At 38.5% G+C, this 144,179-nt stretch overlaps 8 protein-coding genes and 3 long non-coding RNA genes across 13 annotated transcripts in view; 9 read left to right on the forward strand and 2 right to left on the reverse strand.

Moving 5' to 3' along the window:
* Positions 1-5,821: 5,821 nt before the first annotated feature.
* LOC116719376 (uncharacterized) lies at positions 5,822-8,524 on the forward strand (the record flags this gene model as incomplete). Its single annotated transcript, XM_032561873.1, has 7 exons — positions 5,822-6,014; positions 6,213-6,527; positions 6,608-6,841; positions 6,913-7,011; positions 7,186-7,404; positions 7,547-7,879; positions 8,196-8,524. Coding segments are annotated over exons 1-7 (1,587 nt in total), but the record flags the coding sequence as incomplete, so codon positions are not given.
* Positions 8,525-24,395: 15,871 nt separating this feature from the next.
* LOC116719377 (uncharacterized) lies at positions 24,396-26,565 on the forward strand. The gene is made up of 7 exons (XM_032561875.1): positions 24,396-24,587; positions 24,786-25,100; positions 25,181-25,414; positions 25,486-25,584; positions 25,766-25,984; positions 26,127-26,465; positions 26,561-26,565. Exons 1-7 carry the CDS (start codon positions 24,530-24,532, stop codon positions 26,563-26,565), a joined length of 1,269 nt encoding a protein of 422 aa, XP_032417766.1. The 5' UTR covers positions 24,396-24,529.
* A 7,936-nt stretch (positions 26,566-34,501) lies between these two features.
* On the forward strand, positions 34,502-35,008 carry LOC116720806 (uncharacterized). Its single transcript, XR_004339462.1, has 3 exons — positions 34,502-34,534; positions 34,626-34,683; positions 34,848-35,008. It is a non-coding gene; the product is annotated as an uncharacterized LOC116720806 (long non-coding RNA).
* A 1,832-nt stretch (positions 35,009-36,840) lies between these two features.
* On the forward strand, positions 36,841-47,389 carry LOC116719380 (uncharacterized). Its single transcript, XM_032561878.1, has 6 exons — positions 36,841-37,224; positions 40,611-40,704; positions 40,886-41,104; positions 44,606-44,944; positions 46,846-46,858; positions 47,329-47,389. The coding sequence occupies exons 1-6, from the start codon at positions 36,841-36,843 to the stop codon at positions 47,387-47,389; spliced, it is 1,110 nt and encodes a 369-aa protein (XP_032417769.1).
* Positions 47,390-53,006: 5,617 nt separating this feature from the next.
* LOC116720290 (uncharacterized) lies at positions 53,007-53,514 on the forward strand. The gene is made up of 3 exons (XR_004339368.1): positions 53,007-53,039; positions 53,132-53,189; positions 53,354-53,514. It is a non-coding gene; the product is annotated as an uncharacterized LOC116720290 (long non-coding RNA).
* Positions 53,515-68,825: 15,311 nt separating this feature from the next.
* Positions 68,826-71,221, forward strand: LOC116719381 (uncharacterized). The gene is made up of 7 exons (XM_032561879.1): positions 68,826-69,018; positions 69,217-69,531; positions 69,612-69,845; positions 69,917-70,015; positions 70,197-70,415; positions 70,558-70,889; positions 71,213-71,221. The coding sequence occupies exons 1-7, from the start codon at positions 68,961-68,963 to the stop codon at positions 71,219-71,221; spliced, it is 1,266 nt and encodes a 421-aa protein (XP_032417770.1). The 5' UTR covers positions 68,826-68,960.
* A 5,060-nt stretch (positions 71,222-76,281) lies between these two features.
* LOC116720291 (uncharacterized) lies at positions 76,282-77,163 on the forward strand. The gene is made up of 3 exons (XR_004339369.1): positions 76,282-76,468; positions 76,667-76,981; positions 77,062-77,163. It is a non-coding gene; the product is annotated as an uncharacterized LOC116720291 (long non-coding RNA).
* An 11,536-nt stretch (positions 77,164-88,699) lies between these two features.
* Positions 88,700-105,575, reverse strand: pla2g6 (phospholipase A2, group VI (cytosolic, calcium-independent)). 2 transcript variants are annotated; one of them, XM_032563440.1, is made up of 19 exons: positions 105,473-105,575; positions 104,607-104,827; positions 102,989-103,198; positions 100,981-101,161; positions 99,002-99,189; positions 98,561-98,657; positions 97,476-97,658; positions 97,104-97,212; positions 95,873-96,004; positions 94,698-94,782; positions 93,573-93,736; positions 93,338-93,488; positions 92,352-92,488; positions 92,085-92,162; positions 91,204-91,358; positions 91,055-91,106; positions 90,646-90,761; positions 90,441-90,514; positions 88,700-89,246 (listed from the first exon to the last, which is right to left on the reverse strand). In XM_032563440.1, the coding sequence occupies exons 2-19, from the start codon at positions 104,819-104,821 to the stop codon at positions 89,108-89,110; spliced, it is 2,466 nt and encodes an 821-aa protein (XP_032419331.1). In that variant the 5' UTR covers positions 104,822-104,827; positions 105,473-105,575; the 3' UTR covers positions 88,700-89,107. The 2 variants fall into 2 exon arrangements, with proteins under 2 accessions (XP_032419331.1, XP_032419332.1); XM_032563441.1 differs by lacking the exon at positions 92,085-92,162 and having other exon boundaries at positions 105,473-105,574.
* A 1,664-nt stretch (positions 105,576-107,239) lies between these two features.
* Positions 107,240-114,187, forward strand: cbx6a (chromobox homolog 6a). The gene is made up of 5 exons (XM_032564290.1): positions 107,240-107,725; positions 108,933-108,976; positions 109,111-109,176; positions 111,366-111,432; positions 112,926-114,187. The coding sequence occupies exons 1-5, from the start codon at positions 107,657-107,659 to the stop codon at positions 114,120-114,122; spliced, it is 1,443 nt and encodes a 480-aa protein (XP_032420181.1). The 5' UTR covers positions 107,240-107,656; the 3' UTR covers positions 114,123-114,187.
* Positions 114,188-129,589: 15,402 nt separating this feature from the next.
* On the reverse strand, positions 129,590-135,034 carry LOC116719352 (uncharacterized). Its single transcript, XM_032561852.1, has 5 exons — positions 134,967-135,034; positions 131,497-131,709; positions 130,372-131,421; positions 130,102-130,270; positions 129,590-130,021 (listed from the first exon to the last, which is right to left on the reverse strand). Exons 2-5 carry the CDS (start codon positions 131,705-131,707, stop codon positions 129,886-129,888), a joined length of 1,566 nt encoding a protein of 521 aa, XP_032417743.1. The 5' UTR covers positions 131,708-131,709; positions 134,967-135,034; the 3' UTR covers positions 129,590-129,885.
* Positions 135,035-137,865: 2,831 nt separating this feature from the next.
* Positions 137,866-144,179, forward strand: part of nptxrb (neuronal pentraxin receptor b) — a 13,259-nt gene continuing 6,945 nt past the window's right edge. Inside the window, exons 1-3 of one of the 2 annotated variants that reach the window (XM_032563737.1) lie at positions 137,866-138,410; positions 138,603-139,339; positions 143,214-143,607. In XM_032563737.1, the coding sequence (XP_032419628.1) occupies positions 138,608-139,339; positions 143,214-143,607 (1,126 nt within the window). In that variant the 5' untranslated portion in view covers positions 137,866-138,410; positions 138,603-138,607. The other variant, XM_032563738.1, reaches the window with a different exon arrangement.

Genomic DNA, 144,179 nt, shown 5'->3' on the forward strand with positions numbered 1-144,179 from the left:
TGTTCATGGAGTTGGATTGTTCTTAATTTAGCATGTGTGGAAAAGAATGTTGTAATTTGAATAGCTTTAATAATCCATTTTATTAGCAAATTTGTCAGTAAAATTTCTGCTATGGTTTAGTAATGTGTTATTTAGTAATAAAACTTTAAAACAAACACAAAAAACCCCCACGTACCTCCTATTCTCTATAAAATGTATCAATCATAGCAATGTTTCACAGGAGCGTTGTGATTGGCTTTATCAAGAAACGCTGACCTCTGATTGGCTTGTCAGTTTAAGTCCCGCCCCCTAAAATCGGCACTTCCGAGAAGAAGCCCTAGTGGAGAGACGGACATGAGCCGATGCGCGGCAATAACGGAGAAATTGTGAATTTTTAGTGATTTAGAATGGCTATAATTTATTTGTGACCTCTGAAGTACTTTGTGTGATGCAACTGCCATGATTTTGACAACAGGACCGTCAAGAATATAACTTCTGGCGAAGTCTTGGTGAGTTTGAGCAGCTGACTAAAATGGCTAGCTGCTTAACGCCATTAGCAGGTCTGTTTCTGTGTGAACCTCAGCCAGCTAAAAGCTAAGGCGTATTGAACCCTTTTCTCAATGTTTTTTGTTCGTTTGTTTTTCAAATATTTAATAGATTTTAATTTATTTTGAATGTGATATTTGTAGTAGTGTATCTTCAGCTTTGTTTCCATATAGTACAACGATGTTTCTCTTAGGGAGAAGTGAAAAATGTTGAATGTTGTTTCTGTTTATCACCTGAAAAGTGAAACCATGAATCACATGACATAAAAGCATATTATTTTATTCAGTAATATAGATACTGTATCAGATGTACTGGTATATCTTTATACAAAATTGCTGTTTTATTTTAACCATTAAAAAACAAAGTTAGTACTCATTGCTAAAATGAAGGGGAAATGCATTCCTTTATCATGTAGAGAAACAAATGCTTAAAGGAAGCTACTGTACAGTGAGAGAAATGCTGAGAATGTCAATGCTGTTACTTTTGTGGTATAAGGCTATGTTGCAGTGATTCTGATATTCTTATGGCCGTAAAAAGTTCAAATTTGTAGTGTTAGTAATAGTTCTGTTTTATACAGGGAGATTTGGAAACCTTCCTGGCGAGGGAGACGGCGAGCCAGCTCAGACACTTAAGGATGTGAGTGGATTTGCCCATTCATCTCGAGGAATAACCAGACTGCTCCTCCATCGAGGAATTCAACTCTGTGGTAGGACTGGCGAAGCCACACATTCTCTACCTGACTTGTACGCCCGCGCTCTTACAATGACATGGCTGTTTTTGTTTTTTTTTTACTTGCAAAACAAGTAACAAAAGAACTGAAAAGAACATTCAAGTTCAAACTAAAAGAGACTCTCTTAAATCAATTGAGCTGGTTAAGGAACTTTGAACTATTTTTTAGTTGTTTTTTGTACAAACTTTATATTTGATTTGTATCTTATTCTGAGTTGAACAATTTGAAAGTTTGTTAGTTTTATTACAGTGATGAAAACTTTTAAATTGTTCAGTTCTGTTCATTGGATAGTAACTCTACATATTTGTTAGACAGAAGAACAATCAATACTTTCAAATAATTCAATATATTTTCAGTTAGTAGGACCGTGTGGCTTCTTGTCTTTTCTATGTCATTTTCATTTATTTATTATTGAGCCCTCTGAACATAGCGACTGGCCCACAAAGAAAGGTGCAATACAAAATATTGTAGCAGCAATTACACGTAATTAATAAATGAAAGTAAAATAGTAGATTGAGGAAAAGTGAGTTGTAATTCCTTCAACAGTTTAGGACCTGCAGCAACATCCACTAGAGCAAATTGCTACATAATGATTAAACAATAAGGTGAAAATACAGCTCTTTTCTGTGAACAGGAATGCTTCTGGAAAGAATATGAAATTTAATTGGACCACTGGACTATGTGCATAGTTGCACTGTACAGTTTAAATGTACAGCTGCATTGTGGGGTATTTACCGCAAGAGGCGACTGTTCGTAGGCTAGAAAGCGAGACAACAGACATCAGAGAAAGGACTTTCATAAGGTAAGTAACTTTTTAATCAAACATTTTTATTGCAGTTTTGTGTCTGTTAATTGACAAAAATGTATTTCATATGGTTATATTGAGCTACTCTCGCGCTTCTGTCATCTTGTATGCTAAAGCTAACTTCAGTTATTTCTAAGCTAGCACTTTGTGCAACACAACTACTTTATAGTTTGTTTTTCACCCAGAGTGTGTCAATTGTTATATTGTTAGCTAACACTAATATTCATTGTGCAGGTGTGGTGAATACTTACGTATTTTTTGTTACTTTCCCAACTCTGCCATGATGTGATCCAGGCGACATTAGAGGGACGTTTAAATGAGCCGATGAATGGAGTAACTCTAACTATATGCTTTATCCAAAACAAAAAGAGTCTACCTTGTAACCCAATACAGGGAAACACAAGAAAGGAGTCAAACTGCCTGCAACTACGACCAATTATTTAATTCAAAATCCTTAAGTTGAATCTGTGAATGCAATTTAAAAAGAGACATAAGCGAGAACTTTAGCGACAAAATTGTGATTCCTCAAGAGCAGTTCTGTGCATCAAGTCATCCATGAGAGGACCTGACTTTTTTGAGAACTTTGAACTGAGCAATTTGATGGCAATAGTGAAGAGAGCAAAGCTCAGCGTTTTTCAGACTTATATGATCTAAATTACCCTTAGGTAGGTTTGTATGTATGTGTGTGTGCAATTTTTGTTTGTCCTGTGTTGCTTTGTGATGGACTTGCGACTTGTCCAGGATGTACCCTGCCTCTCACCAAATTGCCCACTAGAGATGGGATCCCCCGCGACCCTGCATAGATGAAAGCAAAGCATGTATGGATGTTCATCAGACCAGAAGCATAATCTCCTTGAAGATAATAACAAATAACTGAATGTGACAAGCAGCCAGCAACACAGATACAAAGCTGGATAAATACAATCTGTCAGGCAGAAGAAATATTGCACAGGTTCTTTCAAGTGTTAACGTCTTTGATACACACCTCCCTCTAATGGTTTTTATTTAAAAGGACAGAGTGATCACTGTTATTTCACTTTATTAAAAATACACTAAACCAATGCCAATCTTCTGTTGTTTGGCTCAGAACAGATCTGAAGCATGCCTGTGTCAGTTTATGAGTCAAATATACAAGTCTTGTTATTACCTGTTAGCCAGCATGTGATGGCAGAAAGTCAGAAATTCTCTCCTGTGTTGAGACTTGTGACCTGGCTTTGCTCCCCTTTTCATCAGACTTCATTATCATCCACAATATAACTGTAATGAAGGCTTTAAAAGTTCAACACAAGCGCTGAACAAGATGCAGCTTGAAGGGCTGAATGTACGTGGGATCGACGTCAAGCTGCAGCCGCTATAAAAGCTGATGTTGCTTCAGCTTTGTTTAGGGATGTTAGGAGGGACTACCATATGGCTTGTTTATTTTAAGCTGTCAGTTTAACATCAGCTACAACTGCAAACAGATATTTTCAGCTCTGCCAACAAGATTTCTATCAGGCTGAAATCAGAGTTTTTTGAAGCCCACTACAAAACACTCATTTGTGTCCTATAGCCACTTTGTAGATCATTAGCATGCTAGGCTCATTATCCATTTTGAAGATCCATAAGTGCTCAATTTTTAACTTGTTTCTTTTCTTTCGGTCATGTCTTTCCTCATGATGACATCAGTTGTGTGAACTACACCAAGACCTCCTGCAGTAAAACATCTCCACAACATGATGCTGTCACCGCTGATAAAAGTACTCTATCAGCTTTAGCCACTTCTTCAATAGATCTTGTGTTTGTGTTTTGTGGTTGATCCGCACAATTTGCACCAAGCATAGGAATCTCACGGATGCTGTATATTCATCAAAGTAATTGTTTGAACAGATAAACATGTCAAGTTGGAGATTCAATGAAGCATCCACCAGTCTTAAGGGAGATGTGCCTCCTGTCAGAACCTTGCAAAGCCATGACATCCTCATCCGGGCTTTCCCAAATTTCTTAAAAGCATGGCAATTTTAGTTCATGTAAAAGTCCAAATTTGAAGAAAGTAATACAATTTTACAAAGTTCTAACTATTTTGACATATAGACAAATACATGTTTTGCTATATTTGATTTACTTAATGCCAGATCAATCAGTTTAATTGCCTGTTTAAACACTATGACTTGTCCTGTACTATAGCCTTGTGTAGTCATGGTTTGAGTGAATGAGAAGTTGGAATAGCTTTGTAATAGAACATTGTTTAATGCTAATATATTAAGGTATTAATTGATGGCACTGACCATTTGTTTACATTCAACGACAGCAATTTACTTATTTCACAACTTATAGGTTATAATAAATACCACCACTATGATTCACTGTTTTAAACTGTTATTAATTTGTTGTGACCTTTACTTATCTGTTAACTTCTAACCTATTCATATTGGTCAGGTGGAATGCAATGACAATATGAATAGTTTCTATTGATGAACTAAAGCAGACACGTTACCAATCAGTTGTCATACTTGAGTCAATAAGAGACCAAAATACAAACAGATGAAACCAAGACAGGAAGAGGTTGAATGTAACTGCTGATGTTATGGATGATATGCAAAAGGTTTTGATTAAAAGTAAGTTATGCTGCCCTCTGGAGGTCAAACTGTGTTTAGCCAGTCCTTCCTACTTGTACTGGCTAAAGACATTTAACCAGTTCTACCCTATAAACAGGTGTAGCCAATGAGTAAATGGATGGATTAATAAATGCATGTCTTGTATCGACAGCTGATCTTTATCCAACTTATCTAGTCTCTACTGTCAGAGAATTCTACTGTCCATCTTCCATTTTCTCCATCTTCTGGATGTTCATCAAAGTTACTTTTGCTTTCACTGAACTTGTTTTATGCCCTTCTTTGGAAAACATGTTGTTGCTTGTGTCAAGCATGAGTGCAAGAAAAAAGATAACTTGTAATTTATAGTCTTCTGTGGTCAATTACAATGATTTGCATTGCTTTCTTCAAATTTAGTCCTCAGTAACTCCATGTAATTTGTGAATTATTTAATGTAAAAACTTTTTCAGCATGTCAACTTCAAATTGAAAATGTTAGGTGTTTTGCAACAGGTTTACATCACTCAAAGTTTTAAGCATTTGTAATATTTCTACTGAATGTCACAATAAAAGCCTCACAACAAACACTCTCCTGTTGGAATCGAACCATCTTTGTTTAGATCTTCAGTATGTGTTGAGCCAGCTGATCAGTTTCTTTATGTCTTCGCTCCTGTTGATCAATTGAAACACTAAGTGCTTTGCTTCCCGTTTTTATTGACGCTCATGATCTTCACTCATCATGTCATTCACTTGCTGTGCTGCCTCATCATCATGTGTTTCACCTGATCTTCCACTCATGAAAGCTCTTGATCTTTCACTGTTTACTGTGAATCCCTGGTAATATAAGTCACATAACCTGCATCATGTCTGCTTTTCTATTTCCTCTGCTTCTTCTCCAAAAAAATGTTAAGTGTCAATTTCCTGTTTCTGGGATTCTATAGCTACTGTCTGTTAGTTTTTCTGATTATGTTAAGATGTAGCCTTGTGTCTTTGTGTTCTATTTAAAACAGGAGAAAGTAAAAAAAAAACATGAATTTTTAACAATGTATGAATTTTATAGCACATTATCCTAAATCAGTACCAGAAGTAGTGATGCAGTGTCTCAGGTTTTTCACTAGAGGTCTCCTCTTTCTGAAAGGAAAATGATAAAGTAGGAAGTGACTTTCTAGTTTCTCAGACAGATTCACATGAAGCAGCTTTCACTAGACTGCTGTTGAGCTGAACTGTTCTTCCTTCGACTATTTTAATAACCTTTCATTAAACTGCAGCTGGAATAAGGCAAATAAATCAATTCTAGCAATATTTTTAATAGCAGTATTCAACGACAATGATGTTTTTATCAGCAGCTGGATGTGTGTGGATGGTTTATATTCTCTGCATCTCAGGTACGTTGAACTGCTTTAGCTGTTTTAATTGAATTTTGTAAGTTTGTTTGATAAAACATAGTTTTGACTTGATGAACCTTTATGCAGTATTTAGAAATATGGTCACAATCCATAACAGTGTGACGAATGTGTAACTTTATAGAATATTACACCAAAAACAGAAAAATCAAATTTTAGTTGATCTAATCTTTGTTTCAGGTGTTGAAGGAAAACCAAACAGCATCTTTGCTTTGAAAGGATCATCAGTGAATCTGAGCTGCTCAGCTCCACATTCAGCTGCAAAGGTCAAATGGTACATGGTGAGCAAGAGTAATGCAGAATATGTTTATCATGATGTGTCTGCACATAGAAATCATGAAGAGTTCAGTTTATCAGAGGATGATTTCACTCTGACAATCAGAGATCTAACAGAGGACAAGACAAAAAGTTACTGCTGTAGTGAAACTATTCCTAAAGAGAGACCAGATGAAACCGACAGCTGTCAGCAGAACAGCATTCAGCTCCAGGTTATAGGTATGTTTTTTGTTAAATACGTTTCAGTTATTAAACAATATTATTAAAGTGATGCTTGTTTTTTATTAACAATATCTCAGACCTCCAGGTAAAGGTGTTTCCTGCCTCAGAGGGACAGAAAGTGAGTCTGATGTGCTCAAGCAGCTGTTCTCTGACTGAAAGCCCTGCAGCCTTCATCTGGTACCAGAACGGAGAGTTCCTCTATGAGGACTGGTCCCCCTGGTACCAAGAGCTGGTCAGCAGTGATCAGGCAGTCAGATACTCCTGTGCTATCAAAGGCTACGAGGATCTCAGAGCTCCTGACGTCTCAGTGGGTCAGTGACCGTGATTAGCTTATTTTCCGTCTCTTCTGGTGAGACACTTCCTGATCTCTGGTTCTGTTCAGATTCTGTCTCAGGGAGCTGCTTCAGTGTGACCTACGCTGAAGGCACAATGTGTTCCTACAAATCACAGAAACAGTCCTGCTCCATCACATTTCCTACAGGTGATGGCACAATCATCTGCTGGTTTTAAATCGGCTCTAATTTTTCTACAGCAACTATAGAAATATTCATACTTTATCAACCTGTTCACACTTATAATATTCTTTATGATTCAATAATTTGTCTCATCAACATAAAAAGTAAATATCCGAAACATGTTCATTATGTCCCAACAGAAATTCGTGTTGAAAGGACAGAATCAGAGAATGACCATATCAAGATGACGTGTAACTCCAGCTGTTCTCTGACTGACAACAAAACTTCATTTCAGTTGTATGAAAACACAGAAACTGGTGAACAGAAAGTTGATCAAAACTCTGTAGTTCCCATCTCATCAACAGATAGCTTCTTCTGCACTGTTAAGGATCGTCATGATCTGCTTTCTAATGAAGTTTGTGAGTATGAACTATTCTGTAGTATTAATATACTGATTAAAAGAGAGAGAATTGTATTATTTTTCAACATTTATCTTTATTCAGAAACATACTATATTGTAATTTGAAAAATTATTTTAATTTATCATTCTCTCGTATTCAGGTGTTAACGGTAGCGACTGCTGGACTGTGAATTATGACAGCAGGAGAATCTGTGGCCTGAAAGGTTCATCAGTGAACATCTCCAGCAAATACTCACATCCTGAGCACCAACAGCCACTGACTAAACGCTGGTATAAAATGAAGATAAATACAAAGCTGGAGGAAGAGGTGATGGAGAATAATACTGATGTGAATTATCAGGATGACACGAGGAACCAACACATCCTCAGTTTAAACAACCTGGATGAGAAAAACTCAGGAGAATACGAGTTCAGAATCAAAACAGACATCAGAAAATCATCTCATTTTCCTGGAGTTACTCTGATTGTAACAGGTAAATATGATGAGTTTTTATATGTAATGGTTTCCCATCTAAATGTGTTACTTTTAGATTCTATTCTGAAAATGTTCATGTTACAAAATTTAAAGTCTGAGTCTGGAATTTGTATGTCTAGGTAAACATAACGTTTGTACATTTAATTAACATTTCATATCTTAAATATTATAATAAGACACCCATCCTGTAGCTGGAGGTAATTTCTAATAAAATGACTAAACTACAATTTAGTTACATCTCCTGAGCCTATTCTCATAGAACCACTGACTAAATGTTACTCTTCTGTTCACTGATTAGTCCAACTGTCCTTCAGGTCTCCTAGTGGATGTGCGACCTGCTGCAGAGGTCACTGAGGGTCAGAGAGTCACATTGACCTGCAGCACCAGCTGTCCTCTCAGTGAAAACACAAACTACATTTGGTACTTTAACAGTCGGCCTCTGAGTCTGACTAAAACACGAAACAACCATCTGATTATAGATGCAGTTAGCAGACAGGATGAAGGAAACTACTCCTGTTCTGTTGAAACGCTAAACTCACCTGGAAAGACTCTGACTGTACAACAGTCAACAACAACCTCTTCAGCAACAACAGTAAACTGGATACGAACAGCTGCAGGACTCTCTGTGTTTCTTTTGGTCCTGTTACCTTTGACTGTTTTCTTGTATAGGTGATTATCACAGCCGTTACTAATAGTTAACATGTTATACTCACTATAAGCTCCATCTTCACTGTTTATGTTTTATCAATTTCACCAAGCAGGAAATTCAAGCCCTCTCATCAGTCTTCTAAAAGTGAGCCTGTCAACAATATGGATGAGGTAAACCTGTTTTTTTCTGCTTCTTTCCTTATCCACATATCACCCTGTTGACATAAAGATGTTAATTTTCACTTGGAAGTGTTACCAAACTCTATACCTTTATGTCATTTTAAGAATGATTATTTGCTCACTTGAATTAAAAATGTAATATTTATTTTTCATTAGATACATACTGGTGATATGTATGAAGAGTTTGCAGCTCAACCAGCAGAACAGGAGCTTCATTACAGCCAGATAGCTTTGGAGAAAATGAACCCCATTTACTCCAGCGTCCAGAAGCATCCAGAGCAAGAGCATGTCGCCTATTCTGTGGTCAGAACAAGAACAAGCACAAATTCAGATTCAAGCAGATAGAACCAACATCTGTGGGTCTAACCATGTGTTGTGTTGTTTTTATACTTTCAAGACAAAGTTTAATAGTGGTTAAAAGGACAGTTTTATTAATAAACAAACAAAAACTATATTGCTAGTGCCTGCAACCTGATGTTAACTTCAGGCATTACTATAAAGGTTTGTTTCTGTAGTCAATCAACCAATCAATCAAATTATACCTCACATTTCAGCAACAAGGCATTTCAAAGTGCTTTACATCATAACAACACAAAGTCATGCAACATAGAGTCAACAATCAAAACATTACATTAAGTCAAATGCCATCGTTACATTCTTAATCCATTATACTTCAAAGGCAACTCTAACCAGCTGGGTTTTTAAGTTGAGATTTAAGACTTCTTTTGTGCAAATTGCTATTTATGTGCAAATATATGCTTAAAGTGCAGTGCTAAATAAAGTGCTTGTTAATAAAGTGCAAAAAGTGCTTTTAAAAGTGCTATACAGTGATTTAAGTAAAAATAAATGAATAGAATAATGAAGATCTCTTCATTACACGTTCATTTTTTAAAAATAAACAAGGTGCAGAATTCTAGAACACTGTCAAAGGTTACCATAGCCTGGACAATCCTATGATGTCACAAGACATGTTGTGATGTCACCACAGAACTTCACTTGAAGTTCAGTGATTAGTTCTTGTGCTTGTCAGAAAGCACAAGGTCCAGTGACGACTGCTTCTACAGAAAACCCTGTTTGGATCATTTTTGAGACAGTTTTTGAGAAAAATGGAGACTCAGACGAAGGAATTCTTTGAAGAGGAGATTCAATGCCAGGAAGATGGACGGAAAAACAAGCATAGTCAGGATGCCTGGATTCAAGGCAAAGATACCCAAAGCGGTGATTCCTGTGAGGAGGAAATTAACAGGCTAAAGACGCTCTTGAATTCGGAAAGAGCCAGATTCAACGAGGAACGCCAAAGAGCAAACAACTTGGCTAAAGAACTGCATGACGCGAAACTCAAACTAAAAAAATGCGAGTTTAGTGAAAACGACGTTGGCGTGTGCCGTGAAGCAAAACAAGGATCCAATGCCAGTGAGGACATCGTGTTTTCTGAGCTCCTCATGGAAAATAAAGCCCTCCAATATCAGCTACAATCTTCTCAAGAAAAAGAGGCACTTTTACAGCGAGAAATGCAGGAAAGTACGGCCTTATATCAGGAAGTCCTTGCTAAGCTAGAAACTGACATTTTTAATCTGTCAGAACAGGTGGCAACTTTACAGGAAGAGCTGGACGTAGAAAGAACAGCTAACTCTCGAACAAATACAAACAAGAGGTTTTTTAAGATGATAAAAGATGGAAACACAGGACAGAGTACAGAACTGAAGACATGTCTCCAGAGCAAGCTGGACCAAGTCAAAGAGGAAAACCGGGAAATGACAAAGAAATTTGAAATGGATGTTTTAACTCATAAGAAACGGATATGTTCACTGGAGAGGGAGCTGCAAGACGACAGAGAATCTCATGCACAGATAGTGAAAATCAACCAAATGCTTTACTCAGAGCTGCAAGCTGAGAATGCAACTCTTTGTCAAAAAATGGCTGCAGTGCACGACGAGTCCCTAGAGACACAGAGATTCATCCAGGAAGAGCTGGACCAAGCCAAAGAGGCAAACCGGGAAATGACAAAGAAATTTGAAATGGATGTTTTAACTCATAAGAAACGGATATGTTCACTGGAGAGGGAGCTGCAAGACGACAGAGAATCTCATGCTGAGATAGTGAAAATCAACCAAATGCTTTACTCAGAGTTGCAAGCTGAGAATGCAACTCTTTGTCAAAAAATGGCTGCAGTGCAAGACGATTCCCTAGAGGCACAGAGATGCATCCAGAAAGAGCTGGACCAAGCCAAAGACGCAAGTCTAGAAATGGTCCAGAAGTTTGAAGTTGAAATTTTAGCCCTTAGAAAAGAAATAGAAACAATGGAGCAGGAGCACAGGGATGAAAGATACCGTCATGCAGAGGTCGAGATACGTAACGGAAAGAGGGCCAAATTCCTCCACGCGGAGAAGAACATGCTACAGAAGGAGCTGGATGAAGTTAAACGCGACCTCTTTTTAAATGAAGTCAAGTACAGGAAAGAGCTGGATGCGTCAACAGCTGAAATTGAACGCCAACTTTCACGCAATTATAAGCTCTCTGAGGAGCTAAAACGGAAGGATCAGGAGGTAATTGCCGAAGCACAAGCTCCCCTCCCGGTAAAGAAACCTTTACTGAAAAAGCTTCGACATGCTCTGGGTTTGAAGAAACCGGAAAAATGGAAGAGAAAGCAGCCTGCTGAAGAAAATGAGTAACGCTTGTTTATGCTAGGGGCCAAGATCATGAAGCTTCTCACCATAATGGATGGATGTATGGATGGATGAAGATTTGCAATCCACTTGCAAGGACCACCTCATAAAGATTGAAGTTTAAAGATTTATTGAAGAAGGGATGAAAGGATGGGGGAATGAGGGGATCAAGGGAGGTGAAGAAGTGAAGACTTAGTGTGGGGGTAACATGTTGACTTTCACAAGCACAGACCACACCGCAAAGATATAAGTTTAAAGATTTATTAAAGAAGGCATGATGCACAGTGGCGCAGTTGGTAGCACTGTTGCCTTGCAGGAAGAAGGTCCTGGGTCCAATTCCAGGCCTTTTTTCTGCATGGAGTTTGCATGTTCTCCCTGTGCAGGCGTGGGTTCTCTCCGGGTGCTCCGGCTTCCTCCCACAGTCCAAAAACATGAAATGTGTTCAGGTTAATTGGTCTCTCTAAATTCTCCTTAGGTCTGCGTTTGTGTGTATATGATTGTTTGTCTCTGTGATGGACTGGCGACCTGTCCAGGGTGTACCCTGCCTCTCACCAGTTGACCACTGGAGATGGGCACCAGCACAGATCTCAATGGGATAAGGGTGTAAGAAAATGGATGGATGGGACAAAGGGATGAAATTAGATAAATACATAATATGTATTTATCTTATAATTAGAGGTGTGGTCTGGACGTGGCCCTGCTTCCGAACTTAAGTTAACATATTAACTTACTTTCGCTAACATGGACCGCGCCACGAAGATATAAGTTTGCATGTTCTCTCTGTGCACGCATGGGTTCTCTCCGGGTACTCCGGCTTCCTCCCACTGTCCAAAAGCATGACTGTTAGGTTAATACGTCTTTCTAAATTTTCACTAGGTGTGAGTGTATGGTTGTGTGTCCTGTCTGTTTCTGTGTTGCCCTGCGACAGACTGGCGACCTGTCCAGGATGAACCCCGCCTCTCGCCCGAAACGTTCGCTGGAGATAGACACCAGCACCTCCCAACCCCACTAGGGACCAGGGTGTACAGAAAATAGATGGGTAGATAATAATAATTATTATTATTATTATTATTATTATTATTATTATTATTATTATTATTATTATTATATTATTATTATAATACTTTGATATGATTTAAAATTTTCTGAGAATAATAATTATTATTATTATTATTATAATTATTATTATTATTAATAATAATAACAATAATAATAATAATGTGATTTATTTGTTGTTTATAAAATATTTGGAAATTAAAATAAAATATGTGACACAATGTATTTCCCTTTGAATTTTGTGGAAAAAGAATATTTCATCACAGGTACATTTCAATAAATTTAATTTGTTTCAGTATTTAAAAGCTATAAGGGGAAACTGCCATATAGACTCACTAAACATAAATAGATATATTTCAAGAATTTATCTATGACACTTTAGAGGATTAAGTCTACAGCTAATGGAAACTCAAAGTACATGTTCTCATAAAACTGAGAACATGTACAATAAATTTATTTATTTATTTGGACATCAACTACATCTGTCATAGTTTTTGTGTCATGTCACTCCTAAAACAGAGACGGCATAAGCATCTTATCTAAGCACATAAGCAGAAATAATTGAAATATACCACTGACGATGAGAAATCTATATTGGATGTTTCCCTTTGTAAATTCTTTTATTAAAAAAATTAAAATGTACCTTTTCGTAATAATCTGTTGACCCAGCGCTCATGTGAATCTAAGTTTTATGTATTTAATGCTTTTTAATCAGGCTTTTATGAGAAGTGTTTTATTGTGTCATGGGAGGTAAATGATGCCTGGTTTTCAACTTATTTGCAATTAATGATCTCAAAGTGAGCCACATGTGGAGCCTGGAAATATTTTAGTGAGTAAACATTTTTATCCATTTAATTTTTCCTGATAGTCGGACGATTTTACATGTTTTTGGAGAGATTTTTGGTTATGCATGGTTGAACAATTGATAGCACAGTTGCCTTTCAGCAAGAAGGTCCTGAGAAAATAATCAAGGTGACACTCAAGGTACATATTAAATCACTGAATAACATTTTAATATGATATAAATATGATATTTTACATAATACAGCCTCTTTAAAGGAACTCAGTGTTTCTGCTCTTCTGCTGTTTTCTGGACGTTTGTTCCAGATATGTGGTGCATAGATGCTGAAAGCTGCTTCTCCTCCTTTGGTTCTGGTTCTGGGGATGCAGAGCAGAGCCAGAACCCGAAGACCTGAGGGGTCTGGAAGGTTGATGCAACAACAGCAGATCTTTAATGTATTGTGGTGCTAAGCCGTTCAGTGATTTATAAACTAACAACAGTATTTTAAAGTTTATTCTTTAAAATATTTAAAATAATCCAAGGTCGGAATAGGAACAAAGGAGGCAAAATGGCTTAAAATTGCCCTCACTACGGCTAAGCGAGTTATATTAAGACACTGGAAAGGTCAAAATATCCCTACCTATACAGAATGGTATGCAGCACTTTTAGAAACTGCCTCTTACGAACGACTCATACACAAAATAAACGGTCAGATTGAGGAGTATCAGAGTACGTGGGAACCATTCTTAAAACCAGAGAGATAAGGCTCAAACACTATTGGTCCAGAATAAAAGATGCAGTGTGTTTGAACTTTTTGTTTACTTTATTTTAATTTTATTTTAGTATATTTTCTTTTGCTTTAGCTCCTTTTGTTGGCTGGGGTGGGGGGAGCATGGGAGGGGTGAGGGTGGGGTGGGGGGGTCAGGGGAGAAAATGTTAAAACTCAGATCCTTCTCTGTATAACTACTTAATGTTGTATACTTTACAGTACCGATATTGTCAACATCGGTTTCACTGTATGTTTACTTGTTGAAGGATTTAATAAACATTGAAAATTGAAAAAAAAAAAATTATTTTTAAATAATCCGAGCTACAGGGAGCCAGTGGAGGGACTTTAAAACTGGCGTTATGTGCTCCATCTTCCTGGTTTTAGTGAGAACCCGAGCAGCAGCATTCTGGATCAGCTGCAGCTGTTTGATTGATTTGTTGGACAGACCTGTGAAGACGCTGCTGCAATAATCAATACGACTGAAGATGAACGCATGGATGAGTTTGTCTAGATCTGGCTGAGACATTAGTCCTTTAATCCTGGAAATGTTCTTCAGGTGATAGAAGGCCGACTTTGTAACTGTCTTTATGTGGCTCTGGAGGTTCAGGTCAGAGTCCATCAGTACTCCCAGGTTTCAGGCCTGATCGCTGGTTTTCAGTTGTAATAACTGAAGCTGTGCATTGACTCTAGATCTCAGGGAGCTGCTTCAGTGTGACCTACGCTGAAGGCACAATGTGTTCCTACAAATCACAGAAACAGTCCTGCTCCATCACATTTCCTACAGGTGATGGCACAATCATCTGCTGGTTTTACATCGGCTCTAATTTTTCTACAGCAACTATAGAAATATTCATACTTTATCAACCTGTTCACACTATCTACTTATAATATTCTTTATAATTCAATAATTTGTCTCATCAACATAAAAAGTAAATATCCGAAACATGTTCATTATGTCCCAACAGAAGTTCGTGTTGAAAGGACAGAATCAGAGAATGACCATTTCAAGATGACGTGTAACTCCAGCTGTTCTCTGACTGACAACAAAACTTCATTTCAGTTGTATAAAAACACAGAAACTGGTGAACAGAAAGTTGTTGAAAGCCCTCTAGTTACCATCTCATCAACAGAGAGCTTCTTCTGCACTGTGAAGGATCGTCATGATCTGCTTTCTAATGAAGTTTGTGAGTATGAACTATTCTGTAGTATTGACATACTTATTAAAAGAGAGAGAATTGTATTATTTTTCAACATTTGTTTATTCAGAAACATTTTATATTGTAACTAGAAAATTTCGGAAGAAATTTAGCCGGGGCCTGCCAAGGCGCGCCCGTGGGTCTGGGCCCGGCGTCGTCACGCTACAAATCGGCATCGACGCTAAAGAACGCCGCAACGTAATCAGTGGCATGCGGAGAATCGCAAGAACGTTAAGTAAGGCGGACGTGCACCATTCAGTATTATAAAGTAAGTATATCAGCTAAAATCAGCAGAAACGCTAATGTTAGCGTCATTGCTTTCATCAGTATGTGGGAAATCACTAGGATATTTTCTGTAATTGATTTACTCCATTCAGTATACTAAACATTGCTAAAAAGTAAAATAAATAGCTAATAGCTTATTGAAGCTAAAATGCTAACGCTAATGAACCTTGCATTGAACTGTTTAGTAACAGTTCAATGCTCATAAACTGCAGGAAGGCAGTTCATTAGCATTTACCTAATGATTGTCACAAATATAAATTTTCAATAACGCACACACACAACATATTACAGTTTAAAAATATATATTGACCTTATGTTAAAGATTTCTACAAACTTTTTACAGGTAAAGTTTACAATGAACCAAAATTACAACATTTAAAGAATACCATAAATTTAAGAATCTAATGTCTCTGCAATAAAAAGAAATTGCTATCTTTTTTATTTTTAAACAACACCTCATATTGTTAAATAACTGATTTTATGTATTCAAGTTTTAAATATTACATTTGAGTTTGCATGGATGTAAAATTACTGCTCAGTTTAAAAATTACAGTATTTTTAAACTGAGCAGTTTAAAAATATGCTCAGTATTTTTAAACTGCTCAGCTAAACTTCGCTCTTTAGCTCGTTAGCTTGTCGATGTTTCAGTTTTATTCGCTGGGAAAATTATTCTTTGTCTGCTTTGAAGATAAGCAGACAAATAATAAAAAACAAGTTTTGATATTAACTCTCAACTTCATTCACAAAACTTTTTCGTTATTTATTACACAACGAACATGTATTTCACATAAGAACAAAACAATGAGGTGACGTTTCCTGTCCTTGAACACAACGCTGATCCATCTTCACCCTGTCACCAACTCACACACATCCTCATTGTGTTGTGTTCTGTAAATAAACAAAACACAAGCAAAATCAATAAACTATATGCATATTCCAGTATACTGAGTTTTGGTTTTACATTCATTCTATTTAAATGTAGTTTGTTTGTGCTTACCAATGTTTTCTGGCCGGATGTCAGGCACCGTTTTCCCCTGGTCAGTTCGTCGATGTCTGGTTTTAGTTCTATTCTGTGGCAATCCGCAAAACGGCGTGTAGGTTTTCGTCAGTAATGCGCGATCTGTGCTTGGTCTTGTTTAAAGTCATTATTGAAAACATCTGTTCGCACAGATAGGTGCTTCCAAACGTGGACAAAACACGAGCTGCATGGAGTCGAAGCTGTGGCATCAAATCAGGGGGCAGGAGACGGTAAAAGTCCTCGATTGAAACATCACGGGACTTCGCTCTTTAGCTTCTTAGCTTGTCGATGTTTCAGTTTTATTCGCTGGGAAAATTAATAATCAGCTTGAGGTGACTCTGCTGCACTCTAGTGGCGAGAAGCCGTAATGTTGGTTGGTAAGAATCGGAAGGCATTATGGGATATGTAGTTTGTAGTCAATTCGTGCTCAAAAACTATTTTAAGTCAATCAATGGGGCTGTAAAACGGTGGTAGGGGGGAGAGGGCCACATAAAATGACGTAGCGGGCCACATGTGGCCCACGGGCCTTGAGTTTGACACATGTGCAATAGAGGATCTATCTGCTGCTCATGCAAAACAGTCTATTTTAATCCCATGTGTAATAGTCATTGGGTTAAATCAGTTATATAATGCTGAAAACGCAAGTAGTTGATGTAAAAATATTCAAGGCTTTTATTTTGAAATTTTCAGTATGCTTCATTTCAAAGGGCCAAACTAATCCCATGTGTAACAGTGCTTTGGATGAAAAAGTCAAATAAAGCCAAAAAGAGCAATTACATGATGTAAAAATATTCAAGGCTATTATTTTGAAATTATTATTATGCTCCATTTTAAAGTTCCGAACTAATCCCATGTGTAACAGTGCTTTGGATAAAAAAGTCAAATAAAGCCAAAAAGAGCAATTACGTCATGTAAAAATATTCAGGGCTTTTATTGTGAAATTTTCAATATGCTTAATTTTAAAGTTCAAAACTAATCCCATGTGTAACAGTTACTGAGTTAAATCAGTTATATACAGCCCATAGCAGCAATTAGTTCTAAGGGCCAGTTCAGTCCTGATCTGTTTCAACTGAGCGGTCCACTATAGATAGAACTACAGCGATGCGTATTTGTAGTCCAAACCAGCAGCCAATAGCCTCTTGAGATCCGTTGCTATGGTAAATAATGGTCTCAGCAGGTGTGAGCTCTGAGCTCTCAAACACACAATTGTGTGTTTGAGCAAACACGTTTTACTGACAAAAAGCATTGGAAACAAATCCTTCCTGGTCGGGAACCGTAATACATATTCGAAAAGCGTTTCGAGCGTATGAGAGGTCAATGTGTCTTCTGCGATAGTCCCGAGATTCATATCTGTACCTCACTCAGAGCATTTACAGCGATGAGAGAAAGAAATGTTGTGCCCAGATCTGAAATTCTATTCAAATACATGGGAGAGAGCCTCAGACAGCCTCAGAAAATCCTGTCGCATGACTTTGCTCTGAAGCACCGTGACAGAAAACCGTACGATCTAGATAAATTTCGAAAAGATTTTACCGGAGCAGACAGGCGTATCAATGTCAGGACCGATTTTGATACTAATCGTGCGATATTTGTGGGCGTGATGGCGATTTCAAAAATGATTTGGGTTGAAAAAGTTGTCTTGATCTCTCACTCTAATCAGCGAGAGAAGCACTCTAACTTTAGGAAAAATGAGAAACTTTGGGTCGCTTAGAGGCAAATTGTGGACAAACCGTAACTGGTATCGACGAGCCGTCTTCACTTTCGAAGAGATCACAGACGTATCTACAAAATGAAATTTGAATGGCATTTCTAGGTGAATTTGTGACGACACAGAAAATCCTCAAAAATAGGGTATTTCCAGGATTTTTCCCATTGACTTATAATGGGGTTTTTTTCGTAGTTTTTTGCGAATTATGTCGCCATGTTCATCCCGAATCCCACCAAAAGTAATAACTGGAATGGCGTGAATTTTCTGCAGGTTTTGATACCTCTTTTGTAGGTGTGCACGCAGCGGTATGAGCCGCATTAACGGTTACGGAAGAAAAATAAAGAAGAAGAAAGAAACACTTTCTCCGACAATAGTAATAGGTTCCTGCCATTGCTTTGCATGGCAGGCCCCAATTCATTGCTTTGCATGGCAGGCCCCAATTTGAGCAATTATTTTAATTTATCATTCTCTCATTTTCAGGTGTTGATGATAGCAACTGCTGGACTGTGAATTATGACAGCAGGAGAATCTGTGGCCTGAAAGGTTCATCAGTGAACATCTCCAGCAAGTACTCACATCCTGAACAGCAACAGTCACTGACTAAACGCTGGTATAAAATGAAGATAAATACAAAGCTGGAGGAAGAGGTGATGGAGAATAATACTGATGTGAATTATCAGGATGACACGAGGAACCAACACATCCTCAGATTAAACAACCTGGATGAGAAAAACTCAGGAGAATACGAGTTCAGAATCAAAACAGACCATTTTATATGGAAATCATCTAATTTTTCTGGAGTTACTTTGATTGTAACAGGTAAATATGATGAGTTTTTATATGTAATGGTTTCCCATCTAAATGTGTTACTCTTATATTCTATTCCGAAAATGTTCATGTTACAAAATTTAAAGTCTTAGTATGGAATTTTTATGTCTACGTAAACATAACGTTTGTACATTTAATTAACATTTCATATCTTAAATATTATAATAAGACACCCATCCTTTAGCTGGAGGTAATTTATTATGAAATGACTAAACTACAATTTAGTTACATCTCCTGAGCCTATTTTCATAGAACCACTGACTAAATGTTACTCTTCTGTTCACTGATTAGTCCAACTGTCTTCCAGGTCTCCTAGTGGATGTGCGACCTGCTGCAGAGGTCACTGAGGGTCAGAGAGTCACATTGACCTGCAACACCAGCTGTCCTCTCAGTGAAAACACAAACTACATTTGGTACTTTAACAGTCGGCCTCTGAGTCTGACTAAAATACCAAACAACCATCTGATTATAGATGCAGTTAGCAGACAGGATGAAGGAAACTACTCCTGTTCTGTTGAAACGCTAAACTCACCTGGAAAGACTCTGACTGTACAACAGGCAACAACAACCTCTTCAGCAACAACAGTAAACTGGATACGAACAGCTGCAGGACTCTCTGTGTTTCTTTTGGTCCTGTTACCTTTGACTGTTTTCTTGTATAGGTGATTATCACAGCCGTTACTAATAGTTAACATGTTATACTCACTATAAGCTCCATCTTCACTGTTTATGTTTTATCAATTTCACCAAGCAGGAAATTCAAGCCCTCTCATCAGTCTTCTAAAAGTGAACCTGTCAACAACATGGATGAGGTAATCCTGTTTTTTCTGCTTCTTTCCTTATCCACATATCACCCTGTTGACATAAAGATGTTAATTTTCACTTGGAAGTGTTACCAAACTCTATACCTTTATATAATTTTAAGAATGATTATTTGCTCACTTGAATTAAAAATGTAATATTTATTTTTCATTAGATACATACTGGTGATATGTATGAAGAGTTTGCAACTCAACCAGCAGAACAGGAGCTTCATTACGGCCAGATAGCTTTGGAGAAAATGAACCCCATTTACTCCAGCGTCCAGAAGCATCCAGAGCAAGAGCATGTTGCCTATTCTGTGGTCAGAACAAGAACAAGCACAAATTCAGATTCAAGCAGATAGAACCAACAGCTGTGAGTCTAACCATGTGTTGTGTTGTTTTTATACTTTCAAGACAAAGTTTAATAGTGGTTATAAGGACAGTTTTATTAATAAACAAACAAAAACTATATTGCTAGTGCCTGCAACCTGATGTTAACTTCAGGCATTACTATAAAGGTTTGTTGAAATTGTAGCAACAAAAAGCAGAAACAAATCTTATGCCAGTAGTAATAAAATTTATTACCATATAAGTGAACACCTCAATATGTGATAGAAAAAAACCCCAATACAAAATCATTATTTGCCTTTGTTATGTTTAGCAGTAGCAGCAGGTCCGATGATCTGTTACATTTAAGTCTCTGTGAAAGTTTCCAGTTCACATTGTGGAGACAGAAAACATTTGGAAATAGGCAGTAAGGAGCATAGGAGTGCATCTAAATAATGCAACAATATTAATAACTTATAAATGAATACAAAGGATGATATGTGAAAAGAAAACATTACGGACGTGTAAGGCAGATCAGCTGCTCTACACGGGTAATGAAAATAACCTTCAGCATTTTCAGGCGGATACTTGAGACAACGCCGACACAAACAAAACATCTGTAACTCGGGTTGTTTTGTAGATGCCTTGCATGAATATGTGAGGGTAAATGAAAACGTCGCTTGCACCGTTTGTCTTCAACAAAGTGAAGAGAGGGAAGCAGCAGCAGACGTTGACAGTTTCTGTGTCCGATTCTGTTTTTAGCACTTCCTGCATGGTAAGTGGTAAAAACGCGTACCTCTATGGCAAGTGTAAGTATTTTTACACTTACCATAGATTAGTACTTACCATAATGCTCTATGGTAAGTGTAAGTGTTTTTGCACTAACCATAGAGGAGTATGGTAAGTACTCTTACCAAACCTACCAGTATGGTAAGTTTTTATACTGGAGAAGTTTTTATGTAAACTTTTCAGTAGTTTATATAAAAACTGTGAACCTGGTAAAGAAAGCAGAAAACACGGTCAGTGCTACACGTCTCTCCACTTTATAAATTCATGCTAAGTTACCTTCAGTGAGATTTCTGTCAGGTTTCAAACTTCCTGTGGTTCACACTTATTTTAGTCGTACATTTCCGTGCTATGTTCTCACACAGGCCCTTCAGGAAGCACAAAAAATTGTTCGTTCTCTGCATTCTCGCATGGTTGTTTGTCCTGTATTACCTTCTGATGGACTTGCGACTTGTCCAGGGTGTACCCTGCCTCTCACCAAATGCCCACTAGAGATGGGAACCCCCGCGACCCTGCATAGATGAAAGCAAAGCATGTATGGATGTTCCTCAGACCAGAAGCATAATCTCCTTGAAGATAATAAAAAATAACTGAATGTGACAAGCAGCCAGCAACACAGATACAAAGCTGGATAAATACAATCTGTCACTCAGAAGAAATATTGCACAGGTTCTTTCAAGTGTTAACAACGTCTTTGATACACACCTCCCTCTAATGGTTTTTATTTAAATGGACAGAGTGATCACTGTTATTTCACGTTATTAAAAATACACTAAACCAATGCCAATCTTCTGTTGTTTGGCTCAGAACAGATCTGAAGCATGCCTGTGTCAGTTTATGAGTCAAATATACAATCTTGTTATTACCTGTTAGCCAGCATGTGATGGCAGAAAGTCAGAAATTCTCTCCTGTCTTGAGACTTGTGACCTGGCTTTGCTCCCCTTTTCATCAGACTTCATTATCATCCACAATATAACTGTAATGAAGGCTTTAAAAGTTCAACACAAGCGCTGAACAAGATGCAGCTTGAAGGGCTGAATGTACGTGGGATCGACGTCAAGCTGCAGCCGCTATAAAAGCTGATGTTGCTTCAGCTTTGTTTAGGGATGTTAGGAGGGACTACCATATGGCTTGTTTATTTTAAGCTGTCAGTTTAACATCAGCTACAACTGCAAACAGATATTTTCAGCTCTGCCAACAAGATTTGTATCAGGCTGAAATCAGAGTTTTGTGAAGCCCACTACAAAACACTCATTTGTGTCCTATAGCCACTTTGTAGATCATTAGCATGCTAGGCTCATTATCCATTTTGAAGATCCATAAGTGCTCAATTTTTAACTTGTTTCTTTTCTTTCGGTCATGTCTTTCCTCATGAACAGATGAGGAATCAGTTGTGTGAACTACACCAAGACCTCCTGCAGTAAAACTTCTCCACAACATGATGCTGTCACCGCTGATAAAAGTACTCTATCAGCTTTAGCCACTTCTTCAATAGATCTTGTGTTTGTGTTTTGTGGTTGATCCGCACAATTTGCACCAAGCATGGGAATCTCACGGATGCTGTATATTCATCAAAGTAATTGTTTGAAGAGATAAACATGTCAAGTTGGAGATTCAATGAAGCATCCACCAGTCTTAAGGGAGATGTGCCTCCTGTCAGAACCTTGCAAAGCCATGACATCCTCATCCGGGCTTTCCCAAATTTCTTAAAAGCATGGTAATTTTAGTTCATGTAAAAGTCCAAATTTGAAGAAAGTAATACAATTTTACAAATTTCTAATTATTTTGACATATAGACAAATACATATTTTGCTATATTTGATTTACTTAATGCCAGATCAATCCATTTTATTGCCTGTTTAAACACTGACTGGTCATCATTGTTTGAGTGAATGAGAAGTTGGAATAGCTTTGTAATAGAACATTGTTTAATGCTAATATATTAAGGTATTAATTAGTGGCACTGACCATTTGTTTACATTCAACGACAGCAATTTACTTATTTCACAACTTATAGGTTATAATAAATACCACCACTATGATTCACTGTTTTAAACTGTTATTAATTTGTTGTGACCTTTACTTATCTGTTAACTTCTAACCTATTCATATTGGTCAGGTGGAATGCAATGACAATATGAATAGTTTCTATTGATGAACTAAAGCAGACATGTTACCAATCAGTTGTCATACTTGAGTCAATAAGAGACCAAAATACAAACAGATGAAACCAAGACAGGAAGAGGTTGAATGTAACTGCTGATGTTATGGATGATATGCAAAAGGTTTTGATTAAAAGTAAGTTATGCTGCCCTCTGGAGGTCAAACTGTGTTTAGCCAATCCTTCCTACTAGTACTGGCAAAAGACATTTAACCAGTTCTACCCTACAATCAGGTGTAGCCAATGAGTAAATGGATGGATTAATAAATGCATGTCTTGTATTGACAGCTGATCTTTATCCAACTTATCTAGTCTCTACTGTGAGAGAATTCTACTGTCCATCTTCCATTTTCTCCATCTTCTGGATGTTCATCAAAGTTACTTTTGCTTTCACTGAACTTGTTTTATGCCCTTCTTTGGAAAACATGTTGTTGCTTGTGTCAAGCATGAGTGCAAGAAAAAAGATAACTTGTAATTTATAGTCTTCTGTGGTCAATTACAATGATTTGCATTGCTTTCTTCAAATTTACTCCTCAGTAACTCCATGTAATTTGTGAATTATTTAATGTAAAAACTTTTTCAGCATGTCAACTTCAAATTGAAAATGTTAGGTGTTTTGCAACAGGTTTACATCACTCAAAGTTTTAAGCATTTGTAATATTTCTACTGAATGTCACAATAAAAGCCTCACAACAAACACTCTCCTGTTGGAATCGAACCATCTTTGTTTAGATCTTCTGTATGTGTTGAGCCAGCTGATCAGTTTCTTTATGTCTTCGCTCCTGTTGATCAATTGAAACACTAAGTGCTTTGCTTCCCGTTTTTATTGACGCTCATGATCTTCACTCATCATGTCATTCACTTGCTGTGCTGCCTCATCATCATGTGTTTCACCTGATCTTCCACTCATGAAAGCTCTTGATCTTTCACTGTTTACTGTGAATTCCTGGTAATATAAGTCACATAACCTGCATCATGTCTGCTTTTCTATTTCCTCTGCTTCTTCTCCAAAAAAATGTTTGGTGTCAATTTCCTGTTTCTGCGATTCTCTAGCAACTGTCTGTTAGTTTTTCTGATTATGTTAAGATGTAGCCTTGTGTCTTTGTGTTCTATTTAAAACAGGAGAAAGTAAAAAAAACATGAATTTTTAACAATGTGTGAATTTTACAGCACATTATCCTAAATCAGTAGCAGAAGTAGTGATGCAGTGTCTCAGGTTTTTCACTAGAGGTCTCCTCTTTCTGAAAGGAAAATGATAAAGTAGGAAGTGACTTTCAAGTTTCTCAGACAGATTCACATGAAGCAGCTTTCACTAGACTGCTGTTGAGCTGAACTGTTCTTCCTTCGACTATTTTAATAACCTTTCATTAAACTGCAGCTGGAATAAGGCAAATAAATCAATTCTAGCATTTTTTTAATAGCAGTATTCAACAACAATGATGTTTTTATCAGCAGCTGGATGTGTGTGGATGGTTTATATTCTCTGCATCTCAGGTACGTTGAACTGATTTAGCTGTTTTAATTGAATTTTGTAAGTTTGTTTGATAAAACATAGTTTTGACTTGATGAACCTTTATGCAGTATTTAGAAATATGGTCACAATCCATAACAGTGTGACGAATGTGTAACTTTATAGAAAATTACACCAAAAACAGAAAAATCTAATTTTAGTTGATCTAATCTTTGTTTCAGGTGTTGAAGGAAAACCAAACAGCATCTTTGCTTTGAAAGGATCATCAGTGAATCTGAGCTGCTCAGCTCCACATTCAGCTGCAAACGTCAAATGGTACATTGTGAGCAAGAGTAATGCAGAATATGTTTATCATGATGTGTCTGCACATAGTAATCATGAAGAGTTAAGTTTATTAGAGGATAATTTCACTCTGACAATCAGAGATCTGACAGAGGACAAGACAAAAAGTTACTGCTGTAGTGAAACTATTCCTAAACAGAGACCAGATGAAACCGACAGCTGTCAGCAGAACAGCATTCAGCTCCAGGTTATAGGTATGTTTTTTGTTAAATACGTTTCAGTTATTAAACAATATTATTAAAGTGATGCTTGTTTTTTATTAACAATATCTCAGACCTCCAGGTAAAGGTGTTTCCTGCCTCAGAGGGACAGAAAGTGAGTCTGATGTGCTCAAGCAGCTGTTCTCTGACTGAAAGCCCTGCAGCCTTCATCTGGTACCAGAACGGAGAGTTCCTCTATGAGGACTGGTCCCCCTGGTACCAAGAGCTGGTCAGCAGTGATCAGGCAGTCAGATACTCCTGTGCTATCAAAGGCTACGAGGATCTCAGAGCTCCTGACGTCTCAGTGGGTCAGTGACCGTGATTAGCTTATTTTCCGTCTCTTCTGGTGAGACACTTCCTGATCTCTGGTTCTGTTCAGATTCTGTCTCAGGGAGCTGCTTCAGTGTGACCTACGCTGAAGGCACAATGTGTTCCTACAAATCACAGAAACAGTCCTGCTCCATCACATTTCCTACAGGTGATGGCACAATCATCTGCTGGTTTTACATCGACTCTAATGTTTCTACAGCAACTATAGAAATATTCATACTTTATCAACCTGTTCACACTATCTACTTACAATATTCTTTATAATTCAATAATTTGTCTCATCAACATAAAAAGTAAATATCCGAAACATGTTCATTATGTCCCAACAGAAGTTCGTGTTGAAAGGACAGAATCAGACAAAGAACATATCAAGATGACGTGTAACTCCAGCTGTTCTCTGACTGACAACAAAAGTTCATTTCAGTTGTATAAAAACACAGAAACTGGTGAACAGAAAGTTGATCAAAACTCTCTAGTTTTCATCTCATCAACAGAGAGCTTCTTCTGCACTGTGAAAGATCGTCATGATCTGCTTTCTAATGAAGTTTGTGAGTATGAACTATTCTGTAGTATTGACATAGTTATTAAAAGAGAGAGAATTGTATTATTTTTCAACATTTATCTTTATTCAGAAACATTCTATATTGTAATTTGAACAATTATTTTAATTTATCATTCTCTCATTTTCAGGTGTTGATGGTAGCGACTGCTGGACTGTGAATTATGACAGCAGGAGAATCTGTGGCCTGAAAGGTTCATCAGTGAACATCTCCAGCAAATACTCACATCCTGAACAGCATCTGCCACTGACTAAACGCTGGTATAAAATGAAGATAAATACAAAGCTGGAGGAAGAGGTGATGGAGAATAAAATTGATGTGAATTATCAGGATGACACGAGGAACCAACACATCCTCAGATTAAACAACCTGGATGAGGAAAACTCAGGAGAATACGAGTTCAGAATGAAAACAGACCATTATAAACGGAAATCATCTCATTTTTCTGGAGTTATTCTGATTGTAACAAGTAAATATGATAAGTTTTTATATGTAATGGTTTCCCATCTAAATGTGTTACTCTTATATTCTATTCTGAAAATGTTCATATTACAAAATTTAAAGTCTAAGTCTGGAATTTTTATGTCTAGGTAAACATAACGTTTGTACATTTAATTAACATTTCATATCTTAAATATTATAATAAGACACCCATCCTGTAACTGGAGGTAATTTCTAATACAATGACTAAACTACAATTTAGTTACATCTCCTGAGCCTATTTTCATAGAACCACTGACTAAATGTTACTCTTCTGTTCACTGATTAGTCCAACTGTCTTCCAGGTCTCCTAGTGGATGTGCGACCTGCTGCAGAGGTCACTGAGGGTCAGAGAGTCACATTGACCTGCAGCACCAGCTGTCCTCTCAGTGAAAACACAAACTACATTTGGTACTTTAACAGTCGGCCTCTGAGTCTGACTAAAACACGAAACAACCATCTGATTATAGATGCAGTTAGCAGACAGGATGAAGGAAACTACTCCTGTTCTGTTGAAACGCTAAACTCACCTGGAAAGACTCTGACTGTACAACAGTCAACAACAACCTCTTCAGCAACAACAGTAAACTGGATACTAGCAGCTGCAGGACTCTCTGTGTTTCTTTTGGTCCTGGTACCTTTGACTGTTTTCTTGTATAGGTGATTATCACAGCCGTTACTAATTATTAACATGTTATACTCACTATAAGCTCCATCTTCACTGTTTATGTTTTATCAATTTCACCAAGCAGGAAATTCAAGCCCTCTCATCAGTCTTCTAAAAGTGAATCTGTCAACAATATGGATGAGGTAATCCTGTTTTTTCTGCTTCTTTCCTTATGCACATATCACCCTGTTGACATAAAGATGTTAATTTTCACTTGGAAGTGTTACCAAACTCTATACCTTTATGTCATTTTAAGAATGATTATTTGCTCACTTGAATTAAAAATGTAATATTTATTTTTCATTAGATACATACTCTTCTTATGTATGAAGAGTTTGCAGCTCAACCAGCAGAACAGGAACTTCATTACAGCCAGATAGCTTTGGAGAAAATGAACCCCATTTACTCCAGCGTCCAGAAGCATCCAGAGCAAGAGCATGTCGCCTATTCTGTGGTCAGAACAAGAACAAGCACAAATTCAGATTCAAGCAGATAGAACCAACAGCTGTGAGTCTAACCATGTGTTGTGTTGTTTTTATACTTTCAAGACAAAGTTTAATAGTGGTTAAAAGGACAGTTTTATTAATAAACAAACAAAAACTATATTGCTAGTGCCTGCAACCTGATGTTAACTTCAGGCATTACTATAAAGGTTTGTTGAAATTGTAGCAACAAAAAGCAGAAACAAATCTTATGCCAGTAGTAATAAAATTTATTACCATATAAGTGAACACCTCAATATGTGATAGAAAAAAACCCCAATACAAAATCATTATTTGCCTTTGTTATGTTTAGCAGTAGCAGCAGGTCCGATGATCTGTTACATTTAAGTCTCTGTGAAAGTTTCCAGTTCACATTGTGGAGACAGAAAACATTTGGAAATAGGCAGTAAGGAGCATAGGAGTGCATCTAAATAATGCAACAATATTAATAACTTATAAATGAATACAAAGGATGATATGTGAAAAGAAAACATTACGGACGTGTAAGGCAGATCAGCTGCTCTACACGGGTAATGAAAATAACCTTCAGCATTTTCAGGCGGATACTTGAGACAACGCCGACACAAACAAAACATCTGTAACTCGGGTTGTTTTGTAGATGCCTTGCATGAATATGTGAGGGTAAATGAAAACGTCGCTTGCACCGTTTGTCTTCAACAAAGTGAAGAGAGGGAAGCAGCAGCAGACGTTGACAGTTTCTGTGTCCGATTCTGTTTTTAGCACTTCCTGCATGGTAAGTGGTAAAAACGCGTACCTCTATGGCAAGTGTAAGTATTTTTACACTTACCATAGATTAGTACTTACCATAATGCTCTATGGTAAGTGTAAGTGTTTTTGCACTAACCATAGAGGAGTATGGTAAGTACTCTTACCAAACCTACCAGTATGGTAAGTTTTTATACTGGAGAAGTTTTTATGTAAACTTTTCAGTAGTTTATATAAAAACTGTGAACCTGGTAAAGAAAGCAGAAAACACGGTCAGTGCTACACGTCTCTCCACTTTATAAATTCATGCTAAGTTACCTTCAGTGAGATTTCTGTCAGGTTTCAAACTTCCTGTGGTTCACACTTATTTTAGTCGTACATTTCCGTGCTATGTTCTCACACAGGCCCTTCAGGAAGCACAAAAAATTGTTCGTTCTCTGCATTCTCGCATGGTTGTTTGTCCTGTATTACCTTCTGATGGACTTGCGACTTGTCCAGGGTGTACCCTGCCTCTCACCAAATGCCCACTAGAGATGGGAACCCCCGCGACCCTGCATAGATGAAAGCAAAGCATGTATGGATGTTCCTCAGACCAGAAGCATAATCTCCTTGAAGATAATAAAAAATAACTGAATGTGACAAGCAGCCAGCAACACAGATACAAAGCTGGATAAATACAATCTGTCACTCAGAAGAAATATTGCACAGGTTCTTTCAAGTGTTAACAACGTCTTTGATACACACCTCCCTCTAATGGTTTTTATTTAAATGGACAGAGTGATCACTGTTATTTCACGTTATTAAAAATACACTAAACCAATGCCAATCTTCTGTTGTTTGGCTCAGAACAGATCTGAAGCATGCCTGTGTCAGTTTATGGGTCAAATATACAAGTCTTGTTATTACCTGTTAGCCAGCATGTGATGGCAGAAAGTGAGAAATTCTCTCCTGTGTTGAGACTTGTGACCTGGCTTTGCTCCCCTTTTCATCAGACTTCATTATCATCCACAATATAACTGTAATGAAGGCTTTAAAAGTTCAACACAAGCGCTGAACAAGATGCAGCTTGAAGGGCTGAATGTACGTGGGATCGACGTCAAGCTGCAGCAGCTATAAAACTGATGTTGCTTCAGCTTTGTTTAGGGATGTTAGGAGGGACTACCATATGGCTTGTTTATTTTAAGCTGTCAGTTTAACATCAGCTACAACTGCAAACAGATATTTTCAGCTCTGCCACAAGATTTCTATCAGGCTGAAATCAGAGTTTTGCGAAGCCCACTACAAAACACTCATTTGTGTCCTATAGCCACTTTGTAGATCATTAGCATGCTAGGCTCATTATCCATTTTGAAGATCCATAAGTGCTCAATTTTTAACTTGTTTCTTTTCTTTCGGTCATGTCTTTCCTCATGATGACATCAGTTGTGTGAACTACACCAAGACCTCCTGCAGTAAAACATCTCCACAACATGATGCTGTCACCGCTGATAAAAGTACTCTATCAGCTTTAGCCACTTCTTCAATAGATCTTGTGTTTGTGTTTTGTGGTTGATCCGCACAATTTGCACCAAGCATAGGAATCTCACGGATGCTGTATATTCATCAAAGTAATTGTTTGAACAGATAAACATGTCAAGTTGGAGATTCAATGAAGCATCCACCAGTCTTAAGGGAGATGTGCCTCCTGTCAGAACCTTGCAAAGCCATGACATCCTCATCCGGGCTTTCCCAAATTTCTTAAAAGCATGGCAATTTTAGTTCATGTAAAAGTCCAAATTTGAAGAAAGTAATACAATTTTACAAATTTCTAATTATTTTGACATATAGACAAATACATATTTTGCTATATTTGATTTACTTAATGCCAGATCAATCCATTTTATTGCCTGTTTAAACACTGACTGGTCATCATTGTTTGAGTGAATGAGAAGTTGGAATAGCTTTGTAATAGAACATTGTTTAATGCTAATATATTAAGGTATTAATTAGTGGCACTGACCATTTGTTTACATTCAACGACAGCAATTTACTTATTTCACAACTTATAGGTTATAATAAATACCACCACTATGATTCACTGTTTTAAACTGTTATTAATTTGTTGTGACCTTTACTTATCTGTTAACTTCTAACCTATTCATATTGGTCAGGTGGAATGCAATGACAATATGAATAGTTTCTATTGATGAACTAAAGCAGACATGTTACCAATCAGTTGTCATACTTGAGTCAATAAGAGACCAAAATACAAACAGATGAAACCAAGACAGGAAGAGGTTGAATGTAACTGCTGATGTTATGGATGATATGCAAAAGGTTTTGATTAAAAGTAAGTTATGCTGCCCTCTGGAGGTCAAACTGTGTTTAGCCAGTCCTTCCTACTTGTACTGGCTAAAGACATTTAACCAGTTCTACCCTATAAACAGGTGTAGCCAATGAGTAAATGGATGGATTAATAAATGCATGTCTTGTATCAGCTGATCTTTATCCAACTTATCTAGTCTCTACTGTCAGAGAATTCTACTGTCCATCTTCCATTTTCTCCATCTTCTGGATGTTCATCAAAGTTACTTTTGCTTTCACTGAACTTGTTTTATGCCCTTCTTTGGAAAACATGTTGTTGCTTGTGTCAAGCATGAGTGCAAGAAAAAAGATAACTTGTAATTTATAGTCTTCTGTGGTCAATTACAATGATTTGCATTGCTTTCTTCAAATTTACTCCTCAGTAACTCCATGTAATTTGTGAATTATTTAATGTAAAAACTTTTTCAGCATGTCAACTTCAAATTGAAAATGTTAGGTGTTTTGCAACAGGTTTACATCACTCAAAGTTTTAAGCATTTGTAATATTTCTACTGAATGTCACAATAAAAGCCTCACAACAAACACTCTCCTGTTGGAATCGAACCATCTTTGTTTAGATCTTCTATGTGTTGAGCCAGCTGATCAGTTTCTTTATGTCTTCGCTCCTGTTGATCAATTGAAACACTAAGTGCTTTGCTTCCCGTTTTTATTGACGCTCATGATCTTCACTCATCATGTCATTCACTTGCTGTGCTGCCTCATCATCATGTGTTTCACCTGATCTTCCACTCATGAAAGCTCTTGATCTTTCACTGTTTACTGTGAATCCCTGGTAATATAAGTCACATAACCTGCATCATGTCTGCTTTTCTATTTCCTCTGCTTCTTCTCTCAAAAAAATGTTTGTGTCAATTTCCTGTTTCTGGGATTCTATAGCACTGTCTGTTAGTTTTTCTGATTATGTTAAGATGTAGCCTTGTGTCTTTGTGTTCTATTTAAAACAGGAGAAAGTAAAAAAAAAACATGAATTTTTAACAATGTATGAATTTTATAGCACATTATCCTAAATCAGTACAGAAGTAGTGATGCAGTGTCTCAGGTTTTTCACTAGAGGTCTCCTCTTTCTGAAAGGAAAATGATAAAGTAGGAAGTGACTTTCAGTTTCTCAGACAGATTCACATGAAGCAGCTTTCACTAGACTGCTGTTGAGCTGAACTGTTCTTCCTTCGACTATTTTAATAACCTTTCATTAAACTGCAGCTGGAATAAGGCAAATAAATCAATTCTAGCATTTTTTAATAGCAGTATTCAACACAATGATGTTTTTATCAGCAGCTGGATGTGTGTGGATGGTTTATATTCTCTGCATCTCAGGTACGTTGAACTGATTTAGCTGTTTTAATTGAATTTTGTAAGTTTGTTTGATAAAACATAGTTTTGACTTGATGAACCTTTATGCAGTATTTAGAAATATGGTCACAATCCATAACAGTGTGACGAATGTGTAACTTTATAGAAATTACACCAAAAACAGAAAAATCAAATTTTAGTTGATCTAATCTTTGTTTCAGGTGTTGAAGGAAAACCAAACAGCATCTTTGCTTTGAAAGGATCATCAGTGAATCTGAGCTGCTCAGCTCCACATTCAGCTGCAAAGTCAAATGGTACATGGTGAGCAAGAGTAATGCAGAATATGTTTATCATGATGTGTCTGCACATAGAATCATGAAGAGTTCAGTTTATCAGAGGATATTTCACTCTGACAATCAGAGATCTACAGAGGACAAGACAAAAAGTTACTGCTGTAGTGAAACTATTCCTAAAGAGACCAGATAAACCGACAGCTGTCAGCAGAACAGCATTCAGCTCCAGGTTATAGGTATGTTTTTTGTTAAATACGTTTCAGTTATTAAACAATATTATTAAAGTGATGCTTGTTTTTTATTAACAATATCTCAGACCTCCAGGTAAAGGTGTTTCCTGCCTCAGAGGGACAGAAAGTGAGTCTGATGTGCTCAAGCAGCTGTTCTCTGACTGAAAGCCCTGCAGCCTTCATCTGGTACCAGAACGGAGAGTTCCTCTATGAGGACTGGTCCCCCTGGTACCAAGAGCTGGTCAGCAGTGATCAGGCAGTCAGATACTCCTGTGCTATCAAAGGCTACGAGGATCTCAGAGCTCCTGACGTCTCAGTGGGTCAGTGACCGTGATTAGCTTATTTTCCGTCTCTTCTGGTGAGACACTTCCTGATCTCTGGTTCTGTTCAGATTCTGTCTCAGGGAGCTGCTTCAGTGTGACCTACGCTGAAGGCACAATGTGTTCCTACAAATCACAGAAACAGTCCTGCTCCATCACATTTCCTACAGGTGATGGCACAATCATCTGCTGGTTTTAATCGGCTCTTTTTTCTACAGCAACTATAGAAATATTCATACTTTATCAACCTGTTCACACTTATAATATTCTTTATGATTCAATAATTTGTCTCATCAACATAAAAAGTAAATATCCAAACATGTTCATTATGTCCCAACAGAAGTTCGTGTTGAAAGGACAGAATCAGACAAAGACCATATCAAGATGACGTGTAACTCCAACTGTTCTCTGACTGACAACAAAAGTTCATTTCAGTTGTATAAAACACAGAAACTGGTGAACAGAAAGTTGATCAAACTCTGTAGTTCCATCTCATCAACAGAGAGCTTCTTCTGCACTGAAGATCGTCATGATCTGCTTTCTAATGAAGTTTGTGAGTATGAATTATTCTGTAGTATTAATATACTGTTAAAAGAGAGAGAATTGTATTATTTTTCAACATTTATTTTATTCAGAAACATACTATATTGTAATTTGAAAATTATTTTAATTTATCATTCTCTCATTCAGGTGTTATGGTAGCGACTGCTGGACTGTGAATTATGACTGCAGGAGAATCTGTGGCCTGAAAGGTTCATCAGTGAACATCTCCAGCAAATACTCACATCCTGACACCAACAGCCACTGACTAAACGCTGGTATAAAATGAAGATAAATACAAAGCTGGAGGAAGAGGTGATGGAGAATAATACTGATGTGAATTATCAGGATGACACGAGGAACCAACACATCCTCAGTTTAAACAACCTGGATGAGAAAAACTCAGGAGAATACGAGTTCAGAATCAAAACAGACATCAGAAAATCATCTCATTTTTCTGGAGTTACTCTGATTGTAACAGGTAAATATGATGAGTTTTTATATGTAATGGTTTCCCATCTAAATGTGTTACTTTTAGATTCTATTCTGAAAATGTTCATGTTACAAAATTTAAAGTCTGAGTCTGGAATTTTTATGTCTAGGTAACATAACGTTTGTACATTTAATTAACATTTCATATCTTAAATATGATAATAAGACACCCATCTGTAACTGGAGGTAATTTCTAATAAAATGACTAAACTACAATTTAGTTACATCTCCTGAGCCTATTCTCATAGAACCACTGACTAAATGTTACTCTTCTGTTCACTGATTAGTCCAACTGTCTTCAGGTCTCCTAGTGGATGTGCGACCTGCTGCAAGGTCACTGAGGGTCAGAGAGTCACATTGACCTGCAGCACCAGCTGTCCTCTCAGTGAAAACACAAACTACATTTGGTACTTGAACAGTCGGCCTCTGAGTCTGACTAAAACACGAAACAACCATCTGATTATAGATGCAGTTAGCAGACAGGATGAAGGAAACTACTCCTGTTCTGTTGAAACGCTAAACTCACCTGGAAAGACTCTGACTGTACAACAGTCAACAACAACCTCTTCAGCAACAACAGTAAACTGGATACGCAGCTGCAGGACTCTCTGTGTTTCTTTTGGTCCTGGTTCCTTTGACTGTTTTCTTGTATAGGTGATTATCACAGCCGTTACTAATAATTAACATGTTATACTCACTATAGCTCCATCTTCACTGTTTATGTTTTATCAATTTCACCAAGCAGGAAATTCAAGCCCTCTCATCAGTCTTCTAAAAGTGAACCTGTCAACAATATGGATGAGGTAAACCTGTTTTTTTCTGCTTCTTTCCTTATCCACATATCACCCTGTTGACATAAAGATGTTAATTTTCACTTGGAAGTGTTACCAACTCTATACCTTTATGTCATTTTAAGAATGATTATTTGCTCACTTGAATTAAAAATGTAATATTTATTTTTCATTAGATACATACTGGTGATATGTATGAAGAGTTTGCAGCTCAACCAGCAGAACAGGAGCTTCATTACAGCCAGATAGCTTTGGAGAAAATGAACCCCATTTACTCCAGCGTCCAGAAGCATCCAGAGCAAGAGCATGTCGCCTATTCTGTGGTCAGAACAAGAACAGCACAAATTCAGATTCAAGCAGATAGAACCAACAGCTGTGGTCTAACCATGTGTTGTGTTGTTTTTATACTTTCAAGACAAAGTTTAATAGTGGTTAAAAGGACAGTTTTATTAATAAACAACAAAAACTATATTGCTAGTGCCTGCAACCTGATGTTAACTTCAGGCATTACTATAAAGGTTTGTTTCTGTAGTCAATCAACCAATCAATCAAATTATACCTCACATTTCAGCAACAAGGCATTTCAAAGTGCTTTACATCATAACAACACAAAGTCATGCAACATAGAGTCAACAATCAAAACATTACATTAAGTCAAATGCCATCGTTACATTCTTAATCCATTATACTTCAAAGGCAACTCTAACCAGCTGGGTTTTTAGTTGAGATTTAAGACTTCTTTGTGCAAATTGCTATTTATGTGCAAATATATGCTTAAAGTGCAGTTCTAAATAAAGTGCAAAAAGTGCAAAAAGTGCTTTTAAAAGTGCTGTACAGTGATTTAAGTAAAAATAAATGAATAGAATAATGAAGATCTCTTCATTACACGTTCATTTTTTAAAAATAAACAAGGTGCAGAATTCTAGAACACTGTCAAAGGTTACCATAGCCTGGACAATCCTATGATGTCACAAGACATGTTGTGATGTCACCACAGAACTTCACTTGAAGTTCAGTGATTAGTTCTTGTGCTTGTCAGAAAGCACAAGGTCCAGTGACGACTGCTTCTACAGAAAACCCTGTTTGGATAATTTTTGAGACAGTTTTTGAGAAAAATGGAGACTCAGACGAAGGAATTCTTTGAAGAGGAGATTCAATGCCAGGAAGATGGACGGAAAAACAAGCATAGTCAGGATGCCTGGATTCAAGGCAAAGATACCCAAAGCGGTGATTCCTGTGAGGAGGAAATTAACAGGCTAAAGACGCTCTTGAATTCGGAAAGAGCCAGATTCAACGAGGAACGCCAAAGAGCAAACAACTTGGCTAAAGAACTGCATGACGCGAAACTCAAACTAAAAAAATGCGAGTTTAGTGAAAACGACGTTGGCGTGTGCCGTGAAGCAAAACAAGGATCCAATGCCAGTGAGGACATCGTGTTTTCTGAGCTCCTCATGGAAAATAAAGCCCTCCAATATCAGCTACAATCTTCTCAAGAAAAAGAGGCACTTTTACAGCGAGAAATGCAGGAAAGTACGGCCTTATATCAGGAAGTCCTTGCTAAGCTAGAAACTGACATTTTTAATCTGTCAGAACAGGTGGCAACTTTACAGGAAGAGCTGGACGTAGAAAGAACAGCTAACTCTCGAACAAATACAAACAAGAGGTTTTTTAAGATGATAAAAGATGGAAACACAGGACAGAGTACAGAACTGAAGACATGTCTCCAGAGCAAGCTGGACCAAGTCAAAGAGGAAAACCGGGAAATGACAAAGAAATTTGAAATGGATGTTTTAACTCATAAGAAACGGATATGTTCACTGGAGAGGGAGCTGCAAGACGACAGAGAATCTCATGCACAGATAGTGAAAATCAACCAAATGCTTTACTCAGAGCTGCAAGCTGAGAATGCAACTCTTTGTCAAAAAATGGCTGCAGTGCACGACGAGTCCCTAGAGACACAGAGATTCATCCAGGAAGAGCTGGACCAAGCCAAAGAGGCAAACCGGGAAATGACAAAGAAATTTGAAATGGATGTTTTAACTCATAAGAAACGGATATGTTCACTGGAGAGGGAGCTGCAAGACGACAGAGAATCTCATGCAGATAGTGAAAATCAACCAAATGCTTTACTCAGAGTTGCAAGCTGAGAATGCAACTCTTTGTCAAAAAATGGCTGCAGTGCAAGACGATTCCCTAGAGGCACAGAGATGCATCCAGAAAGAGCTGGACCAAGCCAAAGACGCAAGTCTAGAAATGGTCCAGAAGTTTGAAGTTGAAATTTTAGCCCTTAGAAAAGAAATAGAAACAATGGAGCAGGAGCACAGGGATGAAAGATACCGTCATGCAGAGGTCGAGATACGTAACGGAAAGAGGGCCAAATTCCTCCACGCGGAGAAGAACATGCTACAGAAGGAGCTGGATGAAGTTAAACGCGACCTCTTTTTAAATGAAGTCAAGTACAGGAAAGAGCTGGATGCGTCAACAGCTGAAATTGAACGCCAACTTTCACGCAATTATAAGCTCTCTGAGGAGCTAAAACGGAAGGATCAGGAGGTAATTGCCGAAGCACAAGCTCCCCTCCCGGTAAAGAAACCTTTACTGAAAAAGCTTCGACATGCTCTGGGTTTGAAGAAACCGGAAAAATGGAAGAGAAAGCAGCCTGCTGAAGAAAATGAGTAACGCTTGTTTATGCTAGGGGCCAAGATCATGAAGCTTCTCACCATAATGGATGGATGTATGGATGGATGAAGATTTGCAATCCACTTGCAAGGACCACCTCATAAAGATTGAAGTTTAAAGATTTATTGAAGAAGGGATGAAAGGATGGGGGAATGAGGGGATCAAGGGAGGTGAAGAAGTGAAGACTTAGTGTGGGGGTAACATGTTGACTTTCACAAGCACAGACCACACCGCAAAGATATAAGTTTAAAGATTTATTAAAGAAGGCATGATGCACAGTGGCGCAGTTGGTAGCACTGTTGCCTTGCAGGAAGAAGGTCCTGGGTCAATTCCAGGCCTTTTTTCTGCATGGAGTTTGCATGTTCTCCCTGTGCAGGCGTGGGTTCTCTCCGGGTGCTCCGGCTTCCTCCCACAGTCCAAAAACATGAAATGTGTTCAGGTTAATTGGTCTCTCTAAATTCTCCTTAGGTCTGCGTTTGTGTGTATATGATTGTTTGTCTCTGTGATGGACTGGCGACCTGTCCAGGGTGTACCCTGCCTCTCACCAGTTGACCACTGGAGATGGGCACCAGCACAGATCTCAATGGGATAAGGGTGTAAGAAAATGGATGGATGGGACAAAGGGATGAAATTAGATAAATACATAATATGTATTTATCTTATAATTAGAGGTGTGGTCTGGACGTGGCCCTGCTTCCGAACTTAAGTTAACATATTAACTTACTTTCGCTAACATGGACCGCGCCACGAAGATATAAGTTTGCATGTTCTCTCTGTGCACGCATGGGTTCTCTCCGGGTACTCCGGCTTCCTCCCACTGTCCAAAAGCATGACTGTTAGGTTAATACGTCTTTCTAAATTTTCACTAGGTGTGAGTGTATGGTTGTGTGTCCTGTCTGTTTCTGTGTTGCCCTGCGACAGACTGGCGACCTGTCCAGGATGAACCCCGCCTCTCGCCCGAAACGTTCGCTGGAGATAGACACCAGCACCTCCCAACCCCACTAGGGACCAGGGTGTACAGAAAATAGATGGGTAGATAATAATATTATTATTATATTATTATTTTATTATTATTATTATTATTATTATTATTATTATTATTATTACTTTGATATGATTTAAAATTTTCTGAGAATATATATTATTATTATTATTCCTTTCTTCTTCTTCTTCTCCTCCTAACCCTCCTCCTCTCTGTGCTTTCTTTGTTGTTTCTCAATATTTGGCTTCTAAAATCTGACCAAGTATTTCCCTTTGAATTTTGTGGAAAAGAATATTTCATCACAGGTACATTTCAATAAATTTAATTTGTTTCAGTATTTAAAAGCTATAAGGGGAAACTGCCATATAGACTCACTAAACATAAATAGATATATTTCAAGAATTTATCTATGACACTTTAGAGGATTAAGTCTACAGCTAATGGAAACTCAAAGTACATGTTCTCATAAAACTGAGAACATGTACAATAAATTTATTTATTTATTTGGACATCAACTACATCTGTCATAGTTTTTGTGTCATGTCACTCCTAAAACAGAGACGGCATAAGCATCTTATCTAAGCACATAAGCAGAAATAATTGAAATATACCACTGACGATGAGAAATCTATATTGGATGTTTCCCTTTGTAAATTCTTTTATTAAAAAAATTAAAATGTACCTTTTCGTAATAATCTGTTGACCCAGCGCTCATGTGAATCTAAGTTTTATGTATTTAATGCTTTTTAATCAGGCTTTTATGAGAAGTGTTTTATTGTGTCATGGGAGGTAAATGATGCCTGGTTTTCAACTTATTTGCAATTAATGATCTCAAAGTGAGCCACATGTGGAGCCTGGAAATATTTTAGTGAGTAAACATTTTTATCCATTTAATTTTTCCTGATAGTCGGACGATTTTACATGTTTTTGGAGAGATTTTTGGTTATGCATGGTTGAACAATTGATAGCACAGTTGCCTTTCAGCAAGAAGGTCCTGAGAAAATAATCAAGGTGACACTCAAGGTACATATTAAATCACTGAATAACATTTTAATATGATATAAATATGATATTTTACATAATACAGCCTCTTTAAAGGAACTCAGTGTTTCTGCTCTTCTGCTGTTTTCTGGACGTTTGTTCCAGATATGTGGTGCATAGATGCTGAAAGCTGCTTCTCCTCCTTTGGTTCTGGTTCTGGGGATGCAGAGCAGAGCCAGAACCCGAAGACCTGAGGGGTCTGGAAGGTTGATGCAACAACAGCAGATCTTTAATGTATTGTGGTGCTAAGCCGTTCAGTGATTTATAAACTAACAACAGTATTTTAAAGTTTATTCTTTAAAATATTTAAAATAATCCAAGGTCGGAATAGGAACAAAGGAGGCAAAATGGCTTAAAATTGCCCTCACTACGGCTAAGCGAGTTATATTAAGACACTGGAAAGGTCAAAATATCCCTACCTATACAGAATGGTATGCAGCACTTTTAGAAACTGCCTCTTACGAACGACTCATACACAAAATAAACGGTCAGATTGAGGAGTATCAGAGTACGTGGGAACCATTCTTAAAACCAGAGAGATAAGGCTCAAACACTATTGGTCCAGAATAAAAGATGCAGTGTGTTTGAACTTTTTGTTTACTTTATTTTAATTTTATTTTAGTATATTTTCTTTTGCTTTAGCTCCTTTTGTTGGCTGGGGTGGGGGGAGCATGGGAGGGGTGAGGGTGGGGTGGGGGGGTCAGGGGAGAAAATGTTAAAACTCAGATCCTTCTCTGTATAACTACTTAATGTTGTATACTTTACAGTACCGATATTGTCAACATCGGTTTCACTGTATGTTTACTTGTTGAAGGATTTAATAAACATTGAAAATTGAAAAAAAAAAATTATTTTTAAATAATCCGAGCTACAGGGAGCCAGTGGAGGGACTTTAAAACTGGCGTTATGTGCTCCATCTTCCTGGTTTTAGTGAGAACCCGAGCAGCAGCATTCTGGATCAGCTGCAGCTGTTTGATTGATTTGTTGGACAGACCTGTGAAGACGCTGCTGCAATAATCAATACGACTGAAGATGAACGCATGGATGAGTTTGTCTAGATCTGGCTGAGACATTAGTCCTTTAATCCTGGAAATGTTCTTCAGGTGATAGAAGGCCGACTTTGTAACTGTCTTTATGTGGCTCTGGAGGTTCAGGTCAGAGTCCATCAGTACTCCCAGGTTTCAGGCCTGATCGCTGGTTTTCAGTTGTAATAACTGAAGCTGTGCATTGACTCTAGATCTCAGGGAGCTGCTTCAGTGTGACCTACGCTGAAGGCACAATGTGTTCCTACAAATCACAGAAACAGTCCTGCTCCATCACATTTCCTACAGGTGATGGCACAATCATCTGCTGGTTTTACATCGGCTCTAATTTTTCTACAGCAACTATAGAAATATTCATACTTTATCAACCTGTTCACACTATCTACTTATAATATTCTTTATAATTCAATAATTTGTCTCATCAACATAAAAAGTAAATATCCGAAACATGTTCATTATGTCCCAACAGAAGTTCGTGTTGAAAGGACAGAATCAGAGAATGACCATTTCAAGATGACGTGTAACTCCAGCTGTTCTCTGACTGACAACAAAACTTCATTTCAGTTGTATAAAAACACAGAAACTGGTGAACAGAAAGTTGTTGAAAGCCCTCTAGTTACCATCTCATCAACAGAGAGCTTCTTCTGCACTGTGAAGGATCGTCATGATCTGCTTTCTAATGAAGTTTGTGAGTATGAACTATTCTGTAGTATTGACATACTTATTAAAAGAGAGAGAATTGTATTATTTTTCAACATTTGTTTATTCAGAAACATTTTATATTGTAACTAGAAAATTTCGGAAGAAATTTAGCCGGGGCCTGCCAAGGCGCGCCCGTGGGTCTGGGCCCGGCGTCGTCACGCTACAAATCGGCATCGACGCTAAAGAACGCCGCAACGTAATCAGTGGCATGCGGAGAATCGCAAGAACGTTAAGTAAGGCGGACGTGCACCATTCAGTATTATAAAGTAAGTATATCAGCTAAAATCAGCAGAAACGCTAATGTTAGCGTCATTGCTTTCATCAGTATGTGGGAAATCACTAGGATATTTTCTGTAATTGATTTACTCCATTCAGTATACTAAACATTGCTAAAAAGTAAAATAAATAGCTAATAGCTTATTGAAGCTAAAATGCTAACGCTAATGAACCTTGCATTGAACTGTTTAGTAACAGTTCAATGCTCATAAACTGCAGGAAGGCAGTTCATTAGCATTTACCTAATGATTGTCACAAATATAAATTTTCAATAACGCACACACACACATATTACAGTTTAAAAATATATATTGACCTTATGTTAAAGATTTCTACAAACTTTTTACAGGTAAAGTTTACAATGAACCAAAATTACAACATTTAAAGAATACCATAAATTTAAGAATCTAATGTCTCTGCAATAAAAAGAAATTGCTATCTTTTTTATTTTTAAACAACACCTCATATTGTTAAATAACTGATTTTATGTATTCAAGTTTTAAATATTACATTTGAGTTTGCATGGATGTAAAATTACTGCTCAGTTTAAAAATTACAGTATTTTTAAACTGAGCAGTTTAAAAATATGCTCAGTATTTTTAAACTGCTCAGCTAAACTTCGCTCTTTAGCTCGTTAGCTTGTCGATGTTTCAGTTTTATTCGCTGGGAAAATTATTCTTTGTCTGCTTTGAAGATAAGCAGACAAATAATAAAAAACAAGTTTTGATATTAACTCTCAACTTCATTCACAAAACTTTTTCGTTATTTATTACACAACGAACATGTATTTCACATAAGAACAAAACAATGAGGTGACGTTTCCTGTCCTTGAACACAACGCTGATCCATCTTCACCCTGTCACCAACTCACACACATCCTCATTGTGTTGTGTTCTGTAAATAAACAAAACACAAGCAAAATCAATAAACTATATGCATATTCCAGTATACTGAGTTTTGGTTTTACATTCATTCTATTTAAATGTAGTTTGTTTGTGCTTACCAATGTTTTCTGGCCGGATGTCAGGCACCGTTTTCCCCTGGTCAGTTCGTCGATGTCTGGTTTTAGTTCTATTCTGTGGCAATCCGCAAAACGGCGTGTAGGTTTTCGTCAGTAATGCGCGATCTGTGCTTGGTCTTGTTTAAAGTCATTATTGAAAACATCTGTTCGCACAGATAGGTGCTTCCAAACGTGGACAAAACACGAGCTGCATGGAGTCGAAGCTGTGGCATCAAATCAGGGGGCAGGAGACGGTAAAAGTCCTCGATTGAAACATCACGGGACTTCGCTCTTTAGCTTCTTAGCTTGTCGATGTTTCAGTTTTATTCGCTGGGAAAATTAATAATCAGCTTGAGGTGACTCTGCTGCACTCTAGTGGCGAGAAGCCGTAATGTTGGTTGGTAAGAATCGGAAGGCATTATGGGATATGTAGTTTGTAGTCAATTCGTGCTCAAAAACTATTTTAAGTCAATCAATGGGGCTGTAAAACGGTGGTAGGGGGAGAGGGCCACATAAAATGACGTAGCGGGCCACATGTGGCCCACGGGCCTTGAGTTTGACACATGTGCAATAGAGGATCTATCTGCTGCTCATGCAAAACAGTCTATTTTAATCCCATGTGTAATAGTCATTGGGTTAAATCAGTTATATAATGCTGAAAACGCAAGTAGTTGATGTAAAAATATTCAAGGCTTTTATTTTGAAATTTTCAGTATGCTTCATTTCAAAGGGCCAAACTAATCCCATGTGTAACAGTGCTTTGGATGAAAAAGTCAAATAAAGCCAAAAAGAGCAATTACATGATGTAAAAATATTCAAGGCTATTATTTTGAAATTATTATTATGCTCCATTTTAAAGTTCCGAACTAATCCCATGTGTAACAGTGCTTTGGATAAAAAAGTCAAATAAAGCCAAAAAGAGCAATTACGTCATGTAAAAATATTCAGGGCTTTTATTGTGAAATTTTCAATATGCTTAATTTTAAAGTTCAAAACTAATCCCATGTGTAACAGTTACTGAGTTAAATCAGTTATATACAGCCCATAGCAGCAATTAGTTCTAAGGGCCAGTTCAGTCCTGATCTGTTTCAACTGAGCGGTCCACTATAGATAGAACTACAGCGATGCGTATTTGTAGTCCAAACCAGCAGCCAATAGCCTCTTGAGATCCGTTGCTATGGTAAATAATGGTCTCAGCAGGTGTGAGCTCTGAGCTCTCAAACACACAATTGTGTGTTTGAGCAAACACGTTTTACTGACAAAAAGCATTGGAAACAAATCCTTCCTGGTCGGGAACCGTAATACATATTCGAAAAGCGTTTCGAGCGTATGAGAGGTCAATGTGTCTTCTGCGATAGTCCCGAGATTCATATCTGTACCTCACTCAGAGCATTTACAGCGATGAGAGAAAGAAATGTTGTGCCCAGATCTGAAATTCTATTCAAATACATGGGAGAGAGCCTCAGACAGCCTCAGAAAATCCTGTCGCATGACTTTGCTCTGAAGCACCGTGACAGAAAACCGTACGATCTAGATAAATTTCGAAAAGATTTTACCGGAGCAGACAGGCGTATCAATGTCAGGACCGATTTTGATACTAATCGTGCGATATTTGTGGGCGTGATGGCGATTTCAAAAATGATTTGGGTTGAAAAAGTTGTCTTGATCTCTCACTCTAATCAGCGAGAGAAGCACTCTAACTTTAGGAAAAATGAGAAACTTTGGGTCGCTTAGAGGCAAATTGTGGACAAACCGTAACTGGTATCGACGAGCCGTCTTCACTTTCGAAGAGATCACAGACGTATCTACAAAATGAAATTTGAATGGCATTTCTAGGTGAATTTGTGACGACACAGAAAATCCTCAAAAATAGGGTATTTCCAGGATTTTTCCCATTGACTTATAATGGGGTTTTTTTCGTAGTTTTTTGCGAATTATGTCGCCATGTTCATCCCGAATCCCACCAAAAGTAATAACTGGAATGGCGTGAATTTTCTGCAGGTTTTGATACCTCTTTTGTAGGTGTGCACGCAGCGGTATGAGCCGCATTAACGGTTACGGAAGAAAAATAAAGAAGAAGAAAGAAACACTTTCTCCGACAATAGTAATAGGTTCCTGCCATTGCTTTGCATGGCAGGCCCCAATTCATTGCTTTGCATGGCAGGCCCCAATTTGAGCAATTATTTTAATTTATCATTCTCTCATTTTCAGGTGTTGATGATAGCAACTGCTGGACTGTGAATTATGACAGCAGGAGAATCTGTGGCCTGAAAGGTTCATCAGTGAACATCTCCAGCAAGTACTCACATCCTGAACAGCAACAGTCACTGACTAAACGCTGGTATAAAATGAAGATAAATACAAAGCTGGAGGAAGAGGTGATGGAGAATAATACTGATGTGAATTATCAGGATGACACGAGGAACCAACACATCCTCAGATTAAACAACCTGGATGAGAAAAACTCAGGAGAATACGAGTTCAGAATCAAAACAGACCATTTTATATGGAAATCATCTAATTTTTCTGGAGTTACTTTGATTGTAACAGGTAAATATGATGAGTTTTTATATGTAATGGTTTCCCATCTAAATGTGTTACTCTTATATTCTATTCCGAAAATGTTCATGTTACAAAATTTAAAGTCTTAGTATGGAATTTTTATGTCTACGTAAACATAACGTTTGTACATTTAATTAACATTTCATATCTTAAATATTATAATAAGACACCCATCCTTTAGCTGGAGGTAATTTATTATGAAATGACTAAACTACAATTTAGTTACATCTCCTGAGCCTATTTTCATAGAACCACTGACTAAATGTTACTCTTCTGTTCACTGATTAGTCCAACTGTCTTCCAGGTCTCCTAGTGGATGTGCGACCTGCTGCAGAGGTCACTGAGGGTCAGAGAGTCACATTGACCTGCAACACCAGCTGTCCTCTCAGTGAAAACACAAACTACATTTGGTACTTTAACAGTCGGCCTCTGAGTCTGACTAAAATACCAAACAACCATCTGATTATAGATGCAGTTAGCAGACAGGATGAAGGAAACTACTCCTGTTCTGTTGAAACGCTAAACTCACCTGGAAAGACTCTGACTGTACAACAGGCAACAACAACCTCTTCAGCAACAACAGTAAACTGGATACGAACAGCTGCAGGACTCTCTGTGTTTCTTTTGGTCCTGTTACCTTTGACTGTTTTCTTGTATAGGTGATTATCACAGCCGTTACTAATAGTTAACATGTTATACTCACTATAAGCTCCATCTTCACTGTTTATGTTTTATCAATTTCACCAAGCAGGAAATTCAAGCCCTCTCATCAGTCTTCTAAAAGTGAACCTGTCAACAACATGGATGAGGTAATCCTGTTTTTTCTGCTTCTTTCCTTATCCACATATCACCCTGTTGACATAAAGATGTTAATTTTCACTTGGAAGTGTTACCAAACTCTATACCTTTATATAATTTTAAGAATGATTATTTGCTCACTTGAATTAAAAATGTAATATTTATTTTTCATTAGATACATACTGGTGATATGTATGAAGAGTTTGCAACTCAACCAGCAGAACAGGAGCTTCATTACGGCCAGATAGCTTTGGAGAAAATGAACCCCATTTACTCCAGCGTCCAGAAGCATCCAGAGCAAGAGCATGTTGCCTATTCTGTGGTCAGAACAAGAACAAGCACAAATTCAGATTCAAGCAGATAGAACCAACAGCTGTGAGTCTAACCATGTGTTGTGTTGTTTTTATACTTTCAAGACAAAGTTTAATAGTGGTTATAAGGACAGTTTTATTAATAAACAAACAAAAACTATATTGCTAGTGCCTGCAACCTGATGTTAACTTCAGGCATTACTATAAAGGTTTGTTGAAATTGTAGCAACAAAAAGCAGAAACAAATCTTATGCCAGTAGTAATAAAATTTATTACCATATAAGTGAACACCTCAATATGTGATAGAAAAAAACCCCAATACAAAATCATTATTTGCCTTTGTTATGTTTAGCAGTAGCAGCAGGTCCGATGATCTGTTACATTTAAGTCTCTGTGAAAGTTTCCAGTTCACATTGTGGAGACAGAAAACATTTGGAAATAGGCAGTAAGGAGCATAGGAGTGCATCTAAATAATGCAACAATATTAATAACTTATAAATGAATACAAAGGATGATATGTGAAAAGAAAACATTACGGACGTGTAAGGCAGATCAGCTGCTCTACACGGGTAATGAAAATAACCTTCAGCATTTTCAGGCGGATACTTGAGACAACGCCGACACAAACAAAACATCTGTAACTCGGGTTGTTTTGTAGATGCCTTGCATGAATATGTGAGGGTAAATGAAAACGTCGCTTGCACCGTTTGTCTTCAACAAAGTGAAGAGAGGGAAGCAGCAGCAGACGTTGACAGTTTCTGTGTCCGATTCTGTTTTTAGCACTTCCTGCATGGTAAGTGGTAAAAACGCGTACCTCTATGGCAAGTGTAAGTATTTTTACACTTACCATAGATTAGTACTTACCATAATGCTCTATGGTAAGTGTAAGTGTTTTTGCACTAACCATAGAGGAGTATGGTAAGTACTCTTACCAAACCTACCAGTATGGTAAGTTTTTATACTGGAGAAGTTTTTATGTAAACTTTTCAGTAGTTTATATAAAAACTGTGAACCTGGTAAAGAAAGCAGAAAACACGGTCAGTGCTACACGTCTCTCCACTTTATAAATTCATGCTAAGTTACCTTCAGTGAGATTTCTGTCAGGTTTCAAACTTCCTGTGGTTCACACTTATTTTAGTCGTACATTTCCGTGCTATGTTCTCACACAGGCCCTTCAGGAAGCACAAAAAATTGTTCGTTCTCTGCATTCTCGCATGGTTGTTTGTCCTGTATTACCTTCTGATGGACTTGCGACTTGTCCAGGGTGTACCCTGCCTCTCACCAAATGCCCACTAGAGATGGGAACCCCCGCGACCCTGCATAGATGAAAGCAAAGCATGTATGGATGTTCCTCAGACCAGAAGCATAATCTCCTTGAAGATAATAAAAAATAACTGAATGTGACAAGCAGCCAGCAACACAGATACAAAGCTGGATAAATACAATCTGTCACTCAGAAGAAATATTGCACAGGTTCTTTCAAGTGTTAACAACGTCTTTGATACACACCTCCCTCTAATGGTTTTTATTTAAATGGACAGAGTGATCACTGTTATTTCACGTTATTAAAAATACACTAAACCAATGCCAATCTTCTGTTGTTTGGCTCAGAACAGATCTGAAGCATGCCTGTGTCAGTTTATGAGTCAAATATACAATCTTGTTATTACCTGTTAGCCAGCATGTGATGGCAGAAAGTCAGAAATTCTCTCCTGTCTTGAGACTTGTGACCTGGCTTTGCTCCCCTTTTCATCAGACTTCATTATCATCCACAATATAACTGTAATGAAGGCTTTAAAAGTTCAACACAAGCGCTGAACAAGATGCAGCTTGAAGGGCTGAATGTACGTGGGATCGACGTCAAGCTGCAGCCGCTATAAAAGCTGATGTTGCTTCAGCTTTGTTTAGGGATGTTAGGAGGGACTACCATATGGCTTGTTTATTTTAAGCTGTCAGTTTAACATCAGCTACAACTGCAAACAGATATTTTCAGCTCTGCCAACAAGATTTGTATCAGGCTGAAATCAGAGTTTTGTGAAGCCCACTACAAAACACTCATTTGTGTCCTATAGCCACTTTGTAGATCATTAGCATGCTAGGCTCATTATCCATTTTGAAGATCCATAAGTGCTCAATTTTTAACTTGTTTCTTTTCTTTCGGTCATGTCTTTCCTCATGAACAGATGAGGAATCAGTTGTGTGAACTACACCAAGACCTCCTGCAGTAAAACTTCTCCACAACATGATGCTGTCACCGCTGATAAAAGTACTCTATCAGCTTTAGCCACTTCTTCAATAGATCTTGTGTTTGTGTTTTGTGGTTGATCCGCACAATTTGCACCAAGCATGGGAATCTCACGGATGCTGTATATTCATCAAAGTAATTGTTTGAAGAGATAAACATGTCAAGTTGGAGATTCAATGAAGCATCCACCAGTCTTAAGGGAGATGTGCCTCCTGTCAGAACCTTGCAAAGCCATGACATCCTCATCCGGGCTTTCCCAAATTTCTTAAAAGCATGGTAATTTTAGTTCATGTAAAAGTCCAAATTTGAAGAAAGTAATACAATTTTACAAATTTCTAATTATTTTGACATATAGACAAATACATATTTTGCTATATTTGATTTACTTAATGCCAGATCAATCCATTTTATTGCCTGTTTAAACACTGACTGGTCATCATTGTTTGAGTGAATGAGAAGTTGGAATAGCTTTGTAATAGAACATTGTTTAATGCTAATATATTAAGGTATTAATTAGTGGCACTGACCATTTGTTTACATTCAACGACAGCAATTTACTTATTTCACAACTTATAGGTTATAATAAATACCACCACTATGATTCACTGTTTTAAACTGTTATTAATTTGTTGTGACCTTTACTTATCTGTTAACTTCTAACCTATTCATATTGGTCAGGTGGAATGCAATGACAATATGAATAGTTTCTATTGATGAACTAAAGCAGACATGTTACCAATCAGTTGTCATACTTGAGTCAATAAGAGACCAAAATACAAACAGATGAAACCAAGACAGGAAGAGGTTGAATGTAACTGCTGATGTTATGGATGATATGCAAAAGGTTTTGATTAAAAGTAAGTTATGCTGCCCTCTGGAGGTCAAACTGTGTTTAGCCAATCCTTCCTACTAGTACTGGCAAAAGACATTTAACCAGTTCTACCCTACAATCAGGTGTAGCCAATGAGTAAATGGATGGATTAATAAATGCATGTCTTGTATTGACAGCTGATCTTTATCCAACTTATCTAGTCTCTACTGTGAGAGAATTCTACTGTCCATCTTCCATTTTCTCCATCTTCTGGATGTTCATCAAAGTTACTTTTGCTTTCACTGAACTTGTTTTATGCCCTTCTTTGGAAAACATGTTGTTGCTTGTGTCAAGCATGAGTGCAAGAAAAAAGATAACTTGTAATTTATAGTCTTCTGTGGTCAATTACAATGATTTGCATTGCTTTCTTCAAATTTACTCCTCAGTAACTCCATGTAATTTGTGAATTATTTAATGTAAAAACTTTTTCAGCATGTCAACTTCAAATTGAAAATGTTAGGTGTTTTGCAACAGGTTTACATCACTCAAAGTTTTAAGCATTTGTAATATTTCTACTGAATGTCACAATAAAAGCCTCACAACAAACACTCTCCTGTTGGAATCGAACCATCTTTGTTTAGATCTTCTGTATGTGTTGAGCCAGCTGATCAGTTTCTTTATGTCTTCGCTCCTGTTGATCAATTGAAACACTAAGTGCTTTGCTTCCCGTTTTTATTGACGCTCATGATCTTCACTCATCATGTCATTCACTTGCTGTGCTGCCTCATCATCATGTGTTTCACCTGATCTTCCACTCATGAAAGCTCTTGATCTTTCACTGTTTACTGTGAATTCCTGGTAATATAAGTCACATAACCTGCATCATGTCTGCTTTTCTATTTCCTCTGCTTCTTCTCCAAAAAAATGTTTGGTGTCAATTTCCTGTTTCTGCGATTCTCTAGCAACTGTCTGTTAGTTTTTCTGATTATGTTAAGATGTAGCCTTGTGTCTTTGTGTTCTATTTAAAACAGGAGAAAGTAAAAAAAACATGAATTTTTAACAATGTGTGAATTTTACAGCACATTATCCTAAATCAGTAGCAGAAGTAGTGATGCAGTGTCTCAGGTTTTTCACTAGAGGTCTCCTCTTTCTGAAAGGAAAATGATAAAGTAGGAAGTGACTTTCAAGTTTCTCAGACAGATTCACATGAAGCAGCTTTCACTAGACTGCTGTTGAGCTGAACTGTTCTTCCTTCGACTATTTTAATAACCTTTCATTAAACTGCAGCTGGAATAAGGCAAATAAATCAATTCTAGCATTTTTTTAATAGCAGTATTCAACAACAATGATGTTTTTATCAGCAGCTGGATGTGTGTGGATGGTTTATATTCTCTGCATCTCAGGTACGTTGAACTGATTTAGCTGTTTTAATTGAATTTTGTAAGTTTGTTTGATAAAACATAGTTTTGACTTGATGAACCTTTATGCAGTATTTAGAAATATGGTCACAATCCATAACAGTGTGACGAATGTGTAACTTTATAGAAAATTACACCAAAAACAGAAAAATCTAATTTTAGTTGATCTAATCTTTGTTTCAGGTGTTGAAGGAAAACCAAACAGCATCTTTGCTTTGAAAGGATCATCAGTGAATCTGAGCTGCTCAGCTCCACATTCAGCTGCAAACGTCAAATGGTACATTGTGAGCAAGAGTAATGCAGAATATGTTTATCATGATGTGTCTGCACATAGTAATCATGAAGAGTTAAGTTTATTAGAGGATAATTTCACTCTGACAATCAGAGATCTAACAGAGGACAAGACAAAAAGTTACTGCTGTAGTGAAACTATTCCTAAAGAGACCAGATAAACCGACAGCTGTCAGCAGAACAGCATTCAGCTCCAGGTTATAGGTATGTTTTTTGTTAAAACGTTTCAGTTATTAAACAATATTATTAAAGTGATGCTTGTTTTTTATTAACAATATCTCAGACCTCCAGGTAAAGGTGTTTCCTGCCTCAGAGGGACAGAAAGTGAGTCTGATGTGCTCAAGCAGCTGTTCTCTGACTGAAAGCCCTGCAGCCTTCATCTGGTACCAGAATGGAGAGTTCCTCTATGAGGACTGGTCCCCCTGGTACCAAGAGCTGGTCAGCAGTGATCAGGCAGTCAGATTCTCCTGTGCTATCAAAGGCTACGAGGATCTCAGAGCTCCTGACGTCTCAGTGGGTCAGTGACCGTGATTAGCTTATTTTCTCTCTTCTGGTGAGACACTTCCTGATCTCTGGTTCTGTTCAGATTCTGTCTCAGGGAGCTGCTTCAGTGTGACCTACGCTGAAGGCACAATGTGTTCCTACAAATCACAGAAACAGTCCTGCTCCATCACATTTCCTACAGGTGATGGCACAATCATCTGCTGGTTTTACATCGGCTCTTTTTTCTACAGCAACTATAGAAATATTCATACTTTATCAACCTGTTCACACTTATAATATTCTTTATGATTCAATAATTTGTCTCATCAACATAAAAAGTAAATATCCAAACATGTTCATTATGTCCCAACAGAAGTTCATGTTGAAAGGACAGAATCAGACAAAGACCATATCAAGATGACGTGTAACTCCAACTGTTCTCTGACTGACAACAAAAGTTCATTTCAGTTGTATAAAACCACAGAAACTGGTGAACAGAAAGTTGTTGAAAGCTCTGTAGTTCCATCTCATCAACAGAGAGCTTCTTCTGCACTATGAAAGATCGTCATGATCTGCTTTCTAATGAAGTTTGTGAGTATGAATTATTCTGTAGTATTAATATACTGTTTAAAAGAGAGAGAATTGTATTATTTTTCAACATTTTTTTATTCAGAAACATACTATATTGTAATTTGAAAATTATTTTAATTTATCATTCTCTCATTCAGGTGTTGATGGTAGCGACTGCTGGACTGTGAATTATGACTGCAGGAGAATCTGTGGCCTGAAAGGTTCATCAGTGAACATCTCCAGCAAATACTCACATCCTGAACACAACAGCCACTGACTAAACGCTGGTATAAAATGAAGATAAATACAAAGCTGGAGGAAGAGGTGATGGAGAATAATACTGATGTGAATTATCAGGATGACACGAGGAACCAACACATCCTCAGTTTAAACAACCTGGATGAGAAAAACTCAGGAGAATACGAGTTCAGAATCAAAACAGACATCAGAAAATCATCTCATTTTCTGGAGTTACTCTGATTGTAACAGGTAAATATGATGAGTTTTTATATGTAATGGTTTCCCATCTAAATGTGTTACTTTTAGATTCTATTCTGAAAATGTTCATGTTACAAAATTTAAAGTCTGAGTCTGGAATTTTTATGTCTAGGTAACCATAACGTTTGTACATTTAATTAACATTTCATATCTTAAATATGACAATAAGACACCCATCTGTAACTGGAGGTAATTTCTAATAAAATGACTAAACTACAATTTAGTTACATCTCCTGAGCCTATTCTCATAGAACCACTGACTAAATGTTACTCTTCTGTTCACTGATTAGTCCAACTGTCTTCAGGTCTCCTAGTGGATGTGCGACCTGCTGCAAAGGTCACTGAGGGTCAGAGAGTCACATTGACCTGCAGCACCAGCTGTCCTCTCAGTGAAAACACAAACTACATTTGGTACTTGAACAGTCGGCCTCTGAGTCTGACTAAAACACGAAACAACCATCTGATTATAGATGCAGTTAGCAGACAGGATGAAGGAAACTACTCCTGTTCTGTTGAAACGCTAAACTCACCTGGAAAGACTCTGACTGTACAACAGTCAACAACAACCTCTTCAGCAACAACAGTAAACTGGATACGCAGCTGCAGGACTCTCTGTGTTTCTTTTGGTCCTGGTTCCTTTGACTGTTTTCTTGTATAGGTGATTATCACAGCCGTTACTAATAATTAACATGTTATACTCACTATGAGCTCCATCTTCACTGTTTATGTTTTATCAATTTCACCAAGCAGGAAATTCAAGCCCTCTCATCAGTCTTCTAAAAGTGAACCTGTCAACAATATGGATGAGGTAAACCTGTTTTTTTCTGCTTCTTTCCTTATCCACATATCACCCTGTTGACATAAAGATGTTAATTTTCACTTGGAAGTGTTACCAACTCTATACCTTTATGTCATTTTAAGAATGATTATTTGCTCACTTGAATTAAAAATGTAATATTTATTTTTCATTAGATACATACTGGTGATATGTATGAAGAGTTTGCAGCTCAACCAGCAGAACAGGAGCTTCATTACAGCCAGATAGCTTTGGAGAAAATGAACCCCATTTACTCCAGCGTCCAGAAGCATCCAGAGCAAGAGCATGTCGCCTATTCTGTGGTCAGAACAAGAACAGCACAAATTCAGATTCAAGCAGATAGAACCAACAGCTGTGGTCTAACCATGTGTTGTGTTGTTTTTATACTTTCAAGACAAAGTTTAATAGTGGTTAAAAGGACAGTTTTATTAATAAACAAACAAAAACTATATTGCTAGTGCCTGCAACCTGATGTTAACTTCAGGCATTACTATAAAGGTTTGTTTCTGTAGTCAATCAACAATCAATCAAATTATACCTCACATTTCAGCAACAAGGCATTTCAAAGTGCTTTACATCATAACAACACAAAGTCATGCAACATAGAGTCAACAATCAAAACATTACATTAAGTCAAATGCCATCGTTACATTCTTAATCCATTATACTTCAAAGGCAACTCTAACCAGCTGGGTTTTTAGTTGAGATTTAAGACTTCTTTGTGCAAATTGCTATTTATGTGCAAATATATGCTTAAAGTGCAGTTCTAAATAAAGTGCAATAAAGTGCAAAAAGTGCTTTTAAAAGTGCTATACAGTGATTTAAGTAAAAATAAATGAATAGAATAATGAAGATCTCTTCATTACACGTTCATTTTTTAAAAATAAACAAGGTGCAGAATTCTAGAACACTGTCAAAGGTTACCATAGCCTGGACAATCCTATGATGTCACAAGACATGTTGTGATGTCACCACAGAACTTCACTTGAAGTTCAGTGATTAGTTCTTGTGCTTGTCAGAAAGCACAAGGTCCAGTGACGACTGCTTCTACAGAAAACCCTGTTTGGATAATTTTTGAGACAGTTTTTGAGAAAAATGGAGACTCAGACGAAGGAATTCTTTGAAGAGGAGATTCAATGCCAGGAAGATGGACGGAAAAACAAGCATAGTCAGGATGCCTGGATTCAAGGCAAAGATACCCAAAGCGGTGATTCCTGTGAGGAGGAAATTAACAGGCTAAAGACGCTCTTGAATTCGGAAAGAGCCAGATTCAACGAGGAACGCCAAAGAGCAAACAACTTGGCTAAAGAACTGCATGACGCGAAACTCAAACTAAAAAAATGCGAGTTTAGTGAAAACGACGTTGGCGTGTGCCGTGAAGCAAAACAAGGATCCAATGCCAGTGAGGACATCGTGTTTTCTGAGCTCCTCATGGAAAATAAAGCCCTCCAATATCAGCTACAATCTTCTCAAGAAAAAGAGGCACTTTTACAGCGAGAAATGCAGGAAAGTACGGCCTTATATCAGGAAGTCCTTGCTAAGCTAGAAACTGACATTTTTAATCTGTCAGAACAGGTGGCAACTTTACAGGAAGAGCTGGACGTAGAAAGAACAGCTAACTCTCGAACAAATACAAACAAGAGGTTTTTTAAGATGATAAAAGATGGAAACACAGGACAGAGTACAGAACTGAAGACATGTCTCCAGAGCAAGCTGGACCAAGTCAAAGAGGAAAACCGGGAAATGACAAAGAAATTTGAAATGGATGTTTTAACTCATAAGAAACGGATATGTTCACTGGAGAGGGAGCTGCAAGACGACAGAGAATCTCATGCACAGATAGTGAAAATCAACCAAATGCTTTACTCAGAGCTGCAAGCTGAGAATGCAACTCTTTGTCAAAAAATGGCTGCAGTGCACGACGAGTCCCTAGAGACACAGAGATTCATCCAGGAAGAGCTGGACCAAGCCAAAGAGGCAAACCGGGAAATGACAAAGAAATTTGAAATGGATGTTTTAACTCATAAGAAACGGATATGTTCACTGGAGAGGGAGCTGCAAGACGACAGAGAATCTCATGCACATAGTGAAAATCAACCAAATGCTTTACTCAGAGTTGCAAGCTGAGAATGCAACTCTTTGTCAAAAAATGGCTGCAGTGCAAGACGATTCCCTAGAGGCACAGAGATGCATCCAGAAAGAGCTGGACCAAGCCAAAGACGCAAGTCTAGAAATGGTCCAGAAGTTTGAAGTTGAAATTTTAGCCCTTAGAAAAGAAATAGAAACAATGGAGCAGGAGCACAGGGATGAAAGATACCGTCATGCAGAGGTCGAGATACGTAACGGAAAGAGGGCCAAATTCCTCCACGCGGAGAAGAACATGCTACAGAAGGAGCTGGATGAAGTTAAACGCGACCTCTTTTTAAATGAAGTCAAGTACAGGAAAGAGCTGGATGCGTCAACAGCTGAAATTGAACGCCAACTTTCACGCAATTATAAGCTCTCTGAGGAGCTAAAACGGAAGGATCAGGAGGTAATTGCCGAAGCACAAGCTCCCCTCCCGGTAAAGAAACCTTTACTGAAAAAGCTTCGACATGCTCTGGGTTTGAAGAAACCGGAAAAATGGAAGAGAAAGCAGCCTGCTGAAGAAAATGAGTAACGCTTGTTTATGCTAGGGGCCAAGATCATGAAGCTTCTCACCATAATGGATGGATGTATGGATGGATGAAGATTTGCAATCCACTTGCAAGGACCACCTCATAAAGATTGAAGTTTAAAGATTTATTGAAGAAGGGATGAAAGGATGGGGGAATGAGGGGATCAAGGGAGGTGAAGAAGTGAAGACTTAGTGTGGGGGTAACATGTTGACTTTCACAAGCACAGACCACACCGCAAAGATATAAGTTTAAAGATTTATTAAAGAAGGCATGATGCACAGTGGCGCAGTTGGTAGCACTGTTGCCTTGCAGGAAGAAGGTCCTGGGTTCAATTCCAGGCCTTTTTTCTGCATGGAGTTTGCATGTTCTCCCTGTGCAGGCGTGGGTTCTCTCCGGGTGCTCCGGCTTCCTCCCACAGTCCAAAAACATGAAATGTGTTCAGGTTAATTGGTCTCTCTAAATTCTCCTTAGGTCTGCGTTTGTGTGTATATGATTGTTTGTCTCTGTGATGGACTGGCGACCTGTCCAGGGTGTACCCTGCCTCTCACCAGTTGACCACTGGAGATGGGCACCAGCACAGATCTCAATGGGATAAGGGTGTAAGAAAATGGATGGATGGGACAAAGGGATGAAATTAGATAAATACATAATATGTATTTATCTTATAATTAGAGGTGTGGTCTGGACGTGGCCCTGCTTCCGAACTTAAGTTAACATATTAACTTACTTTCGCTAACATGGACCGCGCCACGAAGATATAAGTTTGCATGTTCTCTCTGTGCACGCATGGGTTCTCTCCGGGTACTCCGGCTTCCTCCCACTGTCCAAAAGCATGACTGTTAGGTTAATACGTCTTTCTAAATTTTCACTAGGTGTGAGTGTATGGTTGTGTGTCCTGTCTGTTTCTGTGTTGCCCTGCGACAGACTGGCGACCTGTCCAGGATGAACCCCGCCTCTCGCCCGAAACGTTCGCTGGAGATAGACACCAGCACCTCCCAACCCCACTAGGGACCAGGGTGTACAGAAAATAGATGGGTAGATAATAATAATTAATTATTATTATTATTATTATTATTATTATATTATTATTATTATATTATATTATTATATATACTTTGCTATGATTTCTTTTCTGCGCCTCTCATCTTCTTCTTCTTCTTCTCCTTCTCTTCTTCTTCCTCCTACCCCTCCTCCCTCCTGTGCTTTCTTTGTTGTTTATCTTTGGCATTACTACACTCTGTCACACGTATTTCCCTTTGCTTTTGTGGAAAAAGATATTTCATCACAGGTACATTCAATAAATTTTTTGTTTCAGTATTTAAAGCTATAAGGGGAAACTGCCATATAGACTCACTAAACATAAATAGATATATTTCAAGAATTTATCTATGACACTTTAGAGGATTAAGTCTACAGCTAATGGAAACTCAAAGTACATGTTCTCATAAAACTGAGAACATGTACAATAAATTTATTTATTTATTTGGACATCAACTACATCTGTCATAGTTTTTTGTCATGTCACTCCTAAAACAGAGACGGCATAAGCATCTTATCTAAGCACATAAGCAGAAATAATTGAAATATACCACTGACGATGAGAAATCTATATTGGATGTTTCCCTTTGTAAATTCTTTTATTAAAAAATTAAAATGTACCTTTTCGTAATAATCTGTTGACCCAGCGCTCATGTGAATCTAAGTTTTATGTATTTAATGCTTTTTAATCAGGCTTTTATGAGAAGTGTTTTATTGTGTCATGGGAGGTAAATGATGCCTGGTTTTCAACTTATTTGCAATTAATGATCTCAAAGTGAGCCACATGTGGAGCCTGGAAATATTTTAGTGAGTAAACATTTTTATCCATTTAATTTTTCCTGATAGTCGGACGATTTTACATGTTTTTGGAGAGATTTTTGGTTATGCATGGTTGAACAATTGATAGCACAGTTGCCTTTCAGCAAGAAGGTCCTGAGAAAATAATCAAGGTGACACTCAAGGTACATATTAAATCACTGAATAACATTTTAATATGATATAAATATGATATTTTACATAATACAGCCTCTTTAAAGGAACTCAGTGTTTCTGCTCTTCTGCTGTTTTCTGGACGTTTGTTCCAGATATGTGGTGCATAGATGCTGAAAGCTGCTTCTCCTCCTTTGGTTCTGGTTCTGGGGATGCAGAGCAGAGCCAGAACCCGAAGACCTGAGGGGTCTGGAAGGTTGATGCAACAACAGCAGATCTTTAATGTATTGTGGTGCTAAGCCGTTCAGTGATTTATAAACTAACAACAGTATTTTAAAGTTTATTCTTTAAAATATTTAAAATAATCCAAGGTCGGAATAGGAACAAAGGAGGCAAAATGGCTTAAAATTGCCCTCACTACGGCTAAGCGAGTTATATTAAGACACTGGAAAGGTCAAAATATCCCTACCTATACAGAATGGTATGCAGCACTTTTAGAAACTGCCTCTTACGAACGACTCATACACAAAATAAACGGTCAGATTGAGGAGTATCAGAGTACGTGGGAACCATTCTTAAAACCAGAGAGATAAGGCTCAAACACTATTGGTCCAGAATAAAAGATGCAGTGTGTTTGAACTTTTTGTTTACTTTATTTTAATTTTATTTTAGTATATTTTCTTTTGCTTTAGCTCCTTTTGTTGGCTGGGGTGGGGGGAGCATGGGAGGGGTGAGGGTGGGGTGGGGGGGTCAGGGGAAAAATGTTAAAACTCAGATCCTTCTCTGTATAACTACTTAATGTTGTATACTTTACAGTACCGATATTGTCAACATCGGTTTCACTGTATGTTTACTTGTTGAAGGATTTAATAAACATTGAAAATTGAAAAAAAAAAATTATTTTTAAATAATCCGAGCTACAGGGAGCCAGTGGAGGGACTTTAAAACTGGCGTTATGTGCTCCATCTTCCTGGTTTTAGTGAGAACCCGAGCAGCAGCATTCTGGATCAGCTGCAGCTGTTTGATTGATTTGTTGGACAGACCTGTGAAGACGCTGCTGCAATAATCAATACGACTGAAGATGAACGCATGGATGAGTTTGTCTAGATCTGGCTGAGACATTAGTCCTTTAATCCTGGAAATGTTCTTCAGGTGATAGAAGGCCGACTTTGTAACTGTCTTTATGTGGCTCTGGAGGTTCAGGTCAGAGTCCATCAGTACTCCCAGGTTTCAGGCCTGATCGCTGGTTTTCAGTTGTAATAACTGAAGCTGTGCATTGGACTCTAGATCTCAGGGAGCTGCTCAGTGTGACCTACGCTGAAGGCACAATGTGTTCCTACAAATCACAGAAACATCCTGCTCCATCACATTTCCTACAGGTGATGGCACAATCATCTGCTGGTTTTACATCGGCTCTAATTTTTCTACAGCAACTATAGAAATATTCATACTTTATCAACCTGTTCACACTATCTACTTATAATATTCTTTATAATTCAATAATTTGTCTCATCAACATAAAAAGTAAATATCCGAAACATGTTCATTATGTCCCAACAGAAGTTCGTGTTGAAAGGACAGAATCAGAGAATGACCATTTCAAGATGACGTGTAACTCAGCTGTTCTCTGACTGACAACAAAACTTCATTTCAGTTGTATAAAAACACAGAAACTGGTGAACAGAAAGTTGTTGAAAGCCCTCTAGTTACCATCTCATCAACAGAGAAGCTTCTTCTGCACTGTGAAGGATCGTCATGATCTGCTTTCTAATGAAGTTTGTGAGTATGAACTATTCTGTAGTATTGACATACTTATTAAAGAGAGAGAATTGTATTATTTTTCAACATTTGTTTATTCAGAAACATTTTATATTGTAACTAGAAAATTTCGGAAGAAATTTAGCCGGGGCCTGCCAAGGCGCGCCCGTGGGTCTGGGCCCGGCGTCGTCACGCTACAAATCGGCATCGACGCTAAAGAACGCCGCAACGTAATCAGTGGCATGCGGAGAATCGCAAGAACGTTAAGTAAGGCGGACGTGCACCATTCAGTATTATAAAGTAAGTATATCAGCTAAAATCAGCAGAAACGCTAATGTTAGCGTCATTGCTTTCATCAGTATGTGGGAAATCACTAGGATATTTTCTGTAATTGATTTACTCCATTCAGTATACTAAACATTGCTAAAAAGTAAAATAAATAGCTAATAGCTTATTGAAGCTAAAATGCTAACGCTAATGAACCTTGCATTGAACTGTTTAGTAACAGTTCAATGCTCATAACTGCAGGAAGGCAGTTCATTAGCATTTACCTAATGATTGTCACAAATATAAATTTTCAATAACGCACACACACAACATATTACAGTTTAAAAATATATATTGACCTTATGTTAAAGATTTCTACAAACTTTTTACAGGTAAAGTTTACAATGAACCAAAATTACAACATTTAAGAATACCATAAATTTAAGAATCTAATGTCTCTGCAATAAAAAGAAATTGCTATCTTTTTTATTTTTAAACAACACCTCATATTGTTAAATAACTGATTTTATGTATTCAAGTTTTAAATATTACATTTGAGTTTGCATGGATGTAAAATTACTGCTCAGTTTAAAAATTACAGTATTTTTAAACTGAGCAGTTTAAAAATATGCTCAGTATTTTTAAACTGCTCAGCTAAACTTCGCTCTTTAGCTCGTTAGCTTGTCGATGTTTCAGTTTTATTCGCTGGGAAAATTATTCTTTGTCTGCTTTGAAGATAAGCAGACAAATAATAAAAAACAAGTTTTGATATTAACTCTCAACTTCATTCACAAAACTTTTTCGTTATTTATTACACAACGAACATGTATTTCACATAAGAACAAAACAATGAGGTGACGTTCCTGTCCTTGAACACAACGCTGATCCATCTTCACCCTGTCACCAACTCACACACATCCTCATTGTGTTGTGTTCTGTAAATAAACAAAACACAAGCAAAATCAATAAACTATATGCATATTCCAGTATACTGAGTTTTGGTTTTACATTCATTCTATTTAAATGTAGTTTGTTTGTGCTTACCAATGTTTTCTGGCCGGATGTCAGGCACCGTTTTCCCCTGGTCAGTTCGTCGATGTCTGGTTTAGTTCTATTCTGTGGCAATCCGCAAAACGGCGTGTAGGTTTTCGTCAGTAATGCGCGATCTGTGCTTGGTCTTGTTTAAAGTCATTATTGAAAACATCTGTTCGCACAGATAGGTGCTTCCAAACGTGGACAAAACACGAGCTGCATGGAGTCGAAGCTGTGGCATCAAATCAGGGGGCAGGAGACGGTAAAAGTCCTCGATTGAACATCACGGGACTTCGCTCTTTAGCTTCTTAGCTTGTCGATGTTTCAGTTTTATTCGCTGGGAAAATTAATAATCAGCTTGAGGTGACTCTGCTGCACTCTAGTGGCGAGAAGCCGTAATGTTGGTTGGTAAGAATCGGAAGGCATTATGGGATATGTAGTTTGTAGTCAATTCGTGCTCAAAAACTATTTTAAGTCAATCAATGGGGCTGTAAAACGGTGGTAGGGGGGAGAGGGCCACATAAAATGACGTAGCGGGCCACATGTGGCCCACGGGCCTTGAGTTTGACACATGTGCAATAGAGGATCTATCTGCTGCTCATGCAAAACAGTCTATTTTAATCCCATGTGTAATAGTCATTGGGTTAAATCAGTTATATAATGCTGAAAACGCAAGTAGTTGATGTAAAAATATTCAAGGCTTTTATTTTGAAATTTTCAGTATGCTTCATTTCAAAGGGCCAAACTAATCCCATGTGTAACAGTGCTTTGGATGAAAAAGTCAAATAAAGCCAAAAAGAGCAATTACATGATGTAAAAATATTCAAGGCTATTATTTTGAAATTATTATTATGCTCCATTTTAAAGTTCCGAACTAATCCCATGTGTAACAGTGCTTTGGATAAAAAGTCAAATAAAGCCAAAAAGAGCAATTACGTCATGTAAAAATATTCAGGGCTTTTATTGTGAAATTTTCAATATGCTTAATTTTAAAGTTCAAAACTAATCCCATGTGTAACAGTTACTGAGTTAAATCAGTTATATACAGCCCATAGCAGCAATTAGTTCTAAGGGCCAGTTCAGTCCTGATCTGTTTCAACTGAGCGGTCCACTATAGATAGAACTACAGCGATGCGTATTTGTAGTCCAAACCAGCAGCCAATAGCCTCTTGAGATCCGTTGCTATGGTAAATAATGGTCTCAGCAGGTGTGAGCTCTGAGCTCTCAAACACACAATTGTGTGTTTGAGCAAACACGTTTTACTGACAAAAAGCATTGGAAACAAATCCTTCCTGGTCGGGAACCGTAATACATATTCGAAAAGCGTTTCGAGCGTATGAGAGGTCAATGTGTCTTCTGCGATAGTCCCGAGATTCATATCTGTACCTCACTCAGAGCATTTACAGCGATGAGAGAAAGAAATGTTGTGCCCAGATCTGAAATTCTATTCAAATACATGGGAGAGAGCCTCAGACAGCCTCAGAAAATCCTGTCGCATGACTTTGCTCTGAAGCACCGTGACAGAAAACCGTACGATCTAGATAAATTTCGAAAAGATTTTACCGGAGCAGACAGGCGTATCAATGTCAGGACCGATTTTGATACTAATCGTGCGATATTTGTGGGCGTGATGGCGATTTCAAAAATGATTTGGGTTGAAAAAGTTGTCTTGATCTCTCACTCTAATCAGCGAGAGAAGCACTCTAACTTTAGGAAAAATGAGAAACTTTGGGTCGCTTAGAGGCAAATTGTGGACAAACCGTAACTGGTATCGACGAGCCGTCTTCACTTTCGAAGAGATCACAGACGTATCTACAAAATGAAATTTGAATGGCATTTCTAGGTGAATTTGTGACGACACAGAAAATCCTCAAAAATAGGGTATTTCCAGGATTTTTCCCATTGACTTATAATGGGGTTTTTTTCGTAGTTTTTTGCGAATTATGTCGCCATGTTCATCCCGAATCCCACCAAAAGTAATAACTGGAATGGCGTGAATTTTCTGCAGGTTTTGATACCTCTTTTGTAGGTGTGCACGCAGCGGTATGAGCCGCATTAACGGTTACGGAAGAAAAATAAAGAAGAAGAAAGAAACACTTTCTCCGACAATAGTAATAGGTTCCTGCCATTGCTTTGCATGGCAGGCCCCAATTCATTGCTTTGCATGGCAGGCCCCAATTTGAGCAATTATTTTAATTTATCATTCTCTCATTTTCAGGTGTTGATGATAGCAACTGCTGGACTGTGAATTATGACAGCAGGAGAATCTGTGGCCTGAAAGGTTCATCAGTGAACATCTCCAGCAAGTACTCACATCCTGAACAGCAACAGTCACTGACTAAACGCTGGTATAAAATGAAGATAAATACAAAGCTGGAGGAAGAGGTGATGGAGAATAATACTGATGTGAATTATCAGGATGACACGAGGAACCAACACATCCTCAGATTAAACAACCTGGATGAGAAAAACTCAGGAGAATACGAGTTCAGAATCAAAACAGACCATTTTATATGGAAATCATCTAATTTTTCTGGAGTTACTTTGATTGTAACAGGTAAATATGATGAGTTTTTATATGTAATGGTTTCCCATCTAAATGTGTTACTCTTATATTCTATTCCGAAAATGTTCATGTTACAAAATTTAAAGTCTTAGTATGGAATTTTTATGTCTACGTAAACATAACGTTTGTACATTTAATTAACATTTCATATCTTAAATATTATAATAAGACACCCATCCTTTAGCTGGAGGTAATTTATTATGAAATGACTAAACTACAATTTAGTTACATCTCCTGAGCCTATTTTCATAGAACCACTGACTAAATGTTACTCTTCTGTTCACTGATTAGTCCAACTGTCTTCCAGGTCTCCTAGTGGATGTGCGACCTGCTGCAGAGGTCACTGAGGGTCAGAGAGTCACATTGACCTGCAACACCAGCTGTCCTCTCAGTGAAAACACAAACTACATTTGGTACTTTAACAGTCGGCCTCTGAGTCTGACTAAAATACCAAACAACCATCTGATTATAGATGCAGTTAGCAGACAGGATGAAGGAAACTACTCCTGTTCTGTTGAAACGCTAAACTCACCTGGAAAGACTCTGACTGTACAACAGGCAACAACAACCTCTTCAGCAACAACAGTAAACTGGATACGAACAGCTGCAGGACTCTCTGTGTTTCTTTTGGTCCTGTTACCTTTGACTGTTTTCTTGTATAGGTGATTATCACAGCCGTTACTAATAGTTAACATGTTATACTCACTATAAGCTCCATCTTCACTGTTTATGTTTTATCAATTTCACCAAGCAGGAAATTCAAGCCCTCTCATCAGTCTTCTAAAAGTGAACCTGTCAACAACATGGATGAGGTAATCCTGTTTTTTCTGCTTCTTTCCTTATCCACATATCACCCTGTTGACATAAAGATGTTAATTTTCACTTGGAAGTGTTACCAAACTCTATACCTTTATATAATTTTAAGAATGATTATTTGCTCACTTGAATTAAAAATGTAATATTTATTTTTCATTAGATACATACTGGTGATATGTATGAAGAGTTTGCAACTCAACCAGCAGAACAGGAGCTTCATTACGGCCAGATAGCTTTGGAGAAAATGAACCCCATTTACTCCAGCGTCCAGAAGCATCCAGAGCAAGAGCATGTTGCCTATTCTGTGGTCAGAACAAGAACAAGCACAAATTCAGATTCAAGCAGATAGAACCAACAGCTGTGAGTCTAACCATGTGTTGTGTTGTTTTTATACTTTCAAGACAAAGTTTAATAGTGGTTATAAGGACAGTTTTATTAATAAACAAACAAAAACTATATTGCTAGTGCCTGCAACCTGATGTTAACTTCAGGCATTACTATAAAGGTTTGTTGAAATTGTAGCAACAAAAAGCAGAAACAAATCTTATGCCAGTAGTAATAAAATTTATTACCATATAAGTGAACACCTCAATATGTGATAGAAAAAAACCCCAATACAAAATCATTATTTGCCTTTGTTATGTTTAGCAGTAGCAGCAGGTCCGATGATCTGTTACATTTAAGTCTCTGTGAAAGTTTCCAGTTCACATTGTGGAGACAGAAAACATTTGGAAATAGGCAGTAAGGAGCATAGGAGTGCATCTAAATAATGCAACAATATTAATAACTTATAAATGAATACAAAGGATGATATGTGAAAAGAAAACATTACGGACGTGTAAGGCAGATCAGCTGCTCTACACGGGTAATGAAAATAACCTTCAGCATTTTCAGGCGGATACTTGAGACAACGCCGACACAAACAAAACATCTGTAACTCGGGTTGTTTTGTAGATGCCTTGCATGAATATGTGAGGGTAAATGAAAACGTCGCTTGCACCGTTTGTCTTCAACAAAGTGAAGAGAGGGAAGCAGCAGCAGACGTTGACAGTTTCTGTGTCCGATTCTGTTTTTAGCACTTCCTGCATGGTAAGTGGTAAAAACGCGTACCTCTATGGCAAGTGTAAGTATTTTTACACTTACCATAGATTAGTACTTACCATAATGCTCTATGGTAAGTGTAAGTGTTTTTGCACTAACCATAGAGGAGTATGGTAAGTACTCTTACCAAACCTACCAGTATGGTAAGTTTTTATACTGGAGAAGTTTTTATGTAAACTTTTCAGTAGTTTATATAAAAACTGTGAACCTGGTAAAGAAAGCAGAAAACACGGTCAGTGCTACACGTCTCTCCACTTTATAAATTCATGCTAAGTTACCTTCAGTGAGATTTCTGTCAGGTTTCAAACTTCCTGTGGTTCACACTTATTTTAGTCGTACATTTCCGTGCTATGTTCTCACACAGGCCCTTCAGGAAGCACAAAAAATTGTTCGTTCTCTGCATTCTCGCATGGTTGTTTGTCCTGTATTACCTTCTGATGGACTTGCGACTTGTCCAGGGTGTACCCTGCCTCTCACCAAATGCCCACTAGAGATGGGAACCCCCGCGACCCTGCATAGATGAAAGCAAAGCATGTATGGATGTTCCTCAGACCAGAAGCATAATCTCCTTGAAGATAATAAAAAATAACTGAATGTGACAAGCAGCCAGCAACACAGATACAAAGCTGGATAAATACAATCTGTCACTCAGAAGAAATATTGCACAGGTTCTTTCAAGTGTTAACAACGTCTTTGATACACACCTCCCTCTAATGGTTTTTATTTAAATGGACAGAGTGATCACTGTTATTTCACGTTATTAAAAATACACTAAACCAATGCCAATCTTCTGTTGTTTGGCTCAGAACAGATCTGAAGCATGCCTGTGTCAGTTTATGAGTCAAATATACAATCTTGTTATTACCTGTTAGCCAGCATGTGATGGCAGAAAGTCAGAAATTCTCTCCTGTCTTGAGACTTGTGACCTGGCTTTGCTCCCCTTTTCATCAGACTTCATTATCATCCACAATATAACTGTAATGAAGGCTTTAAAAGTTCAACACAAGCGCTGAACAAGATGCAGCTTGAAGGGCTGAATGTACGTGGGATCGACGTCAAGCTGCAGCCGCTATAAAAGCTGATGTTGCTTCAGCTTTGTTTAGGGATGTTAGGAGGGACTACCATATGGCTTGTTTATTTTAAGCTGTCAGTTTAACATCAGCTACAACTGCAAACAGATATTTTCAGCTCTGCCAACAAGATTTGTATCAGGCTGAAATCAGAGTTTTGTGAAGCCCACTACAAAACACTCATTTGTGTCCTATAGCCACTTTGTAGATCATTAGCATGCTAGGCTCATTATCCATTTTGAAGATCCATAAGTGCTCAATTTTTAACTTGTTTCTTTTCTTTCGGTCATGTCTTTCCTCATGAACAGATGAGGAATCAGTTGTGTGAACTACACCAAGACCTCCTGCAGTAAAACTTCTCCACAACATGATGCTGTCACCGCTGATAAAAGTACTCTATCAGCTTTAGCCACTTCTTCAATAGATCTTGTGTTTGTGTTTTGTGGTTGATCCGCACAATTTGCACCAAGCATGGGAATCTCACGGATGCTGTATATTCATCAAAGTAATTGTTTGAAGAGATAAACATGTCAAGTTGGAGATTCAATGAAGCATCCACCAGTCTTAAGGGAGATGTGCCTCCTGTCAGAACCTTGCAAAGCCATGACATCCTCATCCGGGCTTTCCCAAATTTCTTAAAAGCATGGTAATTTTAGTTCATGTAAAAGTCCAAATTTGAAGAAAGTAATACAATTTTACAAATTTCTAATTATTTTGACATATAGACAAATACATATTTTGCTATATTTGATTTACTTAATGCCAGATCAATCCATTTTATTGCCTGTTTAAACACTGACTGGTCATCATTGTTTGAGTGAATGAGAAGTTGGAATAGCTTTGTAATAGAACATTGTTTAATGCTAATATATTAAGGTATTAATTAGTGGCACTGACCATTTGTTTACATTCAACGACAGCAATTTACTTATTTCACAACTTATAGGTTATAATAAATACCACCACTATGATTCACTGTTTTAAACTGTTATTAATTTGTTGTGACCTTTACTTATCTGTTAACTTCTAACCTATTCATATTGGTCAGGTGGAATGCAATGACAATATGAATAGTTTCTATTGATGAACTAAAGCAGACATGTTACCAATCAGTTGTCATACTTGAGTCAATAAGAGACCAAAATACAAACAGATGAAACCAAGACAGGAAGAGGTTGAATGTAACTGCTGATGTTATGGATGATATGCAAAAGGTTTTGATTAAAAGTAAGTTATGCTGCCCTCTGGAGGTCAAACTGTGTTTAGCCAATCCTTCCTACTAGTACTGGCAAAAGACATTTAACCAGTTCTACCCTACAATCAGGTGTAGCCAATGAGTAAATGGATGGATTAATAAATGCATGTCTTGTATTGACAGCTGATCTTTATCCAACTTATCTAGTCTCTACTGTGAGAGAATTCTACTGTCCATCTTCCATTTTCTCCATCTTCTGGATGTTCATCAAAGTTACTTTTGCTTTCACTGAACTTGTTTTATGCCCTTCTTTGGAAAACATGTTGTTGCTTGTGTCAAGCATGAGTGCAAGAAAAAAGATAACTTGTAATTTATAGTCTTCTGTGGTCAATTACAATGATTTGCATTGCTTTCTTCAAATTTACTCCTCAGTAACTCCATGTAATTTGTGAATTATTTAATGTAAAAACTTTTTCAGCATGTCAACTTCAAATTGAAAATGTTAGGTGTTTTGCAACAGGTTTACATCACTCAAAGTTTTAAGCATTTGTAATATTTCTACTGAATGTCACAATAAAAGCCTCACAACAAACACTCTCCTGTTGGAATCGAACCATCTTTGTTTAGATCTTCTGTATGTGTTGAGCCAGCTGATCAGTTTCTTTATGTCTTCGCTCCTGTTGATCAATTGAAACACTAAGTGCTTTGCTTCCCGTTTTTATTGACGCTCATGATCTTCACTCATCATGTCATTCACTTGCTGTGCTGCCTCATCATCATGTGTTTCACCTGATCTTCCACTCATGAAAGCTCTTGATCTTTCACTGTTTACTGTGAATTCCTGGTAATATAAGTCACATAACCTGCATCATGTCTGCTTTTCTATTTCCTCTGCTTCTTCTCCAAAAAAATGTTTGGTGTCAATTTCCTGTTTCTGCGATTCTCTAGCAACTGTCTGTTAGTTTTTCTGATTATGTTAAGATGTAGCCTTGTGTCTTTGTGTTCTATTTAAAACAGGAGAAAGTAAAAAAAACATGAATTTTTAACAATGTGTGAATTTTACAGCACATTATCCTAAATCAGTAGCAGAAGTAGTGATGCAGTGTCTCAGGTTTTTCACTAGAGGTCTCCTCTTTCTGAAAGGAAAATGATAAAGTAGGAAGTGACTTTCAAGTTTCTCAGACAGATTCACATGAAGCAGCTTTCACTAGACTGCTGTTGAGCTGAACTGTTCTTCCTTCGACTATTTTAATAACCTTTCATTAAACTGCAGCTGGAATAAGGCAAATAAATCAATTCTAGCATTTTTTTTAATAGCAGTATTCAACAACAATGATGTTTTTATCAGCAGCTGGATGTGTGTGGATGGTTTATATTCTCTGCATCTCAGGTACGTTGAACTGATTTAGCTGTTTTAATTGAATTTTGTAAGTTTGTTTGATAAAACATAGTTTTGACTTGATGAACCTTTATGCAGTATTTAGAAATATGGTCACAATCCATAACAGTGTGACGAATGTGTAACTTTATAGAAAATTACACCAAAAACAGAAAAATCTAATTTTAGTTGATCTAATCTTTGTTTCAGGTGTTGAAGGAAAACCAAACAGCATCTTTGCTTTGAAAGGATCATCAGTGAATCTGAGCTGCTCAGCTCCACATTCAGCTGCAAACGTCAAATGGTACATTGTGAGCAAGAGTAATGCAGAATATGTTTATCATGATGTGTCTGCACATAGTAATCATGAAGAGTTAAGTTTATTAGAGGATAATTTCACTCTGACAATCAGAGATCTGACAGAGGACAAGACAAAAAGTTACTGCTGTAGTGAAACTATTCCTAAACAGAGACCAGATGAAACCGACAGCTGTCAGCAGAACAGCATTCAGCTCCAGGTTATAGGTATGTTTTTTGTTAAATACGTTTCAGTTATTAAACAATATTATTAAAGTGATGCTTGTTTTTTATTAACAATATCTCAGACCTCCAGGTAAAGGTGTTTCCTGCCTCAGAGGGACAGAAAGTGAGTCTGATGTGCTCAAGCAGCTGTTCTCTGACTGAAAGCCCTGCAGCCTTCATCTGGTACCAGAACGGAGAGTTCCTCTATGAGGACTGGTCCCCCTGGTACCAAGAGCTGGTCAGCAGTGATCAGGCAGTCAGATACTCCTGTGCTATCAAAGGCTACGAGGATCTCAGAGCTCCTGACGTCTCAGTGGGTCAGTGACCGTGATTAGCTTATTTTCCGTCTCTTCTGGTGAGACACTTCCTGATCTCTGGTTCTGTTCAGATTCTGTCTCAGGGAGCTGCTTCAGTGTGACCTACGCTGAAGGCACAATGTGTTCCTACAAATCACAGAAACAGTCCTGCTCCATCACATTTCCTACAGGTGATGGCACAATCATCTGCTGGTTTTACATCGACTCTAATGTTTCTACAGCAACTATAGAAATATTCATACTTTATCAACCTGTTCACACTATCTACTTACAATATTCTTTATAATTCAATAATTTGTCTCATCAACATAAAAAGTAAATATCCGAAACATGTTCATTATGTCCCAACAGAAGTTCGTGTTGAAAGGACAGAATCAGACAAAGAACATATCAAGATGACGTGTAACTCCAGCTGTTCTCTGACTGACAACAAAAGTTCATTTCAGTTGTATAAAAACACAGAAACTGGTGAACAGAAAGTTGATCAAAACTCTCTAGTTTTCATCTCATCAACAGAGAGCTTCTTCTGCACTGTGAAAGATCGTCATGATCTGCTTTCTAATGAAGTTTGTGAGTATGAACTATTCTGTAGTATTGACATAGTTATTAAAAGAGAGAGAATTGTATTATTTTTCAACATTTATCTTTATTCAGAAACATTCTATATTGTAATTTGAACAATTATTTTAATTTATCATTCTCTCATTTTCAGGTGTTGATGGTAGCGACTGCTGGACTGTGAATTATGACAGCAGGAGAATCTGTGGCCTGAAAGGTTCATCAGTGAACATCTCCAGCAAATACTCACATCCTGAACAGCATCTGCCACTGACTAAACGCTGGTATAAAATGAAGATAAATACAAAGCTGGAGGAAGAGGTGATGGAGAATAAAATTGATGTGAATTATCAGGATGACACGAGGAACCAACACATCCTCAGATTAAACAACCTGGATGAGGAAAACTCAGGAGAATACGAGTTCAGAATGAAAACAGACCATTATAAACGGAAATCATCTCATTTTTCTGGAGTTATTCTGATTGTAACAAGTAAATATGATAAGTTTTTATATGTAATGGTTTCCCATCTAAATGTGTTACTCTTATATTCTATTCTGAAAATGTTCATATTACAAAATTTAAAGTCTAAGTCTGGAATTTTTATGTCTAGGTAAACATAACGTTTGTACATTTAATTAACATTTCATATCTTAAATATTATAATAAGACACCCATCCTGTAACTGGAGGTAATTTCTAATACAATGACTAAACTACAATTTAGTTACATCTCCTGAGCCTATTTTCATAGAACCACTGACTAAATGTTACTCTTCTGTTCACTGATTAGTCCAACTGTCTTCCAGGTCTCCTAGTGGATGTGCGACCTGCTGCAGAGGTCACTGAGGGTCAGAGAGTCACATTGACCTGCAGCACCAGCTGTCCTCTCAGTGAAAACACAAACTACATTTGGTACTTTAACAGTCGGCCTCTGAGTCTGACTAAAACACGAAACAACCATCTGATTATAGATGCAGTTAGCAGACAGGATGAAGGAAACTACTCCTGTTCTGTTGAAACGCTAAACTCACCTGGAAAGACTCTGACTGTACAACAGTCAACAACAACCTCTTCAGCAACAACAGTAAACTGGATACTAGCAGCTGCAGGACTCTCTGTGTTTCTTTTGGTCCTGGTACCTTTGACTGTTTTCTTGTATAGGTGATTATCACAGCCGTTACTAATTATTAACATGTTATACTCACTATAAGCTCCATCTTCACTGTTTATGTTTTATCAATTTCACCAAGCAGGAAATTCAAGCCCTCTCATCAGTCTTCTAAAAGTGAATCTGTCAACAATATGGATGAGGTAATCCTGTTTTTTCTGCTTCTTTCCTTATGCACATATCACCCTGTTGACATAAAGATGTTAATTTTCACTTGGAAGTGTTACCAAACTCTATACCTTTATGTCATTTTAAGAATGATTATTTGCTCACTTGAATTAAAAATGTAATATTTATTTTTCATTAGATACATACTCTTCTTATGTATGAAGAGTTTGCAGCTCAACCAGCAGAACAGGAACTTCATTACAGCCAGATAGCTTTGGAGAAAATGAACCCCATTTACTCCAGCGTCCAGAAGCATCCAGAGCAAGAGCATGTCGCCTATTCTGTGGTCAGAACAAGAACAAGCACAAATTCAGATTCAAGCAGATAGAACCAACAGCTGTGAGTCTAACCATGTGTTGTGTTGTTTTTATACTTTCAAGACAAAGTTTAATAGTGGTTAAAAGGACAGTTTTATTAATAAACAAACAAAAACTATATTGCTAGTGCCTGCAACCTGATGTTAACTTCAGGCATTACTATAAAGGTTTGTTGAAATTGTAGCAACAAAAAGCAGAAACAAATCTTATGCCAGTAGTAATAAAATTTATTACCATATAAGTGAACACCTCAATATGTGATAGAAAATAAACCCAATACAAAATCATTATTTGCCTTTGTTGCAGGTCCCATAATCTGTTACATTTAAGTCTCTGTGAAAGTTTCCAGTTCACATTGTGGAGACAGAAAACATTTGGAAATAGGCAGTAAGGAGCATAGGAGTGCATCTAAATAATGCAACAATATTAATAACTTATAAATGAATACAAAGGATGATATGTGAAAAGAAAACATTACGGACGTGTAAGGCAGATCAGCTGCTCTACACGGGTAATGAAAATAACCTTCAGCATTTTCAGGCGGATACTTGAGACAACGCCGACACAAACAAAACATCTGTAACTCGAGTTGTTTTGTAGATGCCTTGCATGAATATGAGAGGGTAAATGAAAACGTCGCTTGCACCGTTTGTCTTCAACAAAGTGAAGAGAGGGAAGCAGCAGCAGACGTTGACAGTTTCTGTGTCCAATTCTGTTTTTAGCACTTCCTCTATGGTAAGTGGTAAAAACACGTACCTCTATAGCAAGTGTAAGTATTTTTACACTTACCATAGATTAGTACTTACCATACTGCTCTATGGTAAGTGTAAGTATTTTTGTACTTACCATTGAGGAGTATGGTAAGTACTCCTCTTACCAAACCTACCAGTATGGTAAGTTTTTATACTGGAGAAGTTTTTATGTAAACTTTTCAGTAGTTTATATAAAAACTGTGAACCTGGTAAAGAAAGCAGAAAACACGGTCAGTGCTACACGTCTCTCCCCTTTATAAATTCATTCTAAGTTACTTTCAGTCAGATTTCTGTCAGGTTTCAAACTTCCTGTGGTTCACACATATTTTAGTCGTACATTTCCTTGCTATGTTCTCACACAGGCCCTTCAGGAAGCACCAAAATTGTTCGTTCTCTGCATTCTCGCATGGTTGTTTGTCCTGTGTTGCCTTGTGATGGACTTGCGACTTGTCCAGGATGTACCCTGCCTCTCACCAAATGCCCACTAGAGATGGGATCCCCCGCGACCCTGCATAGATGAAAGCAAAGCATGTATGGATGTTCATCAGACCAGAAGCATAATCTCCTTGAAGATAATAACAAATAACTGAATGTGACAAGCAGCCAGCAACACAGATACAAAGCTGGATAAATACAATCTGTCAGGCAGAAGAAATATTGCACAGGTTCTTTCAAGTGTTAACAACGTCTTTGATACACACCTCCCTCTAATGGTTTTTATTTAAAAGGACAGAGTGATCACTGTTATTTCACGTTATTAAAAATACACTAAACCAATGCCAATCTTCTGTTGTTTGGCTCAGAACAGATCTGAAGCATGCCTGTGTCAGTTTATGGGTCAAATATACAAGTCTTGTTATTACCTGTTAGCCAGCATGTGATGGCAGAAAGTGAGAAATTCTCTCCTGTGTTGAGACTTGTGACCTGGCTTTGCTCCCCTTTTCATCAGACTTCATTATCATCCACAATATAACTGTAATGAAGGCTTTAAAAGTTCAACACAAGCGCTGAACAAGATGCAGCTTGAAGGGCTGAATGTACGTGGGATCGACGTCAAGCTGCAGCAGCTATAAAAACTGATGTTGCTTCAGCTTTGTTTAGGGATGTTAGGAGGGACTACCATATGGCTTGTTTATTTTAAGCTGTCAGTTTAACATCAGCTACAACTGCAAACAGATATTTTCAGCTCTGCCAACAAGATTTCTATCAGGCTGAAATCAGAGTTTTGCGAAGCCCACTACAAAACACTCATTTGTGTCCTATAGCCACTTTGTAGATCATTAGCATGCTAGGCTCATTATCCATTTTGAAGATCCATAAGTGCTCAATTTTTAACTTGTTTCTTTTCTTTCGGTCATGTCTTTCCTCATGATGACATCAGTTGTGTGAACTACACCAAGACCTCCTGCAGTAAAACTTCTCCACAACATGATGCTGTCACCGCTGATAAAAGTACTCTATCAGCTTTAGCCACTTCTTCAATAGATCTTGTGTTTGTGTTTTGTGGTTGATCCGCACAATTTGCACCAAGCATAGGAATCTCACGGATGCTGTATATTCATCAAAGTAATTGTTTGAACAGATAAACATGTCAAGTTGGAGATTCAGTGAAGCATCCACCTGTCTTAAGGGAGATGTGCCTCCTGTCAGAACCTTGCAAAGCCATGACATCCTCATCCGGGCTTTCCCAAATTTCTTAAAAGCATGGTAATTTTAGTTCATGTAAAAGTCCAAATTTGAAGAAAGTAATACAATTTTACAAAGTTCTAATTATTTTTGACATATAGACAAATAAATGTTTTGCTATATTTGATTTACTTAATGCCAGATCAATCAATTTTATTGCCTGTTTAAATACTATGACTTGTCCTGTGTAATCATGGTTTGAGTGAATGAGAAGTTGGAATAGCTTTGTAATAGAACATTGTTTAATGCTAATATATTAAGGTATTAATTGATGGCACTGACCATTTGTTTACATTCAACGACAGCAATTTACTTACTTCACAACTTATAGTTTATAATAAATACCACCACTATGATTCACTGTTTTAAACTGTGATTAATTTGTTGTGACCTTTACTTATCTGTTAACTTCTAACCTATTCATATTGGTCAGGTGGAATGCAATGACAGTATGAATAGTTTCTATTGATGAAATAAAGCAGACACGTTACCAATCAGCTGTCATACTTGAGTCAATAAGAGACCAAAATACAAACAGATGAAACCAAGACAGGAAGAGGTTGAATGTAACTGCTGATGTTATGGATGATATGCAAAAGGTTTTGATTAAAAGTAAGTTATGCTGCCCTCTGGAGGTCAAACTGTGTTTAGCCAGTCCTTCCTACTTGTACTGGCTGAAGACATTTAACCAGTCCTACCCTATAAACAGGTGTAGCCAATGAGTAAATGGATGGATTAATAAATGCATGTCTTGTATTGACAGCTGATCTTTATCCAACTTATCTAGTCTCTACTGTCAGAGAATTCTACTGTCCATCTTCCATTTTCTCCATCTTCTGGATGTTCATCAAAGTTACTTTTGCTTTCACTAAACTTGTTTTATGCCCTTCTTTGGAAAACATGTTGTTGCTTGTGTCAAGCATGAGTGCAAGAAAAAAGATAACTTGTAATTTATAGTCTTCTGTGGTCAATTACAATGATTTGCATTGCTTTCTTCAAATTTACTCCTCAGTAACTCCATGTAATTTGTGAATTATTTAAAGTAAAAGCTTTTTCAGCATGTCAACTTCAAATTGAAAATGTTAGGTGTTTTGCAACAGGTTTACATCACTCAAAGTTTTAAGCATTTGTAATATTTCTACTGAATGTCACAATAAAAGCCTCACAACAAACACTCTCCTGTTGGAATCGAACCATCTTTGTTTAGATCTTCTGTATGTGTTGAGCCAGCTGATCAGTTTCTTTATGTCTTCGCTCCTGTTGATCAATTGAAACACTAAGTGCTTTGCTTCCCGTTTTTATTGACGCTCATGATCTTCACTCATCATGTCATTCACTTGCTGTGCCGCCTCATCATCATGTGTTTCACCTGATCTTCCACTCATGAAAGCTCTTGATCTTTCACTGTTTACTGTGAATCCCTGGTAATATAAGTCACATAACCTGCATCATGTCTGCTTTTCTATTTCCTCTGCTTCTTCTCCAAAAAAATGTTTGGTGTCAATTTCCTGTTTCTGCTATTCTCTAACAACTGCCTGTTAGTTTTTCTGATTATGTTAAGATGTAGCCTTGTGTCTTTGTGTTCTATTTAAAACAGGAGAAAGTAAAAAAAAAACATGAATTTTTAACAATATATGAATTTTACAGCACATTATCCTAAATCAGTAGCAGAAGTAGTGATGCAGTGTCTCAGGTTTTTCACTAGAGGTCTCCTCTTTCTGAAAGGAAAATGATAAAGTAGGAAGTGACTTTCAAGTTTCTCAGACAGATTCACATGAAGCAGCTTTCACTAGACTGCTGTTGAGCTGAACTGTTCTTTCTTCGACTATTTTAATAACCTTTCATTAAACTGCAGCTGGAATAAGGCATATAAATCAATTCTAGCATTTTTTTAATAGCAGTATTCAACAACAATGATGTTTTTATCAGCAGCTGGATGTGTGTGGATGGTTTATATTCTCTGCATCTCAGGTACGTTGAACTGATTTAGCTGTTTTAATTGAATTTTGTAAGTTTGTTTGATAAAACATAGTTTTGACTTGATGAACCTTTATGCAGTATTTAGAAATATGGTCACAATCCATAACAGTGTGACGAATGTGTAACTTTATAGAAAATTACACCAAAAACAGAAAAATCAAATTTTAGTTGATCTAATCTTTGTTTCAGGTGTTGAAGGAAAACCAAACAGCATCTTTGCTTTGAAAGGATCATCAGTGAATCTGAGCTGCTCAGCTCCACATTCAGCTGCAAACGTCAAATGGTACATGGTGAGCAAGAGTAATGCACAATATGTTTATCATGATGTGTCTGCACATAGTAATCATGAAGAGTTCAGTTTATTAGAGGATAATTTCACTCTGACAATCAGAGATCTGACAGAGGACAAGACAAAAAGTTACTGCTGTAGTGAAACTATTCCTAAAGAGAAACCAGATAAAACCGACAGCTGTCAGCAGAACAGCATTCAGCTCCAGGTTATAGGTATGTTTTTTGTTAAAAACGTTTCAGTTATTAAACAATATTATTAAAGTGATGCTTGTTTTTTATTAACAATATCTCAGACCTCCAGGTAAAGGTGTTTCCTGCCTCAGAGGGACAGAAAGTGAGTCTGATGTGCTCAAGCAGCTGTTCTCTGACTGAAAGCCCTGCAGCCTTCATCTGGTACCAGAATGGAGAGTTCCTCTATGAGGACTGGTCCCCCTGGTACCAAGAGCTGGTCAGCAGTGATCAGGCAGTCAGATTCTCCTGTGCTATCAAAGGCTACGAGGATCTCAGAGCTCCTGACGTCTCAGTGGGTCAGTGACCGTGATTAGCTTATTTTCTGTCTCTTCTGGTGAGACACTTCCTGATCTCTGGTTCTGTTCAGATTCTGTCTCAGGGAGCTGCTTCAGTGTGACCTACGCTGAAGGCACAATGTGTTCCTACAAATCACAGAAACAGTCCTGCTCCATCACATTTCCTACAGGTGATGGCACAATCATCTGCTGGTTTTACATCGGCTCTTTTTTTTCTACAGCAACTATAGAAATATTCATACTTTATCAACCTGTTCACACTTATAATATTCTTTATGATTCAATAATTTGTCTCATCAACATAAAAAGTAAATATCCAAAACATGTTCATTATGTCCCAACAGAAGTTCATGTTGAAAGGACAGAATCAGACAAAGACCATATCAAGATGACGTGTAACTCCAACTGTTCTCTGACTGACAACAAAAGTTCATTTCAGTTGTATAAAACCACAGAAACTGGTGAACAGAAAGTTGTTGAAAGCTCTCTAGTTACCATCTCATCAACAGAGAGCTTCTTCTGCACTATGAAAGATCGTCATGATCTGCTTTCTAATGAAGTTTGTGAGTATGAATTATTCTGTAGTATTAATATACTGTTTAAAAGAGAGAGAATTGTATTATTTTTCAACATTTGTTTATTCAGAAACATACTATATTGTAATTTGAACAATTATTTTAATTTATCATTCTCTCATTTTCAGGTGTTGATGGTAGCGACTGCTGGACTGTGAATTATGACTGCAGGAGAATCTGTGGCCTGAAAGGTTCATCAGTGAACATCTCCAGCAAATACTCACATCCTGAACAGCAACAGCCACTGACTAAACGCTGGTATAAAATGAAGATAAATACAAAGCTGGAGGAAGAGGTGATGGAGAATAATACTGATGTGAATTATCAGGATGACACGAGGAACCAACACATCCTCAGTTTAAACAACCTGGATGAGAAAAACTCAGGAGAATACGAGTTCAGAATCAAAACAGACATCAGAAAATCATCTCATTTTTCTGGAGTTACTCTGATTGTAACAGGTAAATATGATGAGTTTTTATATGTAATGGTTTCCCATCTAAATGTGTTACTTTTATATTCTATTCTGAAAATGTTCATGTTACAAAATTTAAAGTCTGAGTCTGGAATTTTTATGTCTAGGTAACCATAACGTTTGTACATTTAATTAACATTTCATATCTTAAATATGACAATAAGACACCCATACTGTAACTGGAGGTAATTTCTAATAAAATGACTAAACTACAATTTAGTTACATCTCCTGAGCCTATTCTCATAGAACCACTGACTAAATGTTACTCTTCTGTTCACTGATTAGTCCAACTGTCTTTCAGGTCTCCTAGTGGATGTGCGACCTGCTGCAAAGGTCACTGAGGGTCAGAGAGTCACATTGACCTGCAGCACCAGCTGTCCTCTCAGTGAAAACACAAACTACATTTGGTACTTGAACAGTCGGCCTCTGAGTCTGACTAAAACACGAAACAACCATCTGATTATAGATGCAGTTAGCAGACAGGATGAAGGAAACTACTCCTGTTCTGTTGAAACGCTAAACTCACCTGGAAAGACTCTGACTGTACAACAGTCAACAACAACCTCTTCAGCAACAACAGTAAACTGGATACTAGCAGCTGCAGGACTCTCTGTGTTTCTTTTGGTCCTGGTGCCTTTGACTGTTTTCTTGTATAGGTGATTATCACAGCCGTTACTAATAATTAACATGTTATACTCACTATGAGCTCCATCTTCACTGTTTATGTTTTATCAATTTCACCAAGCAGGAAATTCAAGCCCTCTCATCAGTCTTCTAAAAGTGAACCTGTCAACAACATGGATGAGGTAAACCTGTTTTTTCTGCTTCTTTCCTTATCCACATATCACCCTGTTGACATAAAGATGTTAATTTTCACTTGGAAGTGTTACCAGACTCTATACCTTTATGTCATTTTAAGAATGATTATTTGCTCACTTGAATTAAAAATGTAATATTTATTTTTCATTAGATACATACTGGTGATATGTATGAAGAGTTTGCAGCTCAACCAGCAGAACAGGAGCTTCATTACAGCCAGATAGCTTTGGAGAAAATGAACCCCATTTACTCCAGCGTCCAGAAGCATCCAGAGCAAGAGCATGTCGCCTATTCTGTGGTCAGAACAAGAACAGGCACAAATTCAGATTCAAGCAGATAGAACCAACAGCTGTGAGTCTAACCATGTGTTGTGTTGTTTTTATACTTTCAAGACAAAGTTTAATAGTGGTTAAAAGGACAGTTTTATTAATAAACAAACAAAAACTATATTGCTAGTGCCTGCAACCTGATGTTAACTTCAGGCATTACTATAAAGGTTTGTTTCTGTAGTCAATCAACCAATCAATCAAATTATACCTCACATTTCAGCAACAAGGCATTTCAAAGTGCTTTACATCATAACAACACAAAGTCATGCAACATAGAGTCAACAATCAAAACATTACATTAAGTCAAATGCCATCGTTACATTCTTAATCCATTATACTTCAAAGGCAACTCTAACCAGCTGGGTTTTTTAGTTGAGATTTAAGACTTCTTGTGTGCAAATTGCTATTTATGTGCAAATATATGCTTAAAGTGCAGTTCTAAATAAAGTGCAAAAAGTGCTTTTAAAAGTGCTGTACAGTGATTTAAGTAAAAATAAATGAATAGAATAATGAAGATCTCTTCATTACACGTTCATTTTTTAAAAATAAACAAGGTGCAGAATTCTAGAACACTGTCAAAGGTTACCATAGCCTGGACAATCCTATGATGTCACAAGACATGTTGTGATGTCACCACAGAACTTCACTTGAAGTTCAGTGATTAGTTCTTGTGCTTGTCAGAAAGCACAAGGTCCAGTGACGACTGCTTCTACAGAAAACCCTGTTTGGATAATTTTTGAGACAGTTTTTGAGAAAAATGGAGACTCAGACGAAGGAATTCTTTGAAGAGGAGATTCAATGCCAGGAAGATGGACGGAAAAACAAGCATAGTCAGGATGCCTGGATTCAAGGCAAAGATACCCAAAGCGGTGATTCCTGTGAGGAGGAAATTAACAGGCTAAAGACGCTCTTGAATTCGGAAAGAGCCAGATTCAACGAGGAACGCCAAAGAGCAAACAACTTGGCTAAAGAACTGCATGACGCGAAACTCAAACTAAAAAAATGCGAGTTTAGTGAAAACGACGTTGGCGTGTGCCGTGAAGCAAAACAAGGATCCAATGCCAGTGAGGACATCGTGTTTTCTGAGCTCCTCATGGAAAATAAAGCCCTCCAATATCAGCTACAATCTTCTCAAGAAAAAGAGGCACTTTTACAGCGAGAAATGCAGGAAAGTACGGCCTTATATCAGGAAGTCCTTGCTAAGCTAGAAACTGACATTTTTAATCTGTCAGAACAGGTGGCAACTTTACAGGAAGAGCTGGACGTAGAAAGAACAGCTAACTCTCGAACAAATACAAACAAGAGGTTTTTTAAGATGATAAAAGATGGAAACACAGGACAGAGTACAGAACTGAAGACATGTCTCCAGAGCAAGCTGGACCAAGTCAAAGAGGAAAACCGGGAAATGACAAAGAAATTTGAAATGGATGTTTTAACTCATAAGAAACGGATATGTTCACTGGAGAGGGAGCTGCAAGACGACAGAGAATCTCATGCACAGATAGTGAAAATCAACCAAATGCTTTACTCAGAGCTGCAAGCTGAGAATGCAACTCTTTGTCAAAAAATGGCTGCAGTGCACGACGAGTCCCTAGAGACACAGAGATTCATCCAGGAAGAGCTGGACCAAGCCAAAGAGGCAAACCGGGAAATGACAAAGAAATTTGAAATGGATGTTTTAACTCATAAGAAACGGATATGTTCACTGGAGAGGGAGCTGCAAGACGACAGAGAATCTCATGCACAGATAGTGAAAATCAACCAAATGCTTTACTCAGAGTTGCAAGCTGAGAATGCAACTCTTTGTCAAAAAATGGCTGCAGTGCAAGACGATTCCCTAGAGGCACAGAGATGCATCCAGAAAGAGCTGGACCAAGCCAAAGACGCAAGTCTAGAAATGGTCCAGAAGTTTGAAGTTGAAATTTTAGCCCTTAGAAAAGAAATAGAAACAATGGAGCAGGAGCACAGGGATGAAAGATACCGTCATGCAGAGGTCGAGATACGTAACGGAAAGAGGGCCAAATTCCTCCACGCGGAGAAGAACATGCTACAGAAGGAGCTGGATGAAGTTAAACGCGACCTCTTTTTAAATGAAGTCAAGTACAGGAAAGAGCTGGATGCGTCAACAGCTGAAATTGAACGCCAACTTTCACGCAATTATAAGCTCTCTGAGGAGCTAAAACGGAAGGATCAGGAGGTAATTGCCGAAGCACAAGCTCCCCTCCCGGTAAAGAAACCTTTACTGAAAAAGCTTCGACATGCTCTGGGTTTGAAGAAACCGGAAAAATGGAAGAGAAAGCAGCCTGCTGAAGAAAATGAGTAACGCTTGTTTATGCTAGGGGCCAAGATCATGAAGCTTCTCACCATAATGGATGGATGTATGGATGGATGAAGATTTGCAATCCACTTGCAAGGACCACCTCATAAAGATTGAAGTTTAAAGATTTATTGAAGAAGGGATGAAAGGATGGGGGAATGAGGGGATCAAGGGAGGTGAAGAAGTGAAGACTTAGTGTGGGGGTAACATGTTGACTTTCACAAGCACAGACCACACCGCAAAGATATAAGTTTAAAGATTTATTAAAGAAGGCATGATGCACAGTGGCGCAGTTGGTAGCACTGTTGCCTTGCAGGAAGAAGGTCCTGGGTTCAATTCCAGGCCTTTTTTCTGCATGGAGTTTGCATGTTCTCCCTGTGCAGGCGTGGGTTCTCTCCGGGTGCTCCGGCTTCCTCCCACAGTCCAAAAACATGAAATGTGTTCAGGTTAATTGGTCTCTCTAAATTCTCCTTAGGTCTGCGTTTGTGTGTATATGATTGTTTGTCTCTGTGATGGACTGGCGACCTGTCCAGGGTGTACCCTGCCTCTCACCAGTTGACCACTGGAGATGGGCACCAGCACAGATCTCAATGGGATAAGGGTGTAAGAAAATGGATGGATGGGACAAAGGGATGAAATTAGATAAATACATAATATGTATTTATCTTATAATTAGAGGTGTGGTCTGGACGTGGCCCTGCTTCCGAACTTAAGTTAACATATTAACTTACTTTCGCTAACATGGACCGCGCCACGAAGATATAAGTTTGCATGTTCTCTCTGTGCACGCATGGGTTCTCTCCGGGTACTCCGGCTTCCTCCCACTGTCCAAAAGCATGACTGTTAGGTTAATACGTCTTTCTAAATTTTCACTAGGTGTGAGTGTATGGTTGTGTGTCCTGTCTGTTTCTGTGTTGCCCTGCGACAGACTGGCGACCTGTCCAGGATGAACCCCGCCTCTCGCCCGAAACGTTCGCTGGAGATAGACACCAGCACCTCCCAACCCCACTAGGGACCAGGGTGTACAGAAAATAGATGGGTAGATAATAATAATAATAATAATTATTATTATTATTATTATTATTATTATTATATTATTATTATAATACTTTGATATGATTTAAAATTTTCTGAGAATAATAATAATTATTATTATTATTATAATTATTATTATTATTAATAATAATAACAATAATAATAATAATAATGTGATTTATTTGTTGTTTATAAAATATTTGGAAATTAAAATAAAATATCTGACACAACGTATTTCCCTTTGAATTTTGTGGAAAAAGAATATTTCATCACAGGTACATTTCAATAAATTTAATTTGTTTCAGTATTTAAAAGCTATAAGGGGAAACTGCCATATAGACTCACTAAACATAAATAGATATATTTCAAGAATTTATCTATGACACTTTAGAGGATTAAGTCTACAGCTAATGGAAACTCAAAGTACATGTTCTCATAAAACTGAGAACATGTACAATAAATTTATTTATTTATTTGGACATCAACTACATCTGTCATAGTTTTTGTGTCATGTCACTCCTAAAACAGAGATGGCATAAGCGTCTTATCTAAGCACATAAGCAGAAATAATTGAAATATACCACTGACGATGAGAAATCTATATTGGATGTTTCCCTTTGTAAATTCTTTTATTAAAAAAATTAAAATGTACCTTTTCGTAATAATCTGTTGACCCAGCGCTCATGTGAATCTAAGTTTTATGTATTTAATGCTTTTTAATCAGGCTTTTATGAGAAGTGCTTTATTGTGTCATGGGAGGTAAATGATGCCTGGTTTTCAACTTATTTGCAATTAATGATCTCAAAGTGAGCCACATGTGGAGCCTGGAAATATTTTAGTGAGTAAACATTTTTATCCATTTAATTTTTCCTGATAGTCGGACGATTTTACATGTTTTTGGAGAGATTTTTGGTTATGCATGGTTGAACAATTGATAGCACAGTTGCCTTTCAGCAAGAAGGTCCTGAGAAAATAATCAAGGTGACACTCAAGGTACATATTAAATCACTGAATAACATTTTAATATGATATAAATATGATATTTTACATAATACAGCCTCTTTAAAGGAACTCAGTGTTTCTGCTCTTCTGCTGTTTTCTGGACGTTTGTTCCAGATATGTGGTGCATAGATGCTGAAAGCTGCTTCTCCTCCTTTGGTTCTGGTTCTGGGGATGCAGAGCAGAGCCAGAACCCGAAGACCTGAGGGGTCTGGAAGGTTGATGCAACAACAGCAGATCTTTAATGTATTGTGGTGCTAAGCCGTTCAGTGATTTATAAACTAACAACAGTATTTTAAAGTTTATTCTTTAAAATATTTAAAATAATCCAAGGTCGGAATAGGAACAAAGGAGGCAAAATGGCTTAAAATTGCCCTCACTACGGCTAAGCGAGTTATATTAAGACACTGGAAAGGTCAAAATATCCCTACCTATACAGAATGGTATGCAGCACTTTTAGAAACCGCCTCTTACGAACGACTCATACACAAAATAAACGGTCAGATGGAGGAGTATCAGAGTACGTGGGAACCATTCTTAAAACCAGAGAGATAAGGCTCAAACACTATTGGTCCAGAATAAAAGATGCAGTGTGTTTGAACTTTTTGTTTACTTTATTTTAATTTTATTTTAGTATATTTTCTTTTGCTTTAGCTCCTTTTGTTGGCTGGGGTGGGGGGAGTATGGGTGGGGTGGGGGGGTCAGGGGAGAAAATGTTAAAACTCAGATCCTTCTCTGTATAACTACTTAATGTTGTATACTTTACAGTACCGATATTGTCAACATCGGTTTCACTGTATGTTTACTTGTTGAAGGATTTAATAAACATTGAAAATTGGAAAAAAAAAAATATATTTTTAAATAATCCGAGCTACAGGGAGCCAGTGTAGGGACTTTAAAACTGGTGTTATTTGCTCTATCTTCCTGGTTTTAGTGAGAACCCGAGCAGCAGCATTCTGGATCAGCTGCAGCTGTTTGATTGATTTGTTGGACAGACCTGTGAAAACGCTGCTGCAATAATCAATACGACTGAAGATGAACGCATGGATGAGTTTCTCTAGATCTGGCTGAGACATTAGTCCTTTAATCCCGGAAATGTTCTTCAGGTGATAGAAGGCCGACTTTGTAACTGTCTTTATGTGGCTCTGGAGGTTCAGGTCAGAGTCCATCACTACTCCCAGGTTTCAGGCCTGATCGCTGGTTTTCAGTTGTAATAACTGAAGCTGTGCATTGACTCTAGATCTATAACTCTAGATCGTTCCTCTTTAGGTCCAAAAATAATAACTTCAGTTTTTTTTCTGTTCAGCTGGAGAAAGTTTTGGCACATCCACACATTTATCTGTTCTAAGCATTTATTCAGTGATTGGATGGTTCAGAGTCACCTGGTGACATCGTAATGTAGAGCTGTGTCATCCGTGTAGTAATGGTAGCTGATCTTATTTCATGTTATAAGCTGAGCCGGTGGGAGCATGGCTCAGAATGCATCAACTTTGGGTTTTAAAGCATATTAGGACTCTGGGACACATATTTGTAAGAATTCAACTATTTACAGCAAGATTTTAATTTGAAGACATTCTACCAATGTTACTTTGAAAGGCCAACAAAAATCAGGTCTTATTGCCAAGTTTAAATCTAGTAATTAATTTTTCAACATGCAAACTCCACAAGAACAGAGAAATTTGTTCTCTCTAATATATCATCATATTCCTGCTGCTTGTTGATGCCTGGCCCTGACCCGTTTATTACTTGTTCTGACAGCTATTATCTAAGGGCTTAAAGGGGCAGTATTACATAGTTTCAAGGCACATGGTGCCATTTTATAGCTCTATCAAGTAACTCTGTCACCTTTAGTTATAAAAATGCTTTAAATATTAAATGTCTTAAAATAAATTTGACTTCTTAATTTAAGGCCTTGAAATTGGGCCTGTATCTCTTTAAGAAACTCCTGCATAGATGGCTTTTGGTATTTTTTGCCAATTTTATATTTGTTTTATTATTTTTACTAAACTTAATTTATCTTCTACTTTTATCTGCCTTTGATGTTGTTTGTTGTGAAGCACTTTGGTCAGCTGAGACTGTTGTAAATGTGATAACTGTGAAACTCTGAAATAATTTTGAAAGTCAGACCCAGTGCAATGAAGAAAACACTTACTGGACGCAAGCTGCCTCTTTGAGGAAGTGAAACCAGAGACTCTCTTTCGCTCCAACAACAAAAAACCTGAAATGACTAAGGCTTTTCAAGGCAAGCTAAAGAAGATAAAAACAAATTTCAATATGCGGATGATACATGCTTTCATTGCATAACAGACCACTAATCCGGAAATATTTTTATCTGATTTTGAAAATAAAAACTAATGCAACAATAACTGGTTGCAGAAGTTAATTTTGCGTAGTTTTTAAGTTTGCCGTTTTCTTAGTGTCATAAAGGAATATGACTTTTTTTTTTTTTTTTTTTAGGTAAAGTTATTGAAAATAAGAGTTTCAAATCTTAAGAAAATGTTCATAAACGTGTATTGTTTTAGGAGGGAAAGTGTGAAGTAATTTTAAATATTAGATTTAAAAAGGAATTCATATATTTTTTTAGCATATTTCATTATTTAAAAGTATCTTTGCAACATTAACAACCCTGAACTATGGGATTTCAATCATATCTGGATGTAATTAGATATCTGGAGCTCTTTTAAAGTGCCTTCTTTTTTTATTTTGACTATGTTGGAATGACATGATTTTAGATACATAATTTACATTCATATTCAATAAATTACAATATATATCCTGATGAGCCTCATTTGTCATTAAAAGTAAATTTTTAAAAATGTACTTGAGGAAGGTATTAAAGTCTTAATAAAACCCACACTTCTGTTTTTAAAGATGGTTTATTTTTTTTTTATTGGTCTGGTGTAATCCTAAATGTTGTTTAATTGACTTTTAGCAAAAAAATAATCATCATAACTAATAGAAATAAAGATGTTAAAACATAAGTCTTCGTCTAATTAATTTATTTCATATGTGGTCGCGCTGACCATGTTTTAATGCGTTTTTATGAGTTGTTTGTTTTCTCTGTGTGTGAGGGCGTGTGTGTGTGTGTGTGTGTGTTTTGTTTTTTTTTAAATATTTTTTATTGAACATTTCTGAACACATACAGTGGAGAGGTATCAATACATTCAACTTCATATACAATGTTGGGCAACCGTGTCCATATTTAGCTGGATACAACAGTGGCATTCTCCTTGCGTCTGTAGTCGCTCCATTTTTCTCATTTAACAACAAACTTGTCCTCCTGCAATCTTAAGTCTATATGTGATTTTCTCCATTACGAAAATCTCTTCCACAATGTTCAGCCACTGCTCCACTGCAGGAGGGTCTTGTCTATACCATAATTTTGTGATGGTTTTCCTTGATGCTGAAAGTAATATTTTTAACAGATATTCATCCTTTTGAATTACATCGTGTGTGAGGCATCCCAGGTAGAGTGTTTTACATGATCTGGGTATTCCATATCCCAATATGTTTTTCAAGATAAGGCTAACATTATACCAGTATGTAGTTAGCTTTTGACAAGACCAGAATATATGTGTATGGCCTACATCAGTCTGGCCACAGAGTCTCCAGCATGGTTGTGAACTGGATACCATCCCGGACCTGATCTTTGGTGTTATAAAAAATCTAATCATGTTTTTCCAATTAAATTCCCTCCACACACGGGAGCAGGTGGCCGTGCACTGCATTTTACAAATTTTAAACCATCCCTCCTCGCTTATGTGCTCCTTCAATTCGTCCTCCCATTTTTCTTTAATGTACATAGTAGATGTCTTCCTGCCTGCCATCAGTCCCTGGTATATTGCTGAAATAACCCGCAATTTATTCCCCTCGTAGGCCTTATGAAATATCTCTATTATTTTACTTGCGTTGGTTTTTATCTCTTTCTCATAATAATCTTTTATTTGCAGGTATCTATACTGGTCTTGATCCTCCAGCTCATATTTTCCCTTTAAGCTATTAAAGCTCAGCAGATTGCCCTTTTCAGTCAATTTACATATTGCTGTGGCACCTTTATTTGCCCATTGTTTGAAGCCTGTATCATAAATACCTGGTTTAAACCTCGGATCCCAAGCAAACCAGCTCAAACTCCTTGTTTCTTTCTCTAAATTGTATTTATCAATTACTGTGTTCCATATTTCAATCGGTGTGTGTTTTTTTAAGAGCTGACAATCTGATGGGATCAAAAATTGCAATAAACTGTAACAACAAAAAAGTAGTAATAAAATTTATTACCATATAAGTAAACACCTCAATATGTGATAGAAAAAAAAAACAAACAAAATCATTATTTGCCTTCGTTATGTTTAGCAGTAGCTGCAGGTCCCGTGATCTGTTACATTTAAGTCTCTGCGAAAGTTTCCAGTTCACATTGTGGAGACAGAAAACATTTGGAAATAGGCAGTAAGGAGCATAGGAGTGCATCTAAATAATGCGACAATATTAATAACTTATAAATGAATACAAAGGATGATATGTGAAAAGAAAACATTACGGACGTGTAAGGCAGATCAGCTGCTCTAATGAAAATAACCTTCAGCATTTTCAGGTGGATACTTCAGACAACGCCGACACAGAAACAAAACGTCTAACTCCAGTGGTTTTGTAGATGCCTTGCGTGAATATGAAAGGGTAAATGAAAACGTCGCTTGAGCCGTTTGTCGTCAACAAAGTGAAGAGAGGGAAGCAGCAGCAGACGTTGACAGTTTCTGTGTCCAATTCTGTTTTTAGCACTTCCTCTATGGCAAGTGGTAAAAACACGTACCTCTATGGCAAGTGGTAAAAACACGTACCTCTATAGTGTAAGTATTTTTACACTTATGGTATGTACTCCTCTTACCAAACCTACCAGTATGGTAAGTTTTTATACTGGAGAGGTTTTTATGTAAACTGAATGTACGTTTATATAAAAACTGTGAACCTGGTAAAGAAAGCAGAAAACACGGTCAGTGCTAAGGTCAGTGCTAAGGTCAGTGCTACACGTCTCTCCCCTTCATAAATTCATGCCAAGTTACTTTCAGGCAGATTTCAGTCAGGTTTAAACCTTCCTGTGGTTCACACTTATTTTAGTCGAAAGTTTCAGTGCTTTGTCCTCAAACAGGCCCTTCAGGAAGCACCAAAAATAATTTGTTCTCTTAGAATAGTGGTTGTTCTTGTAGATTGTTAAATATTCATAGGTTTATATCTGTGGTCCCTCTCTGTCGTCTCTTTCTCCTGTCAGCCTCACAGCAGCGTTTTCGCCAGAGATTGAAGCACTTCCCGTTTCTCAAACAGATACATCTGCGTTTCCCACAGCATGTTCACCAGAACCTCGTCGCTCACTTCGTCCAGCATCACCTCCTGAGACAGCTGGGGACTCAGTCTGCACAACGAGACATGCATACAAATTAATTAATTACTGCAGTACTTGGCAAACCTGTTTGAATGCATTATACCTTTAAGTATCAGGAGCAATAAAATTTTTATATACAAAAACTTTTAACTTCGTCTGATTTTAGGGAAAATGCCCATTAAAAAAAACACAAAAAATGTTCCTTCCTGTCATATGCTCAATTAATTCTGGTCACTTTTACAAATCCACACTCATACTGATACTTGTTTGCACCAGCAATATTTATGACGTTTTTTTCAAGTTAGTCATCTCCAAAGTCTCTAAGGCCTTTTTTGGACATTTCCTCATCAGACTCATGCCGTCTACAATGCACCACTACAGACTACTAGCTCAAATTCTGTATCCTGTTTCCTAATTTAACAAGTATTTGACAATCATCTTTTAATCTAGTAAAATTTAGTTGAGTACATGAGATGAAAAAAATGATTAATGAGTCTTAGCAAAGACACAAAGCCATCAGCAGCCCATATCTGATGGCTTAGTGCTTTAACATCAAAGAGTTAAGCCGCTAAGGTTTCGGGCGCCGCATGCTTCCAGAACATGCTGCTGATTGTGGAACCAGAGGAATGTGCCACTCCAAGGATTCACCTGAGCGATGCGTAAAACTGGTGGGACCCCCAAAGGGCGGATGCTCTATGTCATCGTCTTTATGCAGGCTCAATAAATCCCTTCAAGTGCTTTAAATCCAGACAGTTGTTCACCATTTCCAACATGATTTATTATCTGCTGAACAAAATATTTCATTGTTTCATTGAATTACGCCAAATTCGCTAGCGACTAGTTCATAGTCGCTGCAGGTTACCAGCAGCTGCCTCCCCAGAGGATCAGGACTGTATTATTGATGGGATGTTTTCAACTCCTCACAACCATTCAGTTGATCGTGGAGCAAGAAAATACAGGACATTTCCCATTTATCTTCTTCATTAGACACGAGTCAAATATTTGGTCATTTGTTGGATTCTGTAGAAGCTCACTGCATCCTCAGAAGGTTAAATTAGTCATTTGATTCAGCTGTTGTACGCATGAAAACTTGCAAAAATGTCCGACCGGGGTTTTGAGAAAGAGATGTGAATTAGCTGATATGTTGGCAAAAAATAGGGAAGTGTATGAAAACTGAAAAATCAGGATATAGCAAAGAAAGTGGCATGTTGGCGATCAGCTGACCTGTGGTAGATGGTGTCGATCATTTCACACCAGGCTCTGGCCCGGTCCACGGCGCAGCCATCAGAGTCCGTACACTGCGCATCCAGACAGGTTTTGAATTTAAGACAAAACAGACGATGCAGAATGTTTTGATTATGAATCAGGTGCAAAAAAATAAGATGAGAAATGTCTACAGCTAGGCATAAGATTAGAGTGGTGCACTCACACAGTCCACCAACATTTTGCCCAGCTCCTTGGCACCTACGAACGTCTTGGCCAGCTCCAGAGGGTTGGAGGGTCGGAAAACGTCCACGGAGGTCACCACTTCCTGTGGAGGTTTGCCTGGAAAGACACAACATCACTAGTGACTTCACCCAGAAACCGCAAAACCCCTGACTGTGAAAATAGAACTGAAAGCAAGTTGTATTTCATAGAAATTTATTTGCAGCACATGACGGGACAATTAAATCCCACACTAGCTGCACACAAAGACAGATAACTGCCTTTGTGTGCTGTTTTAAATGCTGTTTGCATATAAAACAGCTTTGCAGATATGCATGATGGATGCAAATGACTTAAAACTTTCATAAGCTGATCTTTCAGTCACATCATTTGTAGTTTTCTGTTAGACCCACCTGTTCCAAGAGAAACAACTATGCCCAGCTTCTTGATGTTCGCTTCACGACCCTGAGAAAGACAACAAATAAAACTGATCTGTAGAACAGCTCAGTGCAGCTGTACACATAGGGATGAGTCAACATCACAAAGCATGCAAATCTGCTACCTCAGCTTTTAATGACTTGTTGAACTGATGGATTTCTGTCATGGCGTCTAGCGTCGGGTTATTGGCCAACAGCCCTCCGTCCAGGAAGCGGCCCATTGGTCGGAAGTAGGTGGGTGCGGCGCCGCTGGAGCGAGCGGCTCTCCATACGAGTTGTTCTGACGTAAAGACACAGATTATGTTAAGGTGAAGAAGTTTGACGCTTTTAGGTTTAAAGCAGAAGGTTTGCTCTGGGAAAATAGATGAGCTCAGAAAGGGCTAAAGTAAGATTCATTTAGGTTTCTGCTATGATTTTGGGGTTTTACCGTAATATTTTGCTTCCATGCTATTTCACAATACATTTTTTTCATGTGTTTTTAATTCACGTCCTAATTAATAGACTGAATTTATCCCAATCTGATGAAGAACGTGAGTGCTCCTTTCAATGGGTTTTTGGTCTTTGAGTTACCTCTCCAGAATAAATTTAGGAACTGTTGGGAACTCTGACCTACTATAAAAATAAGGCAAAACAAAACTATTAAATCTCTTTTATGACTATGCTAATTCTTCATTAGATTTATCTCAAAATACTTAGGGGTGGTATTAAACATTTTCCAGGCACATATCACCATTTTATAGAACAGCTTGAACAACTTGATAACAGCAGTTTTATTAAGCCACTTCATTTCAAGCAGCTTCAGCTCTCTGCATGTTTAAGAATAGAAACTTCTTTACACACAGATTGTCATGTTACTTTAATTTACAGATGAAAAACAAAAAAAAAAGAAGAGATGCCTAATCTGTCTGATATTAAGACCTAAATGAGCAACATTTCAAGATATTTTAGACTTTTCGTTGTGAACAATTTCATGACTCAACTTTCTCCTACATACATGTCTACACACCTTCGTCTGTCACCTTCCTACGCTTTCTGGGCGGCTCATCTGTGTATCCTACTATCAACACATCCTCATCCTCCCACCCTGCAACAACAACATGGCTGACACTCAAACAGCACAACTGCATTTCTTCATTCATTTAGAAAAATGACATGGGGAAAAAAACCAACTAATTCTGCAGGAGAACTTCTCACTTTGTCACCATCTAGTGGTGCTAAAGGTGCACATATATAAAATGAGAGCGATAAGCTACTTTTAAAGTCCGGTGGGTACCTTGTGGGATGGTGAGAGGCTGGAAGGTGGCGGTGGTGGTGTAGGAGGGCTCTCTGCGGACAGACGGAGGGTCATAGTTCCTGAAGATATGGAGCTCACCTGGATGTCTGTCGGCCAGAACGCTGGTCACCATGACCCTGGACGGACAGACAGAAAACGAGAAATGGAGAAAGGACGGCTAAGATGCTGGTACAGGAGGAGATTTATTCAATTATGAGAACAGATTTATTCAATTATGAGATGACCAGTATTGCTTATAATGATTGATTTTACCTTTGTACTTTTAGTGTATGACTAAGTAAGCAAGTAAAATTATGCTGAGATAATTTGTTGTTCATTTTTCAAATACAGTATGAACAAATTGGCTGATATTCCTTTGGATTTTTTTTTTAATTTAATGACCCTTAATGCCAACTGTAGTTAGCATCACAGAGTCCTGTGAGGCATTCAGCCTTATTAAAGAGAGCAAACATGCTGGTGGGTAGCCTGGTGTCGTAGTTTGGATCAACCTGTCTGCTTATGCAAATTATGGAAACGTATAACAGAAACCCATCAAAGACAATTTAAGTTTTAAGATCTGATGGTGACAAATCTGTCACATGTTAAGTCACAATCATCTCCATGGATACCACTATTGACGGAAGAAAAAAGACAAACTGAAATTTCCCATAATGCATGCAAACTGACACGAAAGTTTGTGGGATTATCATCAGGTAATTTTTTTTAAACAAAATATTCATCCGAATTAATAAGTAAAGCAAAATCTCATTTGTGTTAATTCAGAAAAAGTGATATCATTAACCTTTTGTGGGACACTAATGTTTTATTTAACATGGAGGAAGTACCAACACATTTATGCATGTTTGTAATTGCTGTTCTGGTGAATTAAAGCATTGTATCACTTGCTGCTTTACAAATATTCTTTTTTTTTTATCATTTCTAGTACTTGTTTTGAAATGTTCTTAATGCCACAATATGATTTAAACCTTGGGAATTTGATGTCTGTCATCTTTGTGTTCTCTCCAAACTCTTTCTTCAGGAAGTCCTCCAGCGGTGCGGATTCATAAGGCCTGGACCCTCTGAACACCTGCTCCTTCATTCTGAAGTACAGGCAGCGCAGGTACTCCATGGACTTACCTTCACACAGAGGACACAACATTTTAGTTCTGGTGGCACACACACACACACACACACACCAAGGTAAGAAAACCAAAAACACACCGTGGATTATTGCTAACGCGAGGATGCCTCCGGTGCTTGTCCCAGCAACCCAGTCGAAGAGCTCCCTGGTCGGCCGACCCGCCTCCTTCTCCAGGGCGATCAGCATCTGGATCAGAACCAGGCCTTTGATACCGCCACCGTCCAGACAAAGCAGTCTGTCTATCCTGCAGTTAAATTTGGATTAAACACTGTTAACCATTAAAGAAAATTACAAATAAATTAGATGAGTGTATAAATGACATTATTTCTTTATCATAAATTTTTGATGAGAAAATCTCATCAACATCAATATTTCCACTAAATAAAGAGACAAAAATAAATAGCATGTTTGATGGAGGAAGATCCTTTCAGACTCTGAGCTCAAAGCGAGATGCCAGAGGAGCACCAAACTTTGTTTTAAAATATTAGACAATTCATTTAATTTCACATAGTTATCACGGTAGAAGCCATTTGTTTGTTACTTAATGAAATATATTTGTCCTATTTGATGTTTGTTGTGACGTATACTGCAACGAACGAGGTAATTAGTCCAACGTTTGTCGTTTATTGAACGTTCAGAAACTACAGCGGCTGTGATGCGCCATGGCAAAGGTAAAATAACCTGAACAGGCGATCAACTCTAAGCCACTCCTACCTTTTTACTCTCTCTCTGTCGTTTTAGCACACCCGTTGCCGTGGCAACCGCCTGCCTCAAGCCGAGCAGAGACTACTTTAAAAACATAACATTCAGTTTGTTATGTCGTTATGTTTTTAAAAACATAACGGCGGCGTTCAGTTTGTCTCCTACTTCCGAGATCGACTGAAAACGGTCGATCGCGATCAACGTATTGAGCACCCCTGTTGTAGAACAACACGAATTGCAACAAAATAACAGAATAAGGGATGCACAGATTGCAATTTTCTGACCAAACACTGATATTGAAAAAGTCTGAACTGCTGATTCTGACTTTTGGTGATTTTATTTTATTTTTTTAAGTTGCTCACAACAGAACAAAGGGCTCAGTGGTCGATATTCAGACCTTTGCGGATACAGATCTGATCGGTTTCTCGTGCAAGTATCGGCTGATCATCCAAAATTAAAGAAATTAAATACATTTCCACTCAACAAATATTTCACACACTTACTTCTTTTTCTCCATTACTTGTCCATCAATTTCAGATTTGCCAATTGCTCCCATTGCAGCCCCGACGTACAGGATGTCCTGAAACCCTGTAAAACAGTGATAAAAGCCGATAACTACATGCTGTCAAAATGATAAAAAAGCGAAGAGGAGACTGGGATTTCTAAAAGCTATGAAGCCGTTCGAAAAGAAGCCTCAAGTATCACTTTAAAATAGCAAATTATTAATCTTGATGTACTTGTACTAAAAATAAATTAGTTTATATAATTTCAGAGCACTGAAAAATTGCAAGCAATGCCTTAGTGTAAACACAGTCATATTTGATGAAATGCAATAATAAGAGGCCCATTTGTCAGATTAAAAGTACCGTTTGAAAATAACCTCTAAGCAGGGGGTAAATATGAGTTTTATTTAGCCCAAATTTATTTTTTTAGTAATATTTCTTATTGTTCTGTTGTAATATTCTAATGTTAAAAAACATGTTTTCATTAGCAGTGAGTGGAAAATCATCATAACTAACATAAATAAAGGCTTTCAGAGATCCAGCTGTTGATCTATACAATCCACGTGTCAAACTCAAGGCCTGAGGGCCAAATCCGGCCCGCCATAGCATTTTATGTGGCCCTCTCTGATCTAACGGGCCACATAAATACAACCTTCAAGATAACAACTGTATGCTGAAATACTGTTTTATCAACCTAATCAAAGGAGGTTTTATCTGTATACTGCCAAATTACATCAAGGTGAAAAGATGTTCAACATAATTTAATTTTAACAAGTACTCATCGAATAAAGAGTTAGACACTTATTTATATTTTTTCAATATTTTCTGCCACAACTGGCCCTTTGTGAAGATTTATGACCTCAATGTGAAATGAAAATAAGTATCAGAGTTTCCCCCAGGGCATTATAAGCCTGGTGGGCCACCAGGCTTTATTTGCCCCCCCTTCCCACCAGGCTAAGCCTCATTTATTTATTTAAAATTATTATTTTTTTATAAACACCAGTCACAGTGATGGCAAAGAAAGCTTAAGCAAGGTTTAGACCCGGTGGACTCCGCCAGGCTTGGCCAGATCTCTGGAGGGAAACCCTGCACACCCCTGATCAAAATGTGTCTCATTTAGTGCTAAAGCTCCTGAAACAAACGGGTCTTCTCAGGCTCCTGGGTGCTGGCGTTACCTATGGCTCGAGGCTTGGTCTTGTTTGAGACTGGAGGAGGAGGAAGAGGAGGAGGGCTGCTGGGGGAGCGAGGAAGGCAGCGCTGCACTCCTACACTACACAGCATGTCCAGCAGGATCTTTCTATTAGGACCTTTCAGGTTAGTACAAAACACAAGCCAACATGGCGGGCACGCGAGCATGCCACGAACACAGGACAGACAGAGAGAGAGAGAGAGAGATGGAGAGATACGTAACAGACAGAGAGGGAGGAGAGTAAGCAGAGAGATTTGTAAACGGTTAGCAATCGTCATGCATCTTCAAAAACAAATCAATAAATGACAGGAAACTCAATTAAGCATCATTTCCCACTCAGAACAAACTCAGATTTTACTGGAAGCTACTTTATAAAAGTCAACAACAGATCCATTTTGAAAAAAAAAAAGTACTATTACTATTAATAATAAAATAATAATGTTTGGATCATCTAAGAGACATAAACTTTTGGCAAGCATTTCTATTTTTGGTATAATATCTGTTGGTAACAGTTTAAATGTCCTTAATGTCTTTTCAACATTTTGCATGTTTATATAGAGGTTGCTCTACAATTGTTCTATTTTTGAAATATAAGCACATTTATTTCCACACATTATCTATCCACAGAAATGGTTCTTCAAACTATTTTGTTTACACTGAGAAATGAAGGAACTCAAAGTAAAATAGTGATTTCTGTACATTTTTAGAGGATTATCAGATCAATTTATTTTGAGTGTTTTTATATTAAAAAAATTAACAATAGTCCAATTAACTGAAATTTCTGACTAGACCAAGGCGTCATGGATAAAAATAATTTGAGGAGCAACTTAAAAGCTCTAATTTTTAAGTAGCTCATCAGATCACAAACTCTTTAAAGTAATATTCTGAATGTCACAGAAAAGAACACAAAACTGAGGGTTAGTTTTACTTTAAGCTGTGAAAAAAAATCCTTTTTTTATGCCTCTAAAGATTCATTAATAAATACAAAAATTACACTTTAAAATACAGAATTTTAACTTAGTCTTTCCTGAATATTTCCACTTGTAAGCATGCACATTTCTGTTATTTACACTGCAACACATGCTTCTAAGTGAGATCCAATGACTTGTATCAACATCTTAGTTTAGAAAAAACAACTTACTTTACTGTTAATTTTATTTTACACTTTAACAAACCAGGCTAGCAGCAGTCGCGGTTTAACCGTCGATCTCGCCCACCTTTGCTGGTGCGAGCTGCGATCAGCCCGGGTGTTTCTCCCAGGTTGTTGTGGATCTCAACATCGGCGCCAAACACGATCAAACCTTTAATCAGCTCCATGTGGTCCATCTAGTGAGAATAGGCACAAAAAAAATACGCATTATTGTTGTTTGGAAATAAACTACATTTCTGATGCAATAAATGACATCAAAACATCAAATATGAAGTATTTTAATAATAAATCACTGTGGAAATCGTTTTGCCATCATAGATTGTTATTCACTTAAGAGTTAAACTTTTTATTTCAATATAATCTGTAAATGTCCATGAGACGGTGTTGCTTTAACCCCATAAAAAGACGAACAAATGTATCCGTCTGTTAAAACAGGAACCTTCATAGCGAGGTGCAGGGCCGTGTTTCCGTCCTGGCCCTTCAGGTTGGCGTTGGCCCCGTGGGTCAGCAGCACCATGGCGGCCTCAAAGTGGCCCTTCTTGGTCAGAACGTGGAGGGCGCTCTCGCCGGTCTTGCTGAGGTAGTTTATCTCGCAGCCGCGGTCCAGCAGCATGCGGCACATCTGGCAGAGAGGAAGCACAACGGACGCCTTCCTTTTTCATTTTAAGTTTAAAGGTTAAAGTTTCATTTAAAGTTTAATGGGGAAGCTGATTCATTTAATGCTTTAAATGAAACAACAACGTAGCTTCCTGCCGTCAACTCAAATCATCTAACAGGCCTGTCACAATGACACATTTCGCTGGACGATAAATTGGCCCTGTAATTATTGCGATAAACGATAATATTGTTGTTTTGAGGTAATTTCCAAGTAATGTATTAGTAATGCCATAATAATGCACGTCCGCCCTCTCAAAGACTAATGAATAGAAATGCAGAAGTCCACTATAAATATCTGTAACGGTCCTGATGTTTTAGAAAATTCTACATTGGGTATTTTGACAATGTGCCTGATCCTGACTGCACAATTGAGCAAATTAAAGTTGTGTTGTTTTTACATGTTTGACCAAGAGGCATGTAAAAACGTTAAATATGAAATGTTTAGTTAGCAAATAAATTTGTAATTTAGTACATTTATGTCTGTGTGTTTTTTAAAAAAAAGCAACGTTTCAAGTAGATCCAGCTCTCTGTACCTCTGTATCGGTACCGGCCGATACTAAACCTCAGATATCGGTATTGGAAATGGAAAAAAGTGGATCGGTGCGTCACAACTAGTAAAGATTAATTTCATAAAGAATATTTAACATGGAATCTAGAAGGTATTTTAAATATCCAAAATAAAACATGACAACCAAAACAGATAAATGGAAATGAACACAGACAACTGAACCACACTGAGTCTCTGTAAACAAAGTTGCCCTTTCAAAATATCTTACTCATCAGAATGTAAATCATGGAGCTCATTGTAATTGATCATGCGATTGATTAATAATATGTAACATTAACAGTTAGAGCAGAAGTCTCTACCTCGGCGGTTTTGGCCCAGTGCAGGGGCGTCCCTCCGTACACGGAGTCTTGGGCTTGCAGCTGGGACGGATCTGCCTTGAGAATCTCCTCCACGCAGCTGACAAACAAACACACAACATAGACAACCTCACATTTCCTAAATTGAATCATTTATAATTTCCGATGCTTATGGCACCTTCGCTGGCATTTAGCAGGTTTGTCAAAGTTTCACTTTAGCTGAAATGCTGTTTTATGCGTGTGTAAGGCCGTTTTATAATGATGTTTTATACACAATTACTACAAAGCACAAAACGAATCATAAACATCGATTTCCACTGATTTAATTAGTCTGCAGGTCAGAGGAACAACAAACAGAGCCACTTCCTTCCTGGAGACAATTCTTGTAGCACAACAAGGAAAAGAAAGGCAACTCCAGCTTGTTCCTTTTGTTTGTCCACTCACCCCTTCTCGCTGTATTTCATGGCAGTGTGGATGGGGTTTCCTGTGCTGCCCATGGTGTCGCACTTGGCCCCCCCCTCCAGCAGGGCTTTGACGGACTCCACCCGGCCCAGACGGCAGGCCACGTGGAGCGGCGTTTCTCCGTTGCTGTTGAGCTCGTTCACCCCTGAGCACAGCCGTGAGCACAGAGCCTGTGCAGGACAGCGTGGAAAGTTACGTTTTAATATTAATATTAATATTGCTTAATTATAGGTTGTGAAGTATTCTTTAATTATTATTTCTAGTGATATCAGAGCCACACCCAACCTGATTTCCAGTTTTCCTAAACCGTTGACCTGCTGATACAGATTTAAGCTAATTCTGATTCCTTTTCAAGAGCTAATTTATCGGAAGAAATAAGAACTGAATGCAAATATTTTTCTGAGTATCTCTGCCCCTGAGTTGTCATGAGTTATTTATTTTAGATGCTGAGGTCACATTGTGGGTGTAAGAGGGCAGTTGACGTTCAAAATCGCGTTTAGACTTTTATATTAGGAATGAGAGTAGTTAGCGCAACTAGCATGCTAACTCCACCATTTCCTAATTTCCTAAGGAAGGAAGCCGAAAATAAAGTATACTCTCAAGTAGACAAAGGTTAAAAGCTGAAAATGATGATGTCTTGGTCTCTCACAGTCTTAAATTGTAGAGATGTCTCAACTAGAGTTGCACCGATAAATCAGCAGGACAAATTTCTTTAATTTTCTTAATTTTGCGTGATTGAGGATACTTAAAGCTGCAGTAGCCTCATATATGAGCCACTCAGACCCTCCCCCTTTATCTCTGCTATGCTGTGCTCAGACTAGTTGATGACAGTTTTCCTGGAACGGTAGGTTGTTTCTCCGCCATTAGTACATCGAGCAGCGCGTACACAAGCATGATCAACAGCGCAAAGACCCTCCTCCTGGCTCTGACTGGTTGTTTTTGACTGGGAGCGGTGCATTTCTTCAGAGGAGACGGGAGGAGAAACTTGATTTTTTTTTCCCGCAGATTATTTTTTTGCTACAAAATTGTCACGACATTTTGACAGTTTTAACAAATATGTAAAAAAAAAACATATTTTTGTAAAAGTTACATACTGCAAAGAAATGTAACTTCTTCAGACCTCCGCAAAGGTCTGAAAATCAGTCACTGTCGCCTTTTGCTCTGCTGTGAGAGAAGACTGAGTGAAAGACCCGCCCACATGCAGGCAAGTTGTTAGCTAAAGTTGCTAACAACTTAGCAACTTTGTTGTTACATTTAGCTTCTTTTAAGTCAAAATAAATCAGAATCAGTCTGTTAGGTTTATTTAAAAATGAAAATCATAAAACTCCAATCTGCGCACCCCTCGTATCAACATTTAGTATAAAAAGCAGCTTCTTTTTAAACAGGATCTCTGGGCTTCCATTGTCTTCAGTTTTAAACACCTCAGTAATTATAGCTTCCATTGAATCTTCTTCAAATCTGTCGACTTCTCTGAGCATTTCTCCTCCTTCTAGCTACAGATCACCCCCTTCCAGACTCGCAGCCTGTGTGCACTTGTCCAAATACTTTGAAAAAATGTACAATTACTAGCAGCCCGTTTCAAAATACGTTTTCCAGTAAAACTAATGCGCCCTTTGACCTGCAGAACTCTTCCCACAACAAGTCAGGTGTGATGTTTGTGACAGGCTGCTGCAGGCTTTACCTTCGCATTTTCCCAAGTGTTAACACCTGTCACCGACAACTACGTATCCCGAGTGGGAAAGTAACACGACCCCATGCTGTCAAGAGATTCAGTGCATCGGTTTGACCTTGAATATCCAGGACTTTTTTTTTGTTTTATATTTGCTCCTTTAAAAACATATGAATAAGAAATTGGGCTGAAGCACATTTAGTAGCTGAACAAAACCAAAAGTCATCAATCATCAGTGCAACCCCCTTCGGGCTTTGAGCGCCCTTTGACCTGGGCGTTGTTCAGGTCTCACCTGGATGATGACGGGAGAATCCTGCTTGGAGGCGTAGTGCATGGGGGTTTCTCCGTTCTGGTCTCTGATGTCGGTGCGGGCCTGGCTCTCGTCCAGCAGCTCCTTCACGCACGCCAAGTCGCCCCGTTCGCACGCCCGGTGCAGAGGCGTCTGGCCCGACGCGTCCCGCGCGTTGATCTGGCTGAGAGCAGAAATTGTAGAAGGTTTGACATTTTAAAGTACAACATTGGAGAATGACTTGCCAAACAGCTATGCTGGCTGTTAAGAAAAGGCTCCCAGGAGGTTCCCATTACATCCACAGAGAAAAGACGGCCAGCTGGCTGAGCTTTTAGGTTTACGGCTGGTTTGTGTTTTAATGGCGTGCTGCACAGACTGAGCAGAGCTTTGAACATGCTGAGAATCTTTGTCAGTCTACTAGTTTGAATTTTGGGAAACTAAACAGAAAGTTTCCAAAAGTACAAACAGAATATTTAGATTTTCTTTTCATGATGCGTAAAACAGGGCTCTAGGAGTTAGTCGAAGAAAGTAACAGTGTAGTGAATGCATTAGAGGCTAATGGGCTTCAACCTTTAAAATAACTCTTAATTGATTTTGACATTTTCAAGGCGTTTTAAATCCTTAATGGCGTTGAACGCCTGTTAGCTGGAGTGGCCCATGCTGACTGTTTATTACTTCTGTTACCTTTGGAAAAAAGAAAGCTTACAAAGCCTTAATTTCTCTGCAGTTTAACCAAATCTGTTAGTTTTTGGAAGAGTAAATCTGTCAATTGTGGTGTCCCTCAAGGATCCATATTGGGAAAATGCTCAATGGCTAATTAAATTCTACAGATAAACGAAAGCAAATTGAAGATTTTCATCTGATCTGGCTAATACGTCTTCAAACATTGTATTCCCATTTTTTCCCACTATTTTTCTCCATTGGGCTCCAGCCTGGATTGCCGGTGTCGCTTTTTATTAACTTTTTGATAAGGATTACCTCCTTACATTTCAATACTGACGTCTAGTCACACTGAAAAAGGCATGAAGATAACGAGGCTTAATAACTTCAAAATCTGAAAATAATAAGCGAGACAGAATCGCTCCTGCGTTGGCGCCACTTTACAGAATCGATTTTAAAACATTTTGTGGAATGTTTTAAAGTTTTGTATATAGTTTGGCACCAAATTACATTTTAGAAACCATTTTCCTTTTTCCATTTCACAGGTTCATAGGTCACCCCGTGTTGTGGACCAAAAGCGCAACAATAACATTTAGTTACGTTGCCATTTTTGTTTGGTTCATATTTTTTATATTTATGATTCAATTAAAATGAAAAATGCTTTTAATTATTCAAAAGGGAAATTAAATGTACTTGTAACTCATCATCCAAGTATCCTCTAAGAGTCAATGTACATGATGATGAAGGCAAGAAGATTCTCCACTAGCAGTCAGTCCTCCAACTAATCTGAAGAGGCCTCTGTCTGAAGACAGCTGCGGTCTCAAACCCGTCATGACATCCTGGCAGCTCAGTTTGCAGTGATACATCCTGAATGACAGCATGAGTTGTTAGGAACCATTAGCTAATGCTAATGCTAACCCACCTAATTTGTTTTTCGTCACTAAATCTCTCTTTGGCTGTATTTGGCAATATAGAAATGTGAGATGATATTGATATCCAATGTTAATATTGCTCTTATGGATGATAACCGACATTTAATAATATTATATGTATTTCTCTACCTTTTCAACACCTTTGAAAAAACAAAAACTACCAGAAACAAATGGCAACAAGATGAAAACCAATACTGGTTGTTCGGTTTCATTTACCGGACCGATACCAATATGTAAAAAAAAATCACGATGTGTCGTATATCGTATAGTTTTTATCTGTTTTGAGCAGGTTTAGAGCACAACACTTTGGTCACCTCTGTTCTTTTGGATGCGATTCATAAATCATGTTCATTTGCTCTCTCAATATTACTGAAAGGTAAGACACCATGAACAAAGTATGTAGCAGCGTGGTTAGCTACCTCTGAACGTAGTTATGTTTGAGGCACTCTCTCATGCCCGTCTCCACGGCGATGTGAGCAGAGCTCCAGTCAGGGTGGCTGCGAAGGCAGTCCACGATGGTCTGCGCCGTGTCCGCCTTCAGGGGCAGAATCTCGTAGAAAGGTCGCAGCTTGAGGGCGTACTGGGGGAACCAGTTCATGGCATCCTCCTCTGACCCCACCTGAAACAGCCTGCGGACGGCGCAGTGGTGAGCCAGAACATTTCCAAGAAGTGAAAGGAGAAACTGAACTTTGCCCTGTAGAAATGTGGTAAACCTAACCAGTTTGATTTCTATGAATGAGAATAACACCTTATCTCTGTTAAACGCAGCTTTTGAATATTTTCACCTCTTATTTTTATTTATTTTATTGGGACTTTATGCAATAACCCAACATAACACTCTGTAAACAGGAAGAAAAATAATACATGACTTGACATAATTAGCAAATAAAAATATGACTGTCTGTTTTATTTAGGGGTATTTGAGAAAAAGGGGCAGAAAAACAGGCTTGTAATAGTGTTGGCAGGTGTTTGCTAGATTGTTTTGTTTTAGTTTAGTTTTGATTAGTTATTGTAGTAGTTTTAGTTAATTCTGAGGTGCAGAATTCAAAAAGGTCAAAGTATTGCATTATGATTATGTATACATCAATTTGGTAATAAGAACATACGAAAAAATTGATTCGATAATTGTTGAGCAACCAACACTACTGGTGTTTTATCCCAACTTTTGCCGCCGCCATTTTGTGGTCCAGCTAAGTGCCACCAGAAGTACGGAGTGCCATAATTTGCCAACAGCTGACGTAAACTGCTTGTGTGACAGGAAAAAATAAATTAATTTAAAATGAGTTTGAAAGGCTAATAAATAGATTCATAAACACAAAACTGAAGGATATCATATCTATAATTTCCGTATGTTTTAGTTAGTTTTACAAACACACAATATAGTTCTAGTTAGTTAGTTTTTCCCCATTAGGCACCATTTTTATTTAATTTGGTTAACAAAAAGGTTGCCTCAATTTCAGTTTTCATTATGTTGTTAGTTTTATTTAACTACAATAACACTGCTGTAAAATGTTTAACATATTTTGTTGCGAAACAAAATGTTTGAATACAATGCATCACTTTCAGAATTACCACCACTTTGTGTCGGTCCATCACGTAAAAGTAATCGCATTTGTGTTTGTAACTGAGATTTGTGTTTGAAAATGTCTAAGGCATGGGAGTATTTTAGCAAAGCACTTTATGGATGTCTGTATATAATTGCGTATTCACAATATTTGGCGTTTTAACACTCAGACAGTTCACGTTTTAGGAGTGGCTTTAGAAAATTCAGAAAAACAAACAATAAATTCCACGAGTAACTCTAGGAAAAATACACAGAATATCCCTTAACTTGTTCTACGGGTTTTGAAGCAGCTGAGGTCATCTTAAAATATCCAAGGCCTGTTTTTCAGGTTTTAATCTATATGAGAGAGAACTATAGACGTGCTTAACAATGGTGGTCAAAGGTAACCGAAAATAAATAAAAAAAAACAAACAAACCGCCACTGTGGAGGAAAATGAGGACAATAACGTTCTACAGTGGTGATCTATACTGACCTCAGGGCCACAGTGGGCGTTTCGGGGGACAGGAGCACGCAGTCCCATGACTGGCACTGTGTGTTTTTGTACAGGACCATGCGTCCTTCCTCCTTCAGCCGAACTTTGCCCCCTCCTCCATAATCAGACAGCTGGACTTCTTTGACCCGGTAAGGGTTTATGAAGAGGGTTGACACGGAGGAGACGGTGTCCAGCAGCCGGCCCAGGAACTGCATCGCTACCTTAAAACGAGGAACACGATTAATCAGAGTAAATCTGTGATCTCTGATCTACAGCGTGTGTTAAACTAGCATCCCTCCGTTTACTAGAGCAGCAGCTCTGTTTTCTCCAGGAACACCTGTGGGATTATCGTCAGCATGAATGATTTATTTAGTCCCCTGGGCAGTGATGTCACAATTTAAGTGGAGCAACAAGTTGTTGTTTTTTTCAGCAGATACTTTCATTATGTTGCTACTGTTCAGTAACACCCTTTCTAAGAAAAGAAGAGCTCCACATGTACAGACACAATTGATTTCCAATGTTGTGTTTGGTGGTTTAACCAGCAGGGCTGACTTTAGCTGTTAACAGCGCCACCTCGGTCTGTGACCTTCATTTTTCTATGAAGACTAAATACAAATACAGCTGCTCATCGTCTGGATGTTGAACAAACAACTCCACCAATGACGTTCACCTATTTTCTGAATCTATTATCGAACAGGGAGCGCATACCAGCGCTACACTCTGCAGAATCACGTATAGAAACCACATTCAGCCCTCCATGTTTCTGGTTTAAAGTTCCTTAATAATCGCAGTGTAAGGGTGATTCGGACATTTAGTTGTCAGTTGCTGCTAATCGCATTAAACTGGCATAAAACCGGCGAGCTTACCTGCTAGCTGCTCTCCGTGCGGCGGACAGCCTGACTTTTGACAGCTACATCAGCAGCCGACGCCGCAACCGAACCTGCTCTGAACACCTTGATTGGCGCGAGCTTGTCCAATCAGAGCGCAGGATTTAGACGCGCTGGATGAGGAGGGCGGGGCCTGATTGAAGGAGACGCTCCGGTTCGTTTCACAGGAGAATGTGTTAACAGTGGTCATAATGGAAGAAGGTCTAACTGCCCCAATGCCCCGTTTTAGTCTGAAGATAAAAATCCTACGAGATTTAACTTGTTTACAGTCATATATACAGTAACTGTTAAATGTAAAATTCTAAAGTAATATTTTGTTAGTATTACTTAACTTGGAAATATATATTCAGTAATACTCTATTAAAACTGTTTCCTACAACATCCTTTTTCCTAAGTCTAGAAATTAAATGATTTTCATTATATTTTTTATTAACTATTTACAACGATAATAAGTTCAAATTCTAATAAAAAACAATTATTTTAGTGTATTTTAATCTAAATTAAGTTACATTTTATCATATTATCTAAGCATATCAGTGTTAAACTATGTAATCATATTTAAACTAGCCATAATTGTAATATTCCGAATAAATAATGTTTGATTTTGTAAATCCTTGTCTGATTTATTTTGTTTATGAGCCCTAAATGCAGCGATTGTGATTCAAAGTGCGCTCAATGGAAGTTTGTAGACTTGCATGAAAGGAGGAAAGTCAAGTATTAATTACCTTCCTGTGAATTTCCAGCCAATGAAAACAGCAAAATTTCAGCTTTGGTTACTTGTTACTCACAGACAGATCCTTAAATAGTTTGAGCAGAAATATGTAATAGATCAAATACCTTGCAAACATATTCACTAAATACTGTTTGAGCTTTTACTTTTCTCTTTAATCAAATGTTTATTAGAAAAATAGTGTTGTATTCACCCATATTAATGCATGTATATTATATGTGTATATGTTTTATGGACAAACCGCCCAGTGGATCGAGCCATTTTCCCCACATTATTAGTTAAAATGTCTTATTCTACTAGCAAATTATAAAACTTTTACCTAGTACTTCTTCGTCAATATTAAGGAATTATTGACTTAAAACAAGTTTCTATCTTACTGAAAAGTTACTTGTCAGTTTATTTTTATCTCTAAGTGTACAAAGACATTCTGTCTAGAAAGTAGACCAAATTTATTTAGTAAGACTTTCTGTTTTGCAGGGTACCTGGATATTAAAAATTCATAGTATGACTTCATAGTACCTTGAAGAAGAAGTACTCACACCTCAATGTCAAGTTTTTGGACTTTTTTTTTTTTTTTTTACAGTTTCTTTCAAATTTGCCCTCAGTTTATCCGTCGTCCATCTTCCTATCAACTCTGCACAGAAGAAATAGAAAGCTAAGCGTTGTTGTATTAACATTAGAAAAGCATAAGAAGACAGCCCGTATGACCATGTCAGTAAAAAAAAAAAATCTGGTTCTGGTCAGTCAGTTGAATTTAAGATGTGATTAGGTACGATTGCTTTGTCACTTTAGTCCGATAAATTTAAGATATTTACACTGTTTTCCTTCTTTTTCTTTTCCTTTCTGTTTTAACTGTTGTAGAGTGATTGTGTAGTTTATATCCTTCACCAGACTGCAAGGCAAGTTTCCCCACAAACACAGTAGTACACTGATGTTGAAACGCGGTGTGTGAATGTCAGAAACGTGTTTATTCTTACATGAAAGACTAATATCTGCAACTGACGCCCAGCCGAGGCTTTTTAAGGTTTATTTGTTGGCTGTTTTTCTAACGAAAACCATCTGGAAAGACTTTATGAAGCCGCTCTGAAGGTAACACTATTCCTTCAATGGAGAAAGTATCGATCCCTGAACGTAAAGTGTGACGTTGCAGCAGCGCGTTTTAGCGCTCCGAGCCGCTCGCGGCTCTTCGCATCCTCCAAGTCCGCGCGGGTCAGTTGCCGTGGCAACCAAGGATGACCCCGGACATGTGACTTGGGTTGGCCGCGGCACCGCTGCTGTTTCTGCTCCACACACACACACACACACACACTGACAAAGCGCGTGTGTGTGTGTGTTCCCCTCGCAGTTGGTCTTATACTACAGCAGACACCGCGGAGCTCACCGACTTTACAGAAACAAACCGACGCCAGGCAGCTTAGTTGGGCCGAGCAAGCATGGAGCTCTCTGCGGCGGGAGATCGCATTTTCGCGGCGGAAGCCATACTGAAACGCCGCGTCCGTAAGGTGAGCGTCGCGTCGCTGCAGATGTTGGTGACGGCGCGCGGTCCCGTCTATAGGCTGTGACCGGGTCTGCCGTCTCATATGCAACGCTATGGCGGCCTTGTGGTTGACGGATACCGACAGTTTGATAGCCGTGGCTAGCTTAAAGCTAACGCTCGTCCCAGCCGCTGCTTTTACACCGAGACTGGGGGCAGAGTAATAAAAGGAAAAGCGACACAAAGACGCGGCTAGCTGCAAAAGAACAATACATCCGAGCACCGCCGATGTGGGCTGTGCTAAGCAGAGAGGAGGGCATTATTTATTTTTTCATGCCAGCTAATTGCGGCTAAAGCTATAGAGTCAAAGTGTGCAGTTTTAAAACCTTTAATGCTTCAAGAATCACGTTAGAGGTTTGCCTCAAACGGAACCTTAAAAGCAGCTCGTACTAAAATGTTGGTCTTTTAATCCCGAAACTTCATTAGAAGGGATTTTTTTTATCATGCATGGTCGGTGAAGGAAGGACTTCCAGAAGTTTTCGTGTGGCCAGTATGTTCTGGAAGATGCTATATGGATTATGTTGGACCAACGTCAGACTGGTGTAGTTGGGCTGCGGTTGCAAGTTTCAGACGAGAAATGCCTTTTCACTTTGTGTGCATTCATTGTACGCCTTCAATGTGCACAAGGCATGAAAGTCTAAAAACAGACAAGAATTTAGAAACTCAAAAAACAGGAGTTTGACTTTAATGCGTAGCTTTCTTCGAGAGCAGGGGGTCTGCTGCAACCGGCAGATCTAGAGACACATGTAGGGCTTCAGACCCCTTATGGGGGTTATTAACTTTGGCTAAAGTTATGTGGGTCTGAGCAGTATATTTTTAATATAAAAATGATTTAAAAAAATAGAGTAGACTTGTTTTAGCTGGATTTTGTTATGACAATGCAACAAACAACACTGATTTTTTTTTTACAAAGAATCAGGACTGAATGTTCTTTTTCTCTAAATAGAGAGATTCCATTCAATAAAAGTGCAAAGATCCTCTAATAAAGAAGGATGAAGTGCTTTGTTCTTTTAAAACTCACAATGACTGCTAATGGAAAATTTGCAGTCAGTAACATATGTGGACACATTTTTTTGCAGAGGATTCCCAAGTCAAGTTTAAAGTTTTAAAAAATTTTGTCACTGCTTTCTTTTCTTTCTTTTTTTTTTTATAATCCGTGTTATTTTCTCTTACAGGGAAGACTTGAATATCTGGTGAAATGGAAGGGATGGGCAATGAAGTGAGTGTTTTATTCCAAGTGCTTCAGATCTGGCATCCTTTCACGTTCTGCTGTGCTGCTGCTAATGAGCTAAATTAATTTCTGGTCGACTGCATGACCTCATGTTTTTTGTTATTTATTTCTTTGCTGCTTAGGCACAGCACCTGGGAGCCAGAGGAGAACATCCTGGACGACAGGCTCCTTCTGGGTTTTGAACAAAAGTGAGTCAATTCAGTTCCTTAATTTCAGCTTTTTTTAAAAGAGTCTTTTCACCTTTTCATACATGGTTTCTTCTGTTAATTTATAAGATAAGATTTATAAAAATTAGCTCCAAAATTAGGGGAAACATAATTTTGGATTAAAGTGGAAGCTGGTGTCATTTCACGTATAAGGGATGTAGATGTAATGAAAACGTCTTAAAAAATAAAACAAAGGGATGCTCTACTCTTAGTAGTGAATGCATTATTCGCTGTAGCATAAATGTGATTTTAAGCAACTTATGTAAACAACATGGTCATAATTTTTTTTATCAGATGAACAAGGAGAATTCAGCACAGAGTAAAGATAAAACAAAAGCTATGATGTTACATATTAACAAAGGCTGTTGATTGTTTTTTTTCTTTTTGTATATTGTCCAATCGTCTATTTTATATAGAATAAAATCCATGCGTCGCATAAACTTATATGTTTTTAAGTCTTGTATCCGGTGTCCGTGTTTCTCGTGTTTGTTTCGCACAAAAGTTTCCCAAAGAGAAGCAAAGTGAAAGGAACAATAACAAAGTAACAGCACTTTTGATTTTCACAGAATAGCATGTCTGAATTAGCATTACGGAGGGCAAATCTGCGTAAAGGTCAATAAGCGCATTAAAACAAAAAAAGACGAGTACATCCCGCTTTTCACAGAGACTCTGTGTCAAGGGTTACAGCCGTGGGTAGAAACGACCTCGGTGCTGACTTTTGTTTCTGCAGAGCGGAGGTTGTCTCCAGCTTACTGAAGCCGCTGCAGTTTGAGCGCTGTGCTGTGATGAGAGTCTGCAGAGTTAGTCATGTTTATCGGAGCGTACAGCGTTCTCCTGTTTATCGTGTTATCATGATTGGAGCTGTGACGTTGCCGCGCCAACGGATGGAAGCAGAGAAAATTGCACTCTTGTCATCTCAAGGACGCGAAAGATGGATAAGGTTCCCCACAAAAATAGACCTTTTCCACGTTTTGCCTTGCTATCGCCACAAGCATTATGTTTCAGTGGGATTTTATGTTACATACCAAAACAAAGTATTGTAATCAGTAACCTCTACACACCACGATTTCTACCCATTTACTTTTGCAGTATATGTGGTGGACATCCGCTTTGAGTTGTTGTGTGATGGCAGTAGCTCCACCTTAACCCTACCTTTGCTACTGACTTACAAATGAAGGGGGCCCGGGAATTGTGTGGGACAGGTCGGTTGTTAGAGCCGCTTATGCAATGGAGAGACAAAGCGGCGTACCCAATCACATGACTCGTGTTGTACCACTCAGTAGAAATGAGGGATCAAGCGGTCTGTTGTAGCTCTAGTTCTATGTTTAGGGTCATCTTCCTGTCAGAAGGTCTTTAACCGCCTCATTCTGAAGTGTTTTGAAGCTGCTAAGTAGATTTTCCTCCCAGGATTGCCATATTTTTAGCTCCTTCCATTATCCCATCAACATCAACCGGCTTTCCTGTCGGAAGAAAAAGAGTCACCTGCTTCTCTGACTAATGATCTCAATTTAGCTGGACATAGGGGAAAAAACATGGCTTAATCCTCTGTTTCCAAAGATGAAAGGAGCTTTTCGGGATATTCCCAGTCCTTGATTATCAGAAGGTTTTCCAAGTAAACACAGAAGTGTCAGATTGTACATTCTTGCTGAGAAGACCCGTCTTTGCCTTCTCGCTTGGAACACTTGGTGAAACAGAGCAGGGTGACGCATCCCCAGACTGTTCTTGTAGACATCATGTGGGCGTAGTGAGAAACATGCCAGATAATCCGTTACCGTTACTTAGTCACTCACGAAACCGCTGCGTCTTCCCATAAAGACGTTAATGTAGATTTTCATTTTCATTCATGTACTTCAAGCTGGTGTTTGCCTTTTTCTGTTTCGCCTTTTCTGTTCTTCGTCACTGCTTCTGAAAAGTTTATCTGAGGAAGCTTTCTATTTGTGTGTCCTTCCAAGCCACTTGAAAGACCCATGCTGCTCTCAGAGATGTTTACAGGAAACCCAAGCAGTCAGAGCTAAAACTGACACATCAAATGGAAACAAAATTGGACACGAGAGAACAGAGAGGGAGGATGAGAACAAGGCCCAATTAAAATGTGACTTCTGGTGCTCTATCTGCCTGCTCCTCATTCAGTTTTAATTAAGTTTTCCCTTTTTTTTTTTTTCTTTTTGTAGGGAACGGGAGAGGGAAATGCACGGACCCAAAAAACGTGGGCCAAAACCCAAAAACGTTGTGGCAAAGGTATGACTTCTACTTTTTGTTTTTTACACAGCTCTTGTTTATGAATAGAAATGTTCATTATGTAGTTCTAGGCGATTAGAAAGCTCCCTCTCAACTGTAAAATACAATAAAATATCCAAGTTTTTTCAGCCCGTTGCAGGAAACTGGAGCATGGCGTCTACAAGCAGGCCATCGAGTTCTTTTGATGTCTATTTTCGATTCCCGCATCAGTGCATGTTCTGTCATTACTAAATGAGATGAAAACAAGGTGGAGCTGGCAGAAAGACATTTGAGCTGACCTACTTTCTTTTTCACTCAGCCATTTTTTTTTTTTTTTTTAGAAATCAGCCTGAGAATTCACAGCGCTGTCAGAAAGGCGCAAAAGCCAGATATTGCACACGTCCCGTGTCATGTTTTGTGTTTAGGTAGCAAGGCCTGCCTTCCTCAGACGGGAACTTTGACCCACTTAACTCCATCTTTTCTCCACACCACTTTCAGCTCAGTCAAAGCTAATTAAAATATTTTTTTCTCAAAAAAATCCATAGATATTTGGTATTTTTTGTAGTCAATGATTATTATCATTGATATCATGATGTTTTTCTAAAGTGTTTTGATCTAAGGTGGGTGTTCTGAAGTCTTAAAACAATAATTTTGACCAATAGATGTGTTACAGAACTGTGCTTACTGAGATACAATCAGTGCTGGGCACACTTCTGCTAATAGAGGGGCTAAATTTTGATTTAGCCCTTTCGCATTTTTGCTAGCTTTAAAAATGTTAGCACATTTAGCTTACCCTGAATTGATTTTCTCCAGATGAGTTTTAAAGCACAAATTTACTTGGCTTTTTTGTAAACTTTCACATGAATACGTTTTAAAGTCTGTGTTAACCTTTAGCTTATCAGCTGTTAAAAATTCTACACGTACTTAGATGTTCATTTTCATGCTTTTATTTTGAATCGGATGAAATATGCTTACACAGCAGTTCTGTTTCCTCACATTCGCAACCACAAATAAAATGCAGCTGAGAAAACTGAACTATTTGGACATTTAGTGCTGCTTGTCACGCCATTGGCTGGTGTTTGCAAAGCAGCCAATCCAGGAGCTCCATTCGTTGTCCTTGCCATTGATTGGCTGTAGCTCCATGAACGGAAAACCATAGATGGTACTAAAACAGTTTCCACTGTGCTTGTTAATACATATTAAGGTATATTTGGTGTTTGAACTGTTAAAATATGCAGTTATATGCATTTTTTGGGGGGAGTAAAGTATTTTCGGATTTCAGCTTTTCGTAGGCAGTTGTGTCAGTGAATCCCTGGTTGTCCACTGTTTACTGAAATCTTTTGATTCTAATGAATTTCCTACATGATATTTGCTAATATAGAATATTTCTACGTAGCTTAATATCGCCACATGTACTAACTAAAATATTGCAGCCCATCTTAATACAGCTAAAAAGATAAATAGCTCTTGTTCTTTTAATTTTATAAGATTTCTAACTTCACCATCTTCCTCAGGGTCGCGGTCAGAAAGCAGAGCCCACCAGTCGCGCCTCCAGCAGCCGGCAGAACACGCCTCGGTCCTCCTCAACCGCTTCCAGTCGAGCATCTTCCTCCTCCTCTGCTGCTCCTAATGCTTTACCATTCTCCTCCTCGTCGTCAGCGCCAGCACCTTCCCCCAAACTCAACTCTCTCGCGGCCACCCACAAGTTGAAGAAAGACATTCACCGTTGCCACCGGATGTCCAGGCGCCCCCTGCCTCGCGCAGATCCCACGCGGCCCGCCTTTTCCAGTTCGAGTGGCTTCCAGTCCCGCATGCACGTCTCCCCTTTCTCCGAGACCGTCCGCATCCTGAACCGCCGGGTCAAACCCCGAGAAGTCAAGAGGGGCCGGATAATCCTCAACCTGAAGGTGATCGACAAGCCGGGCAGGGGTGGCGGCGGCGCGGCGGGCTCCAGGAACGTGCAGACGGGTCGCCAAAACATCCCGTCTCGTAATCGCATCATCGGCAGGAAGGGGGAGGCCCCCTACAGACCTTTCCAGCCTCCTTTAAAGATGCTGGGCTTCCCCATGTACGGGAAGCCTTTCGGGCTGCAGTGTGGCGGGCCCATGTCCTTTCACTCCCAAACGGGATCCAGCTCGACTTCAGGAGCCAGGCACAGCAACAGCAGCTCTTCACAGCGCCAGGCACTGCCTCCTTCGTCTTCTTCTTCCTCCACCTCCACCAACGTCACAGCTAAACACCCTCAGCCTGCCACAGAAGCCTCCAAGGAGTCAAAATCCAGTAAATCTCCAGAAACCCAAAATGCCTCATGTTCAGAAGCAAACAAAATCCTAGTCCCCCCCTCTCCGTCTCCATCTTTGGAAGATCAGGACGAAGATGCCATGGACTGCTCCGAAGCCTCTGAGGAAGCCAGAAGTCCTTGCCAGCACAAAGCTCCCTCCACGGTTTCTTCCGTGGCTCCAGAACAATCCTCGCCCCCCCCTGAATCCAAAAGGGTCCCCGCTGAGGGAGACCCCGACTGGCACCCGGAAATGGCACCAAGCTGCAAGGACGTGGTGGTCACTGATGTAACCACCAACCTCGTTACGGTCACCATAAAAGAGTTTCCCTCTCCGGCGTCAGGGCCCGCCTCGCCTTCCGCTAGCGTGGAAAACGGCTCCACACCTCCTGCCGCCGCAACGTCCGAGGACTCCTCCGTCCCGAAGCCATAAGAAATCCAATAATACAAACTGTAATGCCATTTGGGATAGAAAACTATATATATATACATATATATGTATATATATATGTATATATATATAAAGTATATCATGCCAGTGTTGCCACTTAAGCCCTGTTCTACCCTCTCTACAGAGCGGTTAGATACGCTATAGATAATCTATTTGTTAGATACTCAATGAAATGCAGGGTTTCCCCCAGAGAATTTGCTGAACCCAGTGGTCAGTGCTCTAGGGCAGTCCACCAGCGGCCCACCATGTTTTTTTGTTAAAGAATGTTAAAAGTTGACTGGAAACAAATATGCTCTCACATCAGTCTCTCTGCCCGCTCAGCGCAAACCTCTTAAAGCAAGACTCAGCCTTTATAGTTGCGCTTTTAGAGAGTTGTGTTGAGCGAGTCAAGCAAGCGGTGAGTCTTTTGCACTTGACGTTTACTTTGGTGCGATACTCACTGAAAAGACAGCCTTCATAGAGGGATCGTTTACAGGCGAAGCTGCTCTGCGAGAACACCTTCCGAATAGACAATTTTGAGGGAAAATTAGCCGATTACAAAAATACAGAGGTACACAACCAGAGTGTGCGAGGATGATTGGTCCGCCATCTCGGCCTTGCACCCAGTTCGATGCTTTAAAGGGGCAGTTTTATGTAAAATCTACTTTTTTGAGCTTTACATCATGTTATAATATTCTCTCATCAAAAACATACCTAGTTGTTACCTTGATTCTTTCATGCATGTTTGAGAAATCCTTTAGTCTCCATGGCAACCATTCAGTTGCGTAACACGCCTGGGTGAACCTGGCACTGTCTTCGAGACGCAACTCCTTTGAGCTGCAGTTTCCGAGCTTCTGCCTCTCTCACTCGGCTCCTTCAGACTAGCCAGTCAGCAATTAGCAAACACCTGGTGTAACTGCACATCTGCTGAGCTCATTATGCTAGCTACTTCTCAGTGCAACCCTGGTAAAAATGTCGTTAAAGGGTTAATAGAGGAACAATGTTGTGATGACTTCCTGAAGGAGTTTTTAAAGCGACAGAGGTCCAATTTAAAAGTGCTAAATTACAAAGTAAAATTTATTTTAAGTCGTATTTGATATATATATATATACTGTATATATATATACAGTATATGTAATTTCTTTTGACAAGTAGTTAACATAGTTACTTGATTGTGCTATAATATGGCACTGTGAGCCTGTAAACATAATACTGTCTCTTTAACTATAAACCCATCTTTGCTATCAATGTTATTGGTGTGTTAATAAAAAAAACTTCCTTTTAAAATAAACAAGGAGCTCTTACCCTGGTGGTGGGAGGCAAGAAAAGCCTGGTGGCCCATCAGGCTTTTAATAGACTGGGGGAAACCCTCAAATATAATGTAACTAAATAACACTCAGCCATAAAATACTACAAGAAAACATATTTTTTCTAAAAGAAAAAGAGGCAGCTTGCATGCCTTCTTGCCATTTAGATTGCCATATTACATCCAACTGGCGCCACACATGTGCCAGAAAACAGAATTTGTTTTCTTTCACTTGGTACACACATGCTGGGGGGGGGGAGGGGCCTGTTTGTCGCAAATACCAGTTGTCCTAACAGCGCGTCTCTCACCCATCTGCTGTGCGGGCTCTCATCAAGCACACTTGCTGGAAGTGAAAGGAGTTTGCCCATTATCAAAGTGGACTCTCCGTTCCCATGTTTTTTGCCATCAGCAACACCAGGGGGTGTTTGGTCAAGCTTTTGACCCCTCCGGACGTGATCGGACGGGGGGGTCCGATGTTTTAACTTAGAGATGTGTTTTTTTGCACTTAGACTCTGAAGACTGCGTCAGTACAGCGAGGTGAATGCAATGCACTTGACTGCATCGAAAAACACGCTCAGTGAAGTCGATCCGCTTCTCGAGGCCTTTTTTTTTTCCCTCTTCAGTCTTACACACATGGGTACAAACGCAGAGTAGGAACGTATTTCAATGCAAAACCAACTTTTGAATTTGCCAAAATTCGTACTTCTTGCTTCAGTTTCTCCCAAACCTTCACAGCTTCCTTCTTCAGCTGCTTCATTCGCTCTTAGCCTCTCAGCCCAGGAAGGTCTCGAAGGTCCAGAAGCAACCAGCTAAACGAACCAACCACTGTTTCTGATTCTGTGATTTTTATGGGCTGATGTTTCACATCTGTGGAACATTAGAGGCGTTTGGTTTTTCCACATTTTCTCCCTTTAAGACCACAAACTTGAGTTGTTTGGAATACACTAAAACAAAGTATGGCGTAAATGTGATGCGGGGGGTAAAAGAAGCAGGGTTTAGTATTCACCCTCCCCTGAGTCGGCATCTATTTCTGCTGAGCTCAGCCAGATTCTGCACATCGTTTTTTAGGTTTTGTCTCGGATTCTCTTTTAGGTACTGTATAACTTGTGCATTTTCATTCCTAAGCCATCCAGTTGTAGTTTTGGCTGAACATTTGGGCTTGTTGTCCTCGCTTTCTAGCCTGTAGCTAGTTTTCCTTCAGAACCGCCCTGTATTTAGCTTTATCCGTCTTCCCATGTTTCATGATACTAGCTGCGTTTCCATTACATATAACAATATATATTACGACATACATGTGATCATAATGAATAGATAATACATCATACATAATTTCACTGAACTGATCCAGAATGGCACAGCATTCTGGGCGATGTAGGCAGAGCAAAGACTTAAGCTGCTCAACATTTCACGTCCAGCTTAGCTATTTTGCTGGCATCAACTAACCCCACTCACTCTTTGGTTTCCTAGCAACAATCTTTTGAGTAACTTTTCTCTGAGGATGTATCAATATGAAAATTTGAACCGATATCGATGTCTGATATTAGTATTGCTGTTGTGGCCGATAAACAATATATAACAATATCAAATATATATATATATATATATATATATATATATATATATATATATATATATATATATATATATATATATATATATATCCCTGAAGAAACAAGAGGAAATAAGTAAAGGTTGTTAATATTGGACCGATGCTGAAATAATGAAAAAATGATTAATATTGGCCGATACCGATTCTCTTCCTGATATATCGTCCATATCTACCATCAATAATTGTCTGAATGAAGGAGAAAGTGTAGCTAGCTATTTAACTTTAAATATTTATTTAGCTCATTAAGTGGAAAGAGTTTGAGCGTCAAACATTCATTTCACTCAAACTCATTCATTTTGCTTCTTTGTGTTGTCACTTTCGTCCCAAATGATCCAAAATATTTTTTTTTATCTTGAACAGTTTTCCGCCCACATGATTCAAAAAGTTTCTCGATCTCTTCTTCTCGTTCTTTACAGCAAAAGAACCTCTGACTGTGATCATATTTTTGGACTCTCAGATTCTTCTTCTCTGGTGCTTCCTGCTCTTCCTGGACCTTCTCAGTCCTCCACTCGGTTCTGTGTATTATACCTTTTTCCGCATGCGTTGCCTTATAGCTGTGCTCCCACTCTTCTTGCTTGGCTCTTCTTTGGACAGCCGTTAGATAGTCGCGGCTTCAGCTTGGTGACTGTAAGGATCTCATTACTGTAAGAAGTTCACACTGTTTCTGATGAGGTTTTTTTTTGTTTTCCTTGAAGGCACAGACGTAGAGGACGTATCCGTATGTTTGTTTTGTACCAGATGGCTCTTGTCGTCAATGCTACGTCAGTACACCGCTGTTGGATTTATTCCGTTCTACGAGAAGAAATAAGTTAACCACGAATGAAGATGTCTGTCTCCTTTAATCTTTTATTTAACTCCAAACATGCTGTGAACTAAAAAAAAACTAAACAAAAAACAGCTTTTCTCTCCGCATGGAGAGATGATTTTCAAAATATTTCTCATGTTCTGTATTTTACTACTCTTTTTAGGTGGTGGTGACACTAGCAGTTAGTAGATGGTTAAGGTATTAGTCTGGAGAGCGTTGCTTTTCTTCTCATACGGGGTAGCACAACTCAACTTAGTGGCCTGTTATGTAACCAAATAGGGCTCTATATTCTCCTTAATTTTTTTCTTTGTTTTTTTCCCCCTTTTGAAATTATTTGTAAATTCATGTTGTAATTTCCAAGTGCTGGATCAGCATGTAAAGGACAAACTGAAGGATCCTCGTTTTAATGTATGAATCGAAAATGCTCAATTACGGATTGTTGTTTTTTAAGCTTTTTTTTTTCTTCTTCATATTTGTACTGTATTTTAATACGTGTCTGAAATATGCATAATTATTTTAATGTAAGGCTATTTGTTTGAATGAGCCATCGTTAATGATCGTATGGCTTGTTTTTTTTTCATGTGTTGAGACTGCAAGTTTTTTTTTTTGTGTGGTTTTATGATGATTTGAAATGAGTACATTGTACCGACGGTGACGAGAAGAAGGCGGAGGTCGATAATGACATGAAGAAATGTTTGTGAAGCATGTTTTTGCAACCTCTTGCTGTACAGATAATGTATTCGGTGAACCTGTTACGTGTTGTTTTTGTGTTTCTTGTAAAAGGCCTTTGATTAAAAGCGCTCTAAAAATACTTCCAAGGTTTCTGTAGGAGTGGCGTCATTGTTTTTCCACCAGTTGCCAGCTCTGCTGGCTAATGGAGATATAGCTGCACTGAACTGCAAATAGATCATAAGAATTTATTCTAAACACACAACTTTGTTATTAATGTGGCAGTACCAGTGAACCTGATTAGCGGTTTTCTTTTTTTCTTTGCCTTAAAGGGCCAGTATTATGTGTTTTCCAGCCACATAAGTGTCATTTTACAGAACAATCAAGGAACTCAGTTGTTATAAAAATTCAGTGTATATCAAATGTGACTTTAAAAAATTGGCTTCATTATGTAACACCTTGAAATTGTGCCTCTGTCTCTTTAAAAACTCTTTTTCTAAACCTCTGCCTTCAGAAGATCTCCGTCCTGAGAGGCGGAGCTAGGTCCACCCAGGCGTTTTGCACAGCTGGTTGCCACGGGAGATTACATTTCTCAAACAAAGCCTGAAATAATCACAGCAACACTCCAGGTATGTTTTATTTACTTATTTTTGAAAATAATTTTTTATAATTTTGGGTTACATTTTATATCCAGCCTCCTGAAATGATACTTTGTTGTTTTTAGTAAAACTTCAGCTATAACTCTGATTATTTTTTTATTTTATTTTGTTTATTGATTTATTTTGCCCATTCTTTGTAAAAAAGGGAACATGCTTGGTCAGTTTTAGAGCTTATGTTACATCAGTCTCAGTTGGTTAGAGGTCTGGACTTAAACTAGGCCATTGGAGCACATAAACAAGCCTTAATCTAAAGTATTTCACTGCAGCTCAGACTGTATATGTGATGGAAAACCGGGTAAAATAAGTATTCAGGGTTTCAGTAATTTTCTCCATAGATATGTTTTGTAAAATCTCTATTGACAAGAAGTTCAAAAACTGTTGGTGATAACTCAAGAATTACACATCATGCAATGCAAATTAGAGCGCAAATGAAGAGATGAGTCAACAAAATAATACTACACAGATAATAAGTATTGAACACACAATACTTTGTTGAACACTCTTTCTTGTTTAACGCCATTCGAAGACGTCTCCTGTATGGAGAAACTAGTCAGATGCATTGTACAGACTTTCACTCAAACTGTCTTCAGATGTTGAAGGTTCTTTGGGTTCTTTATATTCATTCTGGTTCTTAACTTCCTTTTATAAATCCAGCTGCATACAAATCAAGTGACTGACTGGGCCGTTCTCATAGTTCTGCATCTTTTCTCTAAAACCAATGAAGAATCTCCTTGACTGTCAGTTTGATAGCTGTCTTGTGTGGAAACCAACACATGTATTTATTTTATTTATTTGGATTCTTATCAAGAATGTTCCATTACATTTCAGAATTAATTTTTTCTTCAACTGTGTGAAGTCTACAGCCCAAACAACGACGTTCCCATCTGCAGACCTCACTTTTTATCAGAGTGTTTTTGGGGACATAAGCATCCTTCCTCCAAACATGTGTAGTGAAATCAAAGATTTAATTTTCTAGTGACCAGACTATAATCTCCCAGTATTTCACTGGCTTGTCCAAATCTGGAGCAGCATCTTTAAATCATGCTCTAGTAAGCTTTGTTTCTTCAGCAGTGGAGTCTTGCGTAACGCTTGTCCATAAAAAACATTTCTGTTTAGTTTATGTACTTTTTTTTTTGCAGGTCTTTCTCAAGCTTTCTACAAGTTATTACTGTTTCTTAACACTAGCAATATAATTTTTTTTTTGTAAAGATAGTAGTCATATCATTTTGATGTGCTGCATGGATGCTTTCTAAATATTGACAGATTTCAACAACAACAAATATGCTGTGTTATTCCAGCTATTTAGACATGACTTTATTTAAGATGAGTTTGTTTTGATGTCATTGTATATGTGGATTACTTGGCTTGTTACCAACATCTGGTTACATTTAATGTAAAAATAATAATAATAATAATAATAATAATAATAGAAAAACATGCCTATGTTTTTATTATAGTCATGGTTATTTTATCCATAGTATAAGCAGAGATTATTAAAGTTAAACACCCAAATCCTCCACAGGGTGTCGCTGTTACACTGTTTTAGGGTTGCGGGATTCTGTGTGTGTGTGGGGGGGTGTGTGTGTGTGTGTGCGTGTGTGTGTGTGTGTGTGTTTTCAGGAGGACTGAGGCTTGGAGGGACATTAAGGGCATCCTGGGTTTTCATCTCTGTGTTTTGATGCTGCGATGAATAGTTCAAACAACTCCTGCCACCGTCTCTCTACTTTGCTGGTAGAGAGACGGTGTTGAAACATACCATGTGTCATCTTTAGCTGTTTTCATTTGGATTTTTTGTCAGTGTTCAGTCAGACCCAGATGGAACCAAATTAGACGTCTCAGTTTAATAAGAGGCACCCTGAGTGACAAGGTGTGTGTGTGTGTGTGTGTGTGTGTGTGTGTATTGGGTTGGTTGTGTAAGTTTCTGTATTCTGAATTAGCAACTCAATTCTTCTGATGTTTGTCTCACCAGAAAACAGTATTATAAGGTTTTGTAAAACTTTATATTACTGGGTGACTCATATTTAAACCATAACATTTAAATGACAGATTTTTGACTTTTTTTTCTACATTGTTTTATTTTTCAGATATTTCGTTTTTCCAATCAAGATGGTCTGTAAATAAAAAGCTATTAATGTGTAGAAACCTAACCCCTAACCCCCCCTCACCCCACGACACTTCGCCACGCCCCCTTGGGGGGGAGGGGGCGGCGCCCCACTATTTGAGAAGTACTGGTCTAAAGCTTACTGTAACTCGTAGTCCTTCTTGTGATGTTGCAAAAATACATCTAGGAGGATAAAACATAGTAAAAACTGCTTGAGTTTGTGAAATAGGTATTATTATTTCCATATTCCTCTTTCCCCCCAAACAATTTGTGTGTTTGTGACCCAGTTTTGCATTAATTACATATTAGGCTTGTGTCACATCTGTGAATGCACAGACATGTGACTTGGCATGGATGTCGGCTTATGAAATGGCATGTGTGCATGAGGGCTTAAGGATGGGGTTCAACTGCAAGTGAACTGAATAGGAATACAGATTATTTTTGAGTTTTTGTTTTTGGTGCCTTTCAAAAGATTTTGTGACGCCGACCCTCAGGGCCGGCCCAAAGAATAAGCTGCTTAGACATTGTTGCATGTTTCTCCTCAACTTTAATGCCGGATCTATGCAGAACGGTGTCGGGTAATGAAGAATGAATAGAGTGTTCAAAAATATATATACAGTATATATATATAATATATTTATACTGTATATATATACAGTATATGTATTGTATAATATGTCCACTAAACATGAGTTAACATTTAGGTATGTACAACTGTCAACAGCACTTCTAAAGTTACAAAACTAATTTTAATGTGAACATATCTGTGTAAATATCAACCTGACAGAACATTTAAACATTGACAGTTTTATTTCAGTCTGTACTGCTAAAGGCTTGTTATGTCATCCCCTTGTGTTGTGTGATCATGTCGTCTTACTTGGTTCTCATATCATAAAATATTCCTTTTTTTGTTGTTGAGCCATGTCGTCTTGGTTTGTGCACTGTAAAAAAAAACGGCCTCATTTTACGGTAAAAAACTGGCAGCTGAGTTGCCAGAAGTTTACCGTCTTTATACGGTAAAATTCTGGCAACCAAAACTGCCAGTTTTTTACCGTATTCCTAAAATACGGTAAAAGTCTGGCAACCAAAGCTGCCAGTTTTTTACCGTATTTCTAAAATACGGTAAAATTCTGGCAACCACAGCTGCCAGTTTTTACCGTATTTGCTAAATGCAGGATTTTACCGTATTTGTGAAATACGGTAAAAAACTGGCAACCACAGCTGCCAGTTTTTTACCGTATTTGCTAAATGCAGGATTTTACCGTATTTGTGAAATACGGTAAAAAACTGGCAACCACAGCTGCCAGTTTTCTACCGTATTTGCTAAATGCAGGATTTTACCGTATTTTTAAAATACGGTAAAATGCTGGCAACCACAGCTGCCAGTTTTTTACCGTATTTTGTAAATGCAGGATTTTACCGTATTTTTAATATACGGTAAAATGCTGGCAACCACAGCTGCCAGTTTTTCACCGTATTTTGTAAATGCAGGATTTTACCGTATTTTTAATATACGGTAAAATTCTGGCAACCACAGCTGCCAGTTTTTCACCGTATTTTGTAAATGCAGGATTTTACCGTATTTTTAAAATACGGTAAAATACCGTACTTCCTAAAATATTTTAAAAAAAATAAAATGTGGTTTTGCCGTAGTAAATACGGTCATGCTGACTGAGGCATAATATCTACATGAGTGAAAAACACATCCAGACTGTATGATATATTGACATTTTATTGTAAACCCTCCCCCCCAAAAAAAACTTATGGTAAATTACTGGTCTCTGTTCCTACCAGAATTTTACCATACAAATTATAGTACAACAACCAAGGAAGTGTAACTTGTCAAGCATTTCTATACAGAAAGTTATAAAGAAAATAATTTCTAATTAAACAAAAATACAGATTACGAGTAATCCACTTAAAGAAACAATTTCTATTTAAAAAGTCAAGTTAAAAAAAGAACTGATTCTATTTTATGTCCAGTTTCCTCACGGTATTACTGAGATCTGGAAAACAAAAACAAAACAAACAGTATGTGTCCACATAAGAGATAACATATTGTAGAAGACAAAATGGTGATAAAAGGATTCTTGTTCTGGGTTGAGAGTCACAAGTCGCTGAGATCAGACGTTGCTCAGGATGGTTGTAGTCTTCCCAGTCACAGGTTGAAATTGAGACTCGCATGTTGTCAATCGGGTGTTTCCTCTCTGCTGGAAAACAAAAAGAAAAAGTTAGAAAGATGCACTACATGAACATCTTATTCGCTTAAATGTTTGTTTCACCTTTGTTGACTTGCATATGGACACAGGTACTTCAACCAGGTGGTGTGATCATTTCTGACTGAAAATTCAGTAGTTAAACCTTTGTTTGTTGTCAACAGGTGTGATCCTCTGGTCTGCAACCAGACAAAATACACAAACAAAAAACAAATAAAAACAAATATAACTGTTTTAGGCAATTTATGAAATAGATACTCACCATTTATCTGAGTCTCATGAAGGCCAATAGGTTGTCTTCAACCATTTATGTAAGTTACATTTCCTGCAAGCTAGCAGAAACAAAGCTGTAAATGTGAACACGTTTCATACAGGCAAACAAATTGATACAGCTGAGACAATTTATGCTAGGTTAGTTTTTCTCAGTCACTTTTGGTGCATTTCTCGAGTCATTGTTGGCATTTACAAAACAGTAAGCGCATTTCTCAAAACAATTTGTAGAAACAGGAAAAATAGCATTTGTTTGCTTTCAAAATCCTTAGTTCAGCTCTTAAAATTCTGTCTGTTAACATATCAGTGACTCAAAATAATAAGTTATAGTCTCTCTATGTACAGATAAGACAGTCAAATCGATTAGTCATGAGAAGAGACTACAAAAGGATCATTTACGCCAGTGTTTCTCAACCCTGGTCCTCAACGCCCCCCTGCTCTGCATGTTTTAGATGTGCCTCTACTCCAGAACAGCTGATTCAAATGATTGGATGACAATCAAGTACTGCAGAAGCTTGTTAATCATCCAGAGATACAATTCAGGTGTGTGGCAGAAGGGAAATACCTAAACCTGCAGGACAGGGTGACGCTGAAGACCAGGATTGAGAAACACTGATTTACGCTTTTGCTATAATTTATTCATGGACCATGCCATGGTGATTCAGAAAGAAAAAGACAGAAATGCAGAGAACAAAAAAAGTAGAAAAGGAGCCACAGGACAATCTCCTCAAGGAAAACTGTACAGTGCTGTAGAAATTACATTACATTTTAATTTCCATAGTCACTTTGTTCCTTAACTCCACTGAGGAATCTTTTTTCCTCAGTGGGGTTAAGGAATGAACAGTAGGGTGGGAGGACCTCCATCAGCATCATGTTGTGGGTCTCAGCCATGTCCTGATGTTGGACTGATGGAAACTGGCAGATGTCCTCAGCCTCTTCTGACTCTTCTTCTGCTTTCCTCCCAACTATTTCCTCCTCAGCCTCACTCCTCTTCTTCTCTCTGGCTGTTCACTCTGCCCAGATACTTGTTCATCAGTTCTCAGACATGTAACATTGTGTTGTGTTCTGACTATATAGAGCATAATGTTGCCAACTGATGGTTCACAAGATGCACCTCCAATCTGTTTCAGAAAACTGGTTGATCGTTGGTTGAGCTAATGGTTCATACACTGACCTGTTAGAGAAACTCAGGACTCACTTGGGAGCAATTTACCAATTCAGGACAGATTTAGAAAATAATAGAATATAAATTAATTAATATATGAGTCACATTATGACAACTTTAAGACTTATGCATGTTAAGACTTACACAATGAACTGATGCTATTTTGGAAGTTGAGAATTCAACACAGACACGTTGTTGTCCTGTTGTCCTCATTTTCTGTATACACCCTTTATCCTCCGGGTCAAAATGACCCGTCTTCAATAAACCCCCAATATAAGCAGCTTAATTGAATTTTAAACACCAAATTCTATCTTGTATATTGTCACTCACCACAAAATGTGTGAATACTTGACTTTTCCCTCTCCACTTGAATTTCTATAGCTTAAGAAAAAAAATGTGCAAAATGAGTTTCGAATGCATTTTTATTCATCACAGTGACTAATTTTCTTTTACTTTTCTCCAGTGAACAAGAGGATGTACAATACAAAAATATGAAAAATAACATAACCCATTCAACTAATTGGCACATGTAGGGCAGTATGCAAGTGCACAGCCTTTGCAGATATATTTCTTACACCTGCAGCACACAGTATGTGTTTTACAGTCTGAGGGCAGAACTGACATCTCTTCCTCTTACTTGGCTTAGCTGAGGAAGTGGCTGTGGTAGATGGATCCTCAGGTTGATCAGGAGCTGCTGCACTCTGAATAGCTTTCACAACTGCTGCTGAGGCTTCTGTGTGGGGGACATGCTTCCTTCTTTCAATGAGTGGAGTTACAAGTGCCTTTCCTAGCTGCTCCAGGAACACCCTCTTCTTGTTGTGCTTATGAGACATCCAGGTTGGGTTGATCTCTATCCAAATCACAAAGGCATTGTAGGAGGACACATCAATGATGTTGTGGAAGATGACCAGGGGCCAGCGGGCAGTCATTCTTCTGCAGCTATATGCTCCAATCACCTTATCTAGGTTGTCCACACCTCCTTTGTTTCGGTTTTATTCCAGGATGATGATTGGCTTCCTGTCCTCACGGTCACTAATGTCGCCGTCTTTGTGCAGTGTGCTCAGAAGAACTACATTCTTGTTTTTCTTTGGGAGGTAGGAAACTAGAGTGGTGGTGGGTGTGAAGGCAAACTTTGAGGAGAAGACCTCTCTCTCCTTTGACCCAAGCAGTGCAGGTGGGAGCTCAGGCTTGTTCTTTTGAACTGTACCAACCATGGTGATCTTCCTCTTCAGGAGCTGCTGTCCGAGTTCATAAGAGTTGAAGAAATTGTCACATGTCACATTGTGACCCCTCAGTCCCTCTGTCACATCAAGCACAACTCGCAACCCCTGGTTCTTCTCTGGGCATCCACTGGTTGACTTCCCAGTATAGACTTGCATTTTCCAAGCATAGCTTGATTCAGAAGCCACCCATGACTTGATCCCATATTTTGCTGGCTTGCTGGGCATATACTGCCGGAAAGGACAACAACCTTTGGACAAAAGACATTAGCATCAGTGATTAGTATCAGTGTCACAGAAAACAGTCAAAGAAATCAATAGTGAAAATCACTTTTATTACAAATATGAAAACAGATTACCTCTAAATGGAACCAGTTGCTCATCCACTGTTACATCAGGCTCTGGATTGTAGAGGTAGGGCAACCGCTCCACCCACTTGTCCCATACCTCTCTTATGGCTGCAAGTTTGTCTGTCATACGTCTTGCTGGTCTTGATTCACGGTCATCAAATCGCATCAGTCTTGAGTAGGTGTGAAAGAGTTTGACTGGCATTGTGGCTCGGAAAATTGGCCTTCCACTCTCTGCTCACTTCTGCTACTGATTGATCTGAGACACAACTAAAACTTTGTAACATTTTATGGTTTGTAAATAACTCTGTGACCTTGATTTCAACTCCATTTGCCTCACGGGTCATTTTGACCTGAAGACCATCTTTGTACCTTTTTTTGTACAGCTTACATGGAAATGAGAATAAAAGCAACACTGAACTTTTTCTATTGTCTGGGCCAATCTAGGAAAAGTCTTAAAATCTCAAGTTAAGAAAATTACATTTAGGGGATTTTTTGGGGGGGGGGGGGTTTAACACAGTGGCGGGTCATTTTGACCCGAGGACAACAGGAGGGTTAACATATTTTGATCAAGACGATAAAGGCAAATTACAATTATAAAAGCATAGAAGTGTACATAACCAGCTACATGATGTACAAAAGCAAAACTTGCAAAACTAATGTTTTTGATGTGCAGAAGTGACACAGTAATTTGAAGATTGAACAGGTAGTTTTAAGAATTTCAATTCTGTTCTGAGAGATGCACCCAAACTGAGAAAAGCTGTAAAATATTAATATTTAAATTCTCTTATCTTCAAATCCTTCAACTGTCATGGACCCAGTGACTTTAGTGCAAGTATTTTGGGTGTGAGAGTCAAGAGGTCAAAGGAAAATATTAAATAATATCTCTGATGCCAAGCTTTATACTTCTAAGTATTACCAAAGTATTGAAACAAAAGCTAACATGTTCTTCAGAGATTTAACTTGCATGCATGAACATTTCACACTCAAAGTAATTCAAATTAATTATTGAACCAAACTTGGAAAAAGTTGCTTCTGCCATTAACAATAACTTTAAGCACATGTAGTCTGAAGTAGACCAGAAATATAATCTATGCAGCCGTTCCTACAGAAACATTAATGGAAGTGTTGCATCTGTGAAGATTAAATGTTCCATATAGTAAAAATATCTAGCTGCAGTGCATGTACATAAACAGCATGGCTCAGAAACTACACATTTCTTTGTCAGTTGGTTAAAGTTAGCTAACTACAGTTGAAACCGTGAAAGGGACTCACCTGTGATGTGTTGCCCTTCTCCTCCTGAACGTGCAAAAATAGCAGAAATTTGATTTCAAAGACAGTAGCAGCATCTTGACAAGGACCAGGCCTACTGGGCTCTCAGCACCCTAGTTAGCAACCTTAGTTAGCACAGTGACTTTACTGTGTTGAGTTCAGGACACCACTACAGGAACAGAGTTAAAAGAATCTTGCTGCTGATGCTGAAGGATCAAGCAGCAATGCAAACTAGATAATTATTTGTTTACATGACAAATAACAGTCTCCATTTACTGTAAACCCTACTATTTATCACAATAACAAAATGAAAAACTCTCTAGACCAGGGGTCCCCAAACTACGGCCTGCGTCATTTGGTCTGGCAATGCCGGATCTGGCCCGCCTCCTCATACCAGAGAGCATTCAGTGTATTTTGTCATATATTGTATTTTCTGGTTTGTGGATTTCTCTTCAACCACCAGGGGGCTCTTGAGCAGATGTTAAACTAACTTTCCCTCAAATATATACTAGTCAGTCCCAGTCACCGTTTCACTCACGGTTTTTTCCATTTCCATTCTGGGTAAAAATCTATCTAAAAGCGACCGCGAATGTGTCGTAGTCAGCAACCCCCCCCCCCCCCCCCCCCCCCCCCCCCCCCCCCCCCCCCCCCCCCCCCCCCCCGTCGACAGTTTCAAAGACAGAACAGCCCCCCCCCCCCCCCCCCCGCCGCCGACAATAAGTTTCTAAGGTATCTTTCTCCAAAAACTAAGACCGGCCCCCGAGCAGAGAAAGGAACAGCTATGTGGCCCTCGCAGGAAAAAGTTTGGGGACCCCTGCTCTAGACTATTCTCTACTAATAGCACAATATTTAAAACCAAGTGTGGGATTTGTGAAACTTCAATGATGGGTGACTTTACAACTTGTATGATTTTGGATAACACTAGAATTGTTCTTTATTGAAGTTTCACAAATCAGATAAAGGTTTTACAAATCCCACACTTGGTTTTAAATATTCTGATATGAGTTGAGAATAATCTAGTCCAGATTTGAAGAGTCTAGGTGTTGTAGTTTTTTAGCTAGAGTAAATTAAAGATGCTGATTGCAGTGAAAAATTAGGTGGAATTGCCCTTTAGCCATTTCCCAAATTGGAAGCAGCAATTGGAAACCAACTTCAGCTTCATTCAAGCAAGAGGGGCTAACATACAGTTCTCTTAATGTTAATGATCAAATGCTCTCATAAATGATGGTGGCGTTGGCTGTAGGAGTTTGCTTTGCAATCGGTGGATCGCCAGATCGATGCCTGGTCTACTGCTGAGATTTCAGTTTGGTGTATTAAAGGCATTATTAAAAAAGAAACCAAAATATCACACCAGCATTCTGTTCTTTGTAAAAAATTATTTTGCAGTCTTGTTTACGCTTTTACATTGTAGATCTAAACATCAGCAAAATTTGTAATTTTGGCTGATTGCTACTGTTAAGTTTAGGGTAATTAACTGCTGGCAATATTACAATTTATTAAGAACTTTACAATTACTTATATTTTTACACTATATTTCTGTATTTTCTACATTCGTGACTGTCACAATTATTTAGGATATATGTTTATTCAGTTATGATAATGCCATGTATTTTCTACGGCAGTATAATGCTGTGAATATTCTGGTCAGTAACTGCTGGCATTTTACAATTTTTTACCGTAAATTTACTGACTTACAGTGCAATTTTGTATGGGTGTCAATGATTGTCATATTTATTGATAGCCAAAAGAATCATTAGTTGCAGTCCTGGCTGAGATATTAATGGAGCATCTAAATTAAATGAATCTACAATTTTAAAATAAATAATACAAGTCACTCTTCTCTCATTTTACTGAACTAAAGGAACAGCCTCTCACAATGATGGAAAAAAAAGTAGCTGTTGTCTTGAACTTGTCTACATATTCAGGCATTTATAATTACCGCAAAACATACAGCAAGCCTGTTAAAATAAATTCAATAGATCCTAAAACTAAGAAATATGAAAACTAAATGTAAATTCTATCCATCCAGATTGCAAACCATATTCTTGCAGTGAAATTTGTATTCTGCTCTATAAGTGGTGTGTAAGAAATCAGAATTTACATTTCTGCTGGACTATTATGTCCATTTTAATATGTCCCTCTCCATTCATGATCTGCGATTTCAGAGATTAGGGTAAGGACCCTTGGGTTCACTGACACGTTCTTCTTATTCTTCTTGGTTTCAACTTTTGTCCCCCGGTCTGGATTGATGTTTAGGAAGCACCTATTCAATACATGAAAATCAACCACTGTAATGAAATATGACTTCATCTAAATGAGGGAAGGAAAACAAAAGAATATTACCTCTGAATGAAATCAAGTGTGGAGGCCAGATGAGTCGGATAATGAATGTTGAAGCAAAAGTAACTTGCTAACATTAGACATATAGCGGATGTGAAGGTTGGTATTTGGTCATTCACAACATTGCCGTCAATGCCAAGCATAAAATTCTTGGAAGTATAACAGGAGGTTCCTGGCAAAAAATATTCCAGAAAACAATTAGTCTTATACAAACTTTAACCAGTGTAATATTTCTTTCTTAAAATTACTCAGTGAATATTCATATTTACTTACCACATACAATCAAGCATGGTGTGACAGGCAAGTTGTCCACTTTTACTTCTCCTGCTAGGCATGTCTCATCTACATAGTGGAAGAGGGTTTCCTCTTTGTCATTGAAATGAGACAGAAGGAGGAGGACAAGATCTTTCAACTCTTTAGAGCAGCCCTGGACCTGTCCTCTCAGAATATCCAGGTTTCGGACAGTTTGAAGAACTCGTTTAATTTTGTGGGCCGAGACAGTCCTTAAGTAGTCCAGAAGTCTTTTACCCTTTTTTTCGAGATTTTTATGGAAAGTCTCTAGTAGATTTACTCCAGTAAGCTCCTGGAAGTGGATCGTCATACCAATTTCCTGAAACAGGAAGGGCCACTCCTTCACCATAATTTGTAGGTCTTTTCCCTGGTTTATTTCTTTCCTTTGAGTGTAGTAGGTTCTCTGCATAAGATCTCTTATCTCGTCCGAATTTAAGTTATTTTCTTCACTTAGCATTTTCAATTTGACTTTTTTCTCTTTCTGTGTCTCTGCTGTCTCCTGGATTGGCATGACTTCCATGTCCCACTTTATACAACCGTAAATGTCCTGAACAGCTGCATTTTGCTCTGGTGGGACTGTGCCATCTTCATCTAACATGTTTTTACGCTTCCTTATTTTTGGTTTTGAAACCCGTCTCAAATTTTCTATACGATTTTGTAGTTGCTTGACGAGTGAATAATACCCTGGGCCCACTATATCACCTTCAATAATATCTTGGAGTGAAAGTGGATATTTTGCTATCAATTTTTTCGCCACTTCTGTGGTTTCTTGCTTGCGAGGAGAAGCACACACCTCCATCATTGAAGCAACAACAATCCGAATCATTTCTCTTCGAAGGTGGGGTTTCGGCCTTGCCTCATTCTCAAAACACTCAATCAAGTTCTCTGGAAACCTGTTCCAAGGAATTTGAAAAGTGTCAACCCAATCTACTGGCGTGGAATGTATAGAAAATGAAGAGGCAGACGATGTGCTGGTTGTAGAAGGAGATGACAACGACAGAGATGGCTCACTGGAAATTCCACTGGTCTGTGCTATATGATAAAAGGTATATAGTAATGAACAAAAGGTAAAGATAGGCTGCTATATCTCTGTAATAATGTACCTACTGGTTTGTTTCGAAGCTTTCAGTAACTTCCTTGCTTGAATTGGTGTTAGTACAGATCTCAGATCATTTTCATTAATATACTGAAAATCTTCATTGGTCTCCACCCCCAAAGATTCTAGTGTGTCCTCCAAAGTCTGTAGAGTTGAGACTGGGAGATCTGCCAACCCCTCATAAATAACCCTGCGTGTGAGGCTTCGGGAGTCATCATCCATATCTGAGAACAAAACAGTTAAAGAACTCCAGTTAACACAAAAATAACAACCTAAGACTTCTTCCAAAACATCATTAGTATGGCGGTGTCCAAACCTTCTGTCCTAAGGTGCAAAATATTGAAGTTGAAAGAAGTGAAGGGCCAAAGAAAAAAAGTGATAGAAAAAAAGAGGCTAAAAAGAAAAACTAATCAGTTTTTCTTACTCAACTGAGAAAAAGTGATCCACTATGGACATTTTAAAGGTCTCCAAAATTGAATAAATTCATTCAAAGTAAATCTGGGTGCAGCAGGGCTTGCTGGATACATGTGGTCCTCACAAGAGAATGCAAAAAGTTTTGATACTTTAAACTTTTAAATGTGTAGGCAATGTTTTGTGGTAATAGTTAATGTTTTCTGCATTCATTTTGCCTTAATTAAAACTAAAGACTCCATCAGTCATGCTGGATTAGTAAAACTGTTTCATTAGGGGATTATCGTCATTGGCAAAAGATAAAAGAAAAGAAAAACAGTCAAAAGGCTGCAAATGGGTCCTGGACTTAACTTTTCAAAACCCCGGTTTAATGTGACAGCACACTGTGTTTCAGTGGAACCATTTTGTTTCCATTCTTTATGTAAGATGGTAATGGATAGAAATCTATCAAGTCACAGATGTTTAGACACTGCATCTTTTCATCATCTTTCCTAACAGAGTACATGTGATACTCGGGAAGGAATTCTGCTATATACACCGAGACCAGAACATGGACAGTTTCATTATTTATCAATATAAGCTGTAGTTCACCAAACTCCACTGCCTCCATGCTCCCTGTTACAAGAAATTGGCCTTTTTTGTAAGACGTTCCCTTGTAGAGTATTTCAAATGAGACATTTGTGTTGGTCTCAGTGAAGTCAAACTGCCTAACTGCATCTTGAATTGATTTACTGTATAATGTTGAGTAAAAAGGAGAACCAGACTTAATCTGTAAGATAGTCTGACCGCTTTGGCCTGCTGAAACATAAGCCTGCAACATCTGATGTCTTTCAGAGAGGGTGAGGCAGAGATTTTTGAAATTCTTCAAATGTCTAGCACACCTCTTGAAATAACTGTGCTTACTTTCAAAACGCATTGTCCATAGTCTAATCAAGGGTCCAAATTTTATAATCAGAGCTGGATAGTGGCGTAAATAATGGTGCTTTGGTTTTAGATTACATTGTGGGAAAAGCGCTTTTCTTGTCTCCAAATACTCTTGAATAACAACGTCAAGATATGCAATCTGAGCCAAAGAAATTTTCTGAGCACATATCAACTCTACAGTATCTTTCAGCTGGAGAGTCAACTGCCACACATCATCTGCTGTATCTTGTACTTTGTCGCCAATAATGAGGGGCAACAGCCTTAGAAGGTTCCAGTTCTGCGTAGCCTGTCCTGAGAGCTTTGCTGCGTTATAAGTGACTTCACACGGCTTCGAGGAGGCATCAGAGTCACAATATTTGAACTGTTTAATGCGCCTGTTCAAAGTGGAGTAAGTGAACCATCCCTTTTTCTTAATTAAATATTTCAGGTACAATGCCAGGTCATAAGATACAATTCCCTCAAAGAGGTCATGACCTAGACAAGGAGGTAAACCTGGAAGACAGACATGAAAGTATTTCAAAGAATTAAATATTGACCTGAACTTTACACCTTCTACGTCCGGTTCCTCAGCTGTCTGGAGTTCATCAAGAGCAGAGTTGTACCTCTCAATAGTGCGGAGTGGTCCACACACATTTGGGTCCTCACCCTGAAATTCTGATCGGGTTATTAAGCAGTATCTGCAGAAATGCTGTGTGCGACTGAAATTTTCAGAGAACCCACCAATGCAATGTGAGCCTAGATTATCTCCAGCAATGCAAAATACAGTTCCTTTAACTACCGTTTCATCAACCATTACAATCCCAATTTCCTCCAACAGCCTCAGGTCTTCTAGTAACTCAGAAAGAACTTTAGAATGCCCAAATTCCTTGAAATCTTTTTCCTTGCACAATAAAACCAGTGACATGTGGTCTGTGTCAGACCGTACATGAAGTGGCAAGTTGGCAACAGACACATACACGGCTAATATCTTATGTCTCGTCTTTGCTGAGCCTAAAGGATTAACCACTTCAAATGCATCTTGGTACAGTATTAGCTTGAGACATGATGGATTCTCCACAAAAAAGTTGTTGAATTTGTATATCTGACCATCATTAATGTCACTTAAAATGTCTGAAGGAGACTCAGACGTGTGCTGCCTTGATTTCTTCCACAGATCAGACTCCAACAAACATTTCAAAGTCTTCCTCAGAGGAACATAGTAGGCAAACCTATCTGTTCTGTTTTCATCTCTTCCTAAAAATATTTTCTTAGGCTCAACATAGTTGAAGTTTTTTTTGAAGGTTTGCACTCTTGAGTGTGCTGTCCTCATCGGCCCAGTATGGCATATAGAGAATAGATCAGATCCCTTGACAGACTCACAAATGTTGGTGATGTCTTCATCTGATAATGGTGTCTCATTTTTTAGCAGTGACCAAAGTTTGCTCAAACAGTATGTCTGGCCCAACTCGTGTATATTTTGTATCTCCTCAACAATATTCTGGATGGTTGAAGCTGGTAATAGAAACTGCCCTTGCAATTTCAAGTAAAATAGAGAGACATTTCTAAAAAACAGATCACTGAAATCCTCAGTAATATCATTATCACTTTCATTTGGAGCTGTCTGTAAAATAATCTCATTTCCTTGCGACTCGATGTTATCTGGATCATTGTGAACAGATAATGACTGAGAACCAGAACATTTGTATGAGTCATGGATATTATCTGCAAGATCTCTGTGTTTCCGGGAAATGTGGGCAGTAAACGAGGACTTCACATGAAAAACTTTTTTGCATCCTCTGAAAGGACAATTCACAACACGCCCTTCCACAATATGATGCTTCAAGTGAGCTATTAGAGCCTTAGTAGTTTGACACTGGTGGTCACACAATGCCAACGAGCATTTAAAGTCGGTAACAACCGTTCCGACGCTACTAGGACCAGAGGTGTTGTGTTTCCGATAAAAATGAGCCTTCAACGCTTCATAACGCAAGAACGTGTCTTTGCAACCAGCAGCAGCGCATTTAAATAAACATCGCGGCTCATTTCGATGTAGCTTACAATGAAGTAAATAAAGTCTTAATGTTTTAGCCAAATTGCCACAGAAATTGCAAGTAAACATTTCCTTTGTAGATTAGTAAATTAGGGTTTAATCGGAGCAGGTCCTTACCTGGAAACGGCACGGGGCAGAACCTGAGAGGTGTCTTATTCCCTTTGAGTAAGACAGAGAGCAGCGGTTTTCTGCTCCGGAAGTGGCAGAAACGTGATTTATCTCTTATATATTTATTTATTTAATAGGTTATTTCAAAATGCTGTGCTATTTTAAATTTTAAAAATATGTATTTCATTTCGTAATAAAAATAAAATGAAATATATTTTAATTATTTTTTTCAGCACTGTTAACTTGCGTTTGGAACATGCGCACTTCACAAAAGACCCCGTTTAAGAAAGTGGGAGGAGTGAAAATTCTAAGGAAGTTAATAAGGGTAAACACAGTTGCGCAACCACACATTTTTCAGGTGGACGCGAAAACATAAATCGGCGCCCCACCCCCGTCAGAGGAAGGAGCGCTGTCTTGGGGGGCGGGGTGAAGGAGCGATGCTCACTCGCTCAACCCCCCCAGCCCCGAGGCAACGATACGTTCTCATTGTATGAAGAGGGTTACAATTAGATGTTTTGGAATTCTCGGGCTATTATATTTTCAAATCTTATTGTTTTTCACCAGTTTTTTTCCGTTTTATCTATAATTTCAGCCCTCACACCAGTCATTAATACAAGGACATTTGTGCTGCACTTCACTTTAATGCCAACAGGATCCTGTCAGGTGCTAATGTACAGGAGATGTGCCAAGTAGTTGGATCTGAATCTTTCACTCGAGTTGAAGGAAAATAGCACACTGGTGCTTGTCTGCACTTCTCCTTCAGAATACCTGGGTTCGATCGTCGGCACGTGGTCAAGATTAAATCTCTTCTGTTTTTGTCCTATGTTCTTGGTATTAAAGACAACTACGTCCTTATGTAAATTATATTCCGGACCTTTTTAGACAAGAGACCTCCCACCGTCAGACTGCATCATAACTAAACCGCAGTTAACATATCAAGCAACTTGGGTAATCGATTGCAACCGCTGTCCCGCTTGTGCTTAAATACTCAACAGAAAATGGAGAACTCTGTGTTTATGTAAGGATTGACGGTACATGTAAATTCTGTTAGTGGTGTAATATTTACGCACGATTTGATTGTTTTGAACGACACATTTTCATGGACACTAGGACTCAAGTCTCAGTGAGTGTAATGCTCTTCACACACTGTAGCTGCTATTATTCTATTTCTTTTTATTTAATCGGCGAATGAACAAAACACTGCGTATGGTCCTTACTCTGTTTATAAAACATGTCATGGGGACACATGAAGATGAGTGGGGAGGAGCGATCTTGTACGGGTGACGTCACTCAGAAACAATTCTCTGTTAGCCTAAACATGCAGTACCCTTGCGGTGGCTCAGAAGTAACACACAACAGAGAAGGTTCTTGACGCTGTAGTCACAGGTTCGAGTTTAGGTCTCACCACCCAAGATGCATGTCTTCACCCTCCCTCATTACCATTTACTGGTCCTATCAGACCACGTTCAATGAACGGTCACTAGAGCTTCTATTTATCTTAGAAATGTTGACTAGAACAGGATTCCCGAGGTAGGGAGTCGAAAGATGAAAATCATTGTGATGTGACCCCTGAAAGATATGGACAGTGGCGCAAAAAGTGGGTATGCAGTGTATGCAACGCATAGGGGCGCAGCATCCACCTGAATAATGTGCAGTTGCGCCACTGGGTATGGAGAACCTTATGAGTAAAAAGAGAAAGCTTGAATGAATAACTATGAATAAATATATTAATATTTCCCAATAAATGATTAAATAATGAAAGCAATTATTTTGCTAAGCAACTGTGTTGCATTGTTTTAAAATGCTTATGATTGAGTCACCCTATAACTATTTACTAAATACAATATATAGATTTATAAGCAGAACATTTTGAGAACCCCTGCACTACAAGTCAATAGAAGAGAGTAATATATTTTAAGATGTATTTGTAGAAATCAATTATTGTAATGTAGTTCTATGCAACATTTTGCTGATTAACTTCAACAAACTTTGTAATTTGGGAAATTAGTACCATTGATTATTAATTACTGGTAAAGAATACAATTTTTCTATGGATTTTACCATTTCTATTATTTTTACAATCCTTTTTTTTATTGCTCATGACTGTCAAGAATTCATGATATATATGTGTATTGACTTACGGTAGTTCCATGTACTTTCTACGGTAATGCAATGTTTTTGGATACGACGGTCAAACACTGTTGGTCTTTTACCATTTCTTACCATACATTTACTGACTTTCTTTGCAGTTTCGACTTACGGTAGTTCCATGTAATTTCTACGGTAATGCAATGTTTTTGGGTACGACGGTCAAAAACTGTTGGTCTTTTACCATTTCTTACCGTAAATTTACTGACTTTCTTTGCAGTTTCGACTTACGGTAGTTCCATGTAATTTCTACGGTAATGCAATGTTTTTGGATACGACGGTCAAAAACTGTTGGTTTTTTACAGTTTTTTACCGTAAATTTACTGACTTTTTTTACAGTGTGGCTCTGGCTTGCCGTTTAGCTCTAATGTCATCTTCCATCTCCCAGGATTGTATTATCATAATGTTTCTTTTGAACTATTTTCAGCTGCTTACCACTAAACTGAACACAATATATCCACAAAATGAACAAAGTTGTTTGGGTTTTGTAGAAAATAAATCTGTAAATCACTGAGGGTTTTCCATTTTCTCGGTATGAAAAATATTCAGTCTGTTGTCAGAAGCTACTGCAGGATATGGGACACTTTATGTGTTTTAATGAACTGTACTTCGTTAAGGCTTTACTTTTAATTAAAAGCAAAGCCTTCTGTTTAACAAGTTAATTTTGATTAATTAATTACACAGACTTTAATGAATTGAACATTTTCTTTTTATCTTTTTTTTAATATTCCGGAGTAACACTTTGGACACCACGGGAGCCCCATATTATAAACGACATGTCAGTGTTGATGCGGTGAGTGGTTTACGTCCCTCCAACTTAAATTCTGCTTAGGGCTTCAAACAACCTCAGTTCGGCTGACTAAGTAAAAAAAATAAAAATAAAAATGTTTTCTTTCCAAAACTAAAACAACCAACTCAGATGAACATTACATTCCGCGTCCACGGCTGTAGCCTTTTGCTGTTTTTCTTCCAGCGCCCTTTCAGTAACAGAGATGCACGCGGCGAGGCTCGCGCGCGCGCTCTCTCACACGCTCGCGCGCCCACAGATCCATCACGGCCTTGTTTGCTTCGCGCAGCTTCTGCTGGAGGCTCACCTCTACTCTCACCAGTCACGCTCCTCCTCCTCCTCCTCCTCCAGCAGCCGTCCTCATGGCAACGCACGCACGGAGGAGAGAGCAGCTTAGCAACGCAGAGACGGAGAGCATCCCCGCAGGTCGAGACAGCGCGGTGCCGTCGATATCACACTCGAGAGGGAGGAACGAAAGACAGGACGCAGCAGCGCTTCTGGAATCAGCTGAAGTCGACGTAAGCGTCACGTTTTCTCCTGATAAATAATAATAATAACACCTCTTGTTTTCGTTAACACTTATTGGATTTTGTCGTGATTGTAAGGCTCTTTACGTGTAAGCGCGTGTCCTCCTTGCTCGTTGCGGTGCGGAGTGATGCTGCATGTTTGTGAAGGCGATTGATCCGGTTTGTTTTCCTCGGCTCTCACAGGCGTGATGAAGTTCGTGGTGGTGCTGGTGGGAGCGGGCTCTCTCGCCTTCCTCGGCGCGGTCATCTGCATCATCGCCAGCGTCTATCCCCGAAAGCGCGGCGTGACCGCCGGCGATAACGGCACCATGACCTCGGAGGCGCTGATCCAGCCTCTGGAGTCCGGGTCGGTGGCTCACGCCGGGCCGCTGGGAGCTCTGCACGGCCCGGGCTCTTACGAAGTGGACAACGGGCTGGGCGGCATCGACCTGGAGGTCCCCACGCTGAACGAGCTGAATCTGGGGAAGGAGACGGCAGGCGGGTCGGCGAAGCAGTACAGCTTCAGTCGGCTGATTTGTACTCCTCTGCCTGTTGGGGAGTGCAAGACCAAAGATCTGAGGCAGAAACGGGAGCAGAAGCAGCAGCAGGCGGACGAGCCTCCGTACGGGAACGGCGGAGACGAAGACCTCCGGACGACCGCGGAGAACCTCCGGCAGATGGTCTTACAGCAGAACGACCAAATCCTCATGGACCAGCGGACCATCCGAGAGCTGACGGGAAAGCTGAGTGAGTGTGAGAGTGGCCTGGAGGACGAGAGGACCACGCCTGCGCGGAGCGTCGGGGTGTGGAGCGGGAACCGCCGCGTGATGGCCGGGGACGACGTGAGCTCTACCTCGGCGGCGCAGCTGCAGACGGCCCGGGCGGTGGAGGAGCTGGCCAGGGCCATTATGGACCTGAAGGACCGGATCGAAAAGCTAGAGGTATGTAGGCCTTCGTTGGAGGGCGTGGGGAGGGACATAAAAATGCCAAAATACATTTTTTTAAAAGTTGGCTAAACGTTCCTGTTGCCTTTCATAAAATATGTGACTTTGAAAGAAGAACAAGAAGATGTGTCTCTATAAAGTTCTGGAAAGGGCAGAAAATGGGGGACAGTGATTACCCCGGAGTGACACTCTAAAACCAAGTCATGATATCATTTTTATCGTGGAAAATCAAAACTTTACACAACCCAAATCTTTTGATTTCAGTAATTAGGTGATTGGAACAAATGGTATCCATAATTTTTGAAAGAAAGTCCTTTTAATTATTTTTCTTCCCCAATTCTTGGTTTTATTCAGGCCATTTCAAAAGACAAATGTTTTTTTTAATAACCTGTCATATATCTTACCTAGTGTTTCCCGTAATCATTAATTACAAAAATTGTAATCATCAAACCTTCAATCTAGTTTCGAAACACAAAAGGGGAATTTTTTAACGCTTTTGAGGCCGTTTCACCTCCTTATAGATTAGCATAAAACACAGTGAAGCCTCGACTTGATTATTCTACACTGGTTACTAATTCTTTAGCTAAAGTAGTTTTTAAAATTTCCCGTTTTGTTCTTGTCATTAGAGCTGGATGTATAGTTGTGTTCATAGGCGTAAATCCCGGGAGGGGAGGGGGGGACTTGGAAAAGTCTAGAAATCACCCCCCCCCCCCCACCCCCCCACCCGAAAAAAAAATAATTGAAGAAACGTTTGCATTTAAATAAAATCAATATGAAAAGGCAAAAGAAACAAAAAACGAAATAAATCTGCCATTTATCTCAGAAAAAAATAAGAATTAATTTTTAGGTCCCCCCCCTACCATTATTAGAACAATGGTTCAGTCCAAAGTGTGGGCGGAGCAACAGCTGCCGAACGGCACAGGCTGTCAGAGTGAGTAGCTAACTGTTAGCTGTGGCTCTGCATCACAAGTAAAACCCCCTCCAGTAAGTAAATACTTACAGCAAAAGACATGTAAACATTTTATTGACTTTCACTGCTCAGTGGGAAGAAACACATTAACAATAAAAATCAGACTGCAGTTTGTTATTTCGGTACTTTGACTGAATCTTGATAAGCTGCCTCATTAGCAAAACTGCTACACTGCTTTCATAGACCTGAGCTTTTTTGTCAAAGGTAGCAAACATCTCATTCATATTTAGCTCTTTAACTTTTGGTTAATTAGAAGAGTTTGAAACGGGAGGGAGCAAGTGGACCCGGCTCTGTGTGTGGGAGCCGAGAACAGATAGAAATTGACAAAAAGTTATGACTTTATTTCTCACTGTCTTCAACGTAGAGCCTTTAAAACCACAAAATAAAATCGGAATATTTTTCTATATAAACTCTCGTGCTTCAAGTGCTCCCTTTAAGTTATGATACTCCCCAGATATTAATTTCTATCTCCGTCACCCAGGACATGACGAAACTAAAAAAGGCTTAAAAATAAAGCAACTTAACAAGTTATAATTTAAATAGGCCATAACTTGTATTGGGAGCCATTACAATAAATCAATGTTAATGAGGAATTTTATTAAGAGCAGTTACTCGTTAAAGCTTTTGCATTTAGAACCTTAAATTTTTGTAAAGGTGTAGCAGAGATTAGATCAGTCAGACTGAGTAAAACTCGTATCTAAGCAACATTTGAATTTTAGTTTTACTTCTCTGCAGGCTGCTTACTGAGAAAAAAAACAACCATTTGATGTGCATTACTAGTCATTTTTGGTCCTGCAGCTTGAATGTGGTTTATAAACTTTTCAATGGAACTTCGCCGACCCCCTCAAAATTGCTCTTAAGAAATTTTCCTGTTTATGGTCCCCCCCAAATGATGAGATGGGATTTACGCCCTTGGTTGTGTTTTTAACATTCATAGCAAATTTTAAAGTCGGTTCATTATTCAAAGACAGTTTGACGTCTGTACGCCGCATGGAGTCAAGCGCCCCCTGCTGGCCTGGAGGTCCGAAGTAGCATCCTAGTTTGCTTATGCATTGGGCAGCTGCTGGAAAATGAGGCTAATATATTTTGAGCGAGAGAAATAACTGAATCATCTCACAGGCTGCCTGTCCGTCTTTATTCCTCCCCCTCCGCTCTACAAACCAACTCGTCTTGACACAAATGTCCATCATGCCTTGCTCCCACTCCCACAGACTCGGGGGAAATCTTTCCATGTAAGCCGGCCCTCACATCCCAGCGCGCCCCACCTCCCATTATGTCGGCCGCCTGCTCAGCATCCAACACTCGGACATTGTCGTAAATAAAACATGAAGCTGGCCGGACGGGATAAAGGCTGCTGGAGATGGTTCGGGGTTTAGAGACCGAAGGCGTGTGCGTGCGTGTTCTGAGATTGAGAAACAGAAGACGTTTATCCACACACACGCACGCATGTTTTGTTTTCCCACCTTCACATCGACTTCCGTTCATTTCTGAAGCCTGGCCCTAACGCTAAACCCAAAATAAACTCGCATCAAAACTTTGCTGTCGACGTCACCCAACCCAAAAACTGCAGCTCTTCTTATCGCGTCGGACCTCATAAATCCATACAACGTTGGGGAAAAATGGGCCTTGCAAGGTGGAGAAAGTCTTAAGCACACACTCGTACACACACAGAAGCCCTGCTGCATCGCTGCCAGCCCTCGGTGAGCGCAGTCACAAGGTTGTCTCCATCAGTGTGAATTTATATCCTTGATGTGGAGATACACCGCCTCAGCAACTCTCTTGATATTACACATCGCCCTCGCAAACGTCTCATCCACTCCTGCGGATTTGCCTCTGTTTACATCAACCTCGCAGACACGTTATTTATTATTTTCTGCAGCTTATGCTCTGCATCTTATTAACGGCTTGAGTGATTATCAGTACGGCAGCAGCTCATTTTAAAACACTTACTTTGCAAAAAAAATAAAAAAAATAGCAGCTTTAGGAAGTGTGTTTTCCCCCCCTCATATCCAGAAATTGTAGACAACCACTGACCAATAAAATGAGTTTAGAACATTGTTATGTGTAAGATTTAATCTTAAGAAAGGCTTGACACAATGAGGTTTAATCCAAAATCTGTCATTATAAGGTCATGGATCAAACCAAACAAATGGCTTGATGGAAATGAAATCCTATAACATCAAATGAAGAGCCCATAAAAAACTTAGTTCCACTCCAGATACAATTTCTGAGAAATAAAAATGTAAAAACTTTAAAGGTTGTTCAAATCGAACAACCGGGGATCAGATTTAACGTTTTAAATAAGAGCAAAGATGCTGGAGGGTTTCCTTAAGTTGAGCCACTCAGTTAGGTCGAAAGTTAATATCAGTTTATTTGTAAGGTTTGTAATTTTCATATCATCTGTTGTCCAGGTTTATTATGTCATCCATACACGCAAATGTCTTACGGAGCTAAATTGGGGCCATGATGTTTGTTCAAAAGAAAAACAATTTGTACCTGAAAAAATAACCCAAACCGGAAAAAACATGTTTGAAATTGAAAAGAAGATTTGAAACTGAAAAAAAAAAATTTCAAAACTGCTTTTCAAATTCAGATTTTGTTTTTCAGTTTCAAAATGATATTTCAGCTTCAAATTTTTTTTCCAGTTTCAAATTTTTTCTCTTTTGAACAAACTTTATGGCCCCAATTTAGTGCCATAGATTCTTCTAACTTTTCTGTTTGGCCTTGCATAAAGGTCATCAAGCTGAAACTGCTGGTAAAAGCCTTGTCTTTGTTTCTACATAATATATGCCTTTTAGTACAACTGTTGTTTTCCCTTCTTCTTTGTTAACTTCTGTACGTGTCTGACCTTTTGCTTCTCCGCACTGCTAAAGAATAATATCTTTCCCCTCCACTCTACAGGCGGAGATAGGTCCCGGAGCCCTGAACCTCACAGATTCTTCGGTCGTCGGTAGCAGCGGTAGCAACGGCGGCAGCAACACCCAGACCGGGGACACTGGCAGGACTCCAGCTTTGTCGGCCGGCGGTTCCCCATCCCCAGCAGCGCGGGGTGCCCCGGGGAGCCGTGGTCCTGCTTCCCCGCACTCCCACGGCTCCCGGCCGACCTCTTCCAAAGGTTCCCCCGGCCGGGGCAAGAGCGTCTGGAGGGTGGAGGACCTGGAAGGGGAACTGGAGAGGAAGATAAAACTGCTGAAGAAGGAGCGCCAGGGCATGAGGAAGGAGACGCAAGATCAGCACGAGAAGATCGACAAGGGCATCGACTCCGTCAACCACCGCATCATGGAGCTGGAGCACAGTGAGTGTCTGTGGGAGTAAACCGATACCCGCGAGGAAGCGGATAACCGCATCCGCGCGCTCTGACATGAAAGCACCAAGAGCGGCGCCCGAAATGAAAGTTTAACGAGCGCCGCGGGTGAACTGGGTCATCACAGCAGTGGAAAACACACTCTGTGGATGAAAATAAGATGGCTAATGAGGGCTGAGGGTTGGGAAATGTCAAGCAGGGAATAATACAGCTATAAATAGAGTTCATTAAGTTTGGATTTAATTTCGTCGTTTAAACCTCTGTTTCGTCAGGTCTCAAGGCAGAAAACCACTGGAAAACCGAAAAATGATAAATAGGTACATTTCAAACAAAAATCTAGGAATTTAAAGGATAAAGAGAGAGATTAGCAACGGCAGGAAGCTTCAAGAACACTTACCTAATCCCCGACAAGGTGCAGTAGCCGTGGGTCCTCATTCATCCTTTATCTCGTCAAAAACACAATTTCCAGCGCACAATGCTATTTTATTCTCCATTTAGACCCAAAAACCACAGACATTTTCTAAATTTCACCCTCAAACGGGAGGGGGCTATTTTTTGTGAAT

This window comes from Xiphophorus hellerii, chromosome 5 (assembly GCF_003331165.1).
Source record: "Xiphophorus hellerii strain 12219 chromosome 5, Xiphophorus_hellerii-4.1, whole genome shotgun sequence".
Lineage (NCBI taxonomy): Eukaryota > Metazoa > Chordata > Actinopteri > Cyprinodontiformes > Poeciliidae > Xiphophorus > Xiphophorus hellerii.

Excerpts from the sequence above, each read along its gene's own strand:
- LOC116719377 (XM_032561875.1), top strand. The coding sequence starts at position 24,530 with ATGATGTTTTTATCAGCAGCTGGATGTGTGTGGATGGTTTATATTCTC. Across the intron at positions 24,588-24,785 it reads TTATATTCTCTGCATCTCAG|GTGTTGAAGGAAAACCAAAC; the intron begins GTACGTTGAACT and ends TCTTTGTTTCAG. Across the intron at positions 25,101-25,180 it reads CATTCAGCTCCAGGTTATAG|ACCTCCAGGTAAAGGTGTTT; the intron begins GTATGTTTTTTG and ends ACAATATCTCAG.
- LOC116719380 (XM_032561878.1), top strand. The coding sequence starts at position 36,841 with ATGGCTGCAGTGCAAGACGATTCCCTAGAGGCACAGAGATGCATCCAG. Across the intron at positions 37,225-40,610 it reads TAAAACGGAAGGATCAGGAG|ATCTCAGGGAGCTGCTTCAG; the intron begins GTAATTGCCGAA and ends CATTGACTCTAG. Across the intron at positions 40,705-40,885 it reads CTCCATCACATTTCCTACAG|AAGTTCGTGTTGAAAGGACA; the intron begins GTGATGGCACAA and ends ATGTCCCAACAG.
- LOC116719381 (XM_032561879.1), top strand. The coding sequence starts at position 68,961 with ATGATGTTTTTATCAGCAGCTGGATGTGTGTGGATGGTTTATATTCTC. Across the intron at positions 69,532-69,611 it reads CATTCAGCTCCAGGTTATAG|ACCTCCAGGTAAAGGTGTTT; the intron begins GTATGTTTTTTG and ends ACAATATCTCAG. Across the intron at positions 69,846-69,916 it reads AGCTCCTGACGTCTCAGTGG|ATTCTGTCTCAGGGAGCTGC; the intron begins GTCAGTGACCGT and ends GGTTCTGTTCAG.
- pla2g6 (XM_032563440.1), bottom strand. The coding sequence starts at position 104,821 with ATGCAGTTCCTGGGCCGGCTGCTGGACACCGTCTCCTCCGTGTCAACC. Across the intron at positions 96,005-97,103 it reads CGCAGCTCGCACCAGCAAAG|GTCCTAATAGAAAGATCCTG; the intron begins GTGGGCGAGATC and ends CTAACCTGAAAG. Across the intron at positions 89,247-90,440 it reads ATCGACACCATCTACCACAG|ACTGAGTCCCCAGCTGTCTC; the intron begins GTCAGCTGATCG and ends CTCGTTGTGCAG.
- cbx6a (XM_032564290.1), top strand. The coding sequence starts at position 107,657 with ATGGAGCTCTCTGCGGCGGGAGATCGCATTTTCGCGGCGGAAGCCATA. Across the intron at positions 108,977-109,110 it reads TGGAAGGGATGGGCAATGAA|GCACAGCACCTGGGAGCCAG; the intron begins GTGAGTGTTTTA and ends TTTGCTGCTTAG. Across the intron at positions 109,177-111,365 it reads CTTCTGGGTTTTGAACAAAA|GGAACGGGAGAGGGAAATGC; the intron begins GTGAGTCAATTC and ends TTCTTTTTGTAG.
- LOC116719352 (XM_032561852.1), bottom strand. The coding sequence starts at position 131,707 with ATGGATGATGACTCCCGAAGCCTCACACGCAGGGTTATTTATGAGGGG. Across the intron at positions 131,422-131,496 it reads GAAAGCTTCGAAACAAACCA|CACAGACCAGTGGAATTTCC; the intron begins GTAGGTACATTA and ends TTTATCATATAG. Across the intron at positions 130,271-130,371 it reads ACCATGCTTGATTGTATGTG|GAACCTCCTGTTATACTTCC; the intron begins GTAAGTAAATAT and ends ATTTTTTGCCAG.